Source organism: Bos javanicus, chromosome 6, assembly GCF_032452875.1.
Source record: "Bos javanicus breed banteng chromosome 6, ARS-OSU_banteng_1.0, whole genome shotgun sequence".
In the NCBI taxonomy this organism is placed as follows: Eukaryota; Metazoa; Chordata; class Mammalia; order Artiodactyla; family Bovidae; genus Bos; species Bos javanicus.
The window spans coordinates 111,191,368-111,312,137 of NC_083873.1; the positions used below are offsets into that span (position 1 = coordinate 111,191,368).

At 44.4% G+C, this 120,770-nt stretch overlaps 1 protein-coding gene and 1 non-coding gene across 3 annotated transcripts; one reads left to right on the plus strand and one right to left on the minus strand.

Moving 5' to 3' along the window:
* Positions 1-8,054: 8,054 nt before the first annotated feature.
* Positions 8,055-8,161, minus strand: LOC133250162 (U6 spliceosomal RNA). Its single transcript, XR_009737266.1, has one exon. It is a non-coding gene; the product is annotated as a U6 spliceosomal RNA (small nuclear RNA).
* Positions 8,162-12,998: 4,837 nt separating this feature from the next.
* Positions 12,999-57,370, plus strand: BST1 (bone marrow stromal cell antigen 1). Of its 2 annotated transcripts, none has more exons than XM_061420865.1 (9): positions 12,999-13,485; positions 14,788-14,914; positions 17,938-18,073; positions 25,718-25,800; positions 29,917-29,993; positions 30,539-30,631; positions 31,963-32,049; positions 35,589-35,648; positions 57,274-57,370. In XM_061420865.1, the coding sequence occupies exons 1-9, from the start codon at positions 13,133-13,135 to the stop codon at positions 57,353-57,355; spliced, it is 1,098 nt and encodes a 365-aa protein (XP_061276849.1). In that variant the 5' UTR covers positions 12,999-13,132; the 3' UTR covers positions 57,356-57,370. The 2 variants fall into 2 exon arrangements, with proteins under 2 accessions (XP_061276849.1, XP_061276848.1); XM_061420864.1 differs by lacking the exon at positions 57,274-57,370 and adding an exon at positions 41,699-43,118 and having other exon boundaries at positions 13,002-13,485.
* Positions 57,371-120,770: the final 63,400 nt, after the last annotated feature.

Here is a 120,770-nt window from a genome sequence, read left to right on the forward strand (position 1 = left end):
TCCAAGATTTTTGCAGCACATCGAAGAGAATGTTATTAATGAGAACATTTTGGAGGAAATAAAACTAGAGATACTGTTGCATCTCACGTCTGTCTCTCAAACCTTTAACCATTTCTTCCCAGAAGAGAAATTCGAAACACTAAGACAAAATTGTTGGGTAAAAGATCCATTTGCTTTTCAAAACCCAGAATCAATAACTGAGTTAGACCTGGTGCCTGAAGAAGAGAATGAATTATTGCAGCTCAGTTCTTCAATCACATTGAAGAATGATTATGAAGCATTAAGTTTATCAGCATTTTGGATTAAGATAAAGGAAGATTTTCCTTTCCTAAGTCAAAAGAGCATCCTGCTACTATTACCATTCACAACAACTAGTTTGTGTGAACTGGGATTTTCGGTCTTAACCCAGTTAAAAACAAAGGAAAGGAATGGATTCAGTGGTGCAGCAGAAATGCGGGTAGCACTCTCCTCCTGTGTTCCAGACTGGAACGAGCTCATGCGCAGGCAGGACACTCCCCACCTTAAATCAGTCTGACCTGGTTTTTGTTGGCATTTCGTATTTTGTAATCCTTCCTGTGTTGTATTTAAATGTTAATATAGCAGTGTATGTGGTAACATGTTTTATTTTTGTTAAATACTAATAAAATAATTTTATGTCCATTGAACAGAAATTAATGAATTTTGATTAGCGGTCATGCACTGTTGTAGAGGCATTTGGGATATGAAATGAAGAAAACAAAAGGTCGTTCTCTAGTGGAGCTTTAGTTCTGGCAAGGAGGGAAAGATGATAAATGTAATAAATACAACCTTTATAATATTTAGCAGGTAAAAAGTGCTGTAGGAACGCGCTTCCCCAGTGGCTCAATGGTAAAAAAAATCCCCCTGCAATGTAGGAGATGAGAGACATGGGTTCAATCCCTGGGTCAGGAAGATGCCCTGGAGGAGGGCATGGCAACCGACTGCAGTATTCTTGCCTAGAGAATTACATGGACAGAGGAAGCTGATGGGCTACAGTCCCTGGGGTCACAAAGTTGGAACACGAACTGAACACACATGCAACGCAACAAGTGCTATAGGAAGTAATAAGAAAGGAGGTCAGGGAAGTATTTGAGGACCAAGTCACGAAGGACTGTGGACCGTTCTAGGGCCTCTGGGCTTTGCCAGTGACGTGGAGAGCAACTGAAGCGTTCTGTGCAGGAGAGACGTGGTGCGAATTTGGTTTTCAGAAACTCCTTCTGACTTCTGTTTTGAGAATAGATTGAATTTAAAGGTTGCCTCTTTAAAGAAGTCCTTCCTAATCACCTTAGTTTGGGTACATCCTTTATTATTCTTCCATTTCTTTGCTTTCTTGGTGGTATGTAATTTCTAATATTTGTATTTGTTTGATTACTGGTTCTGTCAGTCTGCCACCTGGAATGCATGCTCCATAGGAGCAGAAATTGTGTCCCATCTTGCATGATACATAGCAAGTGGATATTTCATTTACATTTGCTGAGGCACAAACGAATCTGTGATACCTATCATTTGTAACCTGAAGTCATATTCCCTGTAATAGTTAATCAATGTATGGCAAATTTCTTTGCCCTTTTTTATATTTAAATATCTGATTTGGGGGGACTTACCTGGTGATCCAGCAGTTAAGACTTTGCCTTCCAGTGCAGGGAGTTCAGGTTCAACCCCTGGTCAGGGGACTAAACTTGTGGTTCAGTCGGTAAAGAATCCGCCTGCAATGTGGGAGACCTGGATTCGATCCCTGGGTTGGGAAGATCCCCTGGAGAAGGGAAAGGCTACCCACTCCAGTACTCTGGCCTGGAGAATTCCATGCGCTGTATAGTCCATGGGGTCGCAGAGAGTCAGACACAACTGAGTGACTTTCACTTCACTTCAGGGGACTAAGGTCCCAAATGCCACGAGGTGTGACCAAAATTTTTATTAAAGTCTGATCTTTGTCAGATTATAAGTGTCCCCAGACAGCACTGATTGATATTGCTTCCTCACATCGTTGCTGAAAATTAAGCAACTTAATTGCTTAACATGTCTTCCTCAAACTGCTTTCAGCTTCTGCCTCTCGTATTTCCCGACCGCCCTCCCCAGCTGTTTCTTTGGCCGTGGTCTTTCTCTAAAATCACAGCAGTTTCTTTCCATCAGCCTTTCCTAGCATTATTGTAATCTTTGGGGATTTTTTTAGATTTTTCTACTCTGTTAACAAAGTAATAGACTTATCCCCCTTTTGGGTGCTTTCAGCTGGAAGACAACTCTCCATGGATAGCTCACATTTCTGCATAATCTGAATCCTCTGAATGAAAGTATTTGGATTTAAATTAAGAATATGCATGTAAGGGAACATTTCAGGATGGTGAGACTAGAAACATCCTTCTTTCCAAGGAACATCCCTGGGAAGTAAAGGTCAAGTCTTCTTACTTCCCTGGAGACATTTGCTTGCCTTCCAAGAGTAATGAGTAATCTCTCTGTGGGGAAGGGTAGGAAGATGTACCAGTAGCCCCTTAAAACCCGTCTCCTGTGGTGCAAGCGCTGCGTGAAGAGCTGACACCTGTGGGAACTGAAGCATAGGCAGTGAACCCACAATGCTCATCTGGTTCCCTTTTTTTTTTCTTGCTATAAGTAATAAGTTGTATCTCTGATCCAAAGGTCTTGTATCTTTATGGCCAACATATGTCACTTCTGTAGTTGACGGGGTCACAAAAAGCCAGACACAGCTTAGCGACTGAATAACAACGGCACTTCTACAAAATCCCTTTTACCGTGTGTGACACCATACAGGTTTCAGGGACTAAGACTTGGCCGTCTTTGGTGGGAACCATTGTTCAGCCTATCACAATCCACCCCCAGTCCTCACAGACTTTTCTACGTCCCACGTGAAAAATACATTCGTCTATTCCAGGGGCTTCCCAAAATCTCAGCCCATTACAGCATCAACTCAAATCTCATATCTCACCATCTAAATTATGTATGGGTGCGCTTCTGGGTATAACCTATCCTGGAGCAAAATCTGTGGACCTGTGAAATTAGAAAGTAAGTCTGTGTTCCAAAAATAACAGGGTAACAGGTCCTTCCTCATTCAGTAAGGGAGAGAATGAAGGAAAAGAGCCAGCTGATCACTTGTAAAGTCCACCTAGGCAAACTCCGTGAAGTTTCAAAGTGTAGAAATAACTTCCATGGCTCATGCCTCTGCCCCCTGGACTCACTGCACTCCCAGAGCTCTCCACCCTCGGAATCATCTTTTCTTATCAAGAGTAATACATCTCTGTTGTTCACAGCCCGTTTTCTGCCTGTAGAATTTTGGGGATCTGACAGCTTTTACAATTTTGTCCTCTGTCCCTTTTCATCCAATGTGACTATGTTTCTCTTGGTACAGCAGTCTCATAAACATTGTGGGTGATAAATTCACTCCGTTAGAAGAGGCTACTCCACAGATATTTCCTGAACCATTTCATTTCTGTTTCTGGCTTCTGAGTCACAGACCCCTTCAAAGAGCCCTCTATGTATTTGAATCTGCTAACCTTTTGTACTTCCCAAGCAGTAGCAAAAGTCTCTCCACATTTAAAATGGTTAAGACGATAACTTTAATGTGTATTTTACCACAATTAAGTTTTTAATTAAAAAAAAAAAAGACAATACCTCACCAACCACATCATTGGCTAACTCTCCAGAGCATCCTTTCCTGACATTGAATTTCAACTCCAGCATTATTTGCGATCTGTGTAGTCTAAGAATTTCCCAAATAAAATTCTGCTAACTTTTTGTAACAGTTCTCTCCACTTTTTTCTTTCACACTTTACCAAAAGCAACAAGGAGAAACCGGGTGACACCTTCAGAACTTCACTGGGAAATCTCAGCCAAATACCCAGATTTGTTGCTTACAAGTTCCGTTTTCTGTATAATTTATAGGACACAGTATTACCATTATATAACAGAACCCCCTTGCTTCCAGTTTCCAAAAACATATTCCTCTTTTCGTCCTGAGACTTTATCAGCAGACACCGATATTTCTTTTTTTGGCTGTGTCACATGGCATACGGGATCTTAGTTCCCTGAGTAGGGTTCAAACCCATGCTTCTGAAGTGGCAGCTTGGGGTCTTAACCACTGGACCAGCAGGGAAGTGCCCCAAACCCACATTTCTACTAACTGTCTGTTAACGGCAATCTAGGATTTTCTATCGTGCTCCTCAAACTTCTTCCAGCTTCTACCCATTACCCACTTCGAAACCACTTTCATATTTTTAGTATTTGTTACAGTAGAGTTGGCACAGTTTGGAGCCCGAAAAAAATCTTTCTTCTGATGATTGAACTCACCATACTCCTTCTCCAATTCCACTTCTTCTTTGGGGCATGCTCCTGGCAGACTCTGGCCAAGATTAGCCAGCAGTAAATGCTCATGATGTCCCTCCCAAGCTTAGTCTTGGATCTGAAGACAAAGGGAAGCAGAAAGACAGACACTTTTAGAGACCAAAACCTATACTCACTTCCTATTGCTGCTGTAACAAATGACCGCAATATGAATGGCTTAAAGCAACACAGATTTATTATCTTTTGGAGGCAGAAGTCCAATGATCATCTCATTGGACTAAAGTCAAGGTGTCAGCAGAGTTTGTTCCTTCTGGAAACCCCAGGGAAGAATCTGTTTCCTTGAGTTTTCAAGCTTCTAGGGTCTTTCTGCATTCGCTGTCTCACAGCATCTTTCTGCATCTTCAAAGCCAGCAGCAAAGCACTTTCAAATATCTCTCTGCTTCCATCACCACATTGCCTTCTCTCTATGATTGCCTTCACTTATGAATCTATTGGATCCATCCAGACGATCCATTATAATCCTTCCATCTCAGGATCCCTAATTTAACCACATTTGCAAAGTCCCTTTTACCATGTAAGCTGATATATTCATAGGTTCCACAGGACTAAGACATGCACATCTCTGTGGGACCATTACTCAGTTGACCACAACTGAAAATAAACACAAGGAACAAACAAGACAATGATAAGCATTTAAAGGGACTTCCCAGGTGGTGCTAGTGGTAGAGAATCTGCCTGCCAGTGGAGGAGACAGAAGAGACATGGCTTCCATCCCAACTCTTGGGTCAGGAAGATCTCCTGGAGTAGGAAATGGCAACCAGCTCCAGTATTCTTGCCTGGGAAATTCCACGGACAGAGGGGCCTGGCAGGCTACAGTTCATGGGGTCACAAAAGAGCTGATGTGACTGAATGACTGAGCACAAGTATTTAAAAACATTCATTGAGAGGTCATTATGAAATGTTGTTCCAACCTTCAAATTCATTTTCTCTCTTGCTTCATCCTGCAGCAACCAAAAATTCCAACCAGCAAACAAGACAAAATTTTCAATAAGGAAGTTCAGGAATTATTGAAAGCACTTGTTGTTCAGGACGACAAAGTTCAAATTAGTACTGTGTCCAAGGTCTTTAAGATATAAAATCTGACCCTGGAAATTCCCTGATGGTCCAGTGGTTAGGACTCCATGCCGAGGGCATGGGTCCAATTGCTGGTCGGGGAAATAGATTCTGCAAGCCTCGAGGTAGGGCCAAAAAAAAAAAAAACAAGGTATGACCCTAACTTTTTTAGTCAGATCTCAACCTGCACCCTATTTATCAGTGGAAATAAAATTATACCTTTTTCAAGAGAAGCCCCATGCTTTCTCATTGTTCTGCCTTTGCTCAGGCAATGGTTCCATCTGAAATCTCTTTTCTCCCAATTCTGTATATCACCATTCTCTTCTTTCTTCTAGAACCTCACATAAGGAGAATTATAAAGTGTGTATTCTATTACATTTAGCTTCTTTCATTAAGCATATGTATATTTTTAGATTCTTCATTGTTTGTTCCTTTGCGTCTCTTAGTTGTATTTTATTGTGGACTACATCACAATTCGTTTATTCCTTCCTTGTTGGGTATCTGCATTGTTTAGGGACTACTATGAATTAAGCTGCTATGCATATTTCATGTATAAATCTTTCAGTTCAGTTCAGTCACTCAGTCGTGTCTGACTCTGCGACCCCACGGACTGCAGCACGCCAGGCTTCTCTGTCCATCACCAACTCCCAGAGCCTACTCAAACTCATGTCCATTGAGTAGATGATACCATCCAATCATCTCATCCTCTGTTGTCCCCTTCTCCTCCTGCCTTCAATCTTCCCAGCATCAGGGTCTTTTCCAATGAGTCAGTTCTTTTTTTAAATTATTTTTTAAATTTAAATTTATTTATTTTAATTGGAGGCTAATTACTTTACAATATTGTATTGGTTTTGCCATACATCGACATGAATCCACCACAGGTATACACATGTTCCCCATCCTGAACCCCCTCCCACCTCCCTCTCCCCTGGGTCGTACCGTCCCTCTGAGTCGTCCTAGTGCACCAGCCCCAAGCATCCTGTATCCTGCATCGAACCTGGCCTGGCGATTCGTTTCTTATATAATATTATACATTTCTATGCCATTCTCCCAAATCATCCCACCTTCTCCCTCTCCCACAGAGTCCAAAAGACTGTTCTATACATCTGTGTCTCTTTTCCTGTCTCGCATACAGGGTTATCGTTACCATCTTTCTAAAATGAGTCAGTTCTTTGCATCAGGTAACCAAAGTATTGGAGTTTCAGCTTCAGCATCAGTCCTTCCAATGAACACCCAGGACTGATCTCCTTTAGGATGGACTGATTGGATCTCCTTGCAGTCCAAGGGACTCTCAAGAGTCTTCTCCAGCACCACAGTTCAAAAGCATCCATTCTTCTGCACTCAGGTTGCTTTATAGTCCCACTCTCACATCCATACATGACCACTGGGAAAACCATGGCTTTGACTCGATGGACCCTTGTTGGCAAAGTAATGTCTCTGCTTTTTAATATGCTGCCTAAGTTGGTCATAGCTTTTCTTCCAAGGAGCAAGCATCTTATAATTTCATGGCTGCAATCACCATTTGCAGTGATTTTGGAGCCCCCAAAAATAAAGTCTGTCACTGTTTCCACTGTTTCCCCATCTATTTCCCATGAAGTGATGGGACCAGATGTCATGATATTAATTTTCCGTATGTTGAGTTTTAGGCCAACTTTTTCACTCTCCTCTTTCACTTTCATCAAGAGACTCTTTAGTTCTTCTTTGCTTTCTGCCATAAGTGTGGTGTTATCTGATGTCTGAGGTTATTTATATTTCTCATGGCAATCTTGATACCAGCCTGTGCTTCATCCAGCCTGGTATTTCCCATGATGTACTCTCAGTTCAGTTCAGTTCAGTTCAGTCGCTCAGTCGTGTCCAACTCTTTGTGACCCCATGAATCACAGCACGCCAGCCTCCCTGTCCATCACCAACTCCCGGAGTTCACCCAAACCCACATCCATCAAGTCAGTGATACCATCCAGCCATCTCATCCTCTGTTGCCCCCTATCCCTCCCAGCATCAGAGTCTTTTCCAATGAGTCAACTCTTTGCATGAGGTGGCCAAAATACTGGAGTTTCAGCTTTAGCATCATTCCTTCCAAAGAACACCCAGGACTGATCTCCTTTAGAATGGACTCGTTGGATCTCCTTGCAGTCCATGGGACTCTCAAGAGTCTTCTCCAACACCACAGTTCAAAAGCATCAATTCTTCGGCACTCAGCTTTCTTCACAGTCCAACTCTCACATCCATACATGACCACTGGAAAAACCATAGCCTTGACTAGACGAACCTTTGTTGGCAAAGTAACGTCTCTGCTTTTGAATATGCTATCTAGGTTGGTCATAACTTTCCTTCCAAGGAGTAAGCGTCTTTTAATTTCATGGCTGCAGTTACCATCTGCAATGATTTTGGAGCCCCCCCAAAATAAAATCTGACACTGTTTCCACTCTTTCCCATCTATTTGCCATGAGGTGATGGGACCAGATGCCATGATCTTTGTTTTCTGAATGTTGAGCTTTAAGCTAACTTTTTCACTCTTCTCTTTCACTTTCATCAAGAGGCTTTTTAGTTCCTCTTCACTTTCTGCCATAAGGGTGGTGTCATCTGTATATCTGAGGTTATTGATATTTCTCCCTGCAATCTTTTTTTTTTTTTTAAATATGGAACGCTTCACGAATTTGCGTGTCATCCTTGCGCAGGGGCCATGCTTATCTTCTCTGTATCATTCCAATTTTAGTATATGTGCTGCCGAAGCGAGCACTCTCCCTGCAATCTTGATTCCAGCTTGTGCTTCTTCCAGCTCAGCATTTCTCATGATGTACTCTGCATATAAGTTAAATAAGCAGGGTGACAATATACAGCCTTGACGTACTCCTTTCCCTATTTGGAACCAGTCTGTTGTTCCGTGTCCAGTTCTAATTGTTGCTTCCTGACCTGCTTTATTGATATACTCTACATATAAGTTAAATAAGCAGGGTGACAATATACAGCCTTGATGTCCTCCTTTCCCGATTTGGAACCAGTCTGTTGTTCCCTGTCCAGTTGTAACTGTTGCTTCTTGGCCTACATACAGATTTCTCAGGAGTCAGGTCAGGTGGTCTGGTATTCCCATCTCTTGAAGGATTTTCCACAGTTTATTGTGATCCACACAGTCAAAGGCTTTGGCATAGTCAATAAAGCAGAACTAGATGTTTTTGTGGAACCCTCTTGCTTTTTTGATGATTCAGTGGATGTTGGCAATTTGATCTCTGGTTCCTCTGCCTTTTCTTTTTTCCTTTATTTTTTTTTTAACTTTACAATATTGTATTGGTTTTGCCATATATCAACATGAATCCGCCACAGCCTTTTCTAAAACCAGCTTGAACATCTGGAAGTTCAGGGTTTATGTACTATTGAAGCCTGGCTTGGAGAGTTTTGAGCATTACTTTGCTAGCGTGTGAGATGAGTGCAATTGTGCAGTAGTTTGAATATTCTTTGGCATTGCCTTTGGGATTGGAATGAAAACTGACCTTTTCCAGTCCTGTGACCACTGCTGAGTTTTCCAAATTTGCTGGCATATTGAGTGTAGCACTTTCACAGCATCATCTTTTAGGATTTGAAATAGCTCAGCTGGAGTTCCATCACCTCCACTAGCTTTGTTCGTAGTGATGCTTTCTAAGGCCCACTTGACTTCACATTCCAGGATGTCTGGCTCTAGGTGAATGATCACACCATTGTGGTTATCTGGATCATAAAGATCTTTTTTTGTATAATTCTTCTATGTATTCTTGGCACCTCTTCTTAATATTGTCTGCTTCTGTTAGGTCCATACCATTTCTGTCCTTTATTGTGCCCATCATTGCATGAAATATTCCCTTGGTATCTCTAATTTTCTTGAAGAGATCTCTAGTCTTTCCCATTCTATTGTTTTCCTCTATCTCTTTGCATTGATCACTGAGGAAGGCTTTCTTCTCTCTCCTTGGTATTCTTTGGAACTCTGCATTCAAATGGGTATATCTTTCTTTATCTTCCTTGCCTTTAGCTTCTCTTCTTTTCTCAGCTATTTGTAAGGCCTCCCCAGACAACCATTTTGCCTTTTTGCATTTCTTTTTCTTGGGGATGGTCTTGATCACTGCCTCCTGTACAATGTCAGGAACCTCCGTCCAATGTTCTTCAGGCACTCTGTCTATCAGCTCTAATCCCTTGAATCTATTTCTCACTTCCACTGTATAGTCATAAGGGATTTGATTTAGGTCATACCCGAATGATCTAGTGGTTTTCCCTACTTTCTTCAAGTCTGAATTTTGGAATAAGGAGTTCATGATCTGAGCCACAGTCGGCTCCCAGTCTTGTTTTTGATGACTTTATAGAGCTTCTCAATCTTTGGCTGCAAAGAATACAATCAATCTGATTTTGGTGTTGACCATCTGGTGATGTCCATGTGCAGAGTCTTCTCCTGTGTTGTTGGAAGAGGCTGTTTGCTATGACCAGTGCGTTCTCTTGGCAAAACTCTGTTAGTCTTTGCCCTGCTTCAATTTGTACTCCAAGGCCAAATTTGCCTGCTACTCCAGACATATTTTCATGTTTTTCTTTGGCAAATAGCTAGTAGTAGAATATCTTCCTTGGTGAGGTGTCTGCTCATATTTTAAAAGCAGATGCCATTTAAAAATTTGGGTGGTTTTTCTTATTTTTGAGTTGTTGAATTCTTTCTATTTTCTAGATGTAAGCATTAAAGCAGTAGTCAGCATTTACATTTTTGCGTCTCATGAATATTATTCATAGGTGAGCTTAGAGTATTCTGTGATTATGTTTTTTTCTTGTAAACTTGCTTAACTTAGAGCTAATAATTGTCTCCCTTCTCCTAAGTTTATTTGCTTGGTATTCTGTTAACACATACATTTGTAATCATGGTTAAATTATCTGCAAGATGTATAAATGTCTCAATGCATTCAAAAGCATTAGTTAATACTTCAGGTGATTTCTTTCACTCTGTCTCTCTCTATCTTTTTTTTTTTTCTTGAAAACATCCTTCCTAGAGCTGTCAGCACAATGAACGGAAATGGCTTGCTCTCAAGTTCATCTCTGAAATTTCATACTCTTGAGATTTATCCTAAAGACTTCCAGAGAGAAAGTCAAATAAACAGGATTAGGAAAATGGCCTTGGCTCTTTCAACAATAATATAGACATCAGAAAACAATGGTGCACTGCCTTCAAAATTTTGAGGGAAAATGATTTCAACTTAAAATTCTCTCCAACCAAACTCTCAGTAAAGTGTGAGGGGAGAATAATGCCATTTTACATTATTATGCAAAAGTCAAGAAATTTAGCCCCTATGGCATCTTCTGAAGATGCTATTGGAAGATGCGATCTAAAAAAACAAGAAAGAAGACAGGAGATCTAGGAAACAGGACATCAACTCAAGAGAGGAAAACCAGTATCTTCCTGGACCCCTGCAAGACAACTACACTGCAACTTGAGAGCAGTGAGCTCAGATTGGGACAGTAAACTGGACAAGAAAGGATGTTTCCAAGAAACGAAAAGAGAGAGAGCGTGAGACACCTGAAATATTGACTGATGCTTTAAAATGCATTGAGAGATTTACAAGCCTTGTAGAGAATTTGACCATAATCATAAGTGTACATATTATACCAAGCAAACAAATAAGCCAGTGGTGGGGAACTGTGGGAGAAAGACAGGGACTCCTTCCTGGGTAAGCATGAAATTCACAAGAAAGGAAATAGAACCATAGAATACTACAATTCAGCCATGAATAATACTCGCAGTTCAGTTCAGTTCAATCGCTCAGTCCTGTCTGACTCTTTGTGACCCCATGGACTGCAGCACGCCGGCCTCCCTGTCCATCACCAACTCCCAGAGTTCACTCAAACTCATGTCTATCAAGTTTGTGATGCCATCCAGCCATCTCATCCTCTGTCGTTCCCTTCTCCTCCCGCCTTCAATCAACCCCAGCATCAGGGTCTTTTCCAATGAGTGAGGTCTTCGCATCAGGTGGCCAAAGTATTACATACTCACAAGTCGTAATAATGTAAATGCTGCTTATGGAGTGAAAGCTTTTGATACAAACTACCTGGGGGCTTCCCTAGTGGCTCAGTGGTAAAGAATCCGCCTGCCAACGAGCCCTGGTCTGGGACAATCACACATGCCTCGGAGCAGCTAAGCCCACACACCACAAGACTGAAGCGCCTGAGCTCTACAACCTGTCCTCCGCAAGGAGAGAAGCCACGTCAAGGAGAAACCTGTGCACCGCAACTAGAGAGTAGCCCCTGCTCACTGCAACTAGAGAAAGACTGCAGGCAGCAACCAAGACCCAGTGCAGCCATAATAGTAAGTACGTAAGTGTTAGTCGCTCAGTCATGCCTGACTCTTTGTGACCCCATGGACTGCAGCCCACCAGGCTTCTGTGTCCATGAGATTTTCTAGGCAAGGATACTGGAGTGGGTTGCCGTTTCCTTCTCCAGGCAGGGATCAAACCTGGGTCTCCTGCACTGCAGGCAGATTCTTTACCAACTGAGCTACAAAGGAAGCCATAATAAAAATAAATAAATCTTTAAAAAAAAAAGACTTGCTTAAAGAAAGATACAGAAGGCTGCATTTTCCCCCCAGTGTATTTGGCTGCAACGAGGTCTTTATTGCAGCATGGGAGATCTTTAGTTGCAGCGTGGGAGATCTTTAGCTGTGGCATGCAAACTTCTAGTTGCAGCTTGTGGGATCTAGTTCCCTGACCAGGGATCAAACCTAGGCTCCCTGCATTGGAAGCATGAAGTCTTAGCTGCTGAACCTCCAGGGAAGTCCTAAGGCTGCCTTTTGAGGATATGTGGAGTTAAAGTTCAAATTTCCTTTTCCACGGTGGGAAGTCAAAGATACTATCCAAGATGGAAACATCAAGAAACAGCATATAGGTTTATTATTTGGAAACGTGGAAGTCAATATCAGGGGGAAAAAAACCTGCTGAAAAAATATTAAATGCTTATTTCTAGAAAGTGGACTTCAGTTATGAAGGGACTGGACAGGACAATGCAGATTTTGACTAAAATTTCAAAAACAAAAAAAGGAGATTAAAATAAAACTTTAATAATGTAAATACTGTCAATTATTAAATTTAATAATGTAAATTATTTATTAAAAGTTAAATTTATTAAATGTAAATTTAATCATGTAAATTCTAGAATCCTCCCACCTTACCTCTCACAGACCTCCCACATTTATTACGTGTCTGCCAGGCACTCAGTTCAAAGCTATCATCACGGAGGGACTGAGGACTTGGCCCTCCACCTGGAGTTCTGATAATCTTTGCTCCCTGCACTGATATCTCAGGAATTCTGCATCTATCTGGAAAGGAATCTTAACATTCGATTTCATTTCCCTGAAGTTACTCACCTGTAAACGGGAGTGATAAGCCTAGCTCAGAGAGGAATTGTGAAAAGGCAATGAAAAATATGCATGCTTGGCACTTAGTAATAAATATGCATACTTGTATATTTAGTAATAAAAATATGCATGTTTGGCACTAAGGCTTGGCACTTCGTAATAAATAAGAGAAAGCAAACATCATTCACTTATTATTGGGCCGTTGAGAAAGAGGGCGTCTTTGAAAGCTGTCTGTGTGAAACTTGGAAACATCTTCCCTTGGGGGACTGAACTCGTCCTTCTCCAACCCGGCTTCTTCTTGAGAGCTCCCTCCCGGTGGACTCCGGACACGGTTAGCTGAGGGCAACAGTCCTGCCCAGAGTGATGTCCCAACTCGATCCCGGAGCTGAAGCAGAAAGTGGGGGACAGGAAGTGAGCGCGGGTGCCGATTGGGCGAAGAGCGCGGCGCGGGGGCAGCTCGGGGAGAACCCGGCTGGGAGGGGAGGGGCGGGTCCCAGAGCAGAGTCGCCCAAAGTGCCCGCGATGGCTGGCCCGGGGCGCGCGCGCGGGGGGTGCCCGCGGCCGGCGCTGCTGCTGCTGCTGCTGCATCTGCGGTGGCCCCAGGTCGCCGGCGCTGCGGGTGCGCCCTGGAGCGGGCCGGGTACCACCCCGCACCTGCAGAGCATCTTCCTGGGCCGCTGCGCCGAGCAGATCGCACTGCAGAACCCGGAGCTGCGGTGAGCGTGGCTGGGGGCTAGGGAGCCGGAGGGGGAGGGGAGTGGGGGGAAAAGGGGTGGGGTGGGACAAAGTGGGAGGGAGCGGGGCGGGGCGGGGGGATAAAGGGGAGGGGAGGGATAAAGGGAGAGGGGAGTGAGGCAAAGGCAGAGGGATGGGATAAAGGGGGAGGGGTGGGAAAAAGGGGGATGGGGGTGGGACAAATGGGGAGGGGTGTGGGATAAAGAGGGAGGGGGTGGGGAATCGACTGGGTGCTTGAGTGCGCTGTAGGGGTCTGGAGGTGAGTCGTGTGTGTGTGTGTGTGTGTGTGTGTGTGTGTGTGTGTGAGTCTGTAAAGATGAAGAGAAGGGTGTATGTGGGGGCTCGTGGATGGGGATGAGGCAGCGGTGTGTTTGGATCGCAACCAGCTTAAAATATAAGCAGAATGCTCAAACCCAGGAACGTGGTCCCCAGCTGGAATTCCGGGAGCCCAGCTACTTTGAGAGTTCAAATTTCACATCTTGTCATTTAGAGGGCGTTTAAACGTCTGAGTCTGTCTTGCCAGCACTGTGGTTCTTAGTAATTTTTGTTCCTTCTTGGGACACACCTTTTCAGTTTTCACAAGGCCCCTTTTTTGTGCCATTTGTTTTTATTGAGACGCATTTTAGGCAAATAAAAAAGAACAGAGAGTAACGCAGGGAACACCCATGCTATTCACTGCCCAGCGTGAGAAGTAACAGGTAGGAAAGGCGTGGGAAATGTTTTTGGAAAGCCAGGCGGGACTTAGGCGTTCCTGAGGGCTCTGGAGGTCATGCTTCCTTCCTAGCGGGAGGTGGAAACCCTTTCCCACACTTGGTCCTCACTCCTGATTTTACTAACAGGAGGTCCTGCCTGTCCACCTGATCTCACCTGGCCTCCAAGCCCAAGATGCACCTGTGTCTAAGTGAAGGGGCACCTGAAGCCAGGAGCCCATGTGATTTATCGGGATCTTCTCCTTCTAGCTCCCTGCATTCTCTGCCACCTCTGTGAGCCTGTTCTAAGCTGCACAAGATGTATGTGGCGCCTCTGAAAGACAATTCGACTGTCAGCTTTCTAAATCCATTACCAAAGTTATTTTCCTTCCTCTAGTGAATTGGGGTTAATGCATGAGTCATGGCAATTTTCTGTCTTTTTTGTATGCCCACTTCTGCAGTGCTGATATTTGACAAAATTGCTCATAAAAACACTTGGAGAGAGAAGAGGAAATGTATCACACTGGAATGTAGTCTTAAAAAATGAACAAACAAACAAACAAAAAACCCAAACAAACATGTGCTTTTCTGCAGGGACAAGAACTGCACAGCCATCTGGGAAGCCTTTAAAGTGGTGCTGGATAAGGATCCCTGTTCTGTGCTCCCCTCGGATTATGACCTTTTTATTAACCTCTCCAGACACTCCATTCCCAGAGACAAGGTAACCCTACCTTTGGACACTGTTCTGCTTCATCAAGCAGCCAACTCACAAGGAGTGCCAGTTGGCTGGTGGGAAGGTGGTTCTGTCTTCACTTGTGCCCCTGGGTCTCCTGCCTGTCGTGGGCAGAAGGTGCTTTCTTAAGTCAAGAACTCAGTGTGCAGGAACCACTAGAACATCAGGGTGTCACCACACGTTTCCCACGGGACCACTGCACCTGGCCAGTTCTGAACAATCTCCATCCTAACCTACCCCAGAGGCTTGAACATTGAGGACTTCAGAAAACCCCCTCCCAATATCCTTCCAGGAGGCCAGTCCCTCCTCTCATCAGGCCTTAAGATGATGTCCATTCAGGCCCAGTTTCTTTAAGAAACTGGTTAACATGTACACAAGTGGCTTACGTGTGTGTATCCTGTCTGCACTCTAATCCCTAATACAGTGAAAGTAAATGAAAACATCCTTGTAAACTGCTTGTTTAGAACAACACCTTGAGTTTAGAGAAAGCTAGATACCATTTTTGTTTCTCTGACATAAATTCTTTTTTTCTTAATGAAGGACATATTTATTTTTGACATAAAATCTTTAAATTGTAAAGTCATGTAGCACTGATGTTTACAAATGAAAACATCTGACTGGTTTTGTTTGTTTGGTTTTTTTTTAGGTAAAGGCAGGTGAATGGAACTGGGAGGTTCAAACGTATAATAGGCTGAAAATGTGCTTTTTGAATATATGTTGCCATTTGAATCTTGCAGTTGCTCTGTCAGTGAGAAGAGGAGCTGTTACTGTGTTTTCTTTTCTTTTGGCTGTGCTGTGCAGCACGAAGGATCTCAGTTCCCTGACTAGGAATCAAACCCTCAACCCCTGCAGTGGAAGTGCAGAGTCGTAGCCATTGGACTGCCAGAAAAGTGCCTGCATGCATGCGTGCTAAGTTGCTTCGGTCATGGCTGACTCTTTGTGACCCCATGGACTGTAGCCCACCAGCTTCCTCTGTCCATGGGATTCTCCAGGCAAGAATATTGGAGTGGGTTGTCATCGCCTTCTCTAGGGGATCTTCCTGACCCAGGGATGGAACCTGCATCTCTTAGGTGCATTGGCAGCTGGGTTCTTTCCCACTAGCGCCACCTGGGAACGCTCAGGGAAGTGCCTGGGAGCTGCTGTGTTTGTTCTCCTTTCTCATAGACTTTGACTGATAGACTCATAAACACCGAGCCTTTCTTATGTACCAGGCGTTGTTCTCAGGGTTTCAGTTGCAATGGGGAACACAGTCTGCCCTTGGGTAGCATCCAGTCTAGACCGAGCCCCTGGTTGGGATACTGAGGATATGATGGTGTGATGAGGGGAATATTGTTACTTGTGTTATTAGTGTCTGGAAACACTGTAACTTTATAGGAGAAAACTATAAAGTATAATCTAAAAGCAATGTGTTTTTGAGGCACCTTACCCTTTAGGAATCCATCTGTGATCGTACGTCACCTTAGGCACAGCTGTGAGAGAAGAGAAAGGGTTCATACTCACTATTTTCTACCTGTGGAAACTGAGGCAAAGGGAAATGACTTGCTGTGTTCATGATCACACATTTAGGGTGTGACAGACCCAAGATTCGAACCCAGGTCCCTTGATTTAAAAAAAAAAATTCAATCATTTTTTAAGTACTAGAAAATGTAAGTATATGTGTGTGTGTGTGTGTGTGTGTGTGTGTGTATGTGTGCTTAGTCACTAAGTCATGTCCAAATCTTTGTGATCCCATGGACTGTAGGCCACCAGGCTTCTCTGTCCATGGGATTTCCCAGGCAAGAATATTGGAGTGGGTTACCATTTCCTCCTCTAGGGGAATCTTCCCAACCCAGGGATTGAACTGTGTCTTTTGCATCAGCAGGCGGATTCTTTACCACTGGCCCACCAGGGAAGCCTCTATATATGTATCTACCTACCTACTTTGTTTTTACTGCTGGGAAAATATTTTGTTAACATTTACATGTTACCCTTGCAATAAAGGGAAGAGAGCTGGTGTGTGTTAATCACTCAGCCACGTCCAGCTCTTTGCAACCCCATGGACTATAGCCCACCAAGCTCCTATATCCATGGGTTCTCCAGGCAAGAATACTAGAGTAGGTAGCCAATCCCTTCTCCAGGGAATCTTCCCGACCCAGGGATTGAACCCAGATCTGTGTTGCCACTGTCTGAGCCATCATCTAAGCCATCAGGGAATACCTATCTACTTTTTTTCACTGCTGGGAAAATATTTCATTAGCATTTGTATGCTGCTGCTGCTAAGTCGCTTCAGTCGTGTCTGACTCTGTGTGACCCCATAGACGGCAGTCCACCAGGCTTCCCTGTCCCTGGGATTCTCCAGGCAAGAACACTGGAGTGGGTTGCCATTTCCTTCTCCAATGCATGAAAGTGAAAAGTAAAAGTGACGTCGCTCAGTCGTGTCCGACTCTATGCGACCCCATGGACTGCAGCCTACCAGGCTCCTCAGTCCATGGGATTTTCCAGGCAAGAGTACTGGAGTGGGGTGCCATTGCCTTCTCTGATTTGTATGCTACCCTTGTAATAAAAAGGTTTGCTGGTGGCTCAGATGGTAAAGAATCTGCCTGCAATCTGGAAGACCCAGATTTGATCCCTGGGTTGGGCTTCCCATGTAGCTCAGTTGGTAAAGTATTTGCCTGCAATGCGGGAGACCTGGGTTCAATTCCTGGGTCGGGAAGTTCCCCTGGAGAAGGAAATGGCAACCCACTCCAGTATTCTTGCCTGGAGAATCCCATGGACAGAGGAACCCAGCAGGCTACAGCCCATGGGGTGGCAAAGAGTCAGACACTACTGAGCAACTAACACACATCTGCAATAAAGAGAAGAGAGTTGGTAGCCTTCTCCAAGGGGTCAATAAAGACAAAGATAATGTTTGCCTGTCATAAGGCAAGTCTCAGTTGAATGAAAAATGATTGTCTTGACTTGTCTTGATGATGCTGTGCCTGAAGGAATCTGTTGTGGTTTTATGTTTTCATTTTGTGCTGATTTTTCCTCAGTCCCTGTTCTGGGAAAACAACCACCTCCTTGTCACCAGCTTTGGAGAGAATGGCCGCCGCTTTGTACCGCTCTGCAACATTCTGTATGGCAGGGTTGGAGATTTCTTGAACTGGTGTCGACAGACAAATGCCTCAGGTAAGACTTCTGCATATATCACAAGAAAAGTCAGTGTTCCTATCTACTATGGGACTTCCCTGGTAGCTCAGCTGGTAAAGAAACTGCCTGTAATGCAGGAGACTCTGGTTCTATTCCTGGGTTGGGAAGATCCTCTGGAGAAGGGACAGGCTACCCACTCCAGTATTCTTGGGCTTCCTTGGTGGCTCAGCTTAAAGAATGCTCCTGCTGTGCAGGAGACCTGGGTTCGATCCCTGGGTTGGGCAAATCCCCTGGAGAAGGGAAAAGCTACCCACTTTAGTATTCTGGCCTGGAGAATTCCATGGACTGTATAATCCATGGGATTGCAAAGAGTCGGACACGACTGAGTGACTTTCAATGCATTTGCCATTTTTGTTAAATGCTTTCATATGCATTTATCTCATCTGATTGCCCTCAAACCCTCCCAGGTAAAGTGGTCATAATAATAATAATTAATAACAGTAATAGGGAGCATCCATCTTTGCTAGGTGCTGTTCTAAGCACTTTACATATGCAGTATGTTCCCTACATATGAACGAGTTACATTTCAAGAGTGTGTTCGTTAAGTCCAATAAGGTAAGCTAGGTACATGACTAACACAGCTATATACTACTGTATTGTGATAGGTTCATAATACTTTTCACACAAACAATACATAAAAAACAAACACAAGAATAAAGAAGACATTTTTAACCTTATAGTACAATACCTTGAAAAGTAGAGGACAACAGCTGGCATACCCGGGCTGGCATCCAGTCAACAGGCAAGAAGAGTTACTGACCGGAAGAGAGAGAGGAAGTGAGAGATGGTAGAGCTGAAAGATCATCAGCAATAGGAGACGGAGGGCAAGCTGTGATTTCACTCACGCCCGTTGAAGATGGTACAGGTTAGGGTTCCTTGCTGGAACCAGAAGCACACTCACATCTTTGAAAGTTCTCGACTTGAAGCTTTGTAGTAGGGGAGTTACTGTATTAACTCATTGAATCCCTGCAACGGCCCCATGGGACAGTCCTCTCCTGATTCCTATTCTGACAAACGAGGAAACTGAGGCACAGCAAGGCTGACACATTAGCTCAGGAGTGCGCAGCATGTTAGCAGCACAGTTACACCGTCTGACTTCAGTCCTGCATGACTCTGTCTCGCTATCCTTAGAGGGGTAAACTGAGGCTGAAGGCAGTTAAATGACTTGAGGAACTGGGACCAAGATTCACCCCTCTTCCCACTGGTTCTGAAACCACACCAGACCACTAGCCAATATTTTGAAATTCAGATTGTTAACTGAAAAAGAAAATGCACAGTGTTAGAGCTGTGAGTCAGTTTTATTTAGGGCAACATGAAAACTATAATCTGGGAGACAGCATTTCAGATAGCTCTGAGAAACTGCTCTAAAGAGGCCATGGGGAAGGTCAGTGTTATGTATGATTTCAGTGCAGGGGGTGCATACAGTCAGGCACTCACTTTGGCAAAGACTGGCTGCCAGTCACGAGGAGCAGACATCACCACGAAGGATTTTAGTGCTTTTCTAGGTACAAGGAGATGCAAGAATTGGGTTCGTTAAAATCTCTTGAAAATATCTGACTATCCGAAGACCTGTTCTGCCAGTTTTTCCCGGAGCACAGAGCGTCTCATTCTTGATCTCCACCCTAAACTCTTTTCAAGGGGTGTTGAAGGGCAGCAACTGCAGCGGCTCATGATTTAATCCTTGTAGAGATGGATGGAAAGTGCCAACTTGTAGTTGGCGAAATCACAATGGAAGTTAAAGTCACAGAAGCTGACCTGATGGTAATGCAGACACGTCTCATTCAACGACTCCCGCTGGCGATACAGCGGTCTCTGCCCTCAGGGAGCTTGTAGCCTTGGTGGTAGGTGGGGGCGGGCCATTTAGTCCAGAGACGTGTGCTCTGAGGCAGGAAGAACTGGGCAGTCAGGAGTAAGCAGAGAGAGACACCAGCCTGGATCCGAGACTCCAGAAGCTTCCCGAGGCTCTTAGTTCTCGGTGAGTCTTACACACTGAGCAGGAGCAAGGCCAGCAAAGAAGTGGGTGCAGGGAGGTGGCCCTTTCGTGAAGACTGGAGAGTCTTCCTCCCTGGGTATTGGAGTCACTTTAAACGTTAACTTCAGTTCAGTCGCTCAGTCATGTCTGACTCTTTGCAATTCCATGGACTGCAGCACCCCAGTCCTCCCTGTCCATCACCAACTCCCAGAGCTTATTCAAACTCATGTCCATCAAGTCGGTGATGCCATCCAACCATCTCATCTTCTGTCATCCCCTTTTCCTCTTACCTCCAATCTTTCCCAGCATCAGGGTTTTTTCCAAGGAGTCAGTTCTTCACATCAGGTGGCCAAAATATTGGAGTTTCAGCTTCAGCATCAGTCCTTACTGATGGGTTAACTTACCGTGTATAACTTATAGGTTAACTTACTATACATAAAAGTTAGCTTACTGTGTATAAAATAGACAACTAATGAGAACCTACTGTGGAGCACAGGGACCTCTACTCAGTGCTCTGTGGTGACCTAAATGGTAAGGAAATCCAAGAGAGTAGATATATGTATATGTATAGCTGACTCAGTAAAGAATTCACCTGCAATGTAGGAGGCCCAGGTTCAATTCCTGGGTTGGGAAGAGCCCCTGGAGAAGGAAATGGCAACCCACTCCAGTACTCTTGCCTGGGAAATCCCATGGACAGAGAAGCCTGACTGGCTACAGTCCCTGGTGTTGCAAAAAGTCAGACACAACTGAGCCACTCACACACACATAGCTGATTCACTTTGCTGCACAGCAGAAACTAACACAACATGATTAAGGAAACTATACACCAATAAAAATTTTTAAGAAAGTTAAAAAAAAAAAACGTTAACCTAAGCTCAGTTCTGTTTCTCCTCCATTCATTCATCCATCTTAAAGTTCGTAGAGTACTTGCTCCACGCCAGTGTTTGCTCTTCTAGGCACTAGGAGCACAAGAGAGAACAAACCATCAAATCAACACCTGATCCTTACGGGGGTGAAGATAAGACCATAAATAGGCAAGTGATAATTTATAGTCTGCCATACTATGAAGTATGCTATAGTCTGCCATACTACAGAAGGCTATGGAGAAAAACCAAATAGGGATTGAGGGTAGGGAGTGCTGGCTGATGGGGAAGGGAGAGGAAAGCCTTGCAGTTTTACATGGGTCCAGAAAAGGCCTCACTGAGAGGCTGGTATTTGAGTAGAGGGCTGAAGGAGATGAGGAAGTGCCGAGGTCCAGCCCCCGGCTGATCCAGGGTATTCGAAGCGGGGACGGCGTCGGCGACTTATTTAAATATTAATTAGAGATATAAAGAGTAATTGAATGAGGATAGCTCAGCAGGAAAATTCAGTGGAGAAAAGAGGCTGAGTAGCTTGGTTTACGCGGGAAACCAATAAAACTTCAAGACAAGAAGCTTGCACCACTTACGTAGGCCGCAGGCATCTTTCCGTTCTCCTGAAGGAGAGGAGACACTGAGGCCTCCCTGGTCGGATCTTAGAAGCCCAGGCATACTTAGTAAGCATGGCGGGCTCCGCACTCCAGATGGAGACTCAGCCAGAGTTTGAAAGAGAGAGCGACACGGGGAGACCACTATTTCGAGAAACTGATCCCAATTCTTTATTTTCCATGGTCTACTTTTATACACTGAGATGTTATGCAAAAGTCACGCGGGGTCAGCAGTCCTGACTTTTATCAAAGTCAGGTGCTTCATACAAATGTATACAGAGGTCTTAGGGGTGTTACATCATCTTCTGGCCAGGGGGCCTGCTGACAATTTACGACCCTCTCCTTGTGACAGCGGTCAGTCAACCAGGACACTTATTTCTCCAGGGGTGATTATTCTTAAAACAGACGCCACCCAAATAAAGTTACATTCCTATAGGGTGAGGGTGTAGTGGGTTTTAATTAAGGAAAGAATTTACTTAGCCTAAGGTCTAATGTGATTAATATCAAAAGTTAATACTTATTTCTTCTATATATTCATTAATGTGTGTAAGGGCAGGGGATGTGGAGACTTAGCAACAAACATTGGCTCAACAAATGAAAAACCCTTCACTAATACAATTTCTAATCAGCCCATTATACTTATACTAATAGCTTTCTAACTTCTCTAAAGAACCTGTTTTTAGGTTTAAAGCATCTCATGCCTCTCACGGTTGGGAGGCTGTGAGCAATCACATGTGGCCGGACAAGCCTGTCAGGCAGGCTACAGAACCTTCAGAGGAGTTTGTAGGTTGAAACACTCCTATCACACCCAGGAATTATTATTAACTGGAGCTCTAAGTTAACTCCTTCTCCGAAAGAGGTGGTGGGGGACAGCCCCCCGCAAAGTCAGAGGTGTGGGTGAGAGCACAAAGTAGTAAAGTAGGCAGGCTCTGGTTATGGGGGTAGATGCTCGAGGATTTCCAGGGGGACTCCTGAGGCTCGATCCTGCCTTTGCGTATGTCGAGCCTCCTTCCTCATGACCTTTGCCACGGGCGGAGTGCCTCACGCCAGCTCCTTGCAAGAAAGAACACTTCCTGCAAGTGTAAAGGCCCTGAGGTGGGAGGGTGTCTGGCAGATTCAAGGAACAGAAAGGCAGGCAGTAAGTGAAGAGGCAAGTCGTTGGCTATGAGGCTAGGGAAATAAAGGGCCAGATGGCACAGGACACTGAGGATGCTTGCTTTCACTTTGAGTGAGATGGGAAGCATGGCAGGGTACAGATCAAACGGCCATGGACATTCTTCCAGTGGACTGTGATCAGGAGACCACAGTTTGATTATTCTGCAGAAGGTGGGGAGGCTGAAGGGGGAACGTGATGGAAAGACTGCGAAGAGAGGGAGTTGTTACTGGGTCACTCAGTCATGTCCTATTCTTTTTGACCCCATGGACTGCAGCATGTCAGGCTTCCTTGTCCTTTACTATCTCCCAGAGTTTGCTCACATTCATGTCCATTGAGTCAGTGATACTATCTAACCATCTTATCCTCTGCTGCCCTCTTCTCCTTTTGCCTTCGATCTTTCCCAGCATCAAGTTCTTTTCTAATGAGCTGACTCTTTGCATCAGGTAGCTAAGGTATTGGAGCTTCAGCTTCAGCTTCAGCATCAGTCCTTCCAATGAATCAGATCAGATTAGATCAGATCAGTCGCTCAGTCGTGTCCTACTCTTTGCAACCCCATGAATCACAGCACGCCAGGCCTCCTTGTCCATCACCAACTCCCGGAGTTCACTGAGACTCACGTCCATCGAGTCAGTGATGCCATCCAGCCATCTCATCCTCTGTTGTCCCCTTCTCCTCTTGCCCCCAATCCCTCCCAGCATCAGAGTCTTTTCCAATGAGTCAACTCTTTGCATGAGGTGGCCAAAGTACTGGAGTTTCAGCTTTAGCATCATTCCTTCCAAAGAAATCCCAGGGCTGATCTCCTTTAGAATGGACTCGTTGGATCTCCTTGCAGTCCATGGGACTCTCAAGAGTCTTCTCCAACACCACAGTTCAAAAGCATCAATTCTTCATCGCTCAGCCTTCTTCACAGTCCAACTCTCACATCCATACATGACCACTGGAAAAACCATAGCCTTGACTAGACGAACCTTTGTTGGCAAAGTAATGTCTCTGCTTTTGAATATGCTATCTAGGTTGGTCATAACTTTCCTTCCAAGGAGTAAGTGTCTTTTAATTTCATGGCTGCAGTCACCATCTGCCGTGATTTTGGAGCCCCCAAAAATAAAGTCTGACACTGTTTCCAATGTTTCCCCATCTATTTCCCATGAAGTGATGGGACCGGATGCCATGATCTTTGTTTTATGAATGTTGAGCTTTAAGCCAACTTTTTCACTCTCCACTTTCACTTTCCTCAAGAGGCTTTTGAGTTCCTCTTCGCTTTCTGCCATAAGGGTGGTGTCATCTGCATATCTGAGGTTATTGATATTTCTCCCGGCAATCTTGATTCCAGCTTGTGTTTCTTCCAGTCCAGCATTTCTCATGATGTACTCTGCATGTAAGTTAAATAAACAGGGTGACAATATACAGCCTTGATGAATATTCAGGGTTAATTTCCTTTAGGATTGACTGATGTGACCTCCTTGCAGTCTAAGGACTCTCAAGAGTCTTCTCCAACACCACAGTTTGAAAGCATCAGTTCTTCGGCACTCTGCCTTCTTTGTGGTCTCTCTCATCCTTACATGACTACTGGAAAAACTATAGCTTTGACTAGACGGAAGAGAGGGAGACTGTGGTATAATGGAAATGAAGGTCTTGGTCCCCTGGTTTCTGGTAAGGCTCTTGAAAACCTTGGCATCGAGGAGGGATAAGAGCGCCTTTTGTATAGTAACGCGATGACTGGTGGTTGGGAGCCCCCTAGGTGACTTTTGATGGGGGCTGCTTGCCAAAAACACAGAGGCATCATTAGAAAGCTGGAACTTTCAACCCCGTCCTCTGTCCTCTGGGAAGGGGAGTGGGACTGGAGATTGAGTCAATCACCAACGACTGACTCAATGACACCTACATCATGAAATCTCCATAAAAACCCTTCTCTGATGGGGTTCGGGAAGCCTCCAAATTGGTGATGCTGGTACACCCAGAGGGGCCAACGAATCATCATGCATTTCCCTTCAAGCAGTTCTCATGGTGCTCTGCTTGGTCCTCCCTGGAATGAATTGTCAATGAGCACTTTCTCCTTCTTTTTTTTTTTTTAAATAGTGTAAATGGGGGACAAATCCCATTATATAGCTGCTGAATTTTGCCCTTAAAATTTTTAAACGTCGTACATTTTAAGTTTTTGTATATTTTAAATGTTATAAAATTTCTGTTTTCTGGCTAAGGACTGTTATTGTCTGGGTCTGTTTTTCTTGTATTTACTTCCAACACTTGTGCTAATTACAGAAAACATTTCTCCCAATAAAGCAAATATATATATATATGTATATATATATAATGCATATACATTTTAAATATTTATAATTTTTAATATGTGTATAATTTATAATATGATATTATATATAATTTTTAGATATATATATATATGAATATATGTTGGAGTAGGAAATGGTAATTCATTCTAGTATTCTTGCCTGGAAAATTTCATGGACAAAGGAGCCTGGCAGGCTACGGTCCATGGGGTTGCAAAGAGTCAGACAGGACTGAGTGAGCACACACACACACATCAATATATGTATCACTGGCTAGAACTCCAGCAGAGAAATAATCCATCTGTTCAATTCTCCACCTTCTTCACATTTGTGTGGAGCAGAATGATGAATGTCTTCTTATCAGGGGTTGGATGCTCCTCACCAGGCTTCTTGTGGCCTAGGTAGACAGAGCTATGAATTTTAAGCCCATACACGTTCTGTAGAATGTGGTTCAATGTATTTTGTTGGAGGCACTTCCCTGGTGGCCCAGTGGTTAAGATTTTACCTTCCAATGCAGGGGATGTGGGCTTGAGCCCTGGTTGGAGAGGGCTCAAGATCCTACGTGCCTCTTGGCCATAAAGCCAAAACATAAATCAGGAGCAATATTGTAACAAATTCAATAAAGATTTTTTTAAAAATCCACTAAAAATTCTTTATACCTATAGTGGACCCAGCAAATATTTTCAATAAATCCCTTCCTGTTATAATCTTTGAAATGAAATGTGTCTGTCTGTCTGCCCTGTAGGACTCGACTACCAATCCTGTCCAACATCAGGAGACTGTGAAAACAACCCTGTGGATTCTTTCTGGAAAAGTGCATCCATCCAGGTAATCCTGGGGTGCACGGCTGGGCGGCAGAGCACGTGTGGGACCTGTGAAGAGGGCGCCGGAGGGTTCAGAGGCATCACTGGGCCATCGCGTCAGTCCTTCATTTCCCTGTGTCTCACTTTCTGCCACGTTCTGATTCAGCCTCTTTGCTCCATAAAGGCGTGAGGATTTAAGAAGCTGAAATGCTTAATGCATTGCCTGGCGCAGAGAAAATATTCTAAATGGTAGCTTCAGCTGAGGATCTTAAACAGTTGTTATTATTACAGTTGGGTCGCGGTTGTTGTTACTGTTTCAAATCAATGTGATATTGGTTGCAATGTGAAGTGGCGTAATCCCTGCTTTACGGGAGAACCTGGGTCTCCTGAGACCTATATGTGGGGGTCAGAGGCGTCCAGAAGGCTGATATTCTTGGGGCAGGAGATGATACAGACCAGAGATAAACTGGAGGTGCAGAAAGTGAAAGTGAAGTCACTCAGTCGTGTCCGACTCTTTGCAACCCCGTGGACTGTAGCCTACTAGGCTCCTCTGTCCATGGGATTTTTCCAGGCAAGAGTACTGGAGTGGATTGCCATTGCCTTCTCCAGCAGATCTTCCTGACCCATGGACTGAACCCCGGTCTCCTGCATTGTAGGCAGATGCTTTACCGTCTGAGCCACCAGGGAAATCCCACAGTCCCCTAAAGGCCACGGAGAATATCATCAGCAGAATCAATAGCGATCAGTAGCTAGAAAACACCAGTGACTGCAGCTTACATTTCCTGCCACCATCCTTAGACCAAAGATTCCAAATAGGAAGGTGACATTTTTAGCTCAATGCCTGACAAAGACCAGTTGACTGTTATCGGCACTGGCTAGGGCTCTGGCGATGTCCGGTCCTGCCACTGAGCCCCTTTCAGGGTTATCTGTGTCCCTTTCGGTCTCATTTCCTGCCCTGGATCACCAGGTGTCCACCGGAGCCACTGTTCATCAGGGCAAGAGACTCTTTGGTTAAATCTTCCGCTACAGGGGCAGTTTGGAACTAAGCGGAGGGTGGCTCCCGACAAAGGTGTTCTTATTCCTCTCTCTCCTGCCAGCTCCGGGGAGCCCTCGGTCTGTGCCTGCTCCCCACAGGTTCTGCCTGGAGTGCAGAACCACTCCAGGGGGTGAGCTGCCCAAGCCCCTCATTGAGGAGTGGGGGGCTGTGTGTGGCATCATCATCTGAACATGGGGTCCTAAGGACCACGCAGGAGTGACATCAGCATCGTATGCAGAGAAACCCAAATGTTACCCCGTGGACCTACCCCATTTCAAAGTGCGCTCCAAGCCACCTCCAACCCTGAAATGGGAGTTTCGTGACCATGCTCACCTTTACGACTGGAGAAGGAATTGGCAACCCACTCCAGTATTCTTGCCTGGAAAATCCCATGGACAGAGGTGCCTGGCAGGCTGCAGTCCATTGGAGTTGCAAAGAGTGGGACTCGACTGAGTGACTAACACAAACACACACACATTTTATGAACCCTCAGAATATGCTGGGTAGTCTGAACGTGAAGTGAGATAATATAGTATTGATATACTGATGAGGAGAGGGTCCGAACCATGGCAGAGAAATATGCCATAAATAGTAGTATCATTTAAAATAATTTGATCATCACAGTGATCCTATAGGTAGAGACTCTTACTACCCTTGTTTTACAGATAGGCCTTGGTGACGAGGCCAAGGAACTTAATCCGTCTAATTACTGAGCTAACAAGTGCAGCAACTGGACACTGTGACTTCATACAGCCTCACTGCATCTGCATTCCTTTTTCTTTTTCTTGGCTGTGCCGTGTGGCATTCAGGACCTTAGCTCCCCGACCAGGCATTGACCCTGTGCCCCCTGCAATGGAAGAATGGCGTCCTAACCACTGGACCACCAAGAAAGTCCCGACATGCTTTGTTTTAATGAAAAAAAATTTTTTTGTATCACCAGTTTAATAGCTGCTCATGATAGAGAATGATAATTATAGAATGTATAAAGAAAAAAACTAGTTATTCACATTCCTGCTACCTAAGAGCAAATCATTTAACACAGTGGTCATCAGACTTTGGCATTTGCAGATTTAACCTCGAATGTTCGCATGTTTGGAAGCAAGCTGAGACAGGTGTGGTGGCATGGAGCGGAGTGTTGCAGCCGGTATTGGGCGGCCAGGCTCTCCTGGTGGCTTAGATGGTAAAGAATCCACCTGTGATGCAGGAGACCAGGGTTCGATCCCTGAGTCAGGAAGGTCCCCTGGAGAAGGAATTGGTAACTCACTCCAGTGTTCTTGCCTGGAGAATTCCATGGACAGAGGAGCCAGGCAGGCTACAGTCCATGGAATCACAGAGTCCATGACTGAGCAACTTACATTTAACACTGCCAGAGAACAAGCCCGGCCTTGCGAATCTCAGATCTGCGTGACAGCCCTGCCCTGCTCCACCTCAGTCCAGAAGAAGCATTTTATCAGGGAAATTATATGCTCCAGTAGTGTGCTGAGCAGGAGATTGGGGAATTTCTCTGGCCCTGTGTCTGCCTTAGGAATTTCGGGGGTTGACTGATTCCCACACTTCTGCCCATTCATTTTTGTGTTTTTCTTTATTTATTTGACTCCACTGAGTCTCAGTTGTGACAGGCAGGATATTTTCAAGTTGCAGCACACGGGAGCCAGGTCACTGACCTGGGATCGAACCCTGGCCCCCTGCACTGAGAGCACAAGAGGCTTAGCCACTGGACCACCAGCCAAGTCCCTGCCCATTCATTTTGAACAGAGTTGAGCGCGAGCCATCTCATCTCACACACTGCTCTGGATGTAAGCACTTCTTGGGCTACGGCCAGTCTTTCGTAGTCTTTTACCAGCAGCTGGGTTGTATTTCAGACGTGTGAGTACCACGATGGACTTACCCTTCCCTGTAGCTGACCGTTTTAGATTGGTTACAAACCGTGCTGCAGTATAACTCTGTGCACCGGGGGATCCTTTGTGATGTTTCCTGAGTATTTCTGGCTCATCGTCTGGGCGTGTGTTTCGCATTCATTCTGTCTCTTGAAGTTACTTCTGTGTGACTTGCGTTGGCTAATAGGATATGAGTAGGAGTGACTGCCTGACTTCTGGGTGTGTGCGTGCATGCACGCCAGGTCACTTTAGCCGTGTCTGACTCTTTGGGACCCCACGGACTGTAGCCCACCAGGCTCCTCTTGTCCATGGGATTCTCCAGGCAAGGATACTGGAGTGGCTTGCCATTTCCTTCTCCAGGCGATCTTCCCACCTCCAGGATCAAACATGAATTTTCTGTGGCTCCCACATTGCAGGCAGGTTCTTTACCACTGAGCCACTGGGGAAGACTTGAAGAACTGGTCTGTGGCGTGCCACTTTTCTCTCCCTCGCTGATAAACTATGACTCTGCAGATGTGGAGACTTCATCAACTTGGGTCCCAGAGCAGGAGCATATGTAGGAAAACCCAAACCCCAAATCCGAAAACCAGTGATACACATGTAGCATATGCATGAAATAAACCTTTCTTGTTGAAAGCCACTGGGATTTTTGAGACTGTTTGTAATGGCAGCAGCATAAGATAGTGTACACTGGTTGATACAGGGTTGGAATCTGATAGTTTTGGATTCTTTTATTTTTTTAAAAATAGTTCTTTATTTATGTTGGCTGTGCTGGGTCTTTGTTGCTGCTTGAAGGGGCTTTTCTCCAGTGGCAGTGTCGGAGTTCTCTTTGCAGTGGCTTCTATTCCTGCAGAGCCCAGGCTCTAGAGCACGAGCTCAGTAGTTGGGGCGCACGGACTTAGTTGTTTGGTGGCCTGTGGGATCTTCCCAGACCAGGGATTGAACCCATGTCCCCTGTATCAGCAGGCAGATTCTTAACCACTGGACCAGCAAGGAAGTCCTGTATTGTTTTATGATGGTAGATGACAGGCATGAGGTTTGCACATTTCAAAGCAATTTGCTTTCCAAGATATGCCAATTTACATCCCTTCTAGCTCTGTGGAATACCAGATTTATCACATCCTTGTCAGTATTGAGGATTATTAATTGAAAAAAAAAAACGGTTGACTATTTCATAGGTGAAAAATGGTGTCTTGGCTAACTCAAAATGCTTGTTTCTTTTTTGCAGTATGCAAGAGATAGTTCTGGGGTGATCAATGTCATGCTGAATGGCTCAGAGCCAGCAGGAGCCTATCCTGTAAAAGGGTAAGAATGCGAGCCCTAGCATATATGACAAAGATGCCAAGATGTCTTTTTAATTGTTTTGAATGGAGGCTTAAGAGGATCGTCCGCATATCCCAATCTAGTGCTTTTGTAAGTTCAGCTGGAGCAAAACCATTGAATGACCTGGACATCAGAGCCATGTGCATACCTTTATACCACTAACAGCTGAATGCACGAATGCAATAGTAACCTAAAAGTTAAAGCTAAAAGGTAATCCCCAAAGGGCTTCCCTGGCGGCTCTGTGGTAAAAAATCCACCTGCCAATGAAGGAGACTCGGATTTGATCCTTGAGTCAGGAAGATCCCCTGGAGAAGGAAATGGCAATCCATTCCAGTATTCTTGCCTGGAGAATCCCATGGAGACAGGAGCCTGGTGGGCTACAGTGTGCATGAGGTTGCAAGACTTAGCAACAAAATCGCCACCACCAACAACCCCCAATAGTGTTAAAAGTAATGTGTAAGTCGGCTAACAATGATATGGGAACAGTGTCATATTGCCTTAGGACTTGACAGAACGTGTTTTCTCAGTTTTTTTGCAGATTTTGAAATTCCCTACCTCCAGAAGGATAAAATCACACGAATTGAGATCTGGGTGATGCATGAAATCGGAGGACCCAAGGTGTAAGTTACCATGCTACTGGTGATGGTCATGGTACAAACATGCTTTTCTTGGATGTGACATGACCCAGTCTGATTTACATGTACAGTTCTGGGGAAGCCACTGTCTTCTCTGTTCATAGTGTGGTGGGCAGAGAAAGGCAAAGGCTTGACTTTCTGAAATGCCACGAGTCAGTCCTGAGCCCAGAGAGAAAGCTTCCTTTATCCAGAGACTCCTCTCAGCCTTTCTGAGTGACCAGGGCAGCATCAGATAGGAGAGGGCCTCATGCATTCGTGTGGGGCAAAGCCAATTTTTTCTCTCTGTCATTAGAAGTCCAAAAACCTCACCAGGAGTTCTCAGAATTGACTCATGGACTATGTAATGAAGACATTCTTTTCACAGAACAACCAGTTTCATAACTGGGTCTCAGATAACTGGCTGAGAAAGCTTTTAAGATCCATACTTTTCTGGGAAACCACTAACTCAATGGTTGCATCAGGTCAGATATCAATGCAAGCTTGAAGTCCTCCTTTTTTTTTTTTTAACTTTTTATTTTGTATTGGGGTATATAGCCGATTACATGTTGTGATGGTTTCAGTTGAACAGCAAAGGGACTCAGTCATACATGTACATGTATCCATGTAGTGTCAACGGCACTGAAATGTAGGACTGAACCTTTAACAACAGGGGACTGCTTTTTATGAATTATGCTCAGACTGTAAAAGGAGCCCAAGCAGGAATTAAAAATAATGGCAGAGAGGTACATACGTGGACACACAGACATGGGCAAACGCAGATTAAACACGCATTGGGCAGCAGAATTGGGTTGTTATGTTTTCAGTCTCGTCGGAATAAATACATTTAAAAAGTCGAAAGTGATGTACATCAACATGTTAGCAGCGGTTATCGCCAAGGATGTGAGATTTAGGCTCCCCGCCCTTTTTGTTTATTTGAGTTTTCTAATATTTTTTGACTTTGTATGTATTTTCTATTTCCATCTGAAGATCGACTTAATACGCTGTGGGTTGGATAAGGGGGCAGTCAGCTGGCTCGGAGCCCAAGCTCAGCGCTGCGTCTGCGGTGCGGCTGGGATGCGCCCTGTGGTCCACCGCGCATGCGCCGGCGCGGGCCTGAGCATGGATGTGCGTGACTCGCGGGCTTCGGACAGGTTTAAGGTTCAGAGCATCTCCACGTGGGAGCGGCGGCTCGGGTTCCGGCAACACCTCTGGATTCAGAGAATCTGCCACGTATTTCTCCAGCGAGGAGTAGATCTCAGTAGCACGTGGCCAGTATAACTTTTCATTAACACAGAAACAGCTTCTTTGATGTGTATATGTTTGTGTTTGTGTTTCAGGGAATCCTGTGGAGAAGGCAGCGTGAAGCTCTTGGAAGACAGGCTGGACAAGATGGGTTTCCAGTACAGCTGTATCGATGACTACACGTAGGTGGCGGATTGTAATCCGTTGTTCAGTCGCTAAGTCATGTCCGGCATTTTGCAACCCTCCCTGTCCTTCACTGTCTCCTGGAGTTTGTTCAAATGCATGCTTATCGAGTCTGTGACACTGTCTAACCCTCTCATCCTCTGCCGCACCCTTCTCTTTTTGCCTTCCATCTTTCCCAGCATCAGGGTCTTTTCCAAAGAGTTGGCTCCTCGCATCAGGTGGCCAAAGTATTGGAGCTTCAGCTTCAGCAACGGTTATCAGTGCTTATATTCAAAGAAGGAGCAGGGGGCTGTTGGAAAGGTTTTTCAGAGGTCAGCCCCAGAGGCCATGGAACTGTGCCTTCCTGTTGTCACTGGATCTGGGGACCGGTAGTGCTTTCCAGCTAGAGTTCCCCCGACCCCCATCCCCTACTGTCCTCAGCCCTTTTTAAGGATGCTTAAAGGATGGACATTTGCCATTTATCATTTGTGAGTAACTGGTGTCCTCCTCACTCGCTTACCTGCTTGGGGAGTCACCTGCACACTGCTTCTCTGGATGCCACACTACCCGTGATTTATATTAAGGGGAGTTTGAGATACTTACAGAGAGATGCTTGGTGGCTGTGGACCAACCGAAGTCATCATAGCTACCATTTATCACGGACTTTATGGGCCAGGTACTTTATATACATGTAGTCAGAGATCATTTCGGGGTGCTCCTGATTCTTGGAAATGTAAGTTTGGCTCAAATTCTGGGATGATTGAAAGCCCTCCCCTGGCCTGGGAATTACTCACCTATCGCTTCCTGCTTCTCTATGTGTCTTTATGTGTTGGCTCCTGAGTTTGCGGGCCTGTTTGTTTCCCCGGGGGCCGGAGCCCAACACTTCAGTGATTTAGGGGCTTTCCCGAAGGTTTGTGAGTGCAGCAGGGTGCATGTTATATCTGCAGCCTTTACCAGTGCCAGGGACTGTCCAGCTGGCCCTGCCACCCTCTGGCCTTCTCAAAAGGGACCTGGTGACCCTCCCACCTGAGCAAAGCCCCCAGAAGTGTGGGTCTCCCCCTCCTCAGGCGTCCCCCCAAGGAGAACAGGCCTGTTCTTTTCCCACAGCTTGAAGCTGGACTCTTTCCCTTCTCTGTTATTGCTAGCAGTCTCAGAAGACTCTGAAGTTAGTTAGGTGTTATCATCACCCTGTTTTGAACACAAAGTAAAGCACATACTCTTGTTTTGGAAACATAATCTGTGTTCAGAAAAATGCAGAAACCGTAAGTATCCAGTTGGATGAATTTCCCCAGGGCACTGAACACGTGTACCCGGATTAAGAGGCAGAGCGTCACCAGCACCCCCAGTCTCTTCTTGGTCTCCCTTTCAGGCTCCCTATCCGCCTGTAGTAGGAACCACTCTCTGGACTTGTAAAAGCATAGATTTGTTTTGTCTGTTTTATATAAATACCCCCTGTTTATGCATGGGTAAATGAAAGGTCAGAGGTTAAGCAAGTTTCCCAAAGTCACTACTCGGTGACACAGCTGAGTTTTGAACCCATCACTGTGTGACCCTGAAGCTTCCCCTTTTTCTTTCTACTCTGAGATTCCTCCTTTCTTACAGCATCAGGTTTTTGTAAATTAAATAAAAGGCAATTCTGATTCTAAAAGAGCTCAGGGATAGGAAAAAAAATAATGGCTAAAAATTCCACAGTTAGGATCACTTGGCTTTGGCCCAGGGACTTCCCTGAGGAGGCTGTCTTTTTACAAGTCATCAGGTCAAATGGGGGCCCAGGGCTGCCTTCCAGACTCACAGCTGTGAGCCTCAAGGACTCAGCCTGCTTTTCCTGAGTCACGTTGCCCCACCTAAGCCGGACCCAGGCTCCGCCCTTGCATGCCTGGCTCAGCCCCCCAGTTCCTATTTCTGTACCACCTGTGGGCTCTCGCGTTCAGATGGGGTTTTATTTCTCCTGGGCCCCCAGAGAGATAACAACAGGCTTAACACAGGGTGAGCAGCCAGGGTTAACAGATCAGACTCAAGCCCAGATGTAAGTGAGAATCCCCTGCCCGTCAAATTTCAGGTGACACTGACCTCTGTGCCACGGCGGTCGAACTTTCTCCCCACATCCTGCAGATCGTGGCAAGGTCCTTGTTCAAAGCCTCTCTTGCCTCCTGTTTTCTGCTTTGCGTTGTATTGACCCACACTCCGTGAAACTCAGTGCGTTTTGGTGGGGGAAGTGGGGAGTCATGACAGCAATACCAAGCTACTTTTTAAAAATTAATATTATTTTTTGGCTGTGCTGGATCTTTGTTGATGTGAGGCGGCTTCCTCTCATTGCAGCCAGCAGGGGATTCCTCTCTAGCTGCGGTGCTGGGGCTTCCCTTGTTGTCAAACACGGGCTGCAGAGCTCAGGCTCAGCAGTTGGGGTGCTTGGGCTGAGTTGCTCTGCACTGAGTGGAATCCTCTGAGACCAGGGATTGAACCTGTGTCCCCTGCATTGGCAGGTGGATTTTCAACCAGTGGCCCACCAGGGAAATCCAATAACAGACTACTCTTGTTAAAAAAAAAATGTATCTGAACGGTGTCCACTGAGAAGCAGAGAGTCCTAGGGAGGGGTCACGTAGCGTGCCATAGACAGAATGCTTTCCTGTTCTTCCCAAGTCCCCTCCAGTCACCCTGTGGCTGACTGACATCCTCTCTTGGCCTGCCTCTCACTGTCACCAGGCTCCTGTCCTCACTGCTACTTTCCCTTCCCTCCGGACTGTCCTGGAACCCGCATCTTCTTCCCTGAAGCCTGGGCACCAGCCATCACCCACGTGCTTCAAGTCCAACCTTCTGCCCGAAGTTCTTATCAACAGATTTTCCCAGAAAAGTTGTACATCTTTACAGAAGTGGTTCCATGCCCAGGCTTTGGAGGGGAGGTTCAAGTTCAGCTCCGCAACTTGCTACTGTGAGAACTTGGCCAGGTTCCTCTGGACAGCTTTCTCAGCTGTCGATCGCAGATAATAATTTGTTGTTGTTGTTCAGTTGCTCAGTCGTGTTCGACTCTTTGTGACCCCATGGACTGCAGCATGCCAGGCTTCCCTGTCCTTCACCATCTCCCAGAGTTTGCTCAGATTCATATCCCTTGAGTCCTCGATGCTAACTATCTCATCCTCTGCCACCCGCTTCTCCTGCCCTCAATCTTTCCCAGCATCAGGGTCTTTTCCAATGACTTGGCTCTTCGCATCAGGGGGCCAAAGTATCGGAGCTTCAGCTTCAGCTTCAGCATCAGTCCTTCCAGTGAATATTCAGGGTTGTTTTCCTTTAGGATTGACTGGTTTGATCTCCTTAGTACATGCTTTGTTCAGTTGTTGTAAGGAGGGAATGACATCATCTATGTAAAATATTTAATATATTATCAGATTTTCTGGTACATAGTAAGTGCTCAACAAATGCCAGCTAATATTTTTGAAAATAAACTGTGTCCTTCAAGGTCAGAGACTTTGTATCTCTAGTACCTTGCAGGTTCCCCATAAATGTATGATGAATGAAAGTCACTTGAATCAGCCCTTAAATATTACTTCTTTTCATTTTGCAGACCGGTGAAGCTCTTACAGTGTGTGGAACACAGCACTCATCCTGACTGTGCCTTAAGTTTGTAAGTAAATTTTTAACCTAACTTCCTTGCTTCCTGAAGATGGCCAGCCCTTACCATTTACAGGATGCCGGTGGGTCACAGTGTCATTTTACGCCCACCCGCTGAGATGCCCGGCTGCAGAGTAAGGTTGGTACGTGTGCACTGCCCCTCTCCATCTCTGCGCTGCTGGGTAAGTGCAGGTTTGCTGAACATCCGTGCAGCTGAGCTGACCCCCGCGTGCACCATGGGAGCAAGGCCACTGCAGCTGCACCGGCGGCAGCACAAAGCCTGGACCTGGGGTGGCAGGACCACCTCTTAAAATTTACTTCTGTGGACCTCAGAAATGAAAGCTATTTTACCAGCAAAAGTGGGCTTATTTTGGGGGACCTCCCTGGTGGTCCGGTGGTTCAGACTTTGCCTTCCAATGCAGAAGGTGTGGGTTCGATCCTTGGCTGGGGAGTTAAGACCCCCACCCCCACCCCCGTCTCGTGGTTTAAAAACCAAAATGTGCAACTGAAGCAATATTATAACAAATCCGATAAAGACTTGAAAAATGGTCCACACCAAAAAAACCTTTTTTTTTTTTTTTTTAAAGAAAGTGAGTTTATTTGGGACCAGTAGAGGAATTGCAGTTTGGAACAAGCAAGCTATAGCAAAAGCCACAGGCAATACTGGAGTGGTAGCCTTTCCCTTCTCCAGGGGATCTTCCCAACCCAGGGATCGAACCCAGGTCTCCCGCATTGCAGGCAGATTCTTTACCAGCTGAGCCACAAGGGAAGCCTGTGAGAATGGATGTGAGAGTTGGACCATAAAGAAGGCTGAGCACTGAAGAATTAATGCTTTTGAGTTGTGGGGTTGAAGAAGATGCTTGAGAGTCCCCTGGACAGCAAGGAGATCAAACCAGTCAATTCTAAAGGAAATCAGTCCTAAATATTCTTTCCCTCTACCCCCATTTCCTCTAAGGAATTTCTTTCAGCATTTTGGTCCATTTCTGCCCATACATCCCAGTACACACATATGTTACCAGACACAGATGTGAGTTTGTTCATCTGTTTGTTTTTCATTTCATCTTATTTTCATTTATTTACTTGCCTTTTCAGAAAAGTTATTTATTTTTAATTGGGGGGTAATTGCTTTACAAGACTCTGTTGGTTTCTGCCATACATCAGTGTGAATCAGCCACAGATATTCGTATGCCCCCTCCCTCTTGAACCTCCCTCCTACCTCCCACCCCATCCCACACCACAGAGCACCAGATTTGAGCTCCGTGTGTCACACAGCAAACTCCTCCTGGCTGTCTGTTTTACCTATGGTAATGTATTTGTTTGCACGCTTCTCTCCTGGTTCGTCCCCCGGCTCCTTCCCTGCCTGTGCCAACGAGTCTATTCACTATGTCTGCATCTCCATCGCTGTCCTGCGAATAGCTTCACCAGTACCATCTTTCTAAATTTCGTATATAGGTGTCAATATATGAGAGCTGTTTTTCTGACTTACTTCGCTCTGTGTAATAGGCTCTAGGTTCATCCACCTCATTAGAACTGACTCAAATGCCTTCTTTTTTATGGCTAATATTCTACTGTATATATATGTAACACAACTTCTTTATCCATTCCTCTGTCAATGGACATCTAGGTTGCTTCCATGGCCTAGCTATTGTAAATAGTACTGCAGTGACCACTGGGGTACATGTGTCTTTTAGAATTGTGGTATATGTCCAGTGGAAAGAATATCCTTTGGCTCTTCCCCAAAATGATTACCTCTATTGTAACATAGATGTATATTTTTATTAAAAAGAAATCAATGCTGAAATTCAGTTCAGTTCAGGTCAGTTGCTGTCGTGTCTGACTCTGCGACCCCATGGACTGTCCAGTGGTGGGACTCCTGGATCATATGGTGGTTTTATTCCTAGTTTTTAAAGGAATCTTCATACTGTCTTGCATAGTGGCTGTACTAGTTTGCATTCCCACCAACAGTGCAAGAGGGCTCCCTTTTCTCCACACCCTCTCCAGCATTTACTGTTTGCAGATTTTTTGATGATGGCCCTTCTGACTGGTGTGAAGTGATACCTCATTGTAGTTTTGATCTGCATTTCCCTAACAATCAGTGATGTGGAGCATGTTTTCATGTACTTCTTGGCCGTAAGTGAAAAAGAGAAAAACAAATGTCATCTATTAATGCGTATATGGTAGAATCTAGAAAAACGGTACAGATGAACCCGTTTGCGGACAGGAATAGAGACACAGATGTAGAGAATGGATGTGCGTGGACATGGTGGGGGAAGGGGGGGTGGAATGACTCAGGAAATTGGAATTGACATGTACACACACTACCATGCAAGGAATGGCAATGAAGGAGACAAGACGTTTACATCATCAGTACCTGCACGTGTCCCTGGAGTGGCTGGCGAGGTTAAATCCCTCCCTCCAGTGCTCTGCTGGTCACTCCCTGTGAATTAGGCACGCCTGTTTTTGAGGCCTCTCACAGGAAGGGAAAGAATAGACGAGGGCCTGGGTCTTCACTTTCCTCTCCTGAGAATAAAACCCACCCTCCCTTCCCTGCTTAATATTTATCTCAAAGGCAACACATCCCAAACTGGACTCCTGAATTTACCCACTGTGTTGGGCTGAGTCATACATCTAAATATGTGCAGGTCCTAACCCCTGGAATGAGTGGGTTTTACTTTATGTTACAAAAGGAGCTTTGCAGATATAAGAACGTAAGGGTCTTGAGATGGGGAGACAGTTCTGGACTGTCCACGTGGGCCCTGTATGTAATGTAAGTGTCCTGACAAAAGGGAGGCGGAGGAGGCTTGGTTCGAGAGGAGGAGAAGGTGCTGCGGTCTCGGAAGCAGAGATCGGAATCCTCGCAGGTAGATGCCCCGGCACGCATGCTGAGTTGTGTCCGACTCTCCTCAACCCCATGGACTGTAGCCCACCAGGCTTCTCTGTCCTGGGGATTCTCCCAGGCAAGAGTACTGGGGTGGGTTGCCATTTCCTTCTCCAGGGGATCTTCCCAGTGGTGCACTTAAAAAATATGTTTTTAATTAATTCACTAAGTTTTTGCTGCGCATGGGCTCTCTTGTTGCAGTGGGCAAGCCTCACAGCGGTGGCTTTTCTCGTTGCGGAGCACACGCTCTAGGCACGTGGGCTCAGTAGATGTGGTGCGCAGGCTTAGGTGCCCTGCAGCAAAGTTTGTAAAACACACGGACCTTTGTTTAAAGAAAAAAAAGTTAAAGAGTAGATGGTTTATGTCACATATCTCCATAAAGCTGGGGGTGTTAGAAAACCATGTAACAATACGGAAACATTCTCACAAACAACTAAAGTAAGAAATGTGTAGTAAACAGTCTTATCGACTTATAAGTTAATGGACAAAAATTCAGTGTGTGGATCATCTGCAGGATTGGTGAGGATATGAGGAAGCAGACATAATCGTGTTACTGACATAAGGCCTTGCTGTGTCAGTCAGGGTTCCAAGGAGAAAATCAGATTTCTCATCTTGGCCCCAGTTTACGGTTCAAAATGTATTCCCCTACTCCGCCCTGGCCCTAGGTCACAAAAGTAGGAGAGCAAATTTCACTTGCTTAGGGATAGTGGAGAAAAGGACTTTTCATCGGAAGAAATTCAGAATCTAATGAGCAGCTGTTGATATAAAGCCAACTTATATTACTTTTGTGTTAAGATTAGTAACAGTCTGTATTTTTTTTATATATTTAACTTATTTATAACATTTTAGAGGATTTAGCATATACGAATAGCTCTTGGAATAGCCGTGTGATTCCAATATAAATTTAACTTTTAAATAACTGATTTTAGACTTAGAATTTTTAGTTGAAAGTTATTAGCGATTTTTACTTTTTTAAATCAGTCATTGCTGCTGTTCAGTTGCTAAGTTGTGTCTGACTCTTTGTGACCCCATGGACTGCAGCATGCCAGGCTCCCCTGTTCTTTAAATCAGTGTTGAAATGTTTAAGAGAATTAAGATTAAATTTTATACATTTATTAAATTTACTAGCATCAAGTATTTAAGAAGATTTTGCTCACTTGAAGTCACTTAACAATATTTTATAAAGAAAATGTAATATTTTAAAATGAAAATTTAAAAGAATCTAACCTAAAATGTTCTGGGAATTAGAATAATTTTGAAGTCCCCTTAGAAGTTATTATCAGAGCTCATTCGGCTTTTAAATTAGAACAAGACTATTCATAAATGAAATAGAAAAAGTGTATGGGAAAGTTAAGATTTTGAATTTGTTAATGTAATAGCTAGAATTAATTTTTAAAACCAAAGTAACTGCAAGTAATGTGTTTTTCTCTCTGCATAAATGCTGTCCTCAAGCACAACTCCACATTGGCCTGAAAAGCTTAAGCTAACATGTGACAAGTCAGTGCAAAGAATGTGGACCCAAACATGTAAAGTAAAAGAAAACAAAAGTATATTTCTGTTTGTGCATGATATTGAATGTAAATGGTAGAAATAGATCTGAAGTGATAAACTCCCAATCCCTAACAGTGATTACTTCTAGGGAAGGGAGACCCACTATTACTGTGCTTAGTTCTGTATTATTTTATTTTATTAAAAAGTAAAAATAAGTTTATCTCTGTCTTAATGGGTTAATTATTTAAAAGCAAAAACTAATCAATTTTGAATGAACGAAGTCTAGAAGAGGAACTGAATCAGATGTGCAGTTATAGAAAATGTCCAGCAGGCGGAGCCATAGTACAACTTTGTGGACTGCTGGAGCTTGCTTTAGCGAAAAAGAGGTGATCAGCACTCACTCTAACAATAAGCCACTAGTAGAAAGCCAGGCAATGGCACCCCACTCCAGTACTCTTGCCTGGAAAATCCCATGGATGGAGGAGCCTGGTAGGCTGCAGTCCATGGGGTCGCTAAGAGTCGGACACGACTGAGCGACTTCACTTTCACTTTTCACTTTCATGCACTAGAGAAGGAAATGGCAACCCACTCCAGTGTTCTTGCCTGGAGAATCCCAGGGATGGGGGAGTCTGGTGGGCTGCCGTCTATGCGGTCGAACAGAATCGGACACGACTGAAGTGACTTAGCAGAAAGCCAGGGAATAAAGACATCAGGGTGTTTCCTAAATTTAAAAACGTTGTCTTTGATTGCTTTCAAAGAATTCATTACTTCTGTTTTTAAAAATCTGGAGGTTGGATCCTAATCGCTATGGCCACAGTCCCTATTTTGGCCAGAGCCTGTCTCAATGTCTTTATGTCATAACTGGTTCTTCATCACCAGTTAAACTCTAATGGTGTAATATCCATCAGTAGATATTGCTGCATTTGGGTAACTTTATGGTGCATCCATACAATCAGAATTCACCCAGGAGAAAGGATGAGTACCTCCATATATACCAGTATGGAAGCAGGTCCAAGATGTCGTGTTGGGTGAAGGAACAAATTGTAGATTCCATTGTGCTTAGACAAAAGGATGTGGTAATTTCTTTGCACGCACGTGGGACTGTCCTGAGAGGACAGCTCAGACTATCAAGAATTATCTCTATGCAAAGTGGGAATAGGGAGGCCTGGGTAGAGAAGATCCCCTGGAGGAGCAAATGGCAACCCGCTCCAGGATTCTTGCCTGGAGAATCCCATGGACAGAGGAGCCTGGTGGGCCCCAGTCCATGGGGTCGCAAAGAGTCGGACCCAACTTAGGGACTGAACAACAAAGAAGCTTTTACTTTTCACTTTGTAACTTTCTGTGCTATTTCTTTATTTTGAATTGACTTATTAATTTTGGCTGTGCTGGGTCTTCATCGCTGTGTGTGGGCTTTGCCTCGTTGTGGTGAGTGGGGTTCCTCTCTAGTTGCGGTGCTCAGGCTTCAGTAGTTCATGCTTACAGTCTTAGCTGCCCCATGGCATGTGGGATCTTCCCGGATCAGGGATCCAACCTGTGTCCCCTGCATTGGCAGGTGGATTCTTAACCACGGGACCGCCGGGGAAGTCCCTTCCTGTACTATTTAGATTTTCCTGCAGTGTGCATGTATTTTTCGAGAGTAGGTGCCATGCATCAATACTGACTTTTTTTTTTCCTGTTTCCTTTTTAATTTGCAGGGCAGCAGCATCTACTCAAAGGGAAGCCTTTTATGCAGTACGAGGTGCCTGCTTTATCTTTTCTCTCTTAGCAGCTTTCACTTCAGTTGCTCAGATGTAACTAGAAACTCAGTTATGCTGCCTTAAGTGGCCCACAGACCTGAAGCCTGCCCTTGCCCAGTCATCCTTGTTCTGTATACACCAAGTGGTTCCATTGTCTAAAGAAGCTTCGTGCTGGCTGAACAATGTTCTGAAATGGATTGTGAGTGATATACATGCTCAGGATTTCAGAAATTAATCTAGCTCTATTTAGCTGGTTAAAAACAACTTCATTAGAGCAAAGTTAATTATTATTTTCTTATTTTCATAATACAATGCATTGAGACACAGACTGTCTTTTATATAAGCAAACATTTTAAGAAAATTTTAGTACAACTGTGTATATATTTTCATATATTCTTATGCCACCAACAGGGCATACTGCCTGTTTGTTGACAGCTTCAAATACATGTATACTATATAAGTATATTCAAAGATGTTTGGTAGGCAAAGAGTTGTGTATGAAGATGCCCATGTAATGGTTATTTGTAATGAGGGGGAACTAAAAATTCTAATAATAGGGAACTCTTTGCATATGATTTAGTATATCTGTAGGATGGGATACTGACTCTGATGCTGGGAGGGATTGGGGGCAGGAGGAGAAGGGGACGATAGAGGATGAGATGGCTGGATGGCATCACCGACTCAATGGACGTGAGTTTAAGTGAACTCCGGGAGTTGGTGATAGACAGGGAGGCCTGGCGTGCTGCGATTCATGGGGTCGCAAAGAGTTGGACACAACTGAGCGACTGAACTGGACTGAACTGAGGATGGGATATCATTCAAATAGGAAAAGTCATGCTTATCAGCCCAACTGTCCTTCAACCGGTGAATGGAGGAGCTAACCTTGGTACATCTGTACAGTGGAATCCTACTCAGTAGTAAGAAGTAGCCAGCTATGGATAAATGAAGCAGTGTGAGCGAGTCTCAATTGCACTGTGCCAAGTGAAAAAAGCCAGACCAAAAGGCTACGTACTATATAATTCTATTTATAGGACATTCTGAAAAAAAGCAAAATTATAGGAATGGAGTACTTTTCAGCCTCAGCGTTAAGACTGGAGAGGGCACTAACTAAAAAGGAGCCCTGTAGGGGCTCTAGTTGGGGAGACAGATTGTTCTGGGTCTTGACTGTGGTGATGGTAACAGGAGTCTATGTGTTTGTCAGCTCTCCTTCCAGTTTTTTCAGAATTGCATGCAAAGGAGTCATTTCATTGTATGTAAATCATTTTCAAAGAACATTTCATGCCATAGAAAAATGTCAATGATAAGTGTAAGACGTAGAGCATAAAACTGTTTCTCATGTGATCCACTTGTCAAATAAAATACAAATGTAACACATCAATGTGTGTGTGTTACCTATACATAATTAAATGAATAAATCAGACCAATCGATCCTGAATATTCACTAGAAGGACTGATGCAGAAGCGGAAGCTCCCATACTTTGGCCACCCGATGTGAAGAGCTGACTCATTGGAAAAGACCCTGATGCTGGGAAAGATTGAAGGCAGGAGGAGAAGGGGGTGACAGAGGATGAGATGGTTGGGTGGCATCACTGACTCGACATGAATTTGAGCAAACTCTAGGTGATGGTGAAAGACAGGGAAGCCTGGCGGGCTGCAGTCCATGGTCACAAATAGTGAGGCATGACTTAGGAACTGAACAACAAAATCGATGAAAGGAAGCGTTAGTCGCTCAGTCATGTCTGACTCTTTGCAACCGCATGGATTATAGCCTAGCAGGCTCCTCTGTCTGGAATTCTCCAGGCAAGAACACTGGAGTGGGTTGCCATTTCCTCCTCCAAAGGATCTTCCCATCCCAGGGATCGAAAAGCGGCCCAAATGCAGAGTAGTAATCTCTGCAGAATGGTCTTTTCAGTGATTCCTATTCTTGACTTTTGACCTTTTGTGTTTTCCAAATTTTCTCTAATAAGCGCACATCCCTTTTCTAATCAGGAAGAGAAAACTAAACTGCCTTCTGTGTATGGTCATTTAACGCAACACACATTTCCAGAAGACGAAAACAAAACCAGAAGTTGTCATGGCCACTTCTCTGTTCTTGCTCCTTATTTTTTCACAGAGATCGGTGTAGGAGGTTCAGATGTGAGAACTGGCGTAATCTGGTGCCCCAGTGCCCACAAGTAGTAATGGGAGTTTTCACTTTCTGTCATTTCCTGTAAACCTCCGGAGAGAAAAAGAATTGCCCATCACAGGCAGAGCTGTTCCTCAAATGTGCTCACCTGAGAGCAGGGCTCTCTCTTCCTCCTGACTTCACTCCATTTTTTGTAAACACTTGCCCAGAGTCTGATGGTCATTGTGTATAAGATGTATTTACAGCCCAACCTCGTGCGTCTCTAGAGAGCAGCTGAGATGCTGCCCTGGGCATGTCTCACTGGCAGTGATCACAGGTCTCCTAGTTAGCTCCCCGTGCTGCCCGTCTCTTCCTCCGCTGGTTGCTCCTCATCGCCCACCACTATCCCTCTTGTGGGGTTCACACGTCATCCACCCCTCCCCATGGTGCTCACTGCAGGGTTCAGGAGAGGCCAGGTTCCTTGACATCAGTATCGGTCACCTTTATCACCACCATCATCACCATCTTCGTAAGCTTCAATATCATCACCATCACCACACCTACTATTTCTTGAATTCCTACCAAAAACCAGTCACTGTTATCTACTTTAATAATTCACGAAATCCTAATTACTCTCCTCATTACTATCTCATACTATCTCATCCTCATTACTGTCTAATCTTTGCAGAAAGTCAAGGCTTGATAAGGTTAAATCACTTTTTTCAAGGTCGCCCAGTTAGTCATGGAGGGGAAGTGTTACATCTAGGTGGACTGACTCTAGAGTTGGGGTGCCTTCCCATCTGCTGCACGAAATAAGTCCCCAGGAATGTTAAAAAAAAAAAAAACACCAAAAACTCGGATTCTGTTCTGGAAACCTCTGAACTCACTCCCGTGTCCTCTTTCCACTTTCTCAGTCTTCTTAGATCTCCAGTCCTACACTCCACCTACCATTTATGGTTTTGCTTCTCCCTTACACTTTGACACGAGAAACAGTCTCTCTTGTCTCAAACTGGGCTCCCCTTTTCTCTACACTTGCATCGCTCCTCCTCACCTCAGCACACTTAAGGACATGTGTCAGGGTAACATGCTTTCTATCACTCCTTCCCAGAGCGGACATTGTCGGACCCCTATTCAGACCACCTGAGCCCTGCAGGTGGGATTAGACTTACAGCTTGAATCCCTCCAGGTGTGCAGATGAGCGTGCAGTATTACCAGCGTCAAGGCGCTTTTTTGCTTTCTATAGCCGAGGCCCCATGGGTTTTGGAGAAGCCTGGTTTGGATGGTTGAATCTTGGGGTGTTTTTTCTTTTTATAGAAATGTTGAACACATGTATCCTTTGTCATGAAATACTGGGTTATGGATGTCTTACTTTAGTTCCAGAGAATACATTTGACCAAAGTTTCATAGAAGAAAGACACAAAAGGAAAGAAAGAAAGAAAACCCTCTCTGTAGTGTTTCACACTTCTGTCCCAGTTCACTCACCATAACAACCCATATCCTGTGACAAGAAGTACAGCGTTGTGAAGACAGCCAGCTTGCCAAAGCGACTTTTGTTCCTGCTTCAGCTTTGGAATTCATCCTTTGTCCTTCTTTGTGTAGGTCCCAGAATTTTATGACACCTCCCTTCCCTACACAATGAGCTCTGATAGGTTTCCAGATGGATCCAGACCTTACCAGTTATCTTATTATTGAGGATTATCACTTGAGTTACCACCTCTTTCCACCATGTCCAGCAACAGTAGGTTATACAAGTGTCCAAACAACATAAATCTGGTCAACCTGGAGGAAAAGGAGGCAGGCGTTGTGATCCATGCAGTTACACAAGGACCCATGCTTAGAGAGGCCCACGCTTGGTCTAATTCCTCTGTCTTTAAATTCTTAATTTTTGGACAAGGAGCTCAGCACTGTAATTTTTCACTGGGACCTGCGAATCATGTAGCTGGTCCTGAGTGGAAGTAAAGCATTCCAAGACAAAGTGGGTCTTGGTCTGTCTAAGGTAGCCTGTTCATGCGGAAGAAACAGACGACAGAGTGTCTTGGGTGACGCAGGTTGCCGTGACTGAGCTCAGCGGCGCTGCTGGGTGGATGGACGTCGCTGATTTGGGAGTGGTTCCAGATTGCTTCCCTGGTGGCTCAGTTGGGAAAGAATCTGCCTGCAAATGCAGGAGGCTTGGGTTTGATTCTTGGGTTGGGAAGATCTCCTGGAGAGGGAAGTGGCAACCCACTCCAGCATTCTTGCCTGGAGAATCCCATGGACAGAGGAGCCTGGCAGGCTGCAGTCCTTGGAGTCACAAAGAGTCGGACACGACTTAGCGGCCAAACCACCACCACCACCACCACCAGGGGGGCATAGTCTGCAAGCTCCATTCCCTGGCTTTCCTGGAGATTCTATTAATAGGAGTGCTTTCTGCTTAAGCTGGAGTGGTTCTGTTGTTTGCAGCTGAGAATCCCGACTGACAACTCCCAACTCTAACTGAAGCCCTCCCCAGCCAAAGGCGAAGGGGAGAGATGTCTTGCCTCACCGTGTCTGCACATTTGGGAAGCTTATGAGGTTGTTATTATTATTTTTCACTTTTTACTTTGAATTGGGGTATAGCTGATTAACAGTGTTAGGATAGTTTCAGGTAAACAGTGAAGCGACTTAGCCGTACATACGCCTGTGTCCCTTCTCCCCTACAATCCCCTCCCGTTGCTTATGAGGTATCTCCGTGATGAAGGAGGGCATTCCTACATAAGACGGCAGCTCTTGGCAACGTGGCCAGAGTTGGATGAACTGGCCTGTCCAGCCTAGGCAACCTCCTGCTGCCTCTTGTTGCACGCTCTTTCTAACCTGCCGTGGGGGACAGAGGTGCCAAGTCCATTGCTGTGCACTTTAGCTGCTCGCGCTTTGAACCACCATCTCTCCTTAAATGAATCTCACTAACTCTTCTGTCCCTTCCCCATCAAAAAGAAAGATTACTGTCTTAGTCCATTTGGGCTGCTGCTATAACTAAATACTACAGACTGGTGCTGGCTAAGTCGCTTCAGTCATATCCAACTCTGCGATCCTGTGGACTATAGCCCGCCAGGATCCTCTGTCCTTCGGATTCTCCAGGCAAGAATACTGGAGTGGGTTGCCATTTCCTCCTCCAGTGGATCTTCCTGACCCACAGATTGAAGCTGCATCTCTTAGGTCTCCTGCATTGGCAGATGGGTTCTTTACCACAGGTACCACACTGGGTAACTTAAAAACAGCAGAAATTTATTTCTCATAGTGCTGGAGCCTGAGAAGCCCAATGTCAAGGTGCCAGAAAAGTCACGTTCTGGTGAGGGTCCTCATCCTGGGAGATAAGCCAGAGCATCCCTGCTGTGTCCTCACATAGAAGGAGGAGCTCAGGCTCTCTCTGGAGCCTCTTTTTTAGACACTAATCTCATGTATTGGGACTCCACCTTCAAGGCTTACCTGTCCCCAAACCATCACTTCAGGCATTCGGATTTTAATGTTTTGGGAATGAGTCTGGGGGTGGGGGGACACAAACATTTAGACCACAGCAGGCACTGATGCCCAAGTCAACTCAGAACACTTCACAGCTCATCAATCCTGCATCTTACCCCTTCTCCTTAGAAGATTCAACCAAACTCCGCCTACAAAGTGGTCTGGGTCTCCCTTTGTGCTCACAACGCTCTTCTGTTCCACCCCTACGTCTTCACCAGTTATCTCCTGCCCACCATTTGGATCTCAGCTCAAGGCTCGCTTCCTCCCTGAAGCTTTCCCTGACCACCGTTCCCAGTCTAGGTCAGGTTCCAAGTTCTTTTCCTTATTTCAGTTTGTAATTATATATTTATCACTATCAATATTGATTAACATCTGTATCTGCCCTCTCACAAGGCCAGGGAACAGTGCTGTGCTTAGTTGCTGAGTCGTGTCCGACTCTGCGACCCCATGGACTGTAGCTCACCAGCCTCCTCTGTCCACGGGGATTCTCTAGGCAAGAATATTAGAGTGGGATTCCATGTCCTCCTCCAGGGAAACTTCCCAGCCCAGAAATAGAACCCAGGTCTCCCACATTGCAGGCGGATTCTTCACCAGCTGAGCTAACAGGGAAGCCAGCCAGGGACAAGAGGTGACATGAAAAATAATTAACCATCACTGTGTCACAGGCCTAACCAATCAGAGCAGACACCAGATGTTCTCATCAGGAAAACCACTAGCTTTAGCACCAGCAGCGTGGAGGGATGGGGTTAACTCTGTTCATTGTATCTTCAGCCTCTGGCCCAGTGCTTGACACATAAAAGGTGCTCAGTAGGATTTCCCTGGTGGTACAGTGGATTGCAGCCATGAAATTAAAAGACGCTTACTCCTTGGAAGGAAAGTTATGACCAACCTAGACAGCATATTAAAAAGCAGAGACATTACTTTGTCAACAAAGGTCTGTCTAGTCAAGGCTATGGTTTTTCCAGTAGTCATGTATGGATGTGAAAGTTGGACTATAAAGAAAGCTGAGTGCTGAAGAATTGATGCTTTTGAACTGTAGTGTTGGAGAAGACTCTTGAGAGTCCCTGGGACTGCAAGGAGATGCAACCAGTCCATCCTAAAGGAAATAAGCCCTGAATATTCACTGGAAGGACTGATATTGAAGGTGAAACTCCAATACTTTGACCACCTAATGTGAAGAGCTGACTCATTTGAAAAGACCCTGATGTTGGGAAAGATTGAAGATGGGAAGAGAAGGGGCTGACAGAGGATGAGATGGTTGAATGGCATCGCTGACTCAATGGAAATAGGTTTGGGTTGGTGATGGACAGGGAGGCCTGGTGTGCTGTGGTTCATGGGGTCGCAAAGAATCGGACACAACTGAGCGACTGAACTGATCTGAACTGAACAGTGGATAAGAACAGCCTGCCAATGCAGGGACATGATGGGTTCAATCTGTGTTCAACTACTGAGCCCAAATACTGCAACTGCTGAAGCCCAGGAGCTTAGAGCCTGTGCTCCACAGCCAAAGAAGCCACCACAGTGAGAAGCCTGTGCATTGCAGTGAAGAGTCGCCCCCATCCTGTGCAACTAGAGAAAACCCTCGCAGCAATGAAGACCTAGAGCAACCAGAAAGAATGAGACAATACATTTTAAAAAGATGTTCAGTAGAAATCCCCATGAGTAAATGACTGTTCTCTGTTGTTGATCCTAGATTTGCTCCACAGCTTTTTCAGACCTAATGTGTTGGACCCATTGTGACTTCCTAGCCTGCCCTGACTCAGGACATGGACACCAGTTAGCCTTGCCTCCTGAAGCTCCTGGTCAAGCCTTCCAACTTCCAAGCCCAACAGACACTCGGGAAGCTGGAGGAAGAATGAATGCCTTTCTTCAATCCAGGACTCGCTGGGGAGCATGGTGTGATGGGACACCAGCTCGACAGGGAGTGGAGGGGACTGGGAACAAGGTCAAGCTCAGAATGGGTGAAGTGAGCAGAGTATGGCAAGAAAGATAGCAGAGAAACAAAATCCAAGAAGAACTGGAATGATGTGGAATGTTTATGGTGTGGCCACTGCTATGAATTTTAAGAGTGACGTCAGTATCTTAGAGAGGCTGTGCCCAGCTAGGCTTCCCTCATGGCTCAGCTGGTAAAGAATCTGCCTGCAGTGCAGAAGACCTGGGTTCGATCCCCTGGAGGGAAGATCCCCTGGAGAAGGGAAAGGCTACCCACTCCAGTATTCTGGCCAGAGAATTCCATGGACTGTATAGTCCGTGGGTTGCAAAGAGTTGGATAAGACGGAGTGACTTCTTTCACTTTTACCCAGTGGGCACCATCAGACCAAGGACTTGCCATGAGCCACACGTGTCCTGATCTCTCACTCCTTATGTCTTGAATGGGTTGGTCTCTCTGTGCTGATATCCCTTCCTGCTCTGCCATCTCTTTGTCAGATTTTAAGCCCCTTATGCCTCAGGGCTTCCCAGATGATTCGGTGGTAAAGAATCTGCCTGCCAATGAAGGAGACAGGGGTTCAATCCCTGGGTCAGGTAGATCCTCTGGAGAAGGGAATGGCAACCCACTCCAGTATTCTTGCCTGGAAAATCCCATGGAAGGAGGAGCCTGGTGGGCTATGGTCCATGGGGTTGCAAAGAGTCAGACACAACTGAGTGACTGAACATGAGCGCATACACCCTAAGCATCACTTTGTAGGGGAGCAAAACTTTCCTCCCTGAAATGTCTCTTTGGCATGTGGATTATTTTGAGCTGAAAAGAATCAAGACTCAAAAAAGTCGGGAAGAAACCTTGAAATTCCTCCTAACTGCCTAAAAGAATTTAGATGGCGGGGGTTCCCTAGAATAGAGCTATCACCAGAGATATCTGCAAAGATCTGGGCTCGGTGGGGGTGGAGGAACTCGACAGGGCTTAGCAATCAGAGCCCACTCTGTGATCCACTGTCTCTGTGTGACCCACTGTCTCTGCGTAACCCAGCAAATATGTGTTTACCAGACATTTGCTTGGCTATTCATGTGAATTGCATTTTTACCCTTTGTGGTTCCCAACCACTACCCACCACATCCTCTTTCATCTTTGGCTGAAGATGTTATTTAAAGTGAAGACTTCAGTTATTTTGGTGAGTGCCTTAGTTTATCTGGATCTCTCCCATGTATACTAAAGAAAATGAAATCGCTCAGTCATGTCCGACTCTTCGCGACCCCATGGACTGTAACCCATCAGGCTCCTCTGACCATGGGATTCTCCAGGCAAGGATACTGGAGTGGGTTGCCATTTCCATCTCCAGGGGATCTTCCTGACCCAGGGAGCGAACCTGGGTCTCCTGCATTGCAGGCAGACACTTTACTGTCTGAGCCACCAGGATATATACTAAACTTCTGTTTGATTGTCTCCCGTTACTCCATCTCACATCAATTCAGTTCTTAGTCTGACCAGAAGCGTCTAGAAGGGAAGAGGAAAATCTCTTCCTACTGAAAACCTTCTGAGTCCTCTGGTTCCTCTGCCACCAGGGCTTTGGTTGTTCTTTGCTGCCCCAGGCCCTGTGAATTTTCCTGACATGATTCATCTGCCCTGTCTTGTCATCGCTAGGACTGTGGTTTTTTCTGAAGACATACATAATTTCCTCCCTGGCTCAGCCTCGGCTGGGTAAAGTGGATACTTCATGTGCGGCTTCATTGAGAAAGTAGACTTGTGAATGAACAGGCTTCAGAGAAGAAAACACAGGATGGGTGATTCTTTGATTTGCTTTTAATGTAAATTTTGTTGGAGGAGATCAGGGATGGTACAAGGGAAGATTAAAAGCGTTGCATATCACTTTTCTTTCTTTTTTTAAAAAAACCTTTTTATTTGGCATCAGAGTATAAGCCGATTCCCTGGTGGCTCAGGGGTAAAGAATCTGCCTGCAACTCAGGAGATGCAAGTTCGATCCCTGAGTCAGGAAGATCCCCTGGAGGAGGAAATGGCAACCCACTCCAGTATTCTTGGAAACTCATGGACAGCCTGGGAAAACTCATGGACAGAAGAGCCTGGCAGACTACGACCCATGGGGTCGCAAAGAGTCAGAGATGACTGAATCGACCGTGTCTGTGCGCAAAGCCGATGGACAGTGTTGTGATAGTTTCAGGCAGACAGCGAAGGGGCTCAGCCCTACATACACGTGTCCACTGTCCCTCCCATCCAGGCGGCCGTGTGACACTGAGCATCGTTCCCTGTGCTGCACGGCCGGCTCTGGCTGGCTATCCATTTTAAATAGAGAGATATCACAGGACATCCCTCATATGCGGATCTAAAAAGAAGACAATAGGAACGAAATTATTACAAAACAAAAACAGATTCACACACTTAGAGATTAAATTTATGCTTGGGGGGTGGGGGGGATGGGGAGAAAGGATAGTTAGGGAGTTGGGGTTTGACATGTACACACTGCTGGATTTGAAATGCATATTTATGCTCTACTTCAGTGAAACGTGAAATGTGTGATCTACTCTAGTGTGGGTGAGGGGAGCAGCAGGGAGCATGACAAGAGGCCTAAGAACTTGGGGTTCCTAGAAAGGAAAAGAAAGATCCCTCCTGACTTACAATTCAGCTTGTCTCAGGGCCAGCTGGCTCCTCAGGCTAATCCCATGGAAACCCGGCCAAGGGCATCTATTAGGCCGGGCTCAGAGTACACAGCGTCCCCTGCCTTTGGGTTGCCTGGGTAACCAGTGGATTTGCATAGTCTCTCACAGCACGCTGGTCTGTGACTTCATTAGATGTCATTTTGAGCTCCGTGGAAAGGAAAGGGATTTTTTTTTTTTTTTTAAATAACATTACTTTTTTTCTGAATACAAAAATAAGGACAATGGCTCCCTTGAAAAACTTTGAACAATACAGAAAGATTAATGTAAAAGGCAATATGGGTCTTCTGTCATACTATGTGCATCATAACAGATTTTTCTCTACGTATGTTCAAACACATTTGTTGTCCTAGTTGCTAAGTAGCATCTGACTCTTTGTGACCTCATGGACTGCAGCCCGCCAGGCTCCCTTGTCCTTCATTGTCTCCCAGAGTTTGCTCAAATCCATGTCCATGGAGTTGGTGATGCCATCCAACCATCCCATCCTCTGTCGTTCCCTTCTTGTCCTGCCCTCAATCTTTCCCAGCATCAGAGTCTTTTCCAATGAGTTGGCTCTTTGCAACAGATGGCCAAAATATCGGAGCTTCAGCTTCAGCATCAGTCTTTCCAATGAGTGTTCAGGGTTAATTTCCTTTAGGATTGACTGGTTTGGTCTCTTTGCTGTCCAAGGGACACATGCTCCTGTTTTTGAACACAGGAAGCTGTATTTGACAATTGAGAGCAGAATCATTTGACTGCAGATTCTAGGCTTTTGACATGTTAAAATGTTGATTTCAAACAATTGCTGATCCACTTCCCCCCAGCCTAACTTCTACAGAGGTGTTAGAGAAAGCATCCTAAGAGGGGATCCCGATTTCATGATCCCCTTATTAAGATATCGCAGGAAACTGGGACCCAGAGGATGGCCATGTTCCAGGTCTCAGGTGAGTCCTTGGGGCGGGGTGCCAAATGTGGGTCCTTGGCTTCATGCACAAAATAATTCCAGAGTGAGTTGAAGTAAAGTTAGAGCAGATTTAAAGCAGATTTATTCAGGGATAAACACATTCCATAGACAGTATGGGCCATCTTAGAAGGCGAGAGGCTCTGAAATATGGCATGGTCTGTGCCCCACCAGGCTCCTCTGTCAGTGGAATTTTCCATGAAGAATACTGGAGTGAGTAGCCATTCCCTTCTCCAGGGGATCTTTTTGACCCAGGAATTGAACCCAGGTGTTCTGCATTGCAGGCAGATTCTGAATTGTCTTAACCACCAGGAAAGTATCAGTTTTTATGGGCAGGATAATTTCCTTGGAAGGAGAGCTATAACTAACCTAGACAACATATTAAAAAGCAGAGGCATCATTTTGCCAACAAAGGTCTGTACAGTCAAAGCTGTGGTTTTTCCAGTCATCGTGTATGGATGCGAGAGTTGGGCCATAAAGAAGGTTGAGCCCCGAAGAATTGATGCTTTCAAATTGTGGTGCTGGAGAAGACTCCTCAGAGTCCCTTGGACTGCAAGGAGATCAAACTTGCAAGGAAATTAACCCTGAATATTCATTGGAAGGAAGTTCCAATACTTTGGCCAATTGACATAAAGAACTGACAAATTGGAAAAGACCCTGATGCTGGGAAAGACTGAGGGCAGGAGGAGAAGAGGCGACAGAGGATGAGATGGTTGAATGGCATCACCAACTCGATGAATATGAGTTTGAGCAAACCCCGGGAGATAGTGTGATAGTGAAGGACAGGGAAGCCTGGCATGCTGTAGTCCGTGGAGTCGCTAAGAGTCAGACATGATTGAGCGACTGAACAACCACAATCCACACAGAACATTTCTGGCACTCCTGGTTGTCAAATATGTGGATTTTTTCCCACCCCAAGCAATTCTCTGACACCAGCTGCATGTCCTACAATTCAACTCAATTCAGAAGCTACCTACCTGGAAACAGCGTCAGATTCCACAGGTTACGGGCTCAGCCTCACAAGACTGCCCTCCACTAAGTCCTCTTCAGCTGCCTGTCCATGGCCCAGGTTTGTTTCTGAACCAAAGTTGGGTCTGCTCACCCACAGGCAGTAAAGCCAATCTACTGACACCAAGTTGTGGTGAAGGAAAGTGCAGCATTTGTTGTAATATGCCAGACAAAGAGTCCAGGACAGGTAGGGCTCAAAAAGCCAGAACTCCCCACGGGTTTCAGCAAAGCAATCTTACAGGCCAGGTGAGGGGGAGGGGGAGGGTCACAGAGTATGCGGCCAGTTCACTCACAATTCTCTGATCAGTTGATGGTGACATAACAGGTCACTGTCATAATGATAATTCACATTATCAGTCTTCAGGCTCCAGGAGGCCTGGGGGCTGTGGGCTCAGGGTCATCAAGTAATTAACATCTCCCTTTGGTCAGGGTTTTAGGATCTGAAAAAACAGCTCAAAAAAATGTGCATCATATTCTGTCACCATGTACTTCATTTCAGTCACTCAGTCGTGTCCCACTCTTTGGGACCCCATGGACTACAGCACGCCAGGCCTCCCTATCCATCACCAACTCCCGGAGTTTACCCAAACCCATGTCCATTGAGTCGGTGATGCCATCCAGCCATCTCATCTTCTGTCATCCCCTTCTCCTGCCCTCAATCTTTCTCAGCATTAGGATCTTTTCAAATGAGTCAGTTCTTCACATCAGGTGGAGTTTCGGCTTCACCATCAGTCCTTCCAATGAACACCCAGGACTGATCTCCTTTAGGATGGACTGGTTGGATCTCCTTGCAGTCCAAGGGACTCTCAAGAGTCTTCTCCAACACCACAGTTCAAAACCATCAATTCTTTGGCACTCAGCTTTCTTTATAGTCCAACTCTCACATCCATAAATGACCACTGGAAAAACCATAGCCTTGACTAGACGGACCTTTGTTGACAAAGTAATGTCTCTGTTTTTTAATATGCTGTCTAGGTTGGTCATAACTTTCCTTCCAAGGAGTAAGCGTCTTTTAATTTCATGGCTGCAGTCACCATCTGCAGTGATTTTGGAGCCCAGAAAAATAAAGTCAGCCACTGTTCTATTTACCATGAAATGATAAATACCATGAAATGACTGGATGCCAGGATCTTAGTTTTCTGAACGTTGAGCTTTAAGCCAACTTTTTCACTCTCCTCTTTCACCTTCATCAAGAGGCTTTTGAGTTCCTCTTCACTTTCTGCCATAAGGGTGGTGTCATCTGCATATCTGAGGTTATTGATATTTCTCCCGGCAATCTTGATTCCAGCTTGTGTGGTGGGGGTTTTAGCATCTGAAAAAACAGCTCAGAAAATGTGCATCAGATACTGTCAGCACGTACTTCAGAGAAGAACGAAAGCAGAGCGTGTGGGAAGGGGAGTCTGTCCCAGGAAGGCCCCTAGGGTCCTGCTGAGGTTGTTACTTGTGCTTCTGCTCTTGTCCAGTCGCTCAGCCATTCCGACTCTTTGTGACCCCATGGACGCAAGAAGCATGGACTGTGCTTCTGCCTGACCGGCTGTAGACCAGAGCTTCCCACGACCTTCTCTTTGGAAAGCCAATTCTGGCCTCTGTACCCTGACACTGAATTAAACCTTGGGGATGGTTTTAGGTGAAGTAGAAAAGAATGGCTTTATTGCTTTGACAGGCAAAGGGGGCCACAGTGTGCTAATGCCCTCAAACCCGTATGTCCTAAGTTGGAGACTTGGAGAAGTTTTATAGTAATTATCCAAAGAGGGCATGATCATCTCATGGACATTCTTCTGATGGGTTGGTGGTGAGGTAAGTAGGAGTCCAGATCATCGACCTTCATGCTCCAACTGGTCTGGGGTCTACATGCTTGTGGGCAGCATCTATGGTTAATCATTCACTTCTCCTACCTGGAGGGAGTTTCAGTGTCTGCAAAACAGCTCAAAGGTATTGATTATTGTGTGTACTGATGGGGAAGCAGGACCTTACCCTGTTGTTTATCTTGACTGTTTGCTTTTCCTGGTCGCACATCCCCTCCCTTCCCTAATGAATAACTGCTTGAATCTGCCCAGTGGAACTCAGGGAAGGTCACAGAGGCTGAATGAAACCTATTTCCCGTAATCAAAGAAATGGGGGTCCCAGGAAGGCTGTGTGCCCAGGAGCCCCACAAGGCCTAAGCCCCACAAGGCTTGGTATCATTTGTGATTGGTTTGCCAAAGTGGGTCACATAACTCAGGAAACCTGTCCACAGGTTATCATTTAATAAAAAGGCTGTGACTTTTTATTAAAAAAGTCACACCACCAGCGAGGGGTCCCCTGGTGGCTCAGTGGTAAAGAATCCGCCTGCGAATGCAGGCAATGAAGGTGAGGCAGGTTCAATCCCTGGGTCGGGAAGATCCCTTGGAGAAGGAAATAACAGCCCACTCCAGTACTCTTGCCTGGGAAATCCCATGGACAGAGGAGCCTAGTGGGCTACAGTCCGTGGCATCACAGAGTTGGACACGACTTAGCAAGTAAATAACAACAATAAAACTCAGGAACAGCCAGACGGAAGAACTGCAGAGACAAGGGACAGGGAAAGGGAGGGCATAGAGCTTCCAAGCTGTTTGCAAGCCCTGCTTCTCCCACACCTCCATGGGTTCAACAACCTGGAACCTCTCCTTTGAGGTTTCCATGGAGCCTTCCTTACCTAGGAAGGCACGATTACCTAGGAAGGCATGACTGATTAAATCGTTGACCATTAGTGATTGAACTTAAACTCCAGCAGCCCCCCTGCCCCCCAGGTCAAGGGGGTGAAATTGAAAGTTCCATCCCTCTAGTCCTGTGGTTAGTTCCCCTGGCAAGCAGCTCCCACTCTTACCTAGGGTCTTTCCAAAAATTCAACTATTAACATAACAAAAACCACCTTCACTGTCCTCCTCACTTAAGAAATTCTGAGGGTTTCAGGAGTGCTGTTGCAGGATCAGGGATGCAGACCAAATATGTATTTCTCATCAGAAGTCACAGTATGACGGAAGCCAAGTGGGGTCGCTGCCCAACACCATGGCTAAGAGCAGATTCTGTGAGGTGTGAATGAAGAATTGCCATCAATAAACAAAGGATGTTGCAGCCATCAAGCCATCACATTACAGTCATCCTGTCTGAGGAAACTCATAGAAACAGGATGTTTGGCATCAGCCCCTGCAGCCACTCCCTCCAGCCCTCATCCCGGTGTTGTACTCCAAGGAGACTCAAGGTGAGAGTCACAGGGTGCTGGCCCCAGATGGCTGAGGTGCCTATCGAAGGAAGGGTTTCAGTGAGCCCAGACTCTTGCATCTTCCTATACATAGAAAATTGCTAATTTCCTTAACTTGAGGTCACTGGACTTTTTAATTAATAGTCAACCTTTGATGTTCTGACTACTTGTTTTTGTTGCAGAAACTCCTATATATCCCGGCTCCTCCCTCACCTCTTTGGAGCAGTACCTCAGAGCTATCTGAGATCATGTGTCCCAGGCTGAAGACCTCAGTTTTGTTTGCCAAATAAAACATAATTCTCAACATTTAGGTTGTGCTTTTTTTTCTTTTTCAGTCAACATCAGTTCAGTGTAGTTGCTCAGTCGTGTCTGACTCTTTGCGACCCCATGGACTGGAGCACGCCAGCCTTCGATGTCCATCACCAACTTCTGGAGTTTACTCAAACTCATGTCCATCGAGTCGGTGATGCCATCCAGCCATCTCATCCTCTGTCGTCCCCTTCTCCTCCTGCCCTCAATCTTTCCCAGCATCAGGGTCTTTTCAAATGAGTCAGCTCTTCATATCAGGTAGCCAAAGTATTGGAGTTTCGGCTTCACCATCAGTCCTTCCAATCAATGAACATCCAGGACTGATTTCCTTTAGGATGGACTGGTTGGATCTCCTTGCAGTCCAAGGGACTCTCAAGAGTCTTCTCCAACACCGCTGTTCAAAAGCATCAATTCTTCGGTGCTCAGCTTTCTTTACAGTCCAACTCTCACATCCATACATGACTACTGGAAAAACCATAGCCTTGACTAGACGAACCTTTGTTGGCAAAGTAATGTCTCTGCTTTTTAATATGCTGTCTAGGTTGGTCATAAGTTTCCTTCCAAGGAGCAAGCATCTTTTAATTTCATGGCTGCAGTCACCATCAGTCAGCATAAGTCTAGCTAATCCTGCCTTTATCACTTGCTCGCTGTGTGGCCCTGGGTAGATCATGTATATCTCTGAGTTGCATCACCTTGTTGTAGATAGAGGTGATAAGTACTCAGAATGAAATGAATCCATGTGCATAAAGAACCCAAGACAGTGCCAGGCATGCAGTAGGTGAGCACTGTGGAAGTGTCAGTTGCTAGTGCTGTTATTGAGACTGGAGGCAAGAGGGCAGGGCATAACTTTTAGAATGACACAGTCATTGTGGATACAACATAAACTGGCCAGAACTAATGATGTCCAAGATGGCAGAAGATTCAGCTTCCATAGACCTTGAGCCTCCTTATACCTTCATTGTGATGCCTCAACTTGCTAAATGACACACCTACATGCACCATAACAGTTTCAAGGCCAATGATAACAGGCCAAAACGTGAGCTGTGATCCAGTTCCTGGAAATCCCTGCCCCTTCCCCAAATAGTTGGGATAATCTTCCCATGTAATAGCTTATGAAATGGCCCAGCCCATAAAAACTAACCACCCCATGTTTTGGAACTTTTTGCCTTCTGAGATAGTCCACACTCTGTCTATGGAGTGTGTATTTCCCTAAATAAACTTGCTTTCCCACATAACTCTGGGGGCAGAGCCACCCCCTTGCCTGCCCACTTATATCCCTGACAAGCATCCTATATTAATACATCTACTTCTTGCCTATCACTTTGCCTCTTGCTAAATTCCTTCTGTACTGAGACGTTAAGAACCTGAGCTTCAGTAAGTCCTGACACCAAGTAAGTGATTTTAATTAAAAGACAAGAGGGTTCAAGTCCCAGCCCATGTGTTCAAGTGCCAATCTGAGTTTTGGCTGGTTTCAAGTCCCAGTCTGAGGTGTGCGCTTTTGTTATTACTACTAGAGATGTTAGATAATTCTTTAAACACTATCTACCAAGACAGTGCTTTCTAGTGCAGTGCAGGAATTACTGTGCAGCCGGCACTGTGCCAAGCATTTTCATAGATGCCCCGTTTAGTCTTCACCTGCCCCATGAGATCAGTTCTTTACATCCTGTTTTGCAGAGGCGAAACTGTAGAAGCAGAGAGCTTCTATTACAGGGTTAAGACCTCTGAGAATTCCTCCTGCTCTGGGCAGAGAGGGCGGCTGTCAGTCTTAGCAGAAGTGTGATGCACCAGCTCTCCTTCTTTATGAACTGACATATCCAGTGCCAGCATCCCACTTGGCACTTAGTACATGCTTAGTCATCTGCTGAGTGAGTGAATGAGGACTGGCATTAAAGCACAAATGAAATGCTCGTGAACGGCCCCAGAGCACAAGACTGGGCAGGCACGCGGAGGAACTGAGTCTTTGTCTTTCCTGTTCTGCTCTGGGTCTCCATGGTAACCATCCCCAAAATTGGTGGTTTTCTCTCTAGTACGACATACTTGATACCAAGCGACTTTTGGAACCTGAAGAGGACTAGTAGAAACTATTATGGTGAAGATTGTTAACCACAGACAATAAAACAGGCAGTTACTCTACCAGCAAAATGGGTTTTTGGTGGGGAGGGATGGGGGGCGCGGTGGGGAGCAACAAAGAATTACAACTTGGGACCTGCAACTACAGTAACCCTATGGAAGTCCAGTGAAACAAAGGCGAGGAAACGCTCTGCTGGAGGAGAAGGGGAAGCTGCGGGGGGGGACTGTTATAAACAAAAAGTCCATTGGAGGAAACTAAGACTTCGAAGTATGGTGGCTTTTCATTGGCTGGGTTGTTGCCAGGCAAAAAGGAAGAACTTTTCTTTCTTCTGCTGATGGCAGTCAAGTAGTGTCATTTGCTGTGGAAGATGCAAACTACGTTTCTTCCTGTCGGGATCGGTATGGACTGAGTGGTACTGGCATGAGAATGCCCTGCTTCAACCCTCCTGACTCCATTTTAGTGAGGTTCCCCTTTATTAATTTTCACAAGATACTGACAGCTTACACGTGCATGCTAAGTCACTTCAGTCATGTCCGACTCTCTGCGGCCTTATGGACTGCAGCCTGCCAGGCTCCTATGTCCATGGGGTTCTCCAGACAAGAATACTGGAGTGGGTTGACATGTCCTCCTCCAGGGGATCTTCCAGACCCAGGGGTTGAACCCAAGTCTCCCGGGTCTCCTGCATTGGCAGGCGGGTTCTTTACCACTAGCGCCGCCTGGGAAGCCCTCAGCAAGTGCAGCGGCACAAATGCCTTTGACTTCCACAGAAAGGAGGCCAAAATCTCCAGGGGCCCTGGCTGAGTTCAGTCTGTGTCAATGTCCCTCAAAAACTTCAGAAGCAACAGGACAACATAGAAGCCCAATCTGAAAAGGAACTTCCGAACTTTGAGAAAAGATGGGAAGTCTGTGAGCCCTTCCTCCCTAAGATGCTCAGTCTCTATGGTGCATGTATCACTATTAATGTAACGGAGGGATGTGCCCAGAGGTGAAGAAATGCGATGTAAAACAAGGAGGACCTGAATTCTGAGGCGTGTGATGATGCTGGTAAATAAAAAAGGAGGCAAAAGAACGGGGAAAAAATCCTAAAAACATCTCTGAATATTGGTTGATTTTTCCCTGGTGGTCCAGTGGGTAAGACTCTGCCTGCCAGTGCAGGGGCCACGGGTTCAATCCCTGGTCCAGGAAGATCTCACATGCCATGGAGCAACTAAGCCCTTGGGCCACAACTACTGAGCCTGCTCTCTAGAGCCCATGAGCTGCAGCTACTGAAGCGCCCTAGAGCCTGTGAGCCTCAGACAGAGAGGCCACTCGCAGTGCAACGAGAAGCCTGTGCATTGCAACAAAAAGTAGTCTCTATTCGATGCAACTAGAGTCTGCATGCAGCAATGAAGACCCAGTGCAACATAAACAAATAATTTTTAAAAACCCGAATACATTGGAAGGCAAAAAGACTTTGATTAAAAACCATGGCGACCCTCTCTGAATGATCTTCAAAGATGTGAAGTGGGAGTGACTACGTCTTAGCCAGCTGATTGGTTGCCTGTCTGAAATTCTCCTTGAACACAAACTTCACAGACTAAACCAAGTTCCTCCCCAATTCGTGGTTCTTTATTCCAGCCCCAGAAAACCAATTCAACAGTGAGTATTTCAAAAGTAAGTTATAGAAGCCGATGTGCTGAATGGAAAACCAGCTTTCTGGACACCTTGCTCCATGAGATAATGACAGTTGAGGTTTACAACGGTGCTAAGGGGATATGATGAATAAGAGTGTCACCTAGATGAGAATTCAGGGCCCTACTCCACATGGGACAGTCCAAAGCAGAGCTGAGCCAGCCCTGAATGCTATTCTTCCTTTTTTTGAAGTCTTTCCAAAATTCCTCCGTGACCCAAAGTGGAACCTGTGAAAATGAAACTTCACTGAAGAACTTGTCGTTGCTTGAACTTACTTAATAGGCTTTTGAAACACAGAGTTCAGCTTTACACTTAAACAAGGAGACTTGTGCCACCAAAGGAAAGGTCAAACTCAGACATGGAACGGGCAAGCAGGACTTAACTATTGTGGAGACTGGGAACCTGTCTTTTTAAGACGTGGCCAGGATGCTGAACATCCACTTAGTAACCAATGAAGCGGGCAGCAGGATCAGCACGATGCTAATTTCAACACAACTATTCCTTACTTACAGCCGTATGTTTCCGTGCCTTTTTGATAGAGTCTATCTCAAAATATGTTCCAATAATGAGAAAGGTGTATGTTTTCAATCACCTTATTTGGAATTTCAGGCAGGTCATTTTTTTCCCCCAAAAGATATGGATTGAAGCATGTTCTGAAAAGCATATTGATTTGTTATTGTGTTATTTGGGTACTTTAGAATTCCACATTGTCATGTGGCTATTAAAAGGTAGCTGTCAAAATTACCCAGACGCTTCACTGAAATGACTTATTTATTTGAGAAAAGTACATGTTGAAAAGTCAGTCTGAGTGTATGTGTTTCTGCTCTGTGCAGAAATAGAAAGGGTTTGATTTGACTTCTACCAACTGCACCTGCATGACTTTATGATAGAAATGTGACATGATAACTCTAAGATGGTACTTTGTAAAGCTTTACTATTTGGGAATAGCTGGTTCACAGTTAAAAGCTCTTGGAAGAACACATTATGCTTGTTTGGACTGGATTCTGGGTGACACTGTGATCTGCACAGAATTGTAATCAGAATGAAGTTTTACCACTGCTGCTGTTAATAGAACTTAGGAAGGATGGCAGGAGGCAGGGAGGAAGAAAGACTCTTCTGACCCTGATAATTAAACTGGGAATTGCTCTCTTTCTTTCTATATATGTGGTGGAGACACAGGGTGTTTTGGGATTGCAGAGTCAGGACCTAGCCCAGTGTATCATCAGGAAAGGAAGGCTTCCTGGAGGAGGAGACCTGTAAGTTGAGATGGGAAGTTCAGTTCAGTCGCTCAGTCGTGTCCTACTCTTTGCGACCTCATGAATCGCAGCACGCCAGGCCTCCCTGTCCATCACCAACCCCCGGAGTTCACTCAGACTCACATCCATCGAGTCAGTGATGCCATCCAGCCATCTCATCCTCTATCGTCCCCTTCTCCTCCTGCCCTCAATCCCTCCCAGCATCAGAGTCTTTTCCAATGAGTCAACTCTTCGCATGAGGTGGTCAACGTATGGGAGTTTCAGCTTTAGCATCACTCCTTCCAAAGAAATCCCAGGGCTGATCTCCTTCAGAATGGACTGGTTGGATCTCCTTGCAGTCCCAGGGACTCTCAAGAGTCTTCTCCAACACCACAGTTCAAAAGCATCAATTCTTCAGTGCTCAGCTTTCTTCACAGTCCAACTCTCACATCCATACATGACCACTGGAAAAACCATAGCCTTGACTAGATGGACCTTTGTTAGCAAAGTAATGTCTCTGCTTTTGAATATGCTATCTAGGTTGGTCATAACTTTTCTTCCAAGGAGTAAGCATCTTTTAATTTCATGGCTGCAATCACCATCTGCAGTGATTTTGGAGCTCAAAAAAATAAAGTCTGACACTGTTTCCACTGTTTCCCCATCTATTTCCCATGCCCCACGTCCAAGGTAAGAGAAACCCAAGTAAGATGGTAGGTGTTGCAAGAGGGCATCAGAGGGCAGACACACTGAAACCATACTCACAGAAAACTAGTCAATCTAATCACACTAGGACCACAGCCTTGTCTAACTCAATGAAACTAAGCCATGCCTGTGGGGCCACCCAAGATCCGCAGGTCATGGTGGAGAGGTCTGACAGAATGTGGTCCACTGGAGAAGGGAATGGCAAACCACTTCAGTATTCTTGCCTTGAGAACCCCATGAACAGTATGCAAAGGCAAAATGATAGGATACTGAAAGAGGAATTCCCCAGGTCGGTAGGTGCCCAATATACTACTGGAGATCAGTGGAGAAATAACTCCAGAAAGAATGAAGGGATGGAGCCAAAGCAAAAACAATACCCAGTTATGGATGTGACTGGTGATAGAAGCAAGGTCCAATGCTGTAAAAAGAAATATTGCATAGGAACCTGGAATGTCTGATCCATGAATCAAGGCAAATTGGAAGTGGTCAAACAAGAGATGGCAAGAGTGAACATTGACATTCTAGGAATCAGCGAACTAAAATGGACTGGAATGGGTGAATTTAACTCAGATGACCATTATATCTACTACTGCAGGCAGGAATCCCTTAGAAGAAATGGAGTAGCCCTCATGGTCAACAAAATAGTCCAAAATGCAGTACTTGGATGCAATCTAAAAAATGACAGAATGATCTCTGTTCATTTCCAAGGCAAACCATTCAATATCACAGTAATCCAAGCCTATGCCCCAACCAGTAACGCTGAAGAAGCTGAAGTTGAACGGTTCTATGAAGACCTACAAGACATTCTAGAACTAACACCCAAAAAAGATGTCCTTTTCATTATAGGGGAATGGAATGCAAAAGTAGGGAGTCAAGAAACACCTGGGGTAACAGGCAAATTTGGCCTTGGAATACAGAATGAAGCAGGGCAAAGACTAATAGAGTTTTGCCAATAAAATGCACTGGTCATAGCAAACACCCTCTTCCAACAACACAAGAGAAGACTCTACACATGGACGTCACCAGATGGTCAACACCGAAATCAGATTGATTGTATTCTTTGCAGCCAAAGATGGAGAAGCTCTATACAGTCAACAAAAACAAGACCAGGAGCTGACTGTGGCTCAGATCATGAACTCCTTATTGCCAAATTCAGACTGAAATTGAAGAAAATAGGGAAAACCACTAGACCACTCAGGTATGACCTAAATCAAATCCCTTAGGATTATACAGTGGAAGTGAGAAATAGATTTAAGGGACTAGATCTGATAGATAGAGTGAGATGGGAAATATAAGGGCTATTTAGCCAGATGAGAGCTAGGAGCACAAAGAGGTGGGTTGGAAGTATTTCCAGGCATGAAGACTAATATATACAAGTGTTTATGTCCTCACCTTATTGAGTCTGTCATAAATGTTTGCACTTAATTTAACAAATTTATACTACTCAGCCAATTTGTTGTTTAGCACACACTAAGTCATGTCTGGGCTGGAAGAAGCACAAGCTGGAATCAAAATTGCTGGGAGAAATATCAATAACCTCAGATATGCAGATGACACCACCCTTATGGCAGAAAGTGAAGAGGAACTCAAAAGCCTCTTGATGAAAATGAAAGAGGAGAGTGAAAAAATTGGCTTAAAGCTCAACATTCAGAAAACAAAGATCATAGCATCTGGTCCCATCACTTCATGGCAAATAGATGGGGAAACAGTGTCAGACTCTATTTTGGGGGGCTCCAAAATCACTGCAGATGGTGATTGCAGCCATGAAATTAAAAGATGCTTGCTCCTTGGAAGGAAACTTATGACCAACCTAGATAGCATATTCAAAAGCAGAGACATTACTTTGCCAACAAAGGTCCATCTAGTCAAGGCTACGGTTTTTCCAGTGGTCATGTATGGATGTGAGAGTTGGACTGTGAAGAAAGCTGAGCGCCGAAGAATTGATGCTTTTGAACTGTGGTGTTGGAGATGACTCTTGAGAGTCCCTTGGACTGCAAGGAGATCCAACCAGTCCATCCTAAAGGAGATCAATCCTGGGTGTTCATTGGAAGGACTGATGCTGAAGCTGAAACTCCAGTACTTTGGCCACCTCATGCAAAGAGTTGACTCATTGGAAAAGACTCTGATGCTGGGAGGGATTGAGGGCAGGAGGAGAAGGGGACAACAGAGGATGAGATGGCTGGATGGCATCACTGACTTGATGGACATGAGTTTGGGTAAACTCTGGGAGTTGGTGATGGACAGGGAGGCCTGGCATGCTGCAATTCATGGGGTTGCAAAGAGTCCGACACGTCTGAGCAAATGAACTGAACTGAACTGAAGTCATGTCTGTTTTGCATCCCCATGGACTGTAGCCTGTCAGGTTCCTCTGTCCATAGGATTCTCCAGGCAAGAATAGTGGAGTGGGTTGTTGTGCCCTCCTCCAGAGGATCTTCCCAACCCAGGAATCGAACCTGAGTCTCTTTTGTCTCCTGCATTGGCAGGGGGTTTCCTTACCACTAGTGCCACCTGGGCAGCTGGGAAAGAGAGCTGGGAGGCTAGGCAAATTAGGCAGGGAGAAGTGTTGAAACGTTCTGTCTGCACCCTTGATAACCTTCATGAAAAATCACAGTGGTACACATGGAAGCAACCTAAGTGTTCATCCAATGGTTGCTTCCTCTGATGGATAAAATGACATACACATATATTATAATGGAATATTACTTGGCCATCAAGAAGAATGAAATAATACCTTTTGCATTAACATCGATGGATCTAGAGAGTGTCATACTAAGTGAATTAAGTCAAAGACAAATATCATATGATACCACTTATATGTGAAATCTAAAAAAAAAATACAAATGGACTTGTTTACACAGCAGCAACAGACTCACATTCTTCACAAACATACTTATGGCTACCAAAGGGGAAAGGCAAGGGGGGATAAATTAGGAATTTGAGATTAACATATAAACTCTACTGCTGATATATATAAAATAGAATAGATAATCAATAAGGACCTACTGGATAATGCAGAGAACTCTACTCAATATTCTGTAGTAATCTATATGGGAAAAGAGTCTGGAGAAGAATGCCTGACTGAATTACTTTGCAGTACACCTGAAACTAACTCAACACTAACTCAACACTGTAAAACTAACTCAACACTGTAAAACAACTATACTTTAATATAGAATAAAAACTTTAGAAAATCCTGGTGATAGATGCCCAGAATCTCTCAAACTTAGAAAGGGCTCCCACCATAGTGGGCGTTGCGAGGCGGGGGAGATAAAAACTGACAGGATTCCTGGGAGTCTGGGTGTCAATGGCCCACAGGGGTCGCATTTGACTCAACACTTGCTTTTTATGCAACCCAAAAGCCACACGGAGGTTTTATATTTTTAAATAATTGAAAAAAGCCAAAGAAGAACAATATTTCATGACATGTGGAAATAACATGAAGTTCAAATGTCAATGTCTGGAAGTAAAGCTTTATTGAAACCCAGCCCAATGTTTATGCATTATGGGTGGCTGTTCCTGGGCTACTGTGGCAGAACTGAGTATTGCAACAGAGATTGTATGATCAGCAGAGTTGAAAATACTTATTACTGGGCCTTTTGCAGAAAAATGGGCTTCCCCTGTGGCTCAGCTGGTAAAGAATCTGCCTGCAATGCAGGAGACCGGAGTTCGATCCCTAGGTTGGGAAGATCCCCTGGAGAAGGGAAAGGCTATCCCCTCCATTATTCTGGCCTGGAGAATTCCATGGACTGTATAGTCCACGGGGTGGCAAAGAGTCAGACATGACTGAGCGACTTTCACTTCACTTTGCAGAAAATGCTTTCTGGGACTTTCCTGGTGCTCTGGTGGTTAAGAATCTGCCTTCCAATGTGGGGGAGAGGGGAGCACAGGTTCAATCCCTGGTTGGGGAACTAAGATCCTACATGCCGAGGGGTTACTAAACCCCAGTGCTGCAACTAGAGAAGCACACACACAGCAACGAAGACCCAGCACAGCAGAAAAGGAAAAAGAATATACTCGCTGACGTATGACCTGCAAGTCTGAGGTAAGTAGCTCTCACCCCCGTGCTACACTGGGAGAAGTACTGGTGGTCTGGTTGATACACGATGGCTCCACCCTCTCCTTCCTTCAGACACGTGAAACAAACAGATGCTATCACATTTCCTTCCAACACACTCAGCTCTGCCGTCTTCCACAGCTGGGACAATTCTGGGACAAGCAGTTTCTCAAGGAGCAGGAGAAGAAGGTCTTTTTTTGTCAGGCTTTTGTTGAGCTGTCTTCCCTCGAGAACTTGAGAATCAGGGAATCCCTTTTATTACTTGTGCCCGTTTAAGTTGTTTAAGTTAATACTTAAGTTAAGTTGATGCTTTTGAACTGTGGTGTTGGAGAAGACTCTTGAGAGTCCCTTGGACTGCAAGGAGATCCAACCAGTCCATCCTAAAGGAAATCAGCCCTGAATATTCATTGGAAGGACTGATGCTGAAGCTGAAACTCCATTACTTTGGCCACCTGATGCAAAGAGCTGACTCATATGAAAAGACCCTGATGCTGGGAAAGATTGAGGGCAGGAGGAGAAGGGGATGACAGAGGAGAGATGGTTGGATGGCATCACCGACTCAATGGACATGAGTTTGAGTGAACTCCGGGAGTTGGTGATGGACAGGGAGGCCTGCTGTGCTGCAGTTCATGGGGTCGCAAAGAGTCGGACACGACTGAGCTGAACTGAACTTGAGGTTAAGTTGTTGACTGACTTCATAACATAGTCAAAAGTTGCTCTGACTTTCCTTAAAAGCAGACCCAGTGACAGAAACTAAGTCCAGGGTGAGTCCCAAGTCAATCTGGGAGGTGCTGGCAGGAAACACTGGTGAGGAAGCGGGAAGTGAGTCCACGAGTGCAGGAAGCCAAACCAGTTATCAGGGGAGCGGCTGCAGGCAGCGTAGATGATACTTCAGAGTTTCTGCACTTGAGGCAGGAGGAGGTTGAGACATTTTTCTACCGGTCAGTCATGAGTGAAGGACTGCTCCCAAGAGCACATCTGCTCCATGCTGCAGTGGCAACTGGTGGCAGGAACAGGGATGGGGCCGTGATGCTGGCAGTGCCACGCCCTTTGCCCTTTTGTTCCCAAGCCTGTGCTTGGGCAGCTGCACAAATACTAACTCTCTGGCCTGAGACCTGTGACAGAAACTGCCAGTTGTAAATTATATTGGTTCATTATTACAAAACCAAAGTGTATATGTGGGCAGCAAAGCAAAACACATCAGGGAATTATTGGAATTTTTCGAAGAATTTAGACCCACTGGTTTTGAAAACTGCTGCAACAATCCAAAGCAAATGCCCACAGGCTTAGAGCTAAATTTAAAGATTGCTGCAATGGACAGAAAAAAACCAATGTGCTCATGGGGAGAATGGATACATGTATATGTATGGTTGAGTCCCCTCCCTGTCCACCTGAAACTACCATAACATTGTTAATCGGCTATACCCTAATGCAAAAGAAAAAGCTTCAAGGTTGAGAAAAATAAATTAGAAAAAAGGGGAACAATTTGTTTACATGAAGTTTCAGATGAAACAATGTAAGAAAGAGTTTTAAAGTTGATTTTTCCTTATAACTTAAGATACAGTGAAAGATTGAATAGAGGAACATTTAGACTTAGGTTCAAACCTTGAAGCCACTTCCTGTTTGTTGCACAATTGCTACACGTTATGGAAACTATCACAGGAAACATCAAATTGCTGTTGCGTAACTTTACATTTAAAATCAAATCCAGGGACTTTCTTGCTGGCCCAGTGGCTGAGACTCCAGGCTCCCAAGGTAGGGGGCCCAGATTGGACCCCATGTGATGCAACTGAGAATTCGCACGCCTCAACTAAAGATCTCACATGCTGCAGTGAAGACAGAAGACCCCATGTGCCACAACCAAGACCTGGCACAGCCAAAGAAACCCCCAGGAGTCCAGACTCACACAGAACTGACTTGTGTAAAGAGTTAATTGTTTTTAGAAAAATTTGTTTTGCAAATCATCAGTTCTATGCATACTAAAATTTGTATTATGAAATAATTTCTTAAAGGAAATCAACCCTGAATATTCACTAGAAGGACTGATGCTGAAGCTTCAATACTTTGACCACCTGATGGGAAGAACCGACTCACTGGAAAAGATCCCAATGTTGGAAAAAATTGAGGGCAGGAGGAGAGGGGGCGACAGAGGATGAGATAGTTGGATGGCATCACCAACTCAATGGACATGAGTCTGAGCAAACTCCAGGAGATAGTGAAGGACAGGGAAGGCTGGTGTGCTGCAGTCTGTGGGGTCACAAAGAATCAGATGTGACTTAGCTACTAAACAATAACAACAATGAAATAATTTATTGTATTTATTCCATTGCTTTCAAAGCCTATAAAATACATTTTGGTGCCAGTAACAGTTGTATCAGTACAAATTCCTTCTCAAATCTTAAAATTATCAAAAATTATTTACAATTTTGCCAAGAGTACATGACAAGTTTCAATTATATTGACTGAAAATCAAGTTGCTAAAAGTATGAACTTTGATGACCATGAATTTACAGAAAGGTGAACAAGAAAAATTTTATGATCAGTAGAGATATCACATTAATAAAGTATTTTTATTTATTATATTATATATTTTATGCTGTTTTATATAAAATAGTATATAAAACTATGACATCAAAATATTACATTCTTCTGAGTTTATGTTATTATTCATTGTCACATTTTAGAAGTAACAAAATATTTTTAAAGGAAAATCTTAGCAACTTTACCTGTACTCATTTCTCTGCTTTTTGGATGGTTTGCACTGGGCCCAACAAATTATGTAGCTGGCCCTTCGTCTGAGATCCAGGGCCTCTCTGCAGAGCCCTGAAGGAGATGCAGAGTATGCTACCCTAAAATATGGCTCTTTAGAGTATTGATTATTTTGAGTTAAAGTTAGTTGAGAAACAGCCAGTACAAGAGGAGCACTGTACTCATCCTCTGTCCCCCTGTAAGCAGGAGTTAAATCTCCCCTATAAAAGGTACCCTCTCTGGCCCAGGAGGGAAGTAGTCATCCTTAACAACAGAAATAGGAAATTTGGGCAAAGGAGGCTGTATAAACAAACCCTGTTACTTCTTCATTCATTTACTACCCTAAGCCCCAAACCCTTTTTCTTATTAGTTCTTCACAAATTGCTGTCTCTGTCTAAAAGGTACTAAAGCTCTTTGCCTTGGTCACTTCTTTGAGTTTCATAGTTTAATGGGACTCCTGTATATATGAAATTAGTTGTTCTCCTTTTAATCTATTTTATGTCAATTTAATTATTAGACCAGCCAAAGAACCTAAAAGGGAACACGCACAAATTTTCCATCTCTACAGTGCCCCCTTGTTATCAGAGACATTAAAAATCAAGTCTTCCAACTTACACAATTTGGAATCCGAGCCATATTCCCAAGTGATTTATCCTGCCTTCAACATCCAATGACATCTTCCAAGGACCATGAGTGCGCATGGAGTTGCTTCAGTTGGGTCCAACTCTTTGTGCCCCCACAGACTTTAGCCTTACTTCTTATGTATTTATTTGGCTGCTCCACATCTTAGTTGTGGCGTGTGAAATCTTTTTTAGTTGTGGCATGTGGGATCTAGCTCCCTGACCAGGTCTGGAACCCAGGCTCCTGCATTAGAAGCTCAGAGTTTTAGCCGATGGACCACAGGGAAACCCCCTCCCGCATTTTCCTTATAATGCCATTTCCCTTACATCTCTCAGTGGCTCAGATCATATGTAAGTCAACAGGTCTGTCTTCCTTAGCCCTTGAGCGCCCCTCCTGTGAGGGTCTTAGTGATTGCAATGTCACCAAGTGCATTGCTCTTAGTAATGTGTCCCAGGGCAGTAATGAGTGCCAGGGGAGGGGGCTATTGAGGCCAGGAAGGGAAGAAGCTAATAATGGATGCATTCCCAGGCAAATCATCACCAAGGGCAATTAGAACTTAACCCCAAAGGGAGTTCTGGGCTGACAGGGTAGGACATTTCTGAGCTGTTTCATCTGAGGCACACATGAACTGAGGTCTTTATTCTTCCTTCCACTCAGTCAGTGTTGGAGGGCTGCTCCCAGGAAGGGTGTGAATTTCTGGCCAATCTCAGGCTGCCCTGTGTGTGGATAGAGCAGATATTCAAAGTCAGAGGAAGCTTCCAGCCAAAGGGTTGAGGTGCCTCTCATGGGAGGTTGGATAAGTGCCCCAAAATTCCCCAGGGGATTAGCATCGGATGTTAGGATTATCTGCTATGGTTGTTGTTTTTCTCTTCCCTGGTCACTCAGAGGGTAAAGAATCTGCCTGTAATGCAGGAGAACGGAATTTGATCCCTGGACTGGGAAGATCCCCTGGAGAAGAGAATGGCTACCCGCTGTAGTATCTTTGCCTGGAGAATCCCATGGACAGAGGAGCCTGGCAGGGCTACAGTCCCTAGGGTTGCAAAGTGTCAGACACGACTTGGCGACGAACACGATCACTTTTCAATTGAGATAAGGTATTTTATTTGGTCCTTGTACTTCATTTAGAGATTCTTTCTGGAATCCTTTCAATTTTGCCTCTGCCTCGACATCCTTTCTTGCTAGTGATTGATTGATTGCCTTCGCTCAGTCGTGTCCGACTCTTTGCAACCCCATGGACTGTAGCCTACCAGGCTCCTGTGTCCATGGGATTTTCCAGGCAATAGTACTGGAGTGGATTGCCATTTCCTTCTCCATTTCTTGCTACAGTGCTACGTAAATCCATGGCGGACTTCTTACTTTATCACTTTCCTGGTTACTTTCTTTTTTTTTTTTCCAAAGCAAAGAATGCCTTTGAAAATAAAGCTATTTAATTAAAATAAAGGTGCTTCCTTGTTTAAAACTATAACAAACCCCAAATGTAGCAGATGTGGCTTTTTCCAGCTAATGACAGTGAAGAATATTTAGCAATCCATTCCCACCCCTTCAGGTGCATGCGTGCTCAGTCTTTCAGTTTGTATCTGACTCTTTTGTGACCGCATGGACTGTAGCCCACCAGGCTCCTCTGTCCATGGGATTCTCCAGGCAAATACTGGAGTGGGTTGCCATTTCCTTCTCCAAGGGATCTTCCCGAACCAGGAATCAAACCTGGGTCTCCTGCATTGCAGGCAGATTAAGTGAAAGTACCTTTGTCAAATTCATTCACAAGAGATAACTGGTCTGAGTGTGGTGGATATTTTTCCAAGCTATTTTTCTATTTGTTATTTAAATTTCTATTATATTTGAATGCTGACTGGGTGCCTTGGAGAGTTCTAAGTGCTTCACATGTGTTAACTCATTTAATCTCTATACACATGTTGATATCAGGGAGTGAAGACGGGAGACTTTTCATAACGGACCAGCCAGTGTGAATCCTGGCTAAAAGCCTCCAGACACCTGTCCTGAGGCTGGAGTACTGCCCTGAGGTCCTGGCCTGCTCCCTCTTGGTGTGGGCTCTGGGGGGTGGGTGCAGCCAGGGAGGACAGTCCCCAAGTGCTGTGGTCCTCCCCAGGCTCCTCCCCCAAGCAGCCCCAGTCTTAGGTGCTCAGTCTTAAGTCCCCGATTACAGGACCTTCTTTTCAAGCAGTTGAGATTGACATCAACTGGTGAGTTCAGTCTTCCCTGGTGGCACAAATGGTAGAGAATCTGCCTGCAACACGGGAGACTCGGGGTTCAATCCCTGAGTCTGGAAGATATCCCTGGAGAAGAGAATGGCAACCCACTCCAGTATTCTTGCCTAAAGAATTCCATAGACACAGTCCATGGGGTCGCAAAGAGTCAGATACGACTGAGTGGCTAACACGTTCCCTTGTAACTGGTGCTTTACTTGCCTGTGAAACCACGTGGCTTTTTTCCTCCTGCTGACCCTGGCGGGAGACTCCGGGAGAAGCACTAGAGCAATGGCACCCTCTCTTTCACCTCACTCTAGTCAGGCTCCTCTAAACCCTCAAGACCCTGATTTGGGGCTCTGTTCGGTCTCGGTTTAGCAAAGATTCTTGCTGAACCAGAATCCTGCTGGGTTCGATCAGCCAAAGTCCGCCACCCCTGATGGACGGTGACGTTTCTCATGCCCCACCCGCATATGTTAGCACCCTTCCCTGTGAAGGGGAGGAGAATAAGTCACCCCCTAAGACGCCTCTTTGGCCAAAGGATTGCTTTGCACCAACTGTTTTTGAGAAAGAGCAGACACTTAAACTCTGAAAACTTAGGATCGGTTTCACTTTGGTAAGGGAAATTTATGTTTATAAAGTGAATCTCCATTTGTAAGGGTGTCCACCTCTCTGCACCAGGAAGACACTAGGTATACCTTGGTTTAAGAGGAAAAGGATTAAAAATTAAAAAAAAAAAAAAAGAAGTTTAATACCATCAGGAATATTTGCTATTTGTTCCAGCTGTAACCTGATAATAAGATATTTGAAAGAATTTTTTTTAACGGTTCTATGGTCAGACCTTGGCCACCTTGGAAGCTGGTATGCTGAGGCTGATCAGAGCTATTTTTTAAAGGTCTTGCAGTCCTGTTGTATTTGATGATGTTCCTCCCGTGGGAAGCTCTCAGTTGCCAGAAATCCCCTTCTTAAATTTCTAATTATGCTCCGTCAGCTCTGGCCATCCCCTGTCAGCGCAATTTTGCTGAGGATGATTTGAAACTTCCTTGGCTTCTTTGAGAAACAGAAGTGCTCCCCAAAGTGGCTCTGGTAAACTTGTTCCTCCTCGTGACACTTTCTGTCTTCCATCCACCCCCTGGAGTCCTTTGATGCGTGTCTGCTCAAGTGAGGCAGCAGAGAGAGGGGCACCCTGAGCAGCAGGGATCTGTCCTCTAAGATGAAGGTACTGGTGGCAGCCAAGAGGAGCAAGTCCTGCTTGGTTGGAAGATAAAGTGAGTGAAGTGAAGTCACTCAGTCGGGTCCAACTCTTTGTGACCCCATGGACGGTAGCCTACCAGGCTTCTCTGTCCATGGGATTTTCCAGGCAAGAGTACTGGAGTGGGTTGCCATTTCCCACCTATTTCTCACTCTTGAGGTCAAGGAGACTCTCACACTACATGTGCACAGAAAGGCTCCTCAGAGCTCAGAGAAGGGAGGGGCACCAGACCATAATATGTTCTGTCAACTTCCCAGACACCCTTGCTGTGGAATCCATCTTGGCTAAGAGATCCACATGCACACGGTGGGGAGGGCCCTGAGTTAGACCAAATACGGACTCGGAGACCAACAAAGCAAGATGACTGGCCAGAGGAAGCCAGGAAGAACTGCCCCCATATAAATGATTTAAATTTCCCCAAAGCCTTGACTCTCTCTAAGCCTGGCCCTGTGTGTCTATCCGCATGTACTTTTCTGCTCCTAATAAACACTTAAACTTCCCTGTAGTTCAAATGGTAAAGAATCTGCCTGCCATGCAGGAGACCAGGGTTCGATTCCTGGGTTGGAAAGTTCCCAATGGCAATCCACTCCGGTATTCTTGCCTGGAGAATTCCATGGACAGGGAAACCTGGTAGGCCACAGTCTGTGGGGTCACAAAGAGTCGGACACGACTGAGTGACAAACACACACACAAAATAAACACTTGTTTCACTACTTTCTATTCCTTTGTTGAAATTCCTTTCTCCCAGCAGATGAGCCAGGGCGTTATCACCAGTCACTGGTCCTCAGGTCCAGTGGATTTGGTACTCTCGCTGCTGAGACCCTGGTGGGGTCTTCCTTGGGGGCTCAGACAGTAAAGTGTCCGCCTACAATGCAGGAGACCTCGGTTCAATCCCTGGGTTGGGAAGATCTCCTGGAGAAGAAAACGGCAACCCACTCCAGTGTTCTTGTCTGGAGAAACCCATGGACGGAGAAGCCTGGTGGGCTACAGTCTATAGGATCGCAAAGAGACACGACTGAGCGACTTCATTTTCTTTCTTTCTTTTCTTCCTGCTGAGACCTGGTGTCAATCTCTGGGTGGGGATCTGAGATCCTGCTTCAAGCTGCCACAGGCTGAGATCGCCTGAGATCACAAGTTCCCCCACTCTTCTGTCCATCCTTCCCAGACTTCTCATTTTCCAGCCCTCCAGCTCCCACAGTCACTTGAACTTTGGGCCCCCATTCTCCACTGGGGGCTTTCCAGGGACTCAGGGAACCCCCAAAGCAACTACCTGAGGCTGAAAAGGAAAAAGGAGTTATTTGGAAGCAAAGTGAATGAAACATCTTAGAAGTCGAAAGCTCACGCTCAGCTTAGTAACTTGCCTTGCTTGAGAAAATGGGACCTGGAATCTCCTAAAGAAACCCCTGACCTCCTAGACAATCATGCCTCATTTCCATGTCACCTCTTCTAATATTGTTTAAAGCTTCCTTCTGCCAAAAATTTCTAGGGAAGAGCACTCCATGGCTTGTGAGATGCTGTAGTCCCCCAATCCATGGATTGTCTTCCCTTGAGTAAAGGACATCAAAACCCTTACTAAAGTGTTTTTAAAAGAATTTTATTAGAGTCTATTTTTTTTTACATTGTTGTAGTTTCAGGTGTACAGTAAAGTGGATCATGTATATATCTCCACACTTTTTTACACTGTTTTCCCATTTAGGCCATTACAGAGTAGAGGTCCCTGTGCTATACAGTAGGTCCTGACTCGTTATCTCTTTTGTATATAGTAGTGTGTATATGTCATCCTAGAGCTTCCCCGGTGGCTTGGGGGTAAAGGATCTGCCTGCCAGTGCAGAGATGCAGGTTCAATCCCTGGGTCAGGAAGATCCCCTGGAGAAGGAAATGATAACCCACTCCAAGTATTCTTGCCTGGGAGATCTCATGGACAGAGAAGCCTAGGGGTCTATATTCCACGGGATCTGACAAATTCAGCAAGAGTCTGACACGATTTAGCAACTAACCAACAAGAACAAGAGCATATATGATCCTAATCTCCCAGTTTACTCCTCCCCCACCTGGTAACCATAAGCTTGTTTTCCTTTTTTTTCCCCAAATGTCTCAAAGTTTATTAAGATCCTTTATAAACATATTTGTTTGCTACTGAAAATTAAAACAGCACATCAAAAATCTTTATTATAATTCAGCACACTGCTCTAACAGTGCTCCACACAAGCCACCCCATTTTCTTTATATTCTCTCCACAAGTTTGTTTGTTTAATTTGTTTCAAATTCTTGATGTTGGGTTTCATCTTACAGGGAGCTTCAGGCTTATGAAACAGGCATTACCTGAGACTTAATAGCACTTCTTTGTGTCAAATCAAAGTGGAACTAAAGTACATTCAAACCATTTCAAGTGCAAGCTACATAGATTCCTCATAAGTTAACTGTGTGTGAAAAAGTGTTAGTCGGTCACGCTTGTCCAACTCTTTGTGATCCCATAGACTGTAGTCCACCAGGCTCCTCTGTCCATAGTATTCTCCAGGTAAAAATACTGGAGTGGGTTGCCATGCCCTCCTTCACGGGTGCCGGGGACCAGCCCCGGCTGATCCAGGGTATTCGAAGCAGGGATGGCATCGGCGACCTATTTATTTAAATATTTTATCAAAGATATAAAGAGTAATAGGATGAGGATAGCTCAGTAGGAAAATTTAGTGGAGAAAAGAGGCTGAGTAGCTTGGTTTACACGGGAGACCAATAAAACTTCAAGACAAGAAGTTTGCACCACTTACGTAGGCCGCAGGCGTTCTTCCGTTCTCCCAAAGGACAGGAGACACTGAGGCCTCCCCGGTCGGATCTTAGAAGCCCAGGCATAATTAGCAAGCATGGCGGGTTCCGCGCTCCAGATGGAGACTCAGCCAGAATTTGAGAAAGAGAGCGACATGGGGAGACCAAGTTTCAGTGAATAAGGCCCGCACTTTATTTTCCAAAGTATTTTTTATACCTTAAATTGTGCATAGAGGATAATGGGGGTAGGGGTGGAGTCATGCAAGGACAGCAGCTCCTGGTCCTAATCGAAGCCAGGCTTTCAAACTTGTCATATGCAAAAGTTCAGGTGAATTACATCATCTTCTGGCCAGGAGGCCTGTTAACATTTTAAGAAACTTATCTTTCTCTAAAGGTGATTATTTCAAAGTCAGGCACCAGCCTCCAAAAAAGCATTGGACAAAGCTGCATTCCTATAGGGCAAAGGTGAGGTGGGCTCAATCAAGAAAAAAATTAACTCAAGGGTCCAAGGTTACAAACATTGAGGCAACTGCTTACATTTCTATACACCCATTATATCAATCAATACACTGCCAAGGACACAGTAGGTAAGGGATATGGAGACTTAGCAGCAAACATTGGCCCAATAAGTGAAAAACCCTTCACCAATACAATTTCTAATCAATCTTTTAACTACTCAAAGGAATCTGTGTTTAGACAGTTTAGAACATCTCCTGTCTCTCACAGTTGGGAGGCTCTGAACAATCGCATGTGGCCGGAAAAACCTATTCAGGCAGGCTAGAGGATTTCTAAAGGAGTTTGTAGGTTGAAACACTGTCACACCCAGGAATTATTAACTGGAGCTCTAAGCTAACTCTTTTTTCAGAGGGAGGTAGTGGGGGACAGCCCCCCGTAAAGTCAGAGGTGTAGGTGAAAGCACAAAGCAGAAAGTAGGCAGACTCTGGTTTTGGGGGTAGATGCTCGAGAATTTCCAGGGAGACTCCTGAGGCTTGATCCCGCCTTTGCATATGCCGAGCCTCCTTCCTCATGACCTTTGCCACGGGCGGAGCTCGCTCCCTGCACATGGGATCTTCCCAAGCCAGGAATCAAACCCACATCTCTTATGTCTTCTGCATTGGCAGCCAGGTTCTCTACAACCGGGAAGCTCTTTCTGTTTTCTAACTGTTGACTAAAAAAAATGTACAATTTGAGAGTTTGAATTAAGTTTTGTTTGGGGCAAAATGAGGACTGCAGCCTGGGAGGCAGCATCTCAGATAGCTGTGAGAGACTTCTCCAAAGCAGCAGTAGCGGAAAGTCAATATGTAAGGTTTTGGTGAAGGGGGAGTTCAATACCATGAAGCACTCATTTTACAAAAGGTTTTGTTAGGATCTGATGTCACCATGAAGGGACTGAGTGCTTCTCTAGATATGAGGAGAGGAGAAAGTGCTGCACTCAGTATGCCAGCAAATTTGGAAAACTCAGCAGTGGCCACAGGACTGGAAAAGGTCAGTTTTCATTCCAATCCCAAAGAAAGGCAATGCCAAAGAATGCTAACACACAATTGCACTCATCTCACATGCTAGTAAAGTAATGCTCAAAATTCTCCAAGCCAGGCTTCAGCAACACGTGAACTGTGAACTTCCTGACGTTCAAGCTGGTTTTAGAAAAGGCAGAGGAACCAGAGATCAAATTGCCAACATCTGCTGGAAAGCAAGAGAGTTCCAGAAAAACATCTATTTCTATTTTATTGACTATGCCAAAGCCTTTGACTGCATGGATCACAATAAACTGTGGAAAATTCTGAAAGAGATGGGAATACCAGACCACCTGATTTGCCTCTTGAGAAACCTGTATGCAGGTCAGGAAGCAACAGTTAGAACTGGACATGGAACAACAGACTGGTTCCAAATAGGGAAAGGACTACATCAAGGCTGTATATTATCACCCTGCTTATTTAACTTATATGCAGAGTACATCATGAGAAGCACTGGACTGGAAGAAGCACAAGCTGGAATCAAGATTGCCGGGAGAAATATCAATAACCTCAGATATGCAGATGACACTACCCTTATGGCAGAAAGTGAAGATGAACTCAAAAGACTCTTGATGAAAGTGAAAGAGGAGAGTGACAAAGTTGGCTTAAAGCTCAACATTCAGAGAACAAAGATCATGGCATCCGGTCCCATCACTTCATGGGAAATAGATGGGGAAACAGTGGAAACAGTGTCTGACTTTATTTTTCTGGGCTCCAAAATCACTGCAGATGATGACTGCAGCCATGAAATTAAAAGACGCTTGCTCCTTGGAAGGAAAGTTATGATCAACCTAGATAGCATATTCAAAAGCAAGACATTACTTTGCCAACAAAGGTTCGTCTAGTCAAGGCTGTGGTTTTTCCTGTGGTCATGTATGGATGTGAGAGTTGGACTGTGAAGAAAGCTGAACGCCAAAGAATTGATGCTTTTGAACTGTGGTGTTGGAGAAGACTCTTGAGAGTCCCTTGGACTGCAAGGAGATCCAACCAGTCCATTCTGAAGGAGATCAGCCCTGGGATTTCTTTGGAAGGAATGATGCTGAAGCTGAAACTCCAGTACTTTGGCCACCTCATGCGAAGAGTTGACTCATTGGAAAAGACTCTGATGCTGGGAGGGATTGGGGGCAAGAGGAGAAGGGGACGACAGAGGATGAGGTGGCTGGATGGCATCACTGACTTGATGGATGTGAGTCTCAGTGAACTCCGGGAGTTGGTGATGGACAGGGAGGCCTGGTGTGCTGCGATTCATGGGGTCACGGAGAGTTGGACACGATTGAGCGACTGAACTGAACTGAAGGATTGAGATCATAAAATCTGTTCCTAAAAACATCCAACTATCTAAAGACCTGTCCCACCAGATTCCCTGGAGCACAGAGGGCCTCACTGCACCCTGAACTCCCTCAGGGGGTGTTGAAGGTCCACAGATATAGCAGCACAGGGTTCAGTCTCCCTAGAGGCAGATGGTAAATGCCTTTATTGTTCAGTGTTGGCAATGCTCTTGGTAAGTGACCATTTGTAGTTGACATAACTAAGTGCATTTGTGCCCCTTCTTTTTGATCCCACGTGCAAGAACTATTAAATGATATTTGTTAAAGTGTATTATCTTTACTGTTTGACAAACTCTTTGCCACAAGTTTTAGTTAAACATTTGGCTGTCTGAGTGGATAACTTTAACTTAGTCCATTTCCCAGAAACACAATTTGGATCCAACTGTTCTTTTATTCACTTTTATTCTGCTGTTCCTTTGCCATTATCTTTATTACCTCTACCATAGTTTGGCTTCAAACAACAGGGAGGGAACACAGCCCCGCCCTTCAACAGAAAATTGGATAAAGATTTACTGAGCATGGCCCCGCCCTTCAGAACAAGACCCAGTTTCCGCCTCAGTCGGTCTCTCCTCTCATCAGGAAGCTTCCATAAGCCTCTTATCCTTATCCATCAGAGGGCAGAAAGAATGAAAACCACAATCACAGAAAACTAACCAATCTGCTCACATGGACCAGCCTTGTCTAACTCAATGGACTATGAGCCAGGCCATGTGGGGCCACCCAAGACAGACAGGTCATGGTGGAGAGTTCTGACAAAACGTGGTCCACTGGAGAAGAAAATGGCAAACTGCTTCAGTATTCTTGTCTTAGAACACCATGAACAGTATGAAAAGGCAAAAAGACAGGACACTGAAAGAGGAATTCCCCAGGTCAGTAGGTGCCCAATATGATACTGGAGATCAGTGGAGAAATAACGCCAAAAAGAATGAAGAGATGGAGCCAAAGCAAAAACAACACCCAGTTGTGGATGTGACTGGTGATGGAAGTAAAGTCAGATGCTATAAAGAGCAATATTGCACACAAACCTGGAAGTTAGGTCCACGAGTCAAGGCAAATTGGAAGTGGTCAAATGGGAGATGGCAAGAGTGAACGTTGACATTTTAGGAATCAGTAAACTAAAATGGATTGGAATGGGTAAAATTAACTCAGATGAACATTATATCTACTACTGTGGGCAAGAAACCCTTAGAAGAAATGGAGTAGCCATCATGGTCAACAAGAGTCTGAAATGCAGTACTTGGATGCAATCTCAAAAACGATAGAATGATCTCTGTTCATTTTCAAGGCAACCCATTCAATGTCATTGTAATCTAAGTCTATGCCCCAACCTGTAATGCTGAAGAAGCTGAAGTTAAACGGTTCTATGAAGACCTACAAGACATTCTAGAACTAACACCCAAAAAGATGTCCTTTTCATTATAGGGTACTGGAATGAAAAAGTAGGAAGTCAACAGATATCTGGAGTAACAGGCAAATTTGGCCTTGGAGTACAAAATGAAGCAAGCAAAGGGTAACAGAGTTTTGCCAAGAGAATGCACTGGTCATAGCAAACATCCTGTTCCAACAACACAAGAGAAGACTCTACACATGGACATCACCAGATGGTCAATACCGAAATCAGATTGATTATCTTCTTTGCAGCCAAAGATGGAGAAGCTCTATATGGTCAGCAAAAACAGGACTGGGAACTGACTGGCTCAGATCATGAGCTCCGTATTGCCAAATTGAGACTTATATTGAAGAAAGTAGGGAAAACCATTAGACCATTCAGGTATGATCTAAATCAAATCCCTTATGAATATACAGGGGAAGTGAGAAATAGATTCAATGGACTACATCCAATAGACAGTGTCTGATGAACAATGGACCAAGATTTGTGACATTGTACAAGAGACAGGGATCAAGACTATCCCCAAGAAAAAGAAATACACAAAAGCAAAATAGCTGTCTGAGGAGGCCTTACAAATAGCTGTGAAAAAAAGAGAAGCCAAAAGCAAAGGAGAAAAGGAAAGATAGAAGCATATGAATGCAGCATTCCAAAGAAGAGCAAGGGAAGATAAGAAAGTCTTCCTCAGTGATCATTGCAAAGAAATAGAGGAAAACAACAGAATGGGAAAGACTAGAGATCTCTTCAATAAAATTAGAGATACCAAGGGAACATTTCATGCAAAGATGGGCTCAATAAAGGACAGAAATGGTATGGCTCTAACAGAAGCAGAAGATATTAAGAAGAGGTGGCAAGAATACACAGAAGAAGTGTACAAAAAGATCTTCATGACCCAGATAATCACGATTATGTGATCACTGACCTAGAGCCAGACATCCTGGAATGTGAAGTCAAGTGGGCCTTAGAAAGCATCACTACGAACAAAGCTAGTGGAGGTGATGGAATTCCAGTTGAGCTATTTCAAATCCAGAAAGATGATGCTGTGAAAGTGCTGCACTCAATATGCCAGCAAATTTGGAAAACTCAGCAGTGCCCACAGGACTGGAAAAGTCCGTTTTCATTCCGATCCCTAAGAAAGGCAATGCCAAAGAATGCTCAAACTACCGCACAATTGCACTCATCTCACACACTAGCAAAGTAATGCTCAAAATTTTCCAAGCCAGGCTTCAGCAATATGTGAACTGTGAACTTCCTGATGTTCAAGCTGGATTTAAAAAGGTAGAGGAACTAGAGATCAAATTGCCAACATCCTCTGGATCATGGAAAAAGCAAGAAAGTTCCAGAAAAGCATCTACTTTTGCTTTATTGACTATGCTTAAAGCCTTTGACTGTGTGGATCATAACAAACTGTGCAAAATTCTTCAAGATATGGGAATACCAGACCACCTGACCTGCCTTCTGAGAAATCTGTATACAGGTCAAGAAGAACAGTTAGAACTGGACATGGAACAACTGACTGGTTCCAAACGGAGAAAGGAGTATATCAAGGCTGTATATTGTCACCCTGCTTATTCAACTTACATGCAAAGTACATCATGAGAAATGCTGGGCTGGATGAAGCACAAGCTGGAATCAAGATTGCTGGGAGAAATATCAATCACCTCAGATACGCAGATGACACCATCCTTATGGCACAAAGTGAAAAAAAACTAAAGAGTCTCTTGATGAAAGTGAAAGAGGAGAGTGAAAAAGTTGGCCTAAAACTCAACATTCAGGAAACTAAGATCATGGCATCTGGTCCCATCACTTTATGGCAAATAGGTGGGGAAACAGTGGAAACAGTGACAGACTTTATTTTTTTGGGCTCCAAAATCACCGCAGATGGGCATTGCAACCATGAAATTAAAAGATGTTTGCTCCTTGGAAGAAAAACTATGATCAACCTGCTGCTGCTGCTGCTAAGTTGCTTCAGTCGTGTCCGACTCTGTGCGAACCCATGGAATGGCAGCCTACCAGGCCCTGCCATCCCTGGGATTCTCCAGGCAAGAACACTGGAGTGGGTTGCCATTTCCTCCTCCAATGCATGAAAGTGAAAAGTGAAAGTGAAGTCGCTCAGTCGTGTCCGACTCTTCGAGACCCCATGGACTGCAGCCTACCAGGCTCCTCTGTCCATGGGATTTTCCAGGCAAGAGTACTGGAGTGGATTGCCATTGCCTTCTCCAATGACCAACCTAGACAGCATATTAAAAAGCAGAGACATTCCTTTGACAACAATGGTCCATCTAGTCAAAGCTATGGCTTTTCCACTAGTCATGTATGGATATGAGAGTTGGACTATGAAGAAAGCTGAGTGCTGAAGAATTGATGCTTTTGAATGGTGGTGTTGGAGAAGACTCTTGAGAGTCCCTTGGACTGAAAGGAGATCCAACCAGTCCATCCTAAAGGAAATCAGTCCCGAATATTCATTAGAAGGACTGATGCTGAAGCTGAAACTCCAATACTTTGGCCACCTGATGTGAAGAGCTGACTCACTGGAAAAGACCCTGATGCTGGGAAAGATTGAAGGCGGGGGGAGAAGGGGATGACAGAGGATGAGATGGTTGGATGGCATCACGGACTTGATGGACATGAATTTGAGCAAGCTCCAGGAGTTGGTGATGGACATCGAAGGCTGGCGTGCTCCAGTCCATGGGGTCACAAAGAGTCGGACATGACTGAGCGACTGAACTGAACTGTTCTTTTATAAATCAGTGACTTTTGTATCATCATATCTGTCTCATGTACCTGTCCAAAATTTTAGAATGAAAACTGTAAGATCTCCATGTCTGTCTTTGCTTAAGGATGTCTTTGGATGTATGTTAGAAATGCATGAGCTTCCCTGGTGGCTCAGACGGTAAAGTGTCTGCCCACAATGCGGGAGACCCGGGTTCGATTCCTGTGTCAGGAAGATCCCCTGGAGAAGGAAATGGCAATCTACTCCAGCATTCTTCCCTGGAAAATCCCATGGACGGAGGAGCCTGTTAGGCTACAGTCCATGGGGTCCCAAAGAGTCGGACACGACTGAATGACTTCACTTTCATGGGTTTTTGTTACCTCCAGATGATGTTGCTGGTTCTTTAACGTTTTGTTTTCCAGATTTAAGGAAACATTTTTTCTTTTCTCTTAAGCTGGTGGTGATTTTCCGCCCACTGACCTCCGCTTTTTGCCTTGACTCTAAGCCCCCACTTGCCCATGCTCTGTTCAGTTCAGAGTCAGCTCTATACCAAGGTCTCTTTTCCCTCTATTTTAACAGTTCCTGATTAAAATTTGCCATCACCATTTTAACTTCTGTCACATTAACTTGGTAAATTGTACCTTTGTAAAAAGAAACAGGAAGTAGAAAAGGGGTTGCCAGGAGTTAAGGGGAGGGAAAAAACAGGAAGAGGTTGGTGAAAGGGTACACATTTTCAGTTTTAAGAGGACTACAGTCTGAGGTGACTATAGTTGAGAACACTGTATTGAGTAATTACAATCTACTAAGAGAGTAGAACTTTAACGTTCTCACTAGGGAAAAAAAAAGATAAATTTGTGAGGTAATGGTATGTTAATTAACAAACACAATGAGTGGAATCCCTTTACAACGCATAGAAGTGAAGTTGCTCAGTAGTGTCCAACTCTTTGTGACCCCGTGGACTGTAGCCTACCAGGCTCCTCCGTCCATGGGATTTTCCAGTTAAGAATAGTGGAGAAGTAAATCCCAAACCAGGGATTGAACCCAGGTCTCCAGCATTGTAGGCAGACGCTTTACCGTCTGAGCCACCAGGGAAGTCACTCAATGCATAGGTATATCAAATTATCATTTTAAATAAGCAACAATTTATCAATTATGCCTTAGCTGCTGCTGCTAAGTCGCTTCAGTTGTGTCCAACTCTGTGCGACCCCATAGATGGCAGCCCACCAGGCTCCCCCGTCCCTGGGATTCTCCAGGCAAGAACACTGGAGTGGGTTGCCATTTCCTTCTCCAATGCATGAAATGTGAAAACTGAAAGTGAAGTCGCTCAGTCGTGTCTGACTCTTAGCGACCCCATGGACTGCAGCCTACCAGGCCCCTCTGTCCATGGGATTTTCCAGGCAAGAGTACTGGAGTGGGTGCCATTGCCTTCTCCCATGCCTTAATATAGCTGAAAACAAAATCCCAGGAGAATCTTGCCAATGGAGAAGGCACTGACTCAAATCTGCGCACCAAGCCTTGCCCTTGTTTGCTGTGTTTTCCCTGACAATCTCCCAGAACTATCTCCTCCACACCTTTCCCTGTTCAGGTGGAATTTAATCCTGAATGCCTAATCCCCTCAGGGAGTTACTCAACATTCCCCTGTGCCTCTCTCAAGTGTACTTGAGGTATGTGTTGTGTGAGTGCTAAGTTGCTCAGTCATGTCCCACCCTTTGTGACCCTATGGACTGTAGCCCACCAGGCTCCTCTGTCCATGGGACTGTCCAGGCAAGGATATTTGGAGTGGGTAGCTCTTCCCTTCTCCAGGGGATCTTCCTGACCCAGAGACTGAACCCATATCTGCTGTGTCTCCTGCACTGGCAGACAGATTATTAAGCTCTGAGCCACCTGGGAAGCAGTACCTGAGGTACAGATGTTAATAAATCTGCCTTTTTTTTTTTTTTCCTGTGTCTTTTGTTACAGGGCCTCCAGTCAAGAACTTAAAGGTGTTCTTATTTTTCCTTCTCTGCATCTGTCTTTAGCAGTGCAGAGGAGGAAAAAACTCCCTAAAGTCAGTTTAGCCAGAATGCCTCCTATTCTTGATGTCCTCTGTTGGTCATTCCCCACCCACTGACCTCCGCTTTATGCCTTGATTAGAAATCTCCACTTGCCGATGCTCTGTTCAGTTTGGAGTCAGCTCTATACCAAGGTCTCTTTTCCCCCTATTATAATAGCTCCTGCTTAAAATTTGCCATCCCTGTTTTAACTTCTGTCTGCTTCTGGTTTTCTCTGAACTCAGTAACATCTGGAGTAACTCACTCTCCTTCTCCCCAAGATTCACTGGCCATCTCTTTTTTTCTCCTGAGTTTATTCATTTAACTCTGTTTATTTCCAACTGTGCCACTTCCCTTCACTTACTGAGGAAATATTTTCTTTTCAAAAGTTTTTTTTTTTTTTTTAAATTGGGGTATAGTTGATTTATAATGTTGTGTTTGTTTCAAGTGTAAATGGAAAGTGAATAACTTATACAAATACATATATCCAGGGCTTCCCTGATGGCTCAGTGGTCAAGAATTCACCTGCCAAAGCAGGAGTCCCAGGTTTGATTCCTGGGTAGGGAAGATCCCTTGGAGGAGGAAATGGCTACCCACTCCAATATTCCTGCCTGGAAATCCCATCGACAGAGGAGCTTGGCGGGCCACAGTCCATGGGGTTACAAAAGAGTCGGACACAACTTAGCGACTAAACAACAAGAACAATATATATATATCCACTCTTGTTTGGATTCTTTGCCCATCTAGGTCATTATAGAGTATCAAGCAGAGTTCCCCATGCTATATAGCAGGTCCGTATGTACAACAGTGTGCATATATCATTTCCGATCTCCTAATCTATCTCTCCTGCCTTCCTTTCCTGCCTGGTAACCCTATCTTTGTTTTCTACATCTCTGATTCTATTTGTACCTTTTCCCCCCCCTTTTTTAGGATTTTCACAAATAATATTTTCTATTCAGAAGGAAAAAAAGCAATGCTTCAGAGGGAAGGTTATGTTGGTCCAGGAAAGGGAGGAGTGTTGAGTAGACTAAAAAATACACAGACACGATGCTCCCCATTTCCTTTGTCATATTGCGCCTATGTCCTTGCTTCTCTCTTCTCATCACAACACAGAAAATCTAGAACTGTTCATTTTTCACAGATCATCCCAGTTCATCTTTTACAAGAGCTCATGGCAATGGGGAAGGGTGGCTTGTGCAAGACCGGAAGGTAATTGCTGCTACTTTATAAATGTGCTAAAAAGCTTCAGTTCTGTCCTTAGAGAAAGTGAAAGTGTTAGTCACTCAGTTGTGTCTGACTCTTTGTGATCCCACAGATGGTAGCCCACCAGACTCCTTTGTCTATGGGACTATAGCCCATCAGGCTCCCCTGTCCATGGGATTCTCCAGGCAAGAATACTGGAGTGGGTTGACATTTCCTTCTCCAGGGAATCATCCCGACCCAGGGATTGAACCTGGGTCTCCTGCATTGCAAGCAGATTCTTTACCATCTGAGCCGCTAGGAAAGCCTTAGAGAAGTGGGGAATGATTGAAGGTTAAAAAACTTGTAGAAGGGAGATGGATGATTAGATCTGTGCTCCAGTCATTAATTCACCCAACAAATATTGTGTGTCTATAACTTTCAGACACTATGTGCTATGATTACTTCAGGGAGCAGATGAAAATCCATGCATTCGTGGAGTGCCCTTCTAGTAGGTGGGGAAGATAAGCAATAAGTAGCTTTTATAAAGAAGTAAACAGTATTTTAGAAGGTGATATATGCTATTATGAAAAATATATAGCAGGATTTCCTTTGTGGTACAATGGGTAAGAATCCACTTGCCAATGCAGGAGTCAAGGGTTCAATCCCCAGTCTAGGAAGATTGCCCGTGCCGCTGAGCAACTCAACTGCCAAGCCTGTGCTCTAGAGCCCAGGAGCCGCAGCCACTGAGCCCACGAACTGCAGCTACTGAAGCCCGAGCACTCTGGAGCCTGCTGCTCAACAACAGAAACCGTGCTGAGAAGCCTGCAGCCCAACCAGAGTGCAGCCCCCGCTCTCTGCCACTGGAGAGAGACTGCAGGCAGCATCAAAGGCCCAACGTAACCAAAAGTGATAAGTGTTTTTAAAGAGAAAAGAAAATAGCACAGAAAAGTGTTAGAAAGAATTGGGCTGAAGGCTGTGGCTTTGTATAAGGGAGTCTGGAAAAGCCTCCCTGAGAAGATGCTATTTGAATAAAGGTTTAAAGGAGTGGAGGGATTAAACCAAGCTGATCTCTGTGGAAAGGAACATTTCAGGTAGGAGCAGCAGAAACAAAGGCCTTGGCAGGGCTCGGGGCAGGGGCGGGGGGTGGGGAGTGGGGGGGTGGGAAGTGGGGAGCAGTGTCTGAGTTATTCCAGGAAACACAGAAATAGGAACGCAGGAAACAGGGATGCCAGGATAGTGGGGTCAGTGCGATGGAAGGACAGAGGCCAAATCAGGCTGGATCTTGCAGGACATTTTGCAGACTTTTCTCTGAATGCAGTGAACAGCAGTTGGATGCCCACTGGAAAGAGTCTTCTGGCCACAGCATACTGATGCACCAGAGTACTGGTTGAGGATGTAGATCAAACGTCCATCACTAAGAAGGTGAAGTGCTATCCTGGTTTCATCTGGCAATGGATTACTCTCCACCTCCAAGTCTCTGAAACAATGTTGTATCTGAAATACATGACACTCGATTCGCATTGTTGCACAGCAGAAACCAGCACAACATTGTACAGCAGTTATCTTTCAGTTAAAAAATAAAATAAAACACACCACACTGTACTCTTCTTCTAAAACGTCAGATTACATGTGTTGGCGCTTTCACCAAATCCGTGTCTGTCTCTGGGGTTCAAATAGGTCTATGTTGATGCCATGGGTCTTTCGGAAGTTCACTGTGGGATTATCAGATAACAAAGGAATTCTGGAGAAGAATTAGCAAATCATCATTCTATCCATAGTGAAGATTGTGTGTGTGTGTATGTGTTTGTGTGTCTGGACATCAAGTGTCCTAGTTGATCCATGACAGTGCCGATTGGTGTCCTTTGTCCTGGACAGCAACCCTCTCTGCTAGGGAGAGCCTTAAAGAGAGAAGACATGTGAGACAGAGAGCCACAAGACATGTGAGACAGAGAGCCATGAGTAGCATCGTGGGGGGACCCAGCCACCAGAGTGACCCAGCTAAGGTACTGAGAGGGTAACAGGCAGGAAGGCCAGGGGTCTCCAAACCGAGGAAATAGGCTGCAAGTGTCAGACATTTTTTATCTCTCCTTAAGCGGCAGGAGGAAACAAAGTACAAGTGTCAGGTTTTTTTCCTTCTCTCTACAAACCAGAGATCAAACTGCCAACATCTGCTGGATCATGGAAAAACGCAAGAGAGTTCCAGAAAAACATCTATTTCTGCTTTATTGACTATGCCAGAGCCTTTGACTGTGTGGATCACAATAAACTGTGGAAAATTCTGAAAGAGATGGGAATACCAGACCACCTGATCTGCCTCTTGAGAAACCATATGCAGGTCAGGAAGCAACAGTTATAACTGGACATGGAACAACAGACTGGTTCCAAATAGGAAAAGGAGTACGTCAAGGCTGTATATTGTCACCCAGCTTATTTAACTTCTATGCAGAGTACATCATGAGAAACGTTGGGCTGGAAGAAGCACAAGCTGGAATCAAGATTGCCAGGAGAAATATCAATAACCTCACATATGCAGATGACACCACCCTTATGGCAGAAAGTGAAGGGGAACTAAAAAGCCTCTTGATGAAAGTGAAAGAGGAAAGTGAAAAGGTTGGCTTAAATCTCAACATTCAGAAAACGAAGATCATGGCATCTGGACCTATCACTTCATGGGAAATAGATGGGGAAATAGTGGAAACAGTGTCAGACTTTATTTTGGGGGCTCCAAAATCACTGCAGATGGTGACTGCAGCCATGAAATTAAAAGACGCTTGCTCCTTGGAAGGAAACTTATGACCAACCTAGACAGCATATTCAAAAGCAGAGACATTACTTTGCCAACAAAGGTCCAGCTAGTCAAGGCTATGGTTTTTCCAGTGGTTGTGTATGGATGTGAGAGTTGGACTGTGAAGAAAGCTGAGCACCAAAGAATTGATGCTTTTGAACTGTGGTGTTGGAGAAGACTCTTGAGCATCCCTTGGACTGCAAGGAGATCCAACCAGTCCATTCTAAAGGAGATCAGTCCTGGGTGTTCATTGGAAGGAATGATGCTGAGGCTGAAACTCCAATACTTTGGCCACCTCATGCGAAGAGCTGACTCATTGGAAAATACCCTGATGCTGGGAGGGATTGAGGACAGGAGGAGAAGGTGACGGCAGAGGATGAGATGGCTGGATGGCATCACCGACTCGATGAACATGAGTCTGAGTGAACTCCAGGAGTTGGTGATGGACAGGGAGGCCTGGTGTGCTGCGATTCATGGAATCACAAAGAGAGTTGGACACGACTGAGGGACTGAACTGAACTGAAACAAAATTAAAAGGAGGTTTTCTTAAAATTCTGTGTTGCCATGAAGACACCTGATTTCACTTGAACTTAACTTTTCTCAAACCTTGAGCTAACCAATGCATTGTTCGTATGGAAATGTTTCTCTTATGCTGTGTTAATGAAACTAAGTATTTGCTTTGGACTCTGCCTTTCTTCGAAATGGTTCCACTCAAGACTAACTTTTTTCTTTTCTCAAATCTTGGGCTGATAATAGCTCAACAAACCAGTATTCATATAAATTGTTTTATGTCTGGGGGATGACACACCTCATGCCATCCTATCTCAAAAATGCATATTGTGGGAGAGGGGCCTGGTGAAACTCCCTCAGCCTTGAGGTGTCTCTCTTATCTGATTACTAGCCTTCTAACAGACATGAGTTAGTTTGCTAAAACTAGCAGGGGAGGTGGGCACTCTCTCTACTCCTTTCTGATGTCTATGTCAGAAGCTTTGCCTATATCTTTTATATTTTAATAAAACTTTATTACACAGAAGTGCTGAGTGAACAAGCCTCATCACTGGCCCCGGATTGAATTCCTCTCCCCCAGAGGCCAAAAATCCCAGCATCTTTCATGGCTTAGCAACAACCTTTCAGTATCAAGGCAGGTTTCCAGTGAGAGTGGCTGTCAAAAGCAGTAAAAGCCTGCACATATGTTTTTGATTTATGGTTTTCTCCAGGTGTGTGTCCAGTAGTGGGATTGCTGGGTCATACAGTAGTTCCATTTTTAGTTTGTAAGCCACCTCCATACTGTTCTCCATGGTGGCTATATCCACATACATTCTTACCATCAGTACAAGGGGGCTCCCTTTTCTCTACAACCTCTCCAGCATTTAATGTTTGTAGTTTTTCGGATGATGGCCATTCTGACTGATGTGAAGTGATACCTCATTGTAGCTTTGATCCACCTTTTCTCCAACAATTTGTGATGCTGAGCATCTTTTCATGTGCCTCTTGGCCTGAAGTCAAAAAGAGAAAAGCAAATATCATATATTAATGCATATACGTCTAATCTAGAAAAATGCTACAGATGAACCCAATTGCAGGTCAGGGATAGAGACACAGATGCCAAGAAAGGACGTGTGGATGTGGCAGCAGGGAAGAGGGGGTGGGATGAATTGGGAAATCGGGGTTAATATATGCTACCATGGGTAGACAGACAGGTAGTGGAAACCTCCTGCGTAGCACTGGGATCTGTACTTTGTGATGACCTAGCAGGGTGCGATGGGGGTGGGTGTGAGGGAGGTCCAAGAGGGAGGGAAGCTGAGCCACTTTGTCATTCAGCAGAAACGGTTGCTGGCTAAATCTTGGCTTTCTCTGCCCACCGAAAATGAGTGGAAAAATGCAGAGACAGAGTTTGGAGGAAAAAGAAAGGTGACTTTAATTCTCAGCCAGTGGAGAGGGGCACACAGTAGGTTCATGCCTCAAGAACTGTGCCCACCCTGCATGAGTAGTTTAGGGGCTTATATAAGATGAGGGCTCGCAGTCAGGAGTCAGTGACGAGGAACAAATATGTTAAGATCTTTATTTCTTCCTCTTGCCTTGTTTCAAAGGCTGGTGTCAGTCACCCCCAGTATTTGAGTCTGGTATTTCGGTGGCTTTGCTGCCTTGCTTCTGATATGTAACTCCAAAAGGAAGGGTGTTGCAAGGGTAAACACCAGATAGAGGATGTATTTAGCACAGAGTCAAAGACAAACAGGGGTGAAGTGTAGCTCCTGCAGACTTCATTCAATTCAGTTCAGTTGCTCAGGCGTCCGACTCTGAAAAGGAAACTTAGTTATAGACACGCAGATTTAAGAGCAGTTCAAGTAAAAAAAAAAAAAGCGACGAACTTTCAGGCCTGCTCATTATTCTCTTTATCTTCTTTGTTCTTAGGAAAGGGAAAGAAAACCTCATTCCTCTTTTTTTTTTTTTCCTCCCTTTTCACTGCAACAAAACTAACACAACATTGTAAAGCAGCTATACCTCAATAAATTAAAAACAAAACAATAATGGGACAAACTCAAACTGCCTTGTAAGCAGAACCAGTCTGCATCCCTCAGGGTCTTAGCAGGACCCAGATAAACACATTCAAATTTTGATAATTTGGAGAGGGTTTAACAAAGGAGCATTTACAAAAGTATTAGAAAGCATCACTACAAGCAAAGCTAGTGGAGGTGATGGAATTCCAGCTAAGCTATTTCAAATCCTAAAAGATGACGCTCTGAAAGTGCTGCACTCAATATACCAGGCAAATATGGAAAACTCAGCAGTAGCCACAGAACTGGAAAAAGTCAGTTTTCATTCCAATCCCAAAGAAAGGCAATGCCAATGAATGTTCAAACTACTGCATAATTATACTAATGTCACATGCTAGGAAAGTAATGCTCAAAATTCTCCAAGCTAGGCTTCAAAGTATGTGAACTGAGAACTTGCACATGTTCAAGCCAGATTTAGAAAAGGCAAAGGAATCAGAGGTCAAATTGCCAACATCCATTGGATCATAGAAAAAGCGAGAGAATTCCAGAAAAAACATCTGCTTCATTGACTATGCTAAAGCCTTTGACAATGTGCATCACAATAAACTGTGGAAAATTCTTAAAGAGATGGGAATACCACACCACCTTACCTGCCTCCTGTGAAACCTGTATGCAGTTCAAGAAGTAACAGGATGGACATGGACCAATGGACTGGTTCCAAATTGGGAAAGGAGTGCATCAAGGCTGTATATTGTCACCCTGATTATTTAGCTTATATGCAGAGTACATCATGTGAAATGCCAGACTGGATGAAGCACAAGCTGGAATCAAGATTGCCAGGAGAAATATCAATAACCTCAGATATGCAGATGACACCACCTTTATAGCAGAAAGTGAGGAAGAACTAAAGAGTCTCTTGATGAAAGTGAAAGAAGAGAGGGAAAAAATGGCTAAAAACTCAACATTCAAGAAACAAAGACCATGGCATCCAGTCCCATCACTTCATGGTAAATAGATGGGGAAACAGCGGAAACTGTGAGAGACTTTATTTTCTTGGGTCCCAAAATCACTGCAGATGGTGACTGCAGCCATGAAATTAAAAGACGCTTGCTCCTTGGAAGAAAAGCTATGACCAACATAGACACATATTTAAAAGCAGAGATATTACTTTGCCAAGAAAGCTCCGTCTAGTCAAAGCTATGGTTTTTCCAGTAGTCATGTATGGATGTGAGAGTTGGGCTGCAAAGAAAGCTGAGCACCAAAGAATTGATGCTTTTGAACTGTGGTGTTGGAGAAGACTCTTGAGCATCCCTTGGACTGCAAGGAGATCAAACCAGTCAGTCGTAAAGGAAATCAATCCTAAATATTCATTGGAATATATTCATTGGAAGTTCCAATATTTGGCCAACTGATGCGAAGAGCTGACTCATTTGAGAAGACCCTGATTATGGGAGAGATTGAAGGCAGGAGGAGAAGAAGATGACAGAGGATGAGAAGGTTGGATGACGTCACTGACTTAATGGACATGAGTTTGAGCAAGCTCTGGGAGTTGGTGATGTACAGGGAAACCTGGTGTGCTGCAGTCCAAAGAGTTGGACACGACTGAGTGAATGAACAACAAAGAAACATTGACTGAAGGGACCAGTGGATGAAATGACTGAAAGAATCTTGAAGGAAAGAGTCCCATAGAGAGGTCAGCAGCGACCTTCTGTCAATGAATCCAGCAGGTGAGAGGCCACCTGTAAGGAGGGAGCCAGCTAGGGCAGGCTGCAGTCTGAATGCTTGTGTGCCCCCCAGTTCTTATGTTGAAATCCTAACCCCCAAAGATGGCGGTATTAGAAGGTGGGGCTGGTGGGAGGTGCTTACACCGTGAGGGTGGAGCCTGATGAATAGGCTCAGTGCCTTATGAAAGAGATCCCAGAGGTCTCTCACCGCTTTTTCCACGGGAGGACACAGGGAGAAGGTGCCCTCTGCGGACCAGGAAGAGGGATATCACCGGAACAAGGACACACTGGTGCCTTCATCTTGGACTTCCCAGCCTCCAGAATTGTGAGAAAGAAATTTTCGTTGTTTAGAAGCTACCTGATCTTTGTATTTTGTTATTGGAGCCAAATGGGCTGAGACAGGAAATGCATAGCTTTCTCCTTCCTCCCTTTGGGAGAGCCACCTGGGGCAAGATGGGGGCAGAGAGCCAAATGGAGGCGAATGGAGAATCTGGGGGCCAGACTGGGGATGTCCAGTCCTCAGTCCCTTCAGTACGTGTCACCGATGGGAATTGAACAAGAAAGGCAAGTCCTGACAGAAGCCACAGACTGTGGCAGCCTTTATGACCAGAGATGACTCACACACAGGGTGAGGTGGAGACACTTGGAAAACAGCTGATATCGTGCAAAATACATGGAGGCTTCCAAAGGCACTGAGATAGAGATTGTTGGGGTTATGGTGACCCCACTGTGAACTCTGGCATCAAGGGACCCAGGGAGACGAGCATGTGTAGCTTGGAAAGATTTCTGAATTCCCAAATAGTCTTAGTCATGCACACATCTACCAGGGCTGGTATCTAAGAGCACTTTAGTCTGCTGGCTCTGTTCTCAGGGCTCCCAGGGTCAGCGCAGAGGAGCCAGTGCTGGGAGGAAGGATGTTATTATTTACTCCGTGTGGTTTTGAATCACATGAAGAAACAAACAAAGGATGCAGCTGCATACACACTTAATTTTGTTCATTTCTCATCTGGAGGCTGATTTGATAAGCATGCCTGATAGGATGAGAAACACATGCTATCTTAAGTGTCCATTTTTCTAGTACATTGCAAGTTGTTTTAGAATATATTTGGTGATTGTTCTGTTATTTCTGAAAAGGCAATACATACACATGGCTCAAAAATAAAATCAACATAAAAAGCCTCACTCCCACCCTTGTCATCTGTTTTGTTCTCTCCCTTTCAGTCTGATAACCATTTGCTCCTTTGTGAAAATACAGGCACATAGGGAGAAATATTATTGCTCCCTACCTTTTCTTATACAAAAGGAAGTGTTCAATACACAATACTCTGTATCTTGCTTTTTTCTGTTTCCTAACATATCCTATACAAATAGCTGTGAAAAGAAGAGAAGCGAAAAGCAAAGGAGAAAAGGAAAGATATAAACATCTGAATGCAGAGTTCCAAAGAATAGCAAGAAGAGATAAGAAAGCCTTCTTCAGCGATCAATGCAAAGAAATAGAGGAAAACAACAGAATGGGAAAGACTAGAGAGCTCTTCAAGAAAATCAGAGATACCAAAGGAACATTTCATGCAAAGATGGGCTCGATAAAGGACAGAAATGGTATGGACCTAATAGAAGCAGAAGATATTAAGAAGAGGTGGCAAGAATACACAGAAGAACTGTACAGAAAAGATCTTCACGACCCAGATAATCACGATGGTGTGATCACTCAGCTAGAGCCAGACATCCTGGAATGTGAAGTCAAGTGGGCCTTAGAAAGCATCACTACGAACAAAGCTAGTGGAGGTGATGGAATTCCAGTTGAGCTATTCCAAATCCTGAAAGATGATGCTGTGAAAGTGCTGCACTCAATATGCCAGCAAATTTGGAAAACTCAGCAGTGCCCACAGGACTGGAAAAGGTCAGTTTTCATTCCAATCCCAAAGAAAGGCAATGCCAAAGAATGCTCAAACTAACGCACAATTGCACTCATCTCACACGCTAGTAAAGTAATGCTCAAAATTCTCCAAGCCAGGCTTCAGCAATATGTGAACTGTGAACTTCCTGATGTTCAAGCTGGTTTTAGAAAAGGCAGAGGAACCAGAGATCAAATTGCCAACATCCACTGGCTCATGGAAAAAGCAAGAGAGTTCCAGAAAAGCATCTATTTCTGCTTTATTGATTATGCCAAAGCCTTTGACTGTGGATCACAATAAACTGTGGAAAATTCTGAAAGAGATGGGAATACCAGACCACCTGATCTGCCTCTTGAGAAACCTATATGCAGGTCAGGAAGCAACAGTTATAACTGGACATAGAACAACAGACTGGTTCCAAATAGGAAAAGGAGTACGTCAAGGCTGTATATTGTCACCCTGCTTATTTAACTTCTATGCAGAGTACATCATGAGAAACGCTGGGCTGGAAGAAGCACAAGCTGGAATCAAGGTTGCCGGGAGAAATATCAATAACCTCACATATGCAGATGACACCACCCTTATGGCAGAAAGTGAAGAGGAACTCAAAAGCCTCTTGATGAAAGTGAAAGTGGAGAGTGAAAAAGTTGGCTTAAAGCTCAACATTCAGAAAACGAAGATCATGGCATCTGGTCCCATCACTTCATGGCAAATAGATGGGGAAACAGTGGAAACAGTGTCAGACTTTATTTTTCTGGGCTCCAAAATCACTACAGATGGTGATTGCAGCCATGAAATTAAAAGATGCTTACTCCTTGGAAGGAAAGTTATGACCAACCTAGATAGCATATTCAAAAGCAGAGACATTACTTTGCCAGCAAAGGTTCGTCTAGTCAAGGCTGTGGTTTTTCCTGTGGTCATGTATGGATGTGAGAGTTGGACTGTGAAGAAGGCTGATCGCCGAAGAATTGATGGTTTTGAACTGTGGTGTTGGAGAAGACTCTTGAGAGTCCCTTAGATTGCAAGGAGATCCAACCAGTCCATTCTGAAGGAGATCAGCCCTGGGATTTCTTTGGAAGGAATGATGCTGAAGCTGAAACTCCAGTACTTTGGCCACCTCCTGTGAAGAGTTGACTCATTGGAAAAGACTCTGATGCTGGGAGGGATTGGGGGAAAGAGGAGAAGGGGACGCCAGAGGATGAGATGGCTGGATGGCATCACTGACTCGATGGATGTGAGTCTGAGTGAACTCCAGGAGCTAGTGATGGACAGGGAGGCCTGGCTGCGATTCATGGGGTGGTAAAGAGTCGGACACGACTTAGCAACTGATGTGATGTGATCTGATCTGATCTGAACGTATCCTAAGGATAACTTTGCATCAACACATGGAATGATTCCTCACTATATTGTAAAAACAGATATTAATACATAATATTCCACTGGAGAGGTATTTTAATTTATTTAACCCATTCCTTGTTGGGAATATCACTTGGCTTGTTGGCATTTATTTTCTCTTATTAACAAGGTTTCAGTGAGTAATGTAGTACACTTGTTTCTTATGTGGGCAGGGATATTTGCAAAATAAATTCCTAGAAATGGAGTCAATGGAGTCAAACACCCTACCCTTCTATTTCCAAAGAAACAATCCTCTTGATCATTTAAAAGACTCCAGCTTTTAATTCCAATGGTCTAAAAGTTTCAGGGACAGAGGTAATGCAATCCAAGATCTGAGGATTCATCCACCAGGCAAGTATTGTGTTGTTGATTGATAGATGCTCTAGCATTCCAAAGACAGTCTGAAAAATCTTTCATTCCTAGCATCAGCAGCATATGCTTCAAAATTACATGGTGAAATGTGTATTTATATTGCAAGTAACCATGGACTTGGAAAAAAAAAAAAAAAGTAAAACAAAACACAACAAAAAAACAACCACATCATTAACAATAACAACCAAATGTGAAAAAAAGTTGCTTTCCAATGTTTATGTTAACACACAGCAAGGTGGATTTGTATGTATGTATGGGGTATCTATGTATGGGGTCTTCCTAGGACAGAGAGCCCCCATATCCTCAATGTCCTCTGCCTGCCTCTTGTTTGTAGAAAAACCTTAGCTTCTTAGGCTTTCCCCAAGTCCCAAAGAATAAGTTTAATCAGAGATTTGAGAAAATGTGGAAACAGGAAAACACTCAAGCAAGACCAAAAAAAAAAAAAAATTTAGCCATTAAACAAAGGATCTTCAGTTCTTCCTCAAAGACTATAAATAATATTCTCAGCCACATCCTTTGAGTTGTTTTGCAGATACTAAAACCCTCACCAGGTAGAAAAAGTTAACTCTATGCTACCCAGATGCATATAGACCCCAGACTGGAACCAGAAGGTTGATGATATTGACTCCCAATGACCTCACCATTAAGAAGTCAGATGAATGTCCTTGAGCTGATCATACACCCTGTAACTCTCTCCCTCATCCTGTCCTTAAAAACCTTTCCCTGAAAGCCATGGAGGAGTTTGGGTCTTTTGAACATTATCCACCCAGATTCCTTGTTTGTTGCTGACAATAAATGCTGTACTTTCCTTCACCACTGGTGTCAGTAGACTTGGTTTTACTGTGCAAAGATGAATGGACCCAAGTTTGGCTTGTAACAAATGGAGGGAAGTTTTTCTCATAAAGGAAAAATACAAGAAAACCTGGCCATTTAAATGTTATGAAGATAGACTGTGCAGTAAAACTTAACCATTAAAAACCTTCAGGAGAAAAGTGGGTTTAGCTCCATGAAACTCCCATCTACCCGAAAACTTCTCTTACAAATCTTCAACATTTGTCTCAGCCATTTTTGTTTGTGGTTAAAGGTTTGTACCATAAGGCAGGGCTTGGGTTGGGATGTATAAAAAATATATATTGAATCTGTATTTTGCAGTAAAAGCCACACCCAGGAAGTACACTCAACCATGCTCTGCAGCCAAGTGGAAATGTCTCAAGAATGTGCTGGCTAGGTTAAGAAAGACTGAAAACCATTTTAACTTAGAATGCGTTATGCACCTCCTGGCCTTGTGAAGATGGTGTCCTGAATGGAAGGTGACTCTTTTCTGGTTGAGTCAGGCCATCACCATAAACTTGGGTCATTGTAGCATTCTGCAGGTGTTTTGTGCTGTTACTCCTGCTGGTGACCTTGGAGGGTGAGGTTTAGAGTGACTTTGACAATGGTTTTGTGTGATGTAGAATTCTGCTGTGGCTAACCAGGTCTCTTTCCATGATGGTCAGTCTTCAGAGTGTTTTCTGGGCCCAAGATCAGACACCAGTTCTGCTATGTCTCTATCTTGTCACCTTAGCTGCAAGAGGGAGCTTCTCCTGTCTGTCAGAGGCCAAAGCACATAGCTCCAGGAGGCTGTTAACAGTGGTCCTCCTGACAAAGAAAACACCGCACCTTCTCTTCACTACCCCCTCCTGTTAACATTACAGAGAATTACTTTTATTTATGGGAAATTCATTACAGAGTAAATGTTTAATTTAAAAAAATCTAACAGCACCATCATTTTTTTGGCTATACAGTAGGTCCTTGTTGGTTATCCATTTAAAGTATAGCAGTGTGTACTTGTCTATTCCAAACTCCCTAACTATCCCTTCCCCCAATCCTTTCCCCTGGCAATGATAAGTTCATTCTCTGAATTGGTGAGTCTCTTTCTATTTTGTAAATTAGTTCATTTGTATCATTTCTTTCTACAGTCTACATATAAGGGATGTAATACAATATTTCTCCTTCTCTGTCTGACTTACTTCACTCAGTATGGCACTCTCCAGGTTCATTCATGTGGCTGCAAATGATGTTATTTCATTCTTTTAAATGGTTGAGTAACATTCCATTGTATATGTGTACATCTTCTTTATCCACTTCCTTGTCAGTGGACATTTAGGTTGCTTCCATGTCTTGGCTGTTATAAACAGTGCTGCAATGAACATTGGGGTTGCCTGTATCCTTTTGGGTCGTGTTTTTCTCCAGATACATGCCCAGGAGTGGGACTGCAGGGTCATATGTTAGGTCTATTTTTAGTTTTTTTAAGGAACCTCCACACTGTCCTCCATAGTGGCTGTACCAATTTACATTCCCACCAACAGCAACACCAGTGTTTTGGTTAATAATGTTTAATATCAATTAAAGGTTTTAATATGTATAAGATATTTGGTGCCATTTCTCATAATGAAACAGAACAAAGTGTTTCCCACCTGAGCCATGTGCTGTCTGCCACAACTGGTGTGCTGGTCTTCACTGTGGGTGGTGTCATGGAGTATGAAGACTCACACAGCCTTCACAGTGCCATGCTCTTTCGCAGGGTTGTGCACAGGAGTCCATGCCTGGAGGCAGTTCAGTGCCATTGCTATGAAAGGAGTCAGTGCTTTGAAATGGGCGGGTCTGAAGTTACTTGACCTCTGCCACCGTCAGGGCTCTTAGTTATGTAAAACAGAACTGTCTCCCAATAGTGCATTATAGGATACTAAGTTCCAGCATCTCTTGGAGGGGAGGAATTAGGAAAGAATCAGGAATAATATCCAAATGACATCACTTGTTCAATAGAGAGCCTACTGCCCAGATCTCTGAGCAAAGGAACTGAAGCTTGGACCATGGATGTGCAGTCTAATTGCTGAACAACAGGACTTCCCTGGGGGCACAGTGGATAAGAATCCACCTGCCTTTGTCGGGGACATGAAGTCCATCCCTGGTCCAGGAAGATTCCACGTGCCACCTAATCTTTATACCACAACTACTGATCCTGCCCACCTGGAACCCGTGCTCCACTAGAAGAGAAGCCACTGAGATGAGAAGCCCGTAGACCACAAGGAAGAGTGGTCTTACCTCGCTGCAACTAGCGAAGTCCTGCACAAAACAGCGAAGACCTAGTGCAGCCAACAAATAAATCAATACAAAAGAAGAAAAGACCTGACTAACAGAATACCATCAACTCTGCCTCAGAAAGTCTGATGTGATCACACTCAGTTTCCAAATCTATAAAGTGAGCAATAGCGAGAATGCCTACCTCACGGAGTTATTTTTAGAATTTAATAACTTAATATGTGTAAAAAGTCTGTTACTGAGCCAAACATGGGTCTGTTTGCCCACATGCAGCAAAGCCAACCTACTGACACTGGGTTGTAGTAAAGGAAAGTACAGTGTTCATTGCAGGCGCCAAGCAAGGAGAACTGGCAGCTCGTCCTCGAAAGACTCAGACTCCCTGATGACTGTCAGGGAAAAGGTTTTAAAGGCAACCTTCGGTGGGAGGGTTGCAACTTGTGGATCTTTTTCTGATTGGTTGGTGGTGAAGGTAACACAATGACATTTTGAGAGTCTCAGTCATCAACCTTCTGGTTCCAACCAGCCTGCAGTATCTGTGCTCGTGGTCACCATCCTTCATCAGGGTAGGGGTCTTATTTCTAGGAGGACAACTCAGGTGTCTATCAGATTGTTATGTATCTCCCTTGAGGAGTAACTGGAATTCTGTTTTATTGCTGATCTATCGTTATTATTTTCCTTGTTTAACCACTTTTCCTTTGTTTGTGCATTTCCTCACTTCCCTAATTAGTAACTGCTTAAGTCTGTTCTTTGAAACTCAGGGCAGACTTAGGAGACCAAAGTCTTTTTCTACAAACAAGAAACAGGGGACAGAGAGGGGCTTTTGTGCTTAGGAGGGCCCTACAGATTCCTGCTTTGTTTCAAGCCCAGTACAGTGTGTCCCCATAGCAAATGCTTCCTCTTCATTTCTTCCTCTTCCCCCTTTTCCTTTCTTATTTTTTATTTTTCTCTGCCTCTGCCCCCTTTCTTCCTTCTTCCCAACTCATGAGCGAGTGATAAGAAGCGGAGTATAAGTAATTCTGGAACTTCCCTGGTGGTCCAGTGGCTCAGACTCCATGCTCCCAATGCAGGGGACCCAGGTTTGACCCCTGCTCAGGAAACTAAATCCCTTTTGCCTCAACTAAGAGTTTGCACATTGTAGCAAAGATCCAAGGTCTCATGTGCTGCAGCTAAGACTCGGCACAGCCAAATAAATAAATAGAAATTTTAAAAAGGACAAAAGACAAACCATTCTGCTTATGGAAGTGATTTTCTCTGTTTCAGGACCAGAAGGAGCTACAGGGTGAAAAGGCCCCAAAGCCACCTTTTCACTGGGTGGTATCACACACTAATAAACGCTAAACACACCTCTCTCTCCACTTCTACCCCACACCCTGCCCTGTTTCTCCAGCGACATCAAATATGAAATGGGCTGGCTTCATATCAGATTCCAGAAGGGTGAGAGGACACCGTACCAGAGAATGTAAAAGACATGGGAGCAGGTCTTTGTTTTTTAGTGTCTCTATTGAGATATATGCAGATGACACCACCCTTATGGCATAAAGTGAAGAGGAACTCAAAAGCCTCTTGATGAAAGTGAAAGTGGAGAGTGAAAAAGTTGGCTTAAAGCTCAACATTCAGAAAACGAAGATCATGGCATCCGGTCCCATCACTTCATGGGAAATAGATGGGGAAACAGTGGAAACAGTGTCAGACTTTTATTTTTTCGGGCTCCAAAATCACTGCAGATGGTGACTGCAGCCATGAAATTAAAAGATGCTTACTCCTTGGAAGGAAAGTTATGACCAACCTGGATAGCATATTGAAAAGCAGAGACATTACTTTGCCAACAAAGTTTCGTCTAGTCAAGGCTATGGTTTTTCCTGTGGTCATGTATGGATGTGAGAGTTGGACTGTGAAGAAGGCTGAGCACCGAAGAATTGATGCTTTTGAACTGTGGTGTTGGAGAAGACTCTTGAGAGTCCCTTGGACTGCAAGGAGATCCAACTAGTCCATTCTGAAGGAGATCAGCCCTGGGATTTCTTTAGAAGGAATGATGCTGAAGCTGAAACTCCAGTACTTTGGCCACCTCCTGTGAAGAGTTGACTCATTGGAAAAGACTCTGATGCTGGGAGGGATTGGGGGCAGGAGGAGAAGGGGAGGACAGAGGATGAGATGGCTGGATGGCATCACTGACTCGATGGACGTGAGTCTCAGTGAACTCCGGGAGTTGGTGATGGACAGGGATGCCTGGCCTGCTGCGATTCATGGGGTCGCAAAGAGTCAGACACGACTGAGCGACTGAACTGAACTGAACTGAACTGAACTGATTGAGATATATTCCACATACCATAAAATTAATCCTTTTTAAGGTATTGATATAAAGGCAAAAAGTAGTATGAACAACAGCACAAACAAGTCCTTGTTTAACTAGCAGAGACTTTATGGCACCTTTGTTATCTAATTTTACTTGGACTCAGGAATTTAGGCATCTCTGTTATGTGGCAATGCTTTTGCAGTCTCTTTGGCTTTTTGACCAAGGGTGCTGGTAGGTTTTTAATTATATTTCTGTTCACACGTTCTTCCACAATGGGAACTAAGATTCCCAAAAGACTTTGTTACCAGGTACCTTGATATTCTGCTAGCGTGGATCTCTTGAGTCTGTAATGAAGCCAAAAAGGAAGTCCTCTCTTTCTTTATATATAGGCAATGGGTAATGTAAACCCGATAAAAATAAACCTTCTATTTTCAAGTTGTCAACATAAAAGAAAAATTCACAACAAAAGAGTTCTCAGTTAAGTTTTATTTGGGGCAAAATAAGGACTGCAGCCCGAGAGACAGTATCTCAGAGAGCTCAGAGGAACTGCTCCAAAGAGGCAGTGGGGGAAAGGTCAGTATATATGAGATTTTGGTGAACAGGAAATACTTGCAATCAAGCACATATTTTTCCAGAAGGTTTCTACTAGTCTCCTGAAGCTCTGCTAGTCATAAGGAACATTCAGCACCATGAAGGATTTTGGTGCTTTTCTAGGTATGAGGAGATACAAGAATTGAACACGTAAAATCTGCTCCTGAAAATACCTAACTATCTGAAGACCTGTCCTGCCAGTTTTCCCCCCAAGCACAGAGTGCCTCGTTTTTGCTTTCCACCCTGAACTCCTTTCAGAGGGTGTTGAAGGTTAGCAACTGCAGCGGCTCATGATGTAATCCTTCTAGAGGTGGATGCCAAGTGCCCATGGCAAGGGCCAATGTATAGTTGACACAGCTATGAAGACATTTATGTGACTATCCTTGGGAAGGCGGGTCAACTTCAATACCATGTGTGAAGATAAAACCTGGGGGAGGAAGATAAAACCTGGGGGAAGAAGATAAAACCTGGGGGAGGAGTATAAATCCCTCCCAGGGGGCTCTCACTGACCATCTCATTAATTGGAAATCTTGTCAACTCAACACTAAACATGGGTTGTTTCTCTTAGAAGCTTTCCAAAAGTCATTTGTGTCGTATTTGCCATGTGGGAGTTGCTGGCCTACTTACTTGTATTTTTCTCTTTAGAACATTTTTCAGTGAAGCAAGGGAAAGAACAAAGGAATCCTGGGATGTACTGTGCTTGGTCTCCAAGAATTGGGGATGGTATCAGACAAGGGCTGAAAGCATTAATATGTTAAAAAATTTGAACCGGAAGTGTTGCAGGAATGGGAACCCTTTCCCGGGCCCCAGAGCAGGCTCTTGTCTAATACTCAGAAATGAATTGTCTGAGGAGACATACATATGCTGACAAAGCAAGAGACCTTATTGGGAAGGGGTGGCCTGGTGGAGAGTAGCAGGGAGCCCAAGAGGACCACTCTGCCATGGGGCTCATGATCTTAAGTTTCACGGTAAGAGGGTTAGTTTCTAGATGGTTTCTGGACAATCAGTCTGACTCAGGATCCTTCCTGGTGGTGCACGCATTGCTCAGCCAAGATGGATTCCAGTGTTGAGGATCCTGGGAGGCTGGTAAGACGTATGGACCGGAGTCTCCTCTCTCTTTTTGGCCTTTCCTGAATTCTTCCAGTTGATGGTAGTTTATTAGTTCTGTGTTTCTTACCAGGGCTTCCTGTTTTAAGATAACTCATGTAAGTGGTTACTATGGAGCCTGGCCAGGGAAGTCAGTGTTAGTTAATGGTTCCCCTAACAAAAGGTTGGGGAAGTCAGTCTATGTAGGTGCTAACATTAGGAAGATCTGAAAAGTTGGTGACAAGGATTATGAGAGGCTTATATCAAAGCTGTGGGCTTCCTTGGTAGCTGAGTTGGTAAAAAATCTGCCTGCAGTGCAGGAGACTGGTTCAATTCCTGGATCGAGAAGATCCCCTGAAGAAGGGATAGGCTACCCATGCTGGTATTCTTGGGCTTCCCTAGTGGCTCAGCTGGTGAAGAATCCACCTGCAATGCAGGAGACCTGGGTTCAACCCCTGGGTTGGGAAGATCCCCTGGAGAAGGACATGGCAACCCACGCTAGTATTCTTGCCTAGAGAATCCCCATGGACAGAGGAGCCTAGTGGGCTACAGTCCATAGGGTCACAAAGAGTCGGACATGACTGAGTGCCTAAGAACAGAACAGGACAGCACATATCAGTATTGTATTGACTTGGGAATGTGATAACAGATCCAACAATTGCTTAGATTGTGTTCAGTAGCTATACTTTGTGAAAACTGTACGCTAAAGAATTTTCTTTCCATCCTATATATTGGGGCAAGAGACATCTAGAAGTAAAATAGTAGTTTTTGGTTTTGATTGGGAGACAAACATTTGGAAAACAGTTCAGCTGAGCTAGGAGGATGGATCATACAGGCCTGGTCCAGACCCTTGAGTTACAGCTATCTAGTACTGTCTTATTCTAATCTTCTGCTCATCCTGTGATCCTTTTAAAAAAAGGATTACTTCATGGTACATTTGCTTCCCAGTTAGCTCAGTGGTAAAGAATCCACCTGCCAAGCAGGAGACATGGGTTCCATACCTGGGTCAGGAAGAGCTCCTGGAGAAAGGAATGGCTACCTACTCTACTATCCTTGCCTGGGAAATCCCATGGATAGAGGAGATTGAAGGGCTACAGTCCATGGGGTCAAAAAGAATCAGAGATGACTCAGCGACTAAACAACAACAGCAACATGTTAATTTAGAAATATTTAATCTGTGAGCATTTAGTTTAAAAAGATTATGCATTTTAATGTATTTGGCTGCACAGGGCCTCAGTTGCAGCACATAAGATCTAGTTCCCTGACCAGGGATCAAACCTGGGCCCCTTCCATATCAAGGGTGGAGTCTTCAGTCACTGAACCACCAGGGAAGTCCTATAAGCACTTACGTTTCAACAGAATTGAATAGAACTCTTCTATGGATTAATTTTGGCAATACAATCCAGAAATAGAAACATACCATATTTGTAACATACAGACAGACATCTAGATAGACAGAGAGATCGCCTAGTTTCCATTTTAAAACATGGGCATGAATCATGTATTAGAGTATAAAATTCATCATGTGTGCGCGCTCAGTCAGGTCTGACTCTGCGACTCCATGGACTGCAGCCCGCCAGGCTCCTCTGTCCATGGGATTCTCCAGGCACGAATACTGGAGTGGGTTGCCATGCCTTCCTCCAGGGGATCTTCCTCACCTGGGATTGAACCCACATCCCTTGTGTCTCCCACACTGGCAGGCTGATCACTAGTGCCCCCTGGAAAGCCCTATAAAACTCAGTAATAGTAGTAGTTTAGTTGCTAAGTCATGTCCAACTCTTGCTACCCCCATGGACTGTAGCCCTCCAGGCTCCTCTGTCCTTGGGATTCTCCAGGCAAGAATACTGGAGTGGGTTGCCATTTCCTTCTCCAGGGGATCTTCCTGACCCAGGGATTGAACCCAGGTCTCCTGCATTGTAGGCAGATTCTTTACCAGCTGCTGCTGCTAAGTCACTTCAGTCATGTCCAACTCTGTGCGACCCCATGGACGGCAGCCCACCAGGCTTCCCCGTCCCTGGGATTCTCCAGGCAAGAACACTGGAGTGGGTTGCCAATTCCTTCTCCAATGCATGAAAGTGAAAAGTGAAAATGAAGTCACTCAGTTGTGTCTGACTCTAGCGACCCCACGGACTGCAGCCTACCAGGCTCTTCCGTCCATGGGATTTTCCAGGCAAGAGTACTGGAGTGGGGTGCCATTGCTACTATATATATAATGTATATGAATAATCTTATTTGCAGTGCATGTGTTAGTTCATAAATAATCATAAGAAAAAATTAACTTTACTTGCTTTTCAAAGGTCTCCCCCTTATCTTTTTTTCCCTTTAGTTTCTACTAATTGAGTCAGATGGAGCTTCCCATGTGGCTCTAGTGGTAAAGAACCCACCTGCCAAGGCAGGAGACCTAAGAGACATGGGTTCACTCTTTGGGTTGGGTAGATCCCCTGGAGGAGGACACAGCAACCCACTCCAGTATTCTTGCCTGGAGTATCCCATGGACAGAGGAGCCTGGTGGGCTACAGTCCATGGGATCACAAAGAATCAGACACGACTGAAGCGCCTTAGCATGCACAGCACAGTACACTTACGTCAGCGTCATAGTCTCCGGCCATGTGGGCTGTGTTCACATTTTAAGGACTTGATTAAAACAGTTATCGCTTTAATCTCTCTCCTAGGAGTACTTTTGTTCTCTTGGTGTCAAAGTTTTGAAAAACTGTCACGCTAACTTTCTCTAACTGCATACATGAAAGGCAGTTTGGAAATGTCAAGAGAGCCCCATCTTGGACACTTCAGGGTGAGATAAGTATTTGCAAGGACTGGTTCCATCTCAGATGTACATGAATTCAGCTGGAGTTTCAGGGGTGGCTGCCAGTCTGGAAGCTTTCAGTTCAGTTCAGTTCAGTCATTCAGTCGTGTCCGACTCTTTGCGACCCCATGAATCGCAGAACGCCAGGCCTCCCTGTTCATCACCAATTAACTCCTGGAGTTCACCCAGACTCACGTCCATCGAGTCAGTGATACCATCCAGCCATCTCATCCTCTGTTGTCCCCTTCTCCTCCTGCCCCCAATCCCTCCCAGCATCAGAGTCTTTTCCAATGAGTCAACTCTTCACAGGAGGTGGCCAAAGTACTGGAGTTTCAGCTTCAGCATCATTCCTTCCAAAGAAATCCCAGGGCTGATCTCCTTCAGAATGGACTGGTTGGATCTCCTTGCAGTCCAAGGGACTCTCAAGAGTCTTCTCCAACACCACAGTTCAAAAGCATCAATTTTTTGGCGCTCAGCCTTCTTCACAGTCCAACTCTCACACCCATACATGACCACAGGAAAAACCATAGCCTTGACTAGACGGACCTTTGTTGGCAAAGTAATGTCTCTGCTTTTGAATATGCTATCTAGGTTGGTCATAATTTTCCTTCCAAGGAGTAAGCGTCTTTTAATTTCATGGCTGCAGTCACCATCAGCAGTGATTTTGGAGCCCCCAAAATAAAGTCTGAAACTTTCCACTGTTTCCCCATCTATTTCCCACAAAGTGATGGGACTTTAGAAGCCCACTTTCCCTTTTTCTTTTAGTTTCACTTTACTGTAAAGTACAGATCTTCCTAATTTTTAGTCATGTTTAAAAATATTAGCCAACTCACTTCACTCCAAAGTTCCCTCTATCCCTTTCCTGCCTAGAAATGCCATCTGTGTGACTTGCTCAGAAATTCCCCCTGTTTTGCTAAGATCTTCCTCCTCTGTCCCCTGCTAAGAACTTCCCCCCATGTCCTCTGCTTAGGAAATTCTCCCTAGATCTCTTTCACCTAGGGAATCTACTGCTACTCCTTTAAGATTCCAAGTCTTGGGACCACCCTGGTGGTCCAAGGGCTAAGACTTCACATTCTCCATGCAGGGGGTTCGGGTTTAATCTCTGGTCAAGAAAATAGATCCCACATGCTGTAATCAAGAGTTCAAACATCACAACTAAAGATCCTTCATGCCAAAAGTAAGACCCGGTGCAGCAGTCAAATAAATAAATAATTTTAAAGACTCCAAGTCTTAGGAAAATAGCCAAACAAAAGTTGTGGCACATCACTTAATACAAGAAGATCCAGTTATCAGGAAAAATTCACTGAAGCACCTGAAGAGGGATGTGAAATACATCTAACAATGTCTATGACAGTAATCAACAAACAATCTATAGCGGGAATAGAAAAGAGGTTTATTTGAGCCAAACTGGGGGCTATAGCCCAGGAGACACAGGCTCAAGAAGCAGTTGAACTGTTTTCCACTGGACTATAAAATGGGAGAGGCTTATCAAGGCAAAACCCATAACATTTCTTAAGTCTTTTGTCAAGAATCAACTGGAGCTGTAAGAAATAAGAGAGCTTGATAAGTAAGGGTAGTTTGGGAGCTGAAATGGCTACATGTTACAAGGGGAGACCTTGAGACCATAGGGCTGCAGCTCTGTTAGCAGATATGGTTTTGAGCATGGTGGTGTCCTTGAGTTTGATTCAGTTCAGAAAACTCAGGTTCTCAGTGATGCAGGAATGTATCTGAAACCACATCCACAATGGCCATCAGGTTCCATTTTGGGTTGCCTGAACCACAGCTACTCCATTTTGATTTTTAAATGGTTAAAGCAAATGTACAATGTATGTTATAATGGGCCACAAAACGGGCTGTCCTACTCAGCGTAAAGTTTAAGCTAAATCACTTTTAAGCCAGAATGACTTCCCTATGTCTCAGTACGGAAAAAGGCCTTCCATCAGGTTTTATAGGGTTAAAATATGTATTAATTTCCAGTTCCTTCTGATTAATGTCATTCTTTTTCTAACATAAAGAATAATATTGTAAATCTACACAATATTGTAAAGCAATTATCCTTTAATGAAAAATAAATTTTAAATAAGAATACTATTTTATTCAAATTCCAGGATTTATTTTAAGAAAATCATAGGAGATGTGCCCAGAGGTTTTTTTTTTTTTCTGGATGCTATCATAGCATAGCAAAAGATTGGAAATAATTGAAATTGAGATAATGATCAAATAAACCATGGTAGGACAATACTGTGGAAGGCTATACATTGTTAGAAATACTACTTATGAAGAATATTTAAAAAGGGCAAAATATCTGTTAAAATCCTAGAGTATAAATGCTAGGAAACTCATATATATAATAACAAGTTATTATTATTAATGATATTTATTTCTGAGTGAAGTTATGAGTAAGTTTATTTTCTTCTTTGTAGTCTCCTTAATTTTCAAAATTACATATGGCCAGAGACTGAGGCTGGGTAGGACTCTGAGAGCACCAGTTCCTAACCACTAGACAAGGCCCTGGCTTTGCAGAAAAGAATTTCCACAAAGACAGAAAGTAGTGAAGCAAGTAAAATATTTACCAGGAGAAAAAAAGAGTACAGTACGTGTAGAGTGACAGAATCGCTGAGTCACACCTTCATGGCAATTTGAATTACTTTTATGGGACATTTCTTCTGGATTTCCTTTGGCCAGCCATTTTGATTTGCCTGGTTCACAATCCGTATTTGGTGTATTTCTGGATTCTCCCAGGTTTGCACATGCATCTCTTATCCATACGAAGAGGTGTATGGGTAGAGCATCTCTTGACATCATTCCCTTTTGACCTCCAAGGAGGCTTTCTGCACTTGTGTGGCCAAGGAGGTCTTCTAACTTTCAGAACAAGAAAGTCTAGGCTCCTGCCTTTATTGTCCTGATACTCTTGTCTTGGAGTTTTAGACCACAGGGAATGAATCTCCCAATCACTTAACCCTGGGGCGGTGGGTAGGGAGGTGGTTGTTGTTCAGCCGCTCAGTCCTGTCCAACTCTTTGTGACCCCATGGACTTCAGGACGCCAGGCTTCCCTATCTTTTACCATATCCTGGAGCTTGCTCAAAATAATGTCCATTGAGTCAATGATGCTATCTAATCATCTCATTCTCTGTCCCCACCTTCTCCTCCTGTTCTCAATCTTTCCTAGCATCAGGCTCTTTTCCAGTGAGTCAGCTCTTCATCAGGTGGTCAAAGTATCAAGCATCAATCCTTCCAATGAGTATTCAAGGTTGATTTCCTTCAGGAGATGGGGAGTGTCCAACTACCTCCTGCCTCCTTATCTTGATGAGTTCCTCTGGTCCCTTTGATCTTGCCTCAGGTGATTTCTTGGCTCTTCCCTTGATTAGCAACTGTTGGAATCCACCCCTTTGAACACAGTGAAAATCATGGAAGTTGGAGTCTTACTTACAAGAAATGGGGAACCAAAAAAAGCCTTCTGTGTTCAGAAGCCCACAGGACCTACCTGGTTTCAGTTACATGTCATTATATATTTGTCAAAACTTGTTCAATATACAGTACCAAGGATCAATCTTAATATAAAAGTGCTGTTGCTCAGTCGTGTACTCTTTGCGACCCTATGGACCGTAGCCCGTCAGACTCCACTGTCCATGGAATTCTCTAGGCAAGAATACTGGAGCAGATTGCCATTCTCTTCTTCAGGGGATCTTCCTTACCCAGGGATCAAACCTGGGTCTTCTGCATTGCAAGCAGATTCTGTACCATCTGAGCCACCAGGGAAGTCTAATTTTAACATAGCATGTGAACTTTGGGTGATTATGATGTGTCAATGTAGGTTTATTTGTTGTTCAATCACTAAATGTCCGACTCTCTATGACCCCATGGACCGCAGCATGCCAGGCTTCCCTGTCCTTCACCATCTCCCAGAGTTTGCTCAGACTCATGTCCATTGAGTCAGTGATACCATCCAACCATCTGTCTTCTGTCGTCTCCTGTTGTCCCCTTCTCCTGCCTTCAATCTTTCCCAGCATCAGTCTCTTTTCTAATAAGTTGGCTCTTTGCATCAGGTGGCCAAAGTATTGTACCTTCAGCTTTAACAACAGTCCCTCCAATGAATATTCAGGACTGATTTCCTTTAGGACTGACTGGTTTGATCTTCTTTCTGTTCAAGGGACTCTCAAGAGTCTTCTCCAACACCACAGTTTGAAAGCATCAATTCTTTGGCACTCAGTCTTCTTTATGATCTAATTCTCACATCTGAACATGACTACTGGAAATACCATAACTTTGACTACATGGTCTTGACTTAGTCAACAAAGTGATGTCTCTGTTTTTTAATGTGCTGTCTAGGTTGATTTCATGGTTGTAGATGGTGACTGCAGCCATGAAATTAAAAGATGCTTGCTCCTTGGAAGAAAACCTATGACAAACCTAGACAGCATATTAAAATGCAGAGACAATACTTTACTAACAAAGGTCTAGTCAAAGCTGTGATTTTTCCAGTAGTCCTATTTGAATGTGAGATTTGGACCATAAAGAGGGCTGAGCACTGAAGAACTGATGCTTTTGAACTGTGGTGTTGGAGAAGACTCTTGAGAGTCCCTTGGACTGCAAAGAGATCAAGCCAGTCAATACTAAAGGAAATCAATCTGGAATATTCTTTGGAGGGACTGATGCTGAGGCTGACATTCCAATACTTTGGCCACCTGATGCAAAGAGCCAACTTGTTAGAAAAGAGCCTGATACTGGGAAAGATTAAGGGAGGAGGAAAAGGGGATGACAGAGGATGAGATGGTTGGATGGCATCACCAAGTCAATGGACTTGAGTTTGAGCAATCTCCGGGAGTGAAGGACAGAGAAGCCTGGTGTGCGGCAGTCCATGGGGTCACAAAGAGTTAGACATGACTGAGTGACTGAACAACAATAACAACAGGTTGGTTTATGAATTATAACAAATGCGCCTCCTTGGTGGAGGAGGTTGTGGGAGGAGAGGCAGTGGGTGTGTGGGGGAAGGAGCATATGGGAACTCGTTCCTGTCTGCTCATTTCTGCTATGAATCTAAAACTGCTCTAAAATAAACTGTTTGTTTATTTAAAAAATTTTTCTTGAAAGTCAGTGAATGATATACAATATCCTTCCTTTCAGTGAATTTGATTTGGGGCTTTCTTTTGAGTGTTCGCTTATTTTGTTTTTAGCTTGCTCTAAAAAAAAAAAACCACACACACAAGACTGAGGAAACATAATTTCACAGTTTTCTCCTAAATATTCAAGAATGTGTTCCTCCTCCCAGCTGAGATATTTGACCTTTAGCCCCTTTGTGTTGGAATATAAGAATGGAAAGCGCAAATGTCTGAGGGACCCAAATAAACATCTTATAAAAGAAATCATTGAGAAGATTTTGGCATGACTTTGGGGAATTCTGTGTGGTTTGCGATGCATATGTGTAATTACCAAAGTATAATCTTTGCTCAAGTTAACATCATTCAGGCTAAGTTTGACAATGAGTGTGCTTTCCTGTTGTCTTTGAAATTCAGCATCTACTCTCCCTTCTTCTGGGGATGATATCCTGATTTTTCCTGTGGAGAACTTCCCCTTCCCCATGGGGGCTCCAGCTCCCAGATCAAGCAACAGGAGACTCAGGCCTAATGTCGCCAGAATGTGTCAGCCCCCTGCTACAATGACTGGCTCAGAGCCGATGGGAAGTTTTTAAGTGACTGGAATGAGAGGGTGTGTGTGCATGTGTGCGTGTGTATATGTGTTTTCTCAGCTAAGAGGAAGTACTGCATAGAAGAGCATGCGTTCGGTACCCATGACTTGTTTGAACCCCAGTTGCCCAGTTCCGCTACCCTCTGGCCAAGTGGCCTTGGGTGAGTCACTCATCCTTTCTGGGCCTCAGTCTCCCCCTGCAAAATGGGGCCAAGAATCCTCCCCGTCTCACAGGTTGTTACGGGGGTTGAATGGGTGAATGTTTGTAAAGCCTGTCCTGATGTTTGTCTCCTCAAAATTGTCATGTGAGCATCTCAAATTTAACACATTCCACACAAATTCTTCTTTCATTGTTTTCTTCAGCTGAGTGAATGACATCTCCAGCTTTCCTGTTGCTCAAGCCAAAATCCTTGAAGTTGTCTTTGACCTTTCTCTTTGTGTCTTTACTCTGTAAATAAATCTGTCAGATCTATCTTCAAAGTAAATCCAGAATTCAACCAACTTCCGCAGATGTCAACCTGGCTTCAAGGCACCATCATCTCCTATCTGGATGATGGCACCGTAGCCTCCTAAAGGTTCTCCCTGCTTCTGCTTTTGCCCCACTTTAGTTTATTCCCAACAAGCAGCCAGAGTGAACCTGATAAAACCAAGTCAGAAAATATCACTCTACTGCCCTGTTGACCTAAAAGATAGTCATGATCTAAAAGTTGAGAGTTATGTTTTATTCAGTGGGAATTTTTAGGGCTTAAGCCTGGGAGACAGCATCTGAAGTAGCCCTAAGAGAACTACTCTGAGGAGGTGGGGTGGTGGTGGTGGAGAGGTAAGATTATATAGAAGTTTTGCAACAAGGGGCAGGTAGTCTGAACATAAAAATGTTTTGTGAATTAAAGAAAATCAGATATCCCAAGTTAAGGAATTTAGGACTTTTCTACGTATGGGAAGTTACAAGAGTCTGAGCTCACAGAAATCATTCCTTTCCCACCCATCTCAGCTACCTGGGGCCAGTATCCTGGGTTTTTCCCATCCTGAGTTCCTCAGTGCTCACCATAGGCAGTGGCTGCAGCCTGTTGACTGCTGGATTGTGCTAGGATTCTTCTCCTTCCTGGGTGCCCTTAGGGCTCAGAGATTCACATGTGGAGAGCCAGAATTGCTGATGACTATGACGGCCTCGTTTACTGGTATGGCAGGAATACTCCATTTCTCAGTACCATGAGTGCCCATCCACCCCATCACATGCCATCACACCTCCACGTCTCCAGCCTCTTCTCCCGCTTCTTCCCGTTTTGCTGTCTCTGCATTTAGCATCTCTTATCTGACATTTGCTCTTCTGTCAACACACCAGGAGCTCAGCACTCGCTCTTTTCTTGCCTCTGCTGGGACTCTGTTTGCCCCGGCATCATGTGGCTACCCCATCTTTTTCAGATCCTTACACAAAGCCTGCCTTCTTAGTTGGAAGGTCTTCATTCCAGTGTTGCCACCCTTCCCCTCCTCTCCCAGGTCTTATCTCATTCCCTGCTTATTTTGTTTCCTAGCTGTCATCACTACCTCACATGCCTTGTGGTTTGCTCACGTATTTTATCCATTATATGTCTGCTCCCTCCCATTAGAATCTAAGTTCCATAAGAATTGAGTTTTGGAATTGCTCTGTGTGTGAGTGTTTATGCTCAGTTGTGATTCTTTGTGATGCCATGGACTGTAGCCCTCCAGGCTCCTCTGTCCATGGGATTCTCCAGGCAAGAATACTGGAGTAGGTTGACGTGCCCTCCTCCAGGGGATCTTCTCAACCCAGGGATTGAACCCAGGTCTCCCACATTACAGGCAGATTCCTTACTATCTGGGCCACCAGGGCCACTTAATAAGTGATATATATCAGTTATTTCTCAATAAAAATGGGTGGGGAGGTTAAAAAAAATGAAACAGTTCATGGAACATAATAGGTGCTCAGTGACTATTTAATGCATAAATGAATAAATGAGTAAACAGAAATATTTGCATTAAAATGTGATATTCATCAAGACACAGTGTTATAAACACGGTTTTGTGCTTTCTAGGTGTCAGAGACTTGCTAGTTGTTGGGATCACACCTGAGAAAAAGATTCTTTCAAATTAAAGTCTAGAGTAGGGCAAAGAGGAATGAGGAAAATGACCCTCAAAATCCCCAACCAACCAACCAAACAAAACCATACAGGAAGTCTCGGGTGCATATAGATGCTTATGACAGGAATGAGAAAGTTTATAAAAGATTCTAGACATGGGGTGTGTAAGCTGTCACCTAAAAGTTCACGAAAGGGCAAGTAAATTGATCAAAGAGGTGGAGGGTGAGGAGAGCTAAGTTGCCAAATCTATTAGGCTGAGGTCAGAGCACTGACCAAGGAAGAGGCTGAGAGGTTGATTTATCTCCACAAGCAAGCCAGGGCAGTGTACCAAGAACACACGGCTCGGAGCGAATTAAAAGCAATTCGTGGCTTTTTGCCAATTCATGTTAATTCTGTTTCATTGAAAATACAGAATAAAGGGTGAATGACGTGGCTGTGCTCAGTTTCAGGATGTGGGAGATGTCACTGTATAGCTTTTGTTTTCACAAGAAGGTGAGAAGAAAAAAATCCCCAGATGGGAGGCTGTGATGTGTTTGACATCAATGGATGTGTGTTTCTGATGTTGTTGATATTTGGCATCTATTCACCCTTCTGATTTGAAAACACATTGCAAAGACAAATGCCTTTCTAGGAAAATAGGTCCATCCTAAGCCCCTGATGATGCTCAGAGTTCACAGCTGCCATGGATGCATACCCAAAAACATGTTTCAAGAAGTTCCCACTGTAGCAACAGGTTGAGTCTGTCAATGCTGGGCCAGCACACAGTCGGAATCCATTGACTATCTGCTGCTTTAGGGTTATCTGCTGGTTTAGAAGTAGGGTTAGCTGGACAGGCTTGAAATGAGATTGTCTGAGTTCACACCCCTCCTTGACTAACTAACTTTGGCCAGATTGCTTATCTTTCTAAGCCTCTGATTCCTCATCTTTTTTAGTCCTCATGTGGACTAACAAAGAATTTACACAATGGCAATGCTGTAGGGTATTGTATACAAAGTATTGACAGTAATTGATATTGGCAATTATTACTGAAGGAGGAAAAATAATTTTGTAATTAACTGTAGCCTTTCCTCTCCCCTCCCGTCACCATTGCACATTACTTCTCAGATGACCAACAGATGCTTACTGGATGGATTGGTTTTAGCTGGTGAGTCTTTTTTAGTGGTTTCGCTGGGTCTTTGTTGCTGGCTCTTCTGCTCTGCAGAAGAGGAAATTGTCCTTCAGAGATGTTTTGTTACTTGCCCCACTGGCAGAAAAAATAGGATCTTTGGCTCAGATGGTAAAGAATCTGCCTGCAATACAGGAGACCTGGGTTCGATCCCTGGGTCAGGAAGATCTTCTGGAGAAGGGAATGGCTACCCACTCCAGTATTCTTGCCCGGAAAATCCCATGAACAGAGGAGCCTGGCAGACTACAGTCCACGGAGTCGAAAAGAGTTGGACATGACTGAGCAACTAACACTTTCTCTCACTTTTAAGTGGCAGAGATCATTCAGGTCTACTTAACCAGCAAACCTGTGCTCTTATTGTAGATTTAACTTTTCAATCATTATTTGTATTGTTATAACATTATGGTAAAAAATATGGGCAATTAAGTTTCGACTTTGGGTAAAAAATTGAAGTACAGTCAATTTATAATATTGTGTTAGTTTCAGGTGTATAGCAAATTGATTGAGTTGTATATCTGTATTTTTCAGATTATTTTCCATTATACGTTATTACAAGACATTGAATACGGTTCCCTGTATTATATGGATAATCCTTGTTGCTTATCTGTTTTCTTTTATACACAGTAGTGTGTATCTGTTAATTCCATATCCCTAATTTATCCCTCCCCCTTTCCTTTCCCCTTTGGTAACCATAAGTTTTGCTTTCTATGTCCCTGAGTCCATTTCTGATTTCTAAATACATTCATTTGTATTATATTATTTTATAGACTTCATGAATAAGTGATATGATATGGTATTTGTCTTTCTCTGCCTGACTTGCTTCACTTTGTATGATCATCTCTAGATCCACCCATGACACTTCAAATAACAACATTTCATGCTCCTCACGGGTGAGTCATCAGATCAGATCAGATCAGTTGCTCAGTTGTGTCCGACTCTTTGCGACCCCATGAATCACAGCACGCCAGGCCTCCCTATCCATCACCATCTCCTGGAGTTCACTGAGACTCACGTCCATCGAGTCAGTGATGCCATCCAGCCATCTCATCCTCTGTCGTCCCCTTCTCCTCTTGCCCCCAATCCCTCCCAGCATCAGAGTCTTTTCCAATGAGTCAGCTCTTCTCATGAGGTGGCCAAAGTACTGCAGTTTCTGCTTTAGCATCAGTCCTTCCAAAGAAATCCCAGGGCTGATCTCCTTTAGAATGGACTGGTTGGATCTCCTTGCAGTCCAAGGGACTCTCAAGAGTCTTCTCCAACACCACAGTTCAAAAGCATCAATTCTTCAGTGCTCAGCCTTCTTCACAGTCCAACTCTCACATCCATACATGACTGCCGGGAGCCGGCATATTGCATATTGCATATTGAGTGCATAGTGCATATTGCATATTGAGTGCAGCACTTTCCACAGCATCATCTTTCAGGATCTGGAATAGCTCAACTGGAATTCTATCACTGCTGGGAGCCAGTGAGGAACTCCGCCCATGACAAAGGTCATGAGGAAAGAGGCTCGGCACATGCAAAGGCAGGATCGAGCCTCAGGAGTCCCCCTGGAAATTCTCGACCATCTACACCCAAAACCAGAGTCTGCCTACTTTCTGCTTTGTGCTTTCACCTACACCTCTGACTTTACGGGGGGCTGTCCCCCACGACCTCTCTGAAAAAAGAGTTAGCTTACAGCTCCAGTTAATAATTCCTGGGTGTGACAGTGTTTAACCTACAAACTCCTTTGGAAATCCTCTAGCCTGCCTGAATAGGTTTTTCCGGCCACATGTGATTGTTCAGAGCCTCCCAACTGTGAGAGGCAGGAGATGTTCTAAACTGTCTAAACACAGATTCTTTTGAGTAGTTAAAAGATTAATTAGAAATTGTATTGGTGAAGGGATTTTCACTTGTTGAGCCTATGTTTGCTGCTAAGTTTCCATATCCCTTACCTGCTGTGTCCCTGGCAGTGTATTGATTAATATAATTGGTGTAAGTAGTAGCTTTAATGTTTCTAACCTGGGACCCTTGAGTTAATTCTTTTTCTTGTTATAGCCCACCACACCTTTGCTCTGTAGGAATGCAACTTTATCTGATGCTTTTGGAGGGTGGCACTTATCACCTTTAGAAAAAAATAAGTTTTCTAAAGAAAGGGTCTTAAAATGTTAACAGGCCTCCGGGCCAGAAGATGATGCAAATCACCTAAGCTTTTGCATATGATAAGTTTGCAGGAAGAAAGCCTGGCTTGCTGCCTGACTCTACCCCTTCCCCCATTATCCTCTATGCATAACTTAAGCTATAAAAACTACTTTGGAAAATAAAGTGCGGGGTCTTGTTCACCAAAACTTGGTCTCACCATGTCGTTCTTTCTCTTACCTTCTGGCTGAATTATTCAGCCTCTCTTCTCCACTGAATTTCCTCACTAAGCTATCCTTATTTCAGCCTCTTTTCTTCACTGAATTTTACTGAGCTATCCTCATTCTATTACTCTTTATATCCTTAATTAACATTTAATTAAGCAATTGTTTCCTGATCTTCCCCTACGCCGTCTCTCCTTCGAATACCCTGGATCAGCCGGGGCTGGTCCTCGGCACATGACCACAGGAAACACCATAGCCTTGACTAGACGAACCTTTGTTGGCAATGTCTCTGCTTCTGAATGTGCTGTCTAGGTTGGTCATAAATTTCCTTCCAAGGAGTAAGTGTCTTTTAATTTCATGGCTTCAGTCACTATCTGCAGTAATTTTGGAGCCCAGAAAAATAAAGTCAGACACTGTTTCCACTGTTTCCCCATCTATTTCCCGTAAAGTGATGGGACTGGATGCCATGATCTTCATTTTCTGAATGTTGAGCTTTAAGCCAACTTTTTCACTCTCCACTTTCACTTTCATCAAGAGGCTTTTTAGTTCCTCTTCACTTTCTGCCATAAGGGTGGTGTCATCTGCATATCTGAGGTGATTGATATTTCTCCCGGCAATCTTGATTCCAGCTTGTGTTTCTTCCAGTCCAGCATTTCTCATGATGTATTCTGCATATAAGTTAAATAAACAGGGTGACAATATACAGACTTGACGTACTCCTTTTTCTATTTGGAACCAGTCTGTTGTTCCATGTCCAGTTCTAACTGTTGCTTCCTGACCTGCATATAGGTTTCTCAAGAGGCAGATCAGGTGGCCTGGTATTTCCATCTCTTTCAGAATTTTCCACAGTTTATTGTGATCCACACAGTCAAAGGCTTTGGCATAGTCAATAAAGCAGAAATAGATGTTTTTCTGGAACTCTCTTGCTTTTTCCATGATCCAGTGGATGTTGGCAACTTGATCTCTGGTTCCTCTGCCTTTTATTAAACCAGCTTGAACATCAGGAAGTTCACAGTTCACATATTGCTGAAGCCTGGCTTGGAGAATATTGAGCATTACTTTACTAGCGTGTGAGATGAGTGCAATTGTGTGGTAGTTTGAGCATTCTTTGGCATTGCCTTTCTTTGGGATTGGAATGAAAACTGACCTTTTCCAGTCCTATGGCCACTGCTGAGTTTTCCAAGTTTGCTGGCATATTGAATGCAGCACTTTCACAGCATCATCTTTCAGGATTTGGAATAGCTCAACTGGAATTCCATCACCTCCACTAGCTTTGTTCATAGTGATGCTTTCTAAGGCCCACTTGACTTCACATTCCAGCATGTCTGGCTCTAGGTCAGTGATCACACCATTGTGATTATCTGGGTTGTGAAGATCTTTTTGTACAGTTCTTCTGTGTATTCTTGCCATCTCTTCTTAATATCTTCTGCTTCTGTTAGGTCCATACCATTTCTGTCCTTTAATGTGGCCATCTTTGCATGAAATGTTTCTTTGGTATCTCTGATTTTCTTGAAGAGATCTCTAGTCTTTCCCATTCTGTTGTTTTCCTCCATTTCTTTGCATTGATCACTGAAGAAGTCTTTATCTCTTCTTGCTATTCTTTGGAACTCTGCATTCAGATGCTTATATCTTTCCTTTTCTCCTTTGCTTTTCGCTTCTCTTCTTTTCACAGCTATTTGTAAGGCCTCCCCAGACAGCCATTTTGCTTTTTTGAACTTCTTTACCATGGGGATGGTCTTGACCCCTGTCTCCTGTACAATGTCACGAACCTCAGTCCATGGTTCATCAGGCACTCTATCTATCAGATCTAGGCCCTTAAATCTATTTCTCACTTCCACTGTATAATCATAAGGGATTTGATTTAGGTCATACCTGAGTGGTCTAGTGGTTTTCCCTACTTTCTTCAATTTCAGTCTGAATTTGGCAATAAGGAGTTCATGGTCTGAGCCACAGTCAGCTCCTGGTCTTGTTTTTGCTGACTGTATAGAGCTTCTCCATCTTTGGCTGCAAAGAATATAATCAATCTGATTTCCGTGTTGACCATCTGGTGATGTCCATGTGTAGAGTCTTCTCTTGTGTTGTTGGAAGAGGGT

Excerpts from the sequence above, each read along its gene's own strand:
- BST1 (XM_061420864.1), top strand. The coding sequence starts at position 13,133 with ATGTCCCAACTCGATCCCGGAGCTGAAGCAGAAAGTGGGGGACAGGAA. Across the intron at positions 13,486-14,787 it reads CTGCAGAACCCGGAGCTGCG|GGACAAGAACTGCACAGCCA; the intron begins GTGAGCGTGGCT and ends GCTTTTCTGCAG. Across the intron at positions 14,915-17,937 it reads ACTCCATTCCCAGAGACAAG|TCCCTGTTCTGGGAAAACAA; the intron begins GTAACCCTACCT and ends ATTTTTCCTCAG.